The following is a 143,365-nucleotide window of genomic DNA, read 5'->3' on the forward strand; positions in this document are numbered from 1 at the left end:
AGTATTTCACACTTCTTTCCTAAATTGAAAAGTTTTCTCACTAATTTTCTGGAATAATATAAATTATAAAAATGGTTGTCTGGATCCTGGATGCAGCATTCCCAGCTATTTCCTATTGGCTGTCAGTCACACATTGCTATATGAATCATGAATCATGAATCTACTACATTAATTCACATGCGAATTATTTTACCTGGTTCCTAGCCTAGCATGGTACTGTAGGGGTTAATTTAGTTTGTAGTTGTGGAGATTAATTTATTTTTATAGCCTACTGTGGAAGTTTTTAGTTTGGTACTGTGGAGGGACATTCAGCTTGGTACTGTGGTATTTATTTAGTTTTCAACTATAGTGGTACATTTTGTGTGGTACATTGGGGTATAATTTAATTGGGTACTGTGTAGGTTAATTTAGTTTGGTAATGTGTGGGTTTATTTAGTTTAATACACTGTGGTAGTTAATTTAGTTTGGTACTGTGGTAGTTAATTTAGTTAGGTCCAATAGTGGGACATTTAGTTCGGTACTGTGGTAGTTAATATAGTTAGGTGCTATAGTGGGACATTTAGTTTGGTACTGTGTGGGTTTATTTAGTTTGGTACTGTGTGGGTTTATTTAGTTTGGTACTGTGTGGGTTTATTTAGTTTGATACTGTGTGGTATTATCTACTGTGTGCAGTAATTTAGTTCAATACACTGGGGTTTTATTTAGTTTGGTACTGTGGTAGTTAATATAGTTAGGCACTATAGTGGGACATTTAGTTTGGTACTGTGGTAGTTAATATAGTTAGGCACTATAGTGGGACATTTAGTTTGGTACTGTGGTAGTTAATTTAGTTAGGTGCTATAGTGGGACATTTAGTTTGGTACTGTAGTTAATTTAGTTAGGTCTTATAGTGGGACATTTAGTTTGGTACTGTGGTAGTAAATTTAGTTAACTCTTATAGTGGGACATTAAGTTTGGTACTGTGGTAGTAAATTTAGTTAAGTCTTATAGTGGGACATTTAGTTTGGTACTGTGGTAGTTATTTTAGTTTGGTACTGTGTGGGTTTATTTAGTTTGGTACTGTGGTAGTTAATTTAGTTTGGTACTGTGGTAATTGATTTAGTTTGGTACTGTGGGGTCATATTTAGTTTGGTACTGTGTGGTTTTATCTACTGTGTGCAGTAATTTAGTTCAATACACTGGGGTTTTATTTAGTTTGGTACTGTGGTAGTTAATTCAGATTGGTACTGTGGTAGGAAATTTAGTTTGGTACTGTGGTAGTTGATTTAGTTTGGTACTGTGGGTACTGTGGTAGTTAATTTAGTTTGGTACTGTGGTAGTTGATTTAGTTTGGTACTGTGGGGTTTTATTTAGTTTGGTACTGTGGTAGTTAATTCAGATTGGTACTGTGGTAGGAAATTTAGTTTGGTACTGTGGTAGTTGATTTAGTTTGGTACTGTGGTAGGAAATTTAGTTTGGTACTGTGGTAGTTGATTTAGTTTGGTACTGTGGGGTCATATTTAGTTTGGTACTGTGGTAGTTAATTTAGTTTGGTACTGTGGTAGTTTATTTAGTTTGGTACTGTGTGGGTTTATATAGCTTGGTACTGTGTGGGTTTATTTAGTTTGGTACTGTGTGGATTTAATTTAGTTTGGTACTGTATGGGTTTAATTTAGTTTGGTACTGTATGGGTTTATTTAGTTATTAGAAATTAATCTTGTTTGTGTGTTGGCCACCTAGATAGAAAGTGAACATTAGCCAGCCTGCATGGCAATCACTTTTTCAAAGAAATTATTTAAAAATAACTTCTGATTAGACTGTGTCTGTGGCAGCATGAAAAAAGAGCTAGCATTCAGATTTTGGCCTGACTGTCTTCTTGTAGTTATATACAGATATATTTTTCTAAAAGCAGTAAGTCAGTTCAGTATCATGAATACATTAATACAGTTACAGGTAGATTAGGTGACTTAGGTGATCTTACTAATACCCAATATAAACCATATATCCCAACCTGTTATACCATACTGGACTAATACCCAATATAAACCATATATCCCAACCTGTTATACCATACTGGACTAATATCCAATACAAACCAAATATCCCAACCTGTTATACCATACTGGACTAATACCCAATATAAACCATATATCTCAACCTGTTATACCATACTGGACTAATACCCAATATAAAATATATATCCCAGCCTGTTTCACCATATGTTATAAACCATATATAACATAATAATATACCACACTAGACTAATACCCAATATAAAAACCCTACAAAATATATCATACTGAATTAACAACTAATATTCCACGACGATATATAATGTGATTGAGCGAAGTGAGGCTATACAACTTTTGACTGATGACGACAGATTGTAACCGTCCTATGAAGACCACATTGACACACAAAAAATCGTACACACACACAAGCGCGCACGCACACACACACATACACTCGCCTATTCATCCTAAGACACAAATAAGTCGCCAGTAATATTAAAATGGATAGACGAACGGCCTATCTACTCGACAAAAACCACCAAGAACAGAGAGTCAGGGAGGGAGGTAGAAAAAGAAGGAGCAGGGTGGAAGAGGGGGAGTAGAAGGGAGAGAGGGAGAGTAGAAGGGAGAGAGGGAGAGCTAGACTGAAGGGAATAAAGAACGGTCTAACTTTACAGTCTTTAGTTCTTTACCGGAGAGAAGCGCGGTGTGGAGAGTCCATCCGTGAGGTGAGCTTCACTCCCAGTGTGTCGCGCGCACAGAACTCCCCGAACCCAGGTATTCCATCCGCGTTCTCGTATCTCCCCCAGTAAAATCCGTAAGCCAGCCGCTTCTGTCTTCGCCCTGTCCGCGTGTTCCCTTTTAAAATCCCAATATCCTACCGGGATGGGGAAAAACTCACTGCAATCTCAGAAAAAAAGAGATGTGGAACTTTAGATCAGGAACATGCGTCCTACAGTTAGTAACAGATGGTGCGTCTCTGATGAGGCTCGGCTCCTCTCTGACACTCTGACAGCGCGAGGCACAATCCCGAGTTCAGCCACACCAGGGGAAGCGGAGGCACGTGACAAACCGCCCTCTTCTCTCAGACTACTAGGCTGAGAGAAGCGCACGAGCCGAACCGCGTCTCCGGACAGACGCGAACCTGTGACCACCCCGACCCACCTTCCGGCTACGACCACGGCGATCCACCTTACGGCCCCGGGTTCAAATCTACAACCACGGTTTAATTTTTGACCCATCCACCTCTCGCTGCGGTGATTCTGTTGGATTGATTGATACAGTGATTATATATATATAGAGCCTATACACATATATATATATATATCAACATATAAAGATGTTTAATACGACGTTGAGTGAGTGACAAGAAGATCATATTTCAGAAATTAAAATGACTACTCAACTGCCGATTTTTCGTGTACCCAGGGGGTTAGAGGACACTTGAATGCCGGAAGGACGCCTTCTTGAAGTCGGTAGGGCGGGAGAGGATAGGACTAGCGCACATCTGACTAAGCTATCATAACCGTGAACGCCACAGTGTCATAAAACATTTACCAGGCTAACATCAGGAACACACAGGCACATGCACACACCCAGTGCTACAGAGGCCAGAGGTGAGTTTAGTAATTCTAACAGGATAAATATGGAAGCTAAGTTTATTTATTTAGCCCAGAATGTATTTTGCTCTATCTTCCCATTTTCCATTTACATCATTTAGCAGACGCTTTCATCCAGTGCGACTTAACAGTGTGCACTCATTCTCTCTCTCCTCTGCTTCTCCACCTCTTTCTTCCTCTCTCTCTTCACCTCTTTTTTCCTCTCTCTCTCCACCCCATTCTCTCCCTCACTATCCTTCTCTGTCTCCTTTCCACTCTACTTGTCCCTCTCTTTTTCTCTCTGTGGTCTGCACTGTCTTCCACATGCTGTCAAAACGCATTACTAATACACCCCCCCCACCCCACACACACACACACACACACACACACACACACGGTCTGTGCTCTGGAGCTGCTGTTTTTGCTCAACAAGCAGAAGAACTCATTCTGCATCACAGGAACATTTCATACATTTTTTAAATAACCTCTGTAGTGTCACTCACACACACACACCTACACACACACATCTATACACACATTCATGCACACACACACACACACACACAGACACTTCCTTGCCACATACAAACTTTTCTTTATTATTGTTGTCATTATTTAATGTTTTATATATTATTTTCTTAACTTTGTTATTGTCTTGTTGTTGTATTGTTTTAAGGGAATATGGATCTGAATATTCATGACAATTCAAACTTGACAGTTGACAGTTCACACACACGCACACACATACACACTCCAGCTGTGTAATCGATGGCGTTTGGGTATCTAGGTCAGATTCATATTATCAGTGATTGGTTGCCCTGGGGCCAGTAACCATGGTGACCATTGGATAATGTAATCTATGAGGAAGTGTTTCATAGAGGTTCACACACACACACACACACACGTTTACATTTCAGTCATTTAGCAGACACTAATATCGAGAGCGACTTATTCTTCTCTCTTTTGACTGTCACTGTTGGAATATAAAAACGTTTTCCAGCGATTCTGGAACTTTTATGGTGAAAAATAAGTAGGCCTTTGACAACATTAAAATGTTTTTACACAACAAGGAATAAGGAACTCCAGGAGTTGGTCCATCAACCGTCTCCCGTAACCGGGGGAACGGTAGGTCATCGGCATCATGACGACTCCGGACCACCCTTTGAGATGTGGTTCAGGTGATAAATGGGGAAAAGGGAGAACTGAAGTCTCACAGCCCCTCCCTTTAAACAGCGACCCTTTTAAAGTCCTACTTCAACATAAACAATCATTAGTAAAATGTCATGTTTTCAGTCAGTCTGTCACGGAGGATTTTAGTCTATTATCTATTGTGACCTATATTGAACAGAGCAGCTGTTAGAAATCCTCTTTGGATGGGAAGTGAATTTCAGACAGAAAGGAAAAGAGAGAGAAGAGGGAGAGAGGGAGGAGTGAATAAGACAGAGTAGGGAACAAAAGATGGGGAAAGAGGAGAACCGGAGAGGAGAGAAACAGTAGGAAGGAGGGGTCGGAGAATCACAGAGGAGAGAGTTGGAGGCCAAGAGAGTGTTAAGGAGAAAAGGAGAGATGAGGAGAGGTGAGAGGGAGAGAGGGAGAGTGTATATGAAGGGAGGAGAGGAGAGAGAGTTGAGAGGGAGAGAGGGACGTGATAGAATGAAAGGGAGAGAGGATGAGAAAATAAGTGGGAAAGAGAAGGAGAGGTGAAAGAATGAGAGGAAAGAGGATGAGAGAGAAATAAACCTTTATGACAGTAGACAGGAGTGAAGTTGCCTAGCAACCTTTGGCCTTGACGACAGGAAATGGGATAATCAGAAAAACATCCCTATATTACACTCACACACACAGTCACAATTACACAGACACACACACACGCACAGACCCACACTCACACACACAGTCACAATTACACAGACACACACACACACACAGACTCACACACACACAGTCACAATTACACAGACACACACACACACACACACACACACACACACACAGACCCACACTCAGTCACAATTACACAGACACACACACACACACACACACACACAGACCCACACTCACACAGTCACAATTACACAGACACACACACACACACACACACACACACAGACCCACCCTCACACACATACACAGTCACAATTACACAGACACACACACAAACACAGTCACAATTACACAGACACACACAGACACACATGCATACAAAGACCCACTCTCTCACAAATGCACACACACAGAAACACACACAAACACACACGCACACATTCAGACAAAACTGCAGAATTCAGGTCCAGATTAGTGTAGATTACAATAGTAATGGTTAGACATAGCGTGGGTTAATAATCTGGAGTAATCTGACTATCTTACTTTAATGGACAGGACACAATGAAAACGCATGCATGCACACACACACACACACACACACACACACACACACATTATACAAACAAATTATACAGAGCCATCTACAGGAAGTGAAAGCGTGCAGTGTGCAGACGTGTTGAGCTGTTCTTTTCTATGGTGGATAATCTGTTCTGTGGCTTTCCACAACCCTGACCTCTGACCTCTTGTAATAACCCCAAGCCCTCCACCTGCTGTGATGGACAGAGGGCTTCACGACTTAACTGATGCATTATATAACAATGCAATGCTGTATCACACATGCCATCTGGAAGGGGAGGGAGGAGGAGAGTTAGAAGGGAGAGAGAGAGGGGGAAAGTGGTAGTGAGGGAGATGGAGCTAGGGAGGTAGAGAGGAAAGGAGAAGTAGGGAGTGGCATACAGGAGCGTGTGACTAGGGGACGGACAGAGGAAGACAGTGATATTGGTTGTCAGGACAGAATGGAACTGTCCCACCTCTCCCCTCCCAGTCTCACAGCCCCCCCTACTGGCTGATAACCCCCCCTACATGGAAGGACAGAATGGAACTGTCCCACCTCTCCCCTCCCAGTCTCACAGCCCCCCCTACTGGCTGATAACCCCCCCTACATGGAAGGACAGAATGGAACTGTCCCACCTCTCCCCTCCCAGTCTCACAGTATTTCTTTCCCAAATGTTTCCCGCACTGGACACTATTCCTGGGCTAGTCCGTAAGCAGGGTTAGAACCCTGGGCTAGTCCGTAAGCAGGGTTAGAACCCTGGGCTAGTCCGTAAGCAGGGTTAGAACCCTGGGCTAGTCCGTAAGCAGGGTTAGAACCCTGGGCTAGTCCGTAAGCAGGGTTAGAACCCTGGGCTAGTCCGTAAGCAGGGTTAGAACCCTGGGCTAGTCCGTAAGCATCAGAGCACGGGGGAGACAGGCCGTCATCAGAGCACGGGGGAGACGGGCCGTCATCAGAGCACGGGGGAGACGGGCCGTCATCAGAGCACGGGGGAGACGGGCCGTCATCAGAGCACGGGGGAGACGGGCTGCCATCTGAGCACGGGGGAGACGGGCCGTCATCAGAGCACGGGGGAGACGGACCGTCATCAGAGCACGGGATCGTCTCAGTCTCATTCCACACTGAACAAATATATGAACATAATTACCGCTGGTACTATGTCTCCACCTGAATTTGAAAGCTGACACAGTCTTTGGGGGCGAGCCTTAAAAAACCTGAACGAGCCTTAAAAAACATCTTTAATTAAAATAAAAAACACATTACCCATTAGTGTTGTTCACTTCAAGCTGTTCACACTCAAAGCATTAATGATCATTTATTTTCATTTTATATTAAAAAAAAGTATAAAAGTTTTTCCTGATAGTTCTGCATATCACACATATAAGGTGGAGAAGTTTCACATGGTAGAATTAAACCAAAAATGTATAACCAATTAAAAAATGAAAAATTTGAATAATACAGCACTTACATGTTCCAGCCAGAAGGATTATCAGGTGAAAGTTATTTTCCTATCAAACACCCCCACATCAGTGTTGAATCCTCAACCTGAAGGTTTATCAGGTGAAAGTTATTTTCATATTAAAACACCCCCACATCAGTGTTGAATCCTCAACCTGTTCAACCAGGTCCAGCAGGACCCGTTACATTGGCTGTGTTTTTAAAACAAATAGTATCAAGTACTCATAAAAACACTCCTAAGTGTATCAGAAACGTTACATTGGCTTTGTTTCTAAAACAAATAGTATCAAGTCAACATAAAAGCATTGCAAACGTCTTCTCTTCATCTGTACTTTAACCAGTTTTAAACCATATAATGAAACAGAGTCTGGGTTCTTTTTTGTTAACACAACAAAATGGATGACCTCAATAATGTAGCCAATCACAGTACTTCCTCATGTACAATGATTTACAAACAAAGTTCTGACATGAAGTATCAAAAGTCTTCATGGAAACATTGTCTTTCTGTGTCTCTACCCCAACCTGCCCAGAACCAAATCATTCAAACATTTACAGAGTTTAGATTCAGTCAGGAATTAAAGATGTAATGGAGCCTGCAGGCTGTTTCTTTCAAGACCATCCGCTTTCTCCAGTGCATTTTAATGACTATCAGGGAAAAAACAAAGTGCTTTGCAGACATTCAGGTCAGAGCAGGTGAATGTTCAAATAATTTCATGTTGACAGACGAGTTAAACAAAGCAGTTAAAAGGCTTCTCTCTTGGAGCACAGCAGCAACCGACCCCCTTCACGAAACGCCACGCCCAGACTTCTACGGAGCGTGTGCAATATGGTCCCCCTCCTCGGGACAAGTGTCAGAGCTTCATGAGGGTCACAGAGATGGGGCAGGGGGGTAGTAGGGGTGGAACAGTCTCTCATGTGAGCAGGTACTCAGTGCGTTATGCGTGTGTAGTAGTAACCGTGGGAACCGAGAGGTGAAGTAGCCGACAAACCCCTCAGGTACCTCGCCCAACGTCTCTTGGACATCCGCTGGCAACTCATGGTAATGGTGTTTCTATGGGGACAGTCACAGAGTCATCAGAGAGTACAACTCATGGTAATGGTGTTTCTATGGGGACAGTCACAGAGTCATTAGAGAGTACAACTCATGGTAATGGTGTTTCTATGGGGACAGTCACAGAGTCATTAGAGAGTACAACTCATGGTAATGTTGTTTCTATGGGGACAGTCACAGAGTCATTAGAGAGTACAACTCATGGTAATGTTGTTTCTATGGGGACAGTCACAGAGTCATCAGAGAGTACAACTCATGGTAATGGTGTTTCTATGGGGACAATCACAGAGTCATTAGAGAGTACAACTCATGGTAATGGTGTTTCTATGGGGACAGTCACAGAGTCATTAGAGAGTACAACTCATGGTAATGGTGTTTCTATGGGGACAGTCACAGAGTCATTAGAGAGTACAACTCATGGTAATGGTGTTTCTATGGGGACAGTCACAGAGTCATTAGAGAGTACAACTCATTTTAAAAGCCACACTAATTCTGCTTTTGGCTGGTAGAGTCCTCTGTTCACCACTGAGGAAGTAGAGTCCTCTGTTCACACCAGTGTGTGTTTGACAACCGATGATGAGAACAGGGAGATTCAATACAGACATGAGGATGTTTTCTCAGTGCTGATTAGTAAACTATGTACTGTATTTATTAGTGACAGTCCAAAACTTTAAATGTCTGGTACTTCATGACACTGAAGTACTCTGTGAAACTGAGACGCTCTGAGATACAGTTAGTTCTGGCAACCCTCATGAAACTGAGCGAAGGTGAACATAAAAAAACTCAAACATAAGGGAGAGCCATATAAGTTAATTTCAACATATCAATTTCCAAAACACAAAACATTTGATTGACTATTTAGATTTTTTTGGCAAAACATTTTCATGAAGGGTGCAAATATTTGATTTGACTGTTCCTCTTAAAATGAAACGCTGCATCTCAAAGATTTCACCCAGCATCATGTTATATGAATAAACAGAGATTGCAGATACTGCGGATAAATGTACCTTATTCCTCATGGCCCTCAGCAGGTCTCGAACAGAGTTCCCTTTATACGTGCGAAACTTCCTGAGGTCTGCAGGAAACAGAGAGAGATACTTTGTACACTGCCTTTAAAGAGTCAGAGCCTCTGGTGGAGTGTGTGTGTCTTTAAAGAGTCAGAGCCTCTGGTGGAGTGTGTGTGTCTTTAAAGAGTCAGAGCCTCTGGTGGAGTGTGTGTGTCTTTAAAGAGTCAGAGCCTCTGGTGGAGTGTGTGTGTCTTTAAAGAGTCAGAGCCCTCTGGTGGAGTGTGTGTGCCTTTAAAGAGTCAGAGCCCTCTGGTGGAGTGTGTGAGCCTTTAAAGAGTCAGAGCCTCTGGTGGAGTGTGTGTGTCTTTAAAGAGTCAGAGCCCTCTGGTGGAGTGTGTGTGTCTTTAAAGAGTCAGAGCCCTCTGGTGGAGTGTGTGTGTCTTTAAAGAGTCAGAGCCCTCTGGTGGAGTGTGTGTGTCTTTAAAGAGTCAGAGCCCTCTGGTGGAGTGTGTGTGCCTTTAAAGAGTCAGAGCCCTCTGGTGGAGTGTGTGTCTTTAAAGAGTCAGAGCCTCTGGTGGAGTGTGTGTCTTTAAAGAGTCAGAGCCTCTGGTGGAGTGTGTGTGTCTTTAAAGAGTCAGAGCCTCTGGTGGAGTGTGTGTGTCTTTAAAGAGTCAGAGCCCTCTGGTGGAGTGTGTGTGTCTTTAAAGAGTCAGAGCCTCTGGTGGAGTGTGTGTCTTTAAAGAGTCAGAGCCTCTGGTGGAGTGTGTGTATTTAAAGAGTCAGAGCCCTCTGGTGGAGTGTGTGTGTCTTTAAAGAGTCAGAGCCCTCTGGTGGAGTGTGTGTGTCTTTAAAGAGTCAGAGCCTCTGGTGGAGTGTGTGTGTCTTTAAAGAGTCAGAGCCTCTGGTGGAGTGTGTGTGTCTTTAAAGAGTCAGAGCCTCTGGTGGAGTGTGTGTGTCTTTAAAGAGTCAGAGCCCTTTGTTGGAGTGTGTGTGTGTTGCCTGGTGGAGCGTGTATGTGTTACCTGGTGGAGTGTGTGTGTTACCTGGTGGAGCGTGTGTTACCTGGTGGAGCGTGTGTTACCTGGTGGAGCATGTGTGTGTGTGTTGCCTGGTGGAGCATGTGTGTGTGTGTGTGTGTTGCCTGGTGGAGCGTGTGTGTTACCTGGTGGAGCATGTGTGTGTGTGTGTTACCTGGTGGAGCATGTGTGTGTGTTTGTTACCTGGTGGAGCATGTGTGTGTGTGTGTTACCTGGTGGAGCGTGTTTGTGTGTTACCTGGTGGAGCGTGTGTGTGTGTTACCTGGTGGAGCATGTGTGTGTGTTACCTGGTGGAGCGTGTGTGTGTGTTACCTGGTGGAGTGTGTGTGTGTTACCTGGTGGAGCGTGTGTGTTACCTGGTGGAGCGTGTGTGTTACCTGGTGGAGTGCGTATGTTACCTGGTGGAGCGTGTGTGGGTGTGTGTGTTACCTGGTGTAGTGTGTGTGTGGGTGTGTGTTACCTGGTGGAGCTGGTGTGTGTGTGTGTGTGTTACCTGGTGGAGCTGGTGTGTGTTACCTGGTGGAGCGTGTGTGTGTGTGTGTGTGTTACCTGGTGGAGCGTGTGTGTGTGTGTTACCTGGTGGAGTGCGTGTGTTTGTTACCTGGTGGAGTGTGTGTGTGTGTTACCTGGTGGAGTGTGTGTGTGTGTTACCTGGTGGAGCGTGTGTGTTACCTGGTGGAGCTGGTGTGTGTGTGTTACCTGGTGGAGCTGGTGTGTGTTACCTGGTGGAGCGTGTGTGTGTGTGTTACCTGGTGGAGCGTGTGTGTGTGTTACCTGGTGGAGCGTGTGTGTGTGTTACCTGGTGGAGCGCGTATGTGTGTGTGTTACCTGGTGGAGCGCATATGTGTGTGTGTTACCTGGTGGAGTGTGTGTGTGTGTGTTACCTGGTGGAGCGCATATGTGTGTGTGTTACCTGGTGGAGCGTGTGTGTGTGTTACCTGGTGGAGTGTGTGCGAGTGTTACCTGTTTGTAGAGGGACAGAGATGTGCATCCTCCAGTTGGTTCTGACAACAGCTCTTCCAGCCGTCTCCAGCCGGACCACCGTGGGGCTGTCCACTGGCTCCTTCTCAATACGGTCACTCACATCCTAACACACACACACACACACACGCACACACACGCACACACACGCACACACACGCACACACACACACACACACACACATACACGCACACACGCACAATTATGTCAACAGGGAACATACATGGTTGTGTCTTCCTAAACAAGTATGAAAAAGAAAACATTATATGTTTTGTAAGGGCTTGGGAGCAGAGCAGGGTTAACTGTCTTGCTCAAGGACAGAGCAGGGTTAACTGTCTTGCTCAAGGACAGTGCAGGGTTAACTGTCTTGCTCAAGGACAGAGCAGGGTTTTGCAACTTGTCAGGCTGGGGAGTGGAACCAGCACCATTTTGTGGGTCCCAGTCACACAACATAATGCTTTAATTTGGTGGACTATACCTATGCTTTAATTACTACTGAAATACAAAGTTAAATTACATAAAACATTAAGAGGTTTACCTCTCATATTGGTAAAATCATAAATTTCAACATTTGTGAAATTGTGTAGAAAGACATTTAAATAGTATGACAGTTATATTTGGTTTAGTTCTGCCTAGATCTGTTTTGTTTTCTACTTACGGCTGAGGTTAGCCAAACTGTTTAATATTAAACATGTCTTAAGGCTGAGGTTAGCCAAACTGTTTAATATTAAACATGTCTTAAGGCTGAGGTTAGCCAAACTGTTTAATATTAAACATGTCTTAAGGCTGAGGTTAGTCAATCTGTTTAATATTAAACATGTCTTAAGGCTGAGGTTAGTCAATCTGTTTAATATTAAACATGTCTTAAGGCTGAGGTTAGCCAAACTGTTTAATATTAAACATGTCTTAAGGCTGAGGTTAGCCAATCTGTTTAATATTAATGTCTTAGGGCTGGGATTACCATGTCTTCAAGATTGGTTTTCTCTGGCCCCCTCTTCCCAAATCAGATAATTAAATGAAATGTGTGTCAAGTTTAACATGGACTTCGCATAAAGCAGCAGTAGACTATGCCACTGAAGAGCCCCATAGGGGGCGCAAGAGTGCCCAGTTTGGAGAGAAAGACCCTGGAACAGCAGTTCTCTGTGTCATGAGGTTGAAAAGCACACAATATACAGGAAGAGGGAGGCAGGACTTCCAGCAGACAGTCAAACCAGCAGCTTCCCTGACATCACTCACTCTGTGACTGACAGCTGCTGGTCCACTCAGTAGACGGTTAATGTAGCAGGAAAAATAGAAGCCGGGGAGAATGTGTGTTACTGATTGTTTTGCACACAGCGGGAGCTTCGGAAAATCATGAGTTTCTGCTAAATGATTCAAGTGTAAATGTAGAAAGAGAGAGGGGGAGAGGAAGAAAGACAAACGGAGGAAGGGGTGAGAGTGATTTAGGGGAGTGATATAAGGGAGAGAGCGCAAGGTCTACCTGAAAGAACTGCAGCTGTTTTTCAGGGCTCCAGAAGAAGGGGTGTTTCAGAACGGACGAGGTAGAGGGGCGGGACTCTGGATCGCTGCTAATCATTCGCTCTATCAGGTCCCGCGCGATTACATCATCTGTAGCACGCACAGCACAACCAATCAGAATCCTTGCAATCACATCACAGAATGTCTAGGACCACATACAACCTCTTTCTGTCTCACACAGCCACACTTGATGTTGTGCGGACTCAGAAGTCTCACCGTGCATGTCCTCCATGAAGTGTGTGAGGCAGTACTCTCCGCCCAGGATGTTAGCCTGGCGTCGCAATGTGTCTCCAAATGGGTGCTGCCCCCTACTGACCACATAGTAGAACACACAGCCAGCTGAGAAGATGTCCACCGCCTGGTCACATCGTATCTACAGGGAGAACATCATTATGGTAGAACCCAGTAGAACAGAGAGAACATCATTATGGTAGAACCCAGAAGAAAATAAAACAGCCAGCTGAGAAGATGTCTACCGCCTGGTCACATCGTATCTGCAGGGAGAACATCATTATGGTAGAACCCAGTAGAACAGAGAGAACATCATGATGGTAGAACCCAGAAGAAAAAAAAACAGCCAGCTGAGAAGATGTCTACCGCCTGGTCACATCGTAGCTACAGGGAGAACATCATTATGGTAGAACCCAGAAGAAGAGAGAGAACATCATTATGGTAGGACCCAGAAGAAAAAAAAAAACAGCCAGCTGAGAAGAGGTCCACCACCTTGTCGCATTGTATCTACAGGGAGAACATCATTATGGTAGAACCCAGCAGAACAGAGAGAAAATCAATATGGTAGAACCCAGTAGAACAGAGAGAACACTTATGGTAGAACCAGTAGAACACTTTCATAATCTGGTCACTTCGTATCTACAGGGAGAACATCATTATGGCAGAAATCAATAGAACACTTCCACCGCCTGGTTACATCATATATACAGGGAGAACATGACGCTGGTAGAACTTAGTTGAACAGAGAGAACCTTATTACAGTATAACCCAGGAGAACACATCTGGAAGTTACTATTAAGTGATAAACACAGATGGAGTGTCTGTCTAGGAACGGTTCTTCAAACACAGAGATGTTGCTCATCCAACACTAGTCCCTGTATTCTACCACACACTCATCCAACACTAGTCCCTGTATTCTACCACACACTCATCCAACACTAGTCCCTAAATTCTACCACACACTCATCCAACACTAGTCCCTGTATTCTACCACACACTCATCCAACACTAGTCCCTAAATTCTACCACACACTCATCCAACACTAGTCCTTTTATTCTACCACACACTCATCCAACACTAGTCCCTAGATTCTACCACACACTCATCCAACACTAGTCCCTAGATTCTACCACACACTCATCCAACACTAGTCCCTGTATTCTACCACACACTCATCCAACACTAGTCCCTGTATTCTACCACACACTCATCCAACACTAGTCCCTGTATTCTACCACACACTCATCCAACACTAGTCCCTGTATTCTACCACACACTCATCCAACACTAGTCCCTGTATTCTACCACACACTCATCTGACCCTGGTGCCTAGATTTGGGTGTGGTCATGTCATGTCGGGGGTCATGTCAGCGTTCTTATCATGTGGGGGATTGTTGGGTTTGTGTTGCATTGTGTGTGTCTTACTGGGTTGTTTCCAGGTGTTTCCAGCAGTACTTCAGGTGCAATCCAACCCTCTGTTCCTGGTATCCCAGAGCGCAGAGAGAAACTAGTCCTTCCCTCTGGAATCTTCTTACAAAGGCCAAAGTCTGAGATCAGCGCCCGAACACAACCAAGGGGTCCTGGCTGAGACAGCAGGATGTTACGCGGCTTCAAGTCCCTGTGGACTGGACAGAGGAGAGGGAGATAGGAGAAAGAGGAGAGGGAGACAGGAGAAAGAGGAGAGGGAGACAGGATGTTAGACATTTGTGGGATTGAGACAGGGAGAGGAAATGGCTGACAGGAGTGAAAAACAGACAGACAGTGTGTACCTATGTTGAGGGAGTGAAGATGTCTGAGGCCACACATGGTCTGTTCCAGCAGAGCGACTGGGCTGAGATCCGCGTGGCATGATGGGTCCTCTACATACTGGGGTGAGGAGAAAGAACACACAGATTATTCACACTCAAACACAGGTTAAACACACACAAACACAGGTTAGACACACAGAGATTATTCACACACAAACACAGGTTAGACACACAGATTATACACACACACACACAAACACAGGTTAGACACAAACACAGATTATACACTCACAAACACAGGTTAGACACACACACACATTGTTTAAAAGCACACACACTCACTGGCTGTTCCGTATACCTGTTGTAGTGTAGCAACACAGAGTTCAATGGCGATGTAGGTGAACAGCTTGTCCCTCTCTGTGCAGTAGTATCTGATGACGTTTGGGTGTTCGTCTGATTCACGGAGGAGCTGAACCTCTCGCTCTGCAAAGTCAAAACACTCTGGGAGAATTCTCTTAACCGCCACACGACGGCCGTCAAAATGACCCCTGGAACAATAAATAAAATTGATCAGATCAAGACGATACCTGACGATTTCAACTGCCCCCCCCCACCCCTGTGTTGTCCCTGTCCTTGTCCATCTGGTCATGCTTCCACCTGGACTAAGTTTAAATAGACTTTAGACTCAGCCCACATGCATTTATTAATTATTACAATTTGTACTCTTAATATGTTCATCCGGCACAGCCAGAGGAGGACTGGTCACCCCTCTGAGCCTGGTTCCTCTCTAGGTTTCTTCCTAAATTTCAGCCTTCTTAGGGAGATTTCCTAGCCACTGAAATTCAACATTACTGTTGTTTGCTCCTTGGGGTTTAAGGACGGGTGTTTTGTAAAATAACTTTGTGACAACTGCTGTTGTAAAAAGGGCTTTATAAATACATTTGATTGATTGATTGATCAGAAATACAGTGTACATTGTAGATTTTGTAAATGACTATTGCAGCTGGAAATAGATGATTTTTATAGGAATATCTAAATAGGCATACAAAGGCCCATTATCAGCAAACATCAGTCCTGTGTTCCAATGGCACTTTGTGTTTGCTAATCCAAGTGAATCATTTTAAAAGGCTAACTGATCATTAGAAAGCTGAAAACTGTGCTGATTAAAGAAACAATAAAACTGGCCTTTTTAGACTATTTGAGTATCTGGAGCATCAGCAATTGTGGGTTTGATTACAGGCTCAAAATATCCAGAAAGAAATAAATTTCTACTGAAAGTCATCAATCTATTCGAAACAACAATGTCAATGTCAATTGTGAAGAAGCAACTCCGGTATGTTGGCCTTCTAGGCAGAGTTGCAAAGAAAAATATGTATCTCTGACTGGCCAATAAAAAGAATAGATTAAGACAGGCAAAAGAACAAAGACAAAAGAAGATAGGAAAAAACTGTTATGGAGAGACCAATCTAACTTTGAGGTGTTCCGATCACAAAGAAGAATATCCATCAGATGCAGACCAAATGAAAAGATGATGGAGGAGTGCTTAGGGAAGAAGCAGTCAGCTGCTATTCTGTCTATAATGAACACAGTCACAGGATCTCAACCCTATTGAGCTGTTGTGGGAGCAGCTTGTCCGTATGGTTCAAAGTACTCATCAAGCCAAACTAACTTGTGGTATGAGCTTCAAGATGCATGGGGTGAAATCTCTTCAGATTACCTCAACAAATTGACAACTGGAATGCCAAAGGTCTGCAAGGCTGTAATTGCTGCAAAGGGAGGATTCTTTGACGAAAGTTTGAAGGACACAATTATTATTTCAATTAAAAATCATTATTTCTAAACATGTCAATGACTACATTTCCTATTCAAACTCATTTCATATATGTTTTCAGGGAAAACAAGGACATTTCTAAGTGAGCTGGTCGTGGAGAAAATACAAAATATTGTATAGAACAGATATGACCAAAACTGGTTGCAATTACTAGATTCTTCTTAGCTGCAAATCAACCAACAATAAAATGATATAGTACCATATTTATATTGTTGTGCAGTCTTGGTACAGTAGCAGAACAATCCATTACACCAATACACCAGGTCAAAAAGGTTTGATTGGTGTTATAATTGATTATTGATTTTTTTCTTATTACGGGCAAATGTTTCGATTTAAAAATGTATTTAATGCTAATGCCATGTTGTTTCTGATGTCTGTGAATGAAACTAAAAGGGGAAATTTTGGCTGGGAAACGGGAGCTAATGCATTCTCTAATATTACCACAGATTTTAACTAACAGTGGGCTAATAGTCAGCTAATAGTGGGCTCCTGTGTTGCCAACCAGTAATGTGGGACCACATAAGGTAGACACTTCGGTATTGTCAAAGGCTGTTGTTCTTGTTTCAGCCAGCAGAGGGACCCTAGAGCTGTGTGTGTTTGATAGGCTTTGTGTGCTGGGATTTGTCAGACTGTGTGTGTTGGGGTTTGACAGGCTGTCTGTGTTGAGGTTTGTCAGACTGTCTGTGTTGGGGTTTGATAGGCTGTCTGTGTTGGGGTTTGACAGGCTGTCTGTGTTGGGGTTTGACAGGCTGTGTGTGTTGGGGTTTGACAGGCTGTGTGTGTTGGGGTTTGACAGGCTGTGTGTGTTGGGGTTTGGTAGGCTGTCTGTGTTGGTGTTTGATAGGCTTTATGTGTTGGGGTTTGATAGGCTGTATGTGTTGGGGTTTGACAGAGTGTGTTGGGGTTTGGTAGGCTGTTTGTGTTGGGATTTGATAGGCTGTGTGTGTTGGGGTTTGGTAGGCTGTGTGTGTTGGGGTTTGGTAGGCTGTGTGTGTTGGGGTTTGGTAGGCTGTGTGTGTTGGGGTTTGGTAGGCTGTGTGTGTTGGGGTTTGGTAAGCTGTGTGTGTTGGGGTTTGGTAGGCTGTGTGTGTTGGGGTTTGGTAGGCTGTCTGTGTTGGGGTTTGACAGGCTGTGTGTGTTGGGGTTTGACAGGCTGTGTGTGTTGGGGTTTGACAGGCTGTGTGTGTTGGGGTTTGGTAGGCTGTCTGTGTTGGTGTTTGATAGGCTTTATGTGTTGGGGTTTGGTAGGCTGTGTGTGTTGGGGTTTGGTAGGCTGTGTGTGTTGGGGTTTGGTAGGCTGTGTGTGTTGGGGTTTGGTAGGCTGTGTGTGTTGGGGTTTGGTAGGCTGTGTGTGTTGGGGTTTGGTAGGCCAGGTTGCGCAAGTCTGCTGTAGAGCTCGTCACCACCCAATTACTCGATGCCGACACATCTTTCTAGCTAGTTTACACACTGATGCTATGTTCTGTTTCGTAACCTCTGACTGTTTCATACTAACAATATCTCTGTACTCTCTATACTTGCCAGTTTTAGACTTCGCGGCTTTGTCGACGGCTCTGCCCCCCGGTAAACAGTGTACGATCGCCGGCTGATTCTGTAGTCTAATACTGCGGGTAATGGAATTACTCTCTCTCGCTTTTAATCAACCTCTCTTTCTCATATTGTCCTTTATTTCTCTGTCTGTTCTAGAATAAACAGGATGGATTCACCAACATGTTGGATCAGTTGACAGATGAATGTGTGTCTGACCTGAAGACAAATGTTCCCTCTGTTCCGTGTCCCAGAACCTCAGATGTGGAGAAGGAGATCTTCCCCACATGCACCTCCTCTATCCCTCCTTCTGTGAGACAGAGAAACAAGAGAAGTTGAATGTATTTTTTCTTTCATACAACAATATGAACAGTCATGAGAATTGGCAAGTGTATAAGCTTCCTGTCCAGCCATGTTGAACTGAGAGGGAGAGGATAGGCTTTGGTGCCTGTCAACCTCTTATTTAAGAAAATACATGAGATAAAAATACATATATATACACACATATATATATACACATATATACACATATATACACATACAGTGAAATATGATATGACTTGTATTGGTTTGAACTGGTGAAGATGATCCCCACCGTGTGTTGATGATGTCACAGTGGCTCCGTTCCTGGTTGCAGAGTCAGTGCTGTTACCAGGGGAACCAGAGAGAGGAGGGGCCACAGAGGACAGCTGTGACTCTGCAGACTGAGGAGGGGTGTCTGGAGAAAGGGGCGTGTCTGGTATAGGAGGGGGTGTCTCTGAAGAAGAGGGCGTGTCTATGAGCCGTTGGAGGCGGGACTCCAGAGCTTCCTCCAATTGCTGCCTCTGGTGTTTCTGCTGCTGGGCCAAACGCTGTATCACAAACACACACAGGTTGGTACAACACAAGATAGCCCCCCTCCCCTCCAGCGCGTACCCATACCCCTCCAGTGCGTACCCATACCCCTCCAGTGCGTACCTGTGGGTATGTCAGGGCAAAGGCGATCCACCCTCCCAACAGCAGCGATAGTATCACCACGGTAACAGGGTCCAGGTATATGTAGGCAGGCAGCACAGAGGACAGCCCCGAGCTGGACCCTGCAGGGGTCCTTTTATGTTCACCGTTACCTGAACTACCTCTTCCTCCACGTACGCTGCCGTGACCCACTGAGTGGAACTGGAGAGTGGTCAGAAGGTCAGAGGGGAGTTGTCAGAAGGTCAGAGGGGAGGGGTCAGAGGGCAGGGGTCAGAGAGTTTGGGAGCTAGTGGGATGTGTGTGACAGGAGGGTTTCATAACTATTTTATATTTACAAAATGACGAAAGATTACCATTTAAATGTTCTACTCTTCTGAATGTGTATTAACTCCAAGTAAAAACATTTTTGGATGTATTTTGGGATTGATTGAAGTTTGTTTCTGGGGTTAGAGGTCAGGGGTTGAGACTTACAGGATGCTCTGTATGGGAGTGTGATTCTGGGGTTAGAGGTCAGGGGTTGAGACTTACAGGTTGCTCTGTATGGGGGCGTGTGTTCTGAGACCGGGACGGGATAATGGCATCCCCAGAACGCTGCAGGTTAACCGGGAATTCTCTCAGCATGGTGGTGTGAGCTACTGGAGGCAACTCATGATGACCTGACACACACAGAGATGACATTAACACCACATCAGTACCAGATGACATAAACACCAAGTTAATATCAGATGACATAAACACCACATCAGAATTAGATGACATAAACACCACATCAGAATTAGATGACATAAACACCACATCAGTACCAGATGACATAAACACCACATTAATATGAGATTACATAAACACCATGCCAATTGGAGATGACAAAAATACATGTCAATATCAGATGACTTAAACATCATGTCGATAGGAGACAGTGTTAATGTCGATAGGAGACAGTGTTAGTGTCGATAGGAGACAGTGTTAGTGTCGATAGGAGACAGTGTTAGTGTCGATAGGAGACAGTGTTAGTGTCGATAGGAGACAGTGTTAGTGTCGATAGGAGACAGTGTTAGTGTCGATAGGAGACAGTGTTAGTGTCGATAGGAGACAGTGTTAGTGTCGATAGGAGACAGTGTTATTGTCGATAGGAGACAGTGTTAGTGTCGATAGGAGACAGTGTTAGTGTCGATAGGAGACAGTGTTAGTGTCGATAGGAGACAGTGTTAGTGTCGATAGGAGACAGTGTTAGTATCAATATTATATTGGTTTAGTGTCAATATTATACTGGTTTAGTGTCGATATGAGGCTGGTTTAGTGTCAATATTATACTGGTTTAGTGTCAATATTTTACTGGTTTAGTGTCGATATGAGGCTGGTTTAGTGTCGATATTAGACTGGTTTGGTGTGTCTGTTACCTATGAGCAGCCACTGGTTGTTCAGAGTGTTTGTTGACCCGGGGGGGTAGCGGACATCGGTGGACGGTGTGATCTCACACTCTCCTCGGTCTCGGACCGTCACCTCCTCCGTCTCCGGACCCTCGATACGGGCCAGTGTCAGGCCCCGTGGCTGCCATGGCAACACAAAACATCAGTCAACTCGTCAAGGAAGTTGTTGGACAATCAATTAATTTATTGATTCCTAATAAGCCAGTGTGTTGATTGACAGCTGTACTGACCACTAGAGAGACTCCGTCATGAACCAGGGAGGTGGAGGCATAGAGGTGAGAGTCCATCTTTCCTACATAAAGAGTAGGCCTAAAACACACACATACACACATAAAGAGTAGGCCTAAAACACACACATACACACATAAAGAGTAGGCCTAAAACACACACATACACACATAAAGAGTAGGCCTAAAACACACACACACACACATAAAGAGTAGGCCTAAAACACACACATACACACATAAAGAGTAGGCCTAAAACACACACATACACACATAAAGAGTAGGCCTAAAACACACACACAAAGAGTAGGCCTAAAACACACACACAAAGAGTAGGCCTAAAACACACACATATACACATAAAGAGTAGGCCTAAAACACACACATACACACATAGAGTAGACCTAAAACACACACATAAACAATGTTTATATGAACTAAATTAACATCTTATATATATATGCACAGCTCCGGAAAAAAACTTTCCAAAAAAGTCAAAAAGGAAGGTTTTGAGTGAGGAACAAAGGGTTAAACCACTGCAAATTTAACGCTTCTGTTCCTCACTCAACTTTTTTGGAAAGGAAAGAAAAAGTGCAGTGGTCTCAATGTTTTCCGGAGCTGTATATATTATAGGTATGTTGAATGTTTATTGTGTGTGTGTGTGAGTGTGTGTCTCTCACACCAGCTGTGTGTGTGTGTGTGTACCTTACACCAGCTGTGTGTGTGTGTGCATGTGTATCTTATGCCAGTTGTTTGTGTATGTGTGTGTGTGTGTGTATCTTACACCAGCTCTGTGTGCGCGCTGGCTTGCTCCGTGACGAACTGGTAGCTCCACTTCATGGTGTGTGTGTGTGTATCGTGGGAAGAAAATGTGAGGTAGCGTAGAGTCTCCATGGCAACTGAAAGGTGAGGGGCGTGTCTTAGGGAGTCCTGACTGTACAGGTAGACGCCCACCACAGGTGAACCATAGTTCTGCATCCACAGGACGTCACCTGAGATACGGGTCAGAAGAACCAATCACGTTAGTCCAGAGTGTAGGAGGCGTGTCAGTGCAGGGATAGAACGAAAAGGTGGTCTATCCAGTAGTTAAAGATAAAATATAGAAAAAGATAGAACATTCAACTTCTTAAAGACAAAGTATAAAAGATATAACATATAACTGACCAGCCAACTCTCAACACTGTTTGTGTGTGATCTCTAAGTCCCCTCAACACTGACTGTGTGTGATCCCAAAGTCCCCTCAACACTGACTGTGTGTGATCCAAAAGTCCCCTCAACACTGACTGTGTGTGATCCAAAAGTCCCCTCAACACTGACTGTGTGTGATCCCAAAGTCCCCTCAACACTGACTGTGTGTGATCCCAAAGTCCCCTCAACACTGACTGTGTGTGATCCAAAAGTCCCCTCAACACTGACTGTGTGTGATCCCAAAGTCCCCTCAACACTGACTGTGTGTGATCCCAAAGTCCCCTCAACACTGACTGTGTGTGATCCCAAAGTCCCCACAACAACGTTGAAACATGATACAGGTCCCACAGGGAGTAAATGACACTGACTACTTCTCAGCATTTCTGATGGATGTCTCATGGATTTCTGGGTCTCCGGTCAAAAGGATAGGAAGACAAACTTATGTGTGTGCGTGTGTACGTCTGTGTGTGTGTGTCTGTTACCTGACTCTCTGTCCACAGTAACCACTAATCCATCCCCACTGGAGACCAGGTGAGCCATCTCTGGGGAGGGGGGGGGGGAGAGTGGGGAGGGAAACTGTTCCATAATCACATCTCACTGTAATAATTTGGAACAAATGTGATCTTGTGTGTGTCTCTGTGTGTCTGTGTGTGTGAGTCTGTGTCTCTGTGTGTCTCTGTGTGTGTGTCTGTGTGTGTCTGTGTCTCTGTGTGTGTGTCTCTGTGTGTCTGTGTCTCTGTGTGTGTGTCTCTGTGTCTCTGTGTGTCTGTGTGTGTGTGTGTGTCTCTGTGTGTGTGTCTCTGTGTCTCTGTGTGTCTGTGTGTGTGTGTGTGTCTCTGTGTGTCTGTGTGTGTGTGTGTGTGTGTGTGTGTGTGTGTGTGTCTCTGTGTGTCTGTGTGTGTGTGTGTGTCTCTGTGTGTCTGTGTGTGTGTGTGTGTGTCTCTGTGTGTGTGTGCGTACTGTAGTCATGTTTCTCATCATATGGTGGGGCAGAGTAGTCGTTGTATGTGGCGTTCCATCTTAGCTCCTGGGTCTTTGTGTCGTACATCGTTATCATGTACTCTAGTAAACAGATACAAGAAACTGAGTTACAGTCCAGCAGAATGGAACAGAGGAGAATACAGTTGAATGATACACTGTAGAAAACAGTAGAATCACTGAACATGGTATAATAACGGAGTGTTACCTGTGCGTCCAATATAAAGCAGAGGAGTGTTGGGACAGATGGACTCAGACGATGAAGTGGACAAGCTTGTCTGTTTCTCTCCCGTCTGGGGGTCCACCACAAACCAGACATCCTGCTTCTTACCTGCACGCGCACACAGACACACATACAAACACAAACACACACACACAAACAAACACAAACAACACACCAAATGTTTTCCATCTGAGATGAGAACCGGCCAAATGTCCTAACTTCACATGATTTTCCTTGTTTTACAATCTGAGTGAGGACCTTGACTCCAAACTGTTGGGGTTAGAGACTTCGGGGGAAAAAGGGATTTGAACATCATTGTTTCAGGGCCCAAAGGGAAGTTAAATGTGAAATATGTGTGTCACAGTCTTGACTCTAACAAACTGTAAGTTGTGACTAACCACTTGTCTGTAGGGACTCAAACACCAGTTGACAAGCCATTCAGCCAACAACTCAAGCAGCCATTCAAGCAGTCATTCAGCCAGTTATTCTCACCAGTATAGAGGATTCCATCAGAACTTCGACAGGGAGATGACTGGACCAGCTCCGGGATGGTGAAGGGAAGTTTCTGCAGAGACAGAGAACATGCTACACCTCTTCTATTCTACATTCACAAGGGAACCCTCAATCACACATCAGGTCTCCATGAACTAACTGTACTGAAGATCAAAACCTTTACTGTACACGTTGCAATTGGTTGAGAACAAAATGACGTAACAACGATCAAAGGAAACCACCAACCGATTGAGGGCTGGAGTGAAACTCACACCGAAACTCAAAGTAAACAATTGAAATCACAGGCTGTTCCAGCTTGCGTGTATTTCTTCACACGGTGTGTAGTCTCCTCCCAGACCTGGATCAGGGCATCAGTGAGCTCCTGGACAGTCTGTGGCGCGATACATAACATCCCAGAGGATCTCAATGTGATTCAGGTCTGGGGAACGTGTGGGACAGTCAATGGCATCAATGTCTTCTTCATCCAGGAAATGCCTACACACTCTGGCCACATGAGGCCGGGCATTGCCCTGCACCAGAAGGAACCCAGGGCCCACTGCAGCAGCGTAAGATGTGACGATGGGTCTGAGGATTTCATCCCGGTACCTAACCACAGTCAGGGTACCGTTGGCTTGCACATGGAGGTCTGTGCGACCAGTATCAGTCTCCCCCCCCCCCCCCATCTCTCTCAGTATCAGTCTCCCCCCCCATCTCTCTCAGTATCAGTCCCCCCCCCATCTCTCTCAGTATCAGTCCCCCCCCCCATCTCTCTCAGTATCAGTCCTCCCCCCCATCTCTCTCAGTATCAGTCTCCCCCCCCCCCATCTCTCTCAGTATCAGTCCCCCCCCCTCCCCCATCTCTCTCAGTATCAGTCCCCCCCCCATCTCTCTCAGTATCAGTCTCCCCCCCCATCTCTCTCAGTATCAGTCTCCCCCCCCCCATCTCTCTCAGTATCAGTCTCCCCCCCATCTCTCTCAGTATCAGTCTCCCCCCCATCTCTCTCAGTATCAGTCCCCCCCCATCTCTCTCAGTATCAGTCTCCCCCCCCATCTCTCTCAGTATCAGTCTCCCCCCCCCCATCTCTCTCAGTATCAGTCTCCCCCCCATCTCTCTCAGTATCAGTCCCCCCCCCCCATCTCTCTCAGTATCAGTCCCCCCCCATCTCTCTCAGTATCAGTCCCCCCCCCCCCATCTCTCTCAGTATCAGTCTCCCCCCCATCTCTCTCAGTATCAGTCCCCCCCCCCCCATCTCTCTCAGTATCAGTCCCCCTCCCCATCTCTCTCAGTATCAGTCCCCCTCCCCATCTCTCAGTATCAGCCCCCCCCCCATCTCTCTCAGTATCAGTCCCCCCCCCCCATCTCTCTCAGTATCAGTCCCCCCCCCCCATCTCTCTCAGTATCAGTCTCCCCCCATCTCTCACCATCAGTCCTTCCTTGTGTTTTCCTCCCAGGATGTAAAGACTTCCATCATTGGGGTCTGGGAGGAAACCTGGTCTAGAAACACAAATGGATTTCTATGACGCAGCAGAGACGTTATTCAGAGACACCGAAGTCAAAGGTCCAGACACAACACACACACACACACACACACCTAGACACAACACACACTTAGACACAACACACACACACCTAGACACAACACACACACACACACCTAGACACAACACACACTTAGACACAACACACACACACCTAGACACAACACACACACACACACACACACACCTAGACACAACACACACACACCTAGACACAACACACACCTAGACACAACACACACACACACACCTAGACACAACACACACCTAGACACAACACACACACACCTAGACACAACACACACACACACCTAGACACAACACACACCTAGACACAACACACACACACACACCTAGACACAACACACACACACCTAGACACAACACACACACACACACACACACCTAGACACAACACACACTTAGACACAACACACACACACCTAGACACAACACACACCTAGACACAACACACACACACACCTAGACACAACACACACACACACCTAGACACAACACACCCAGACACAACACGAACACACACACACACACACACCTAGACACAACACACACACACACACACCTAGACACAACACACACACACACACACCTAGACACAACACACACACACACACACAGATGCCTAGACACAACATGGACAAACACATAGAACTCACACCAAGACAACATACACATCATGACACAAAATACATGCACACCACGACACCAAAGACATACACCCCACGACACCAAAGACATACACCCCACGACACCAAAGACATACACCCCAGGACACCAAAGACATACACCCCAGGACACCAAAGACATACACCCCAGGACACCAAAGACATACACCCCAGGACACCAAAGACATACACCCCACGACACCAAAGACATACACCCCACGACACCAAAGACATACACCCCCATGACACCAAAGACATACACCCCCATGACACCAAAGACATACACCCCCACGACACCAAAGACATACACCCCCACGACACCAAAGACATACACCCCCACGACACCAAAGACATACACCCCCACGACACCAAAGACATACACCCCACGACACCAAAGACATAGACCCCCACGACACCAAAGACATACACCCCCACGACACCAAAGACATACACCCCACGACACCAAAGACATACACCCCCACGACAACAAAGACATACACCCCCACGACAACAAAGACATACACCCCACGACACCAAAGACATACACACCACGACACCAAAGACATACACACCACGACACCAAAGACATACCCACCACGACACAAGACACACAAACGTGATGGAGAGCTACTCACTCAGTAAGGTAGACAGGAACCTGTATGATAGGATCTGAAACGAAGATAGAGAATATAAGACGTGTGTTGTTTTAGTGCATGTTTGATATCAGGCATGTGTTGTTTTAGTGCGTGTTTGATATCAAGCGTGTGTAGTTTTAGTGCGGGTTTGATATCAGACGTGTGTTGTTTTAGTGTGTGATAATATCAGGGGTGTTCTGACCTTCTTTGAGTGTCCATTTGATGTCTCCAGACTGTTTGGAGACGGCATGAAGACTCCCATCCAGAGTTGAGACGAAAAGCAGAGACTCAGGGAGAGTCACCCCCACTGACTTCACCTAAGGGTCACAGGTCAAAAGTCAGCCATCATCATATACATCAGGCCCAGGGGTCACAGGTCCACCATCATATATATCAGGCCCAGGGGTCATAGGTCAATATTATATATTTCAGACCAGAACTGCCATAGTAAAATGGAAGACACAGTAACACAGAATCATGGGTCAGAAGAAAAGATTGAAACTGGAACTTTTTGCAACCATATTTTCTTTTGGATCATTTTGCTCAATAAAGAAATGAAACATAAAGTGTTTTGGTCTAGTTGTGTTCACCCTCAACACCAGGACTTGGAACAGATGTGACCACATTTTAGGCCGTTAAGACACTGAAGGCACCGCCCACATTCTGTCACCACGGATGATGGGTCCAAAACACACTGGGAGTGTACAGTTGTGTCTCTGTGTTTAACTGTCTACATGTGTGTCCTTCTTCAACCAGGATACCAGGACATCCTGAAAAGTAGACAATCCCTCTCCTTCACAGAAACCAATAACGATATGGTGTGTGTCTCTGTGGGTGTGTGTATGTGTACAGCCACTCCTGTATTTATTCACCAAGGGGTGGCATCATAGAACAGGACTCACATGGGACCTTAAGCAAACATACAGACACACAAACACACTCAGAGACTCACACACACCCACACAGACCTACACAAACACACACACTGACACACACACAGACACACACAGAAATGTATTTAATCTGATTCTCCGTATTTTATTATAAAAGGGTAACTGCAGTCCTCTCTCAGTCTCAATTTAAATGCTTAATTGGAATGGGAAACATTATTTACATTGCAAAAGAAAGTGTAAAATTATAAATAAAACAGATTTATTTATGTTTTTTGTGTGGGTCTCTCTCTCCCTCTCCATTTGCCCGTGTGCGTGTTCCCGAAATAGACAGTGGAAAGATATCACATAAAGCCACACACGCGCTCTGGGTTCTGCATGTCGCACCGCTCGCCCCCCGTCCATAAACATAAAACAACAACAACAAAACCAGTTACCTGTAAAACGGTCCCTTCCCACAACAGGAGCGCCAGCAGTGAGAGCAGGACACAGCGTGCTAAGTTCCCCATGGTACTGGAACCACTGACTGAAACGCAACAGCCACACAGAAACAACAGAACTCTCGATCAACAGAAAGAATCTCGCTTCAAGTACATAGGTCAAACTGTCCGTAACTTCTGCAGCTGTCGTACATTAATCATAAAGCAAGCGGCTTTCGTTTGTCAAACATGTCCAGTTTTCTACAGATCAACGCGCGGACTTAATCGATACAGTTACTGAAAGTGAAGTATATATCTCCAGCCACAACAACCAGGGCAGAAATGACGGACGAACGAGTGACTGTCCCACATTACGTTTCCGTGTTGTAACGGATCCTGTGATGTCAACATTTGTGACATGGATGTCTTTGATTCGGGTCGACCCGCACTCGCGGGTACGCGGATACGGCTTGTGCAAGCTATAGTAAATAAGTTGACAATTATACACACGTTACAATCCGCCTAACCGGTGTGCCTGGTGAACTTAACCTAGCGCGCGTCTAACATCTGCGAGGTCTTGTGGTCACGTCCCACTCTTGTTTCATTGACGACCTTTCCGGCCAATGGTAGAAGGGAGTTGGACCTGGCGGGGCGGGGCTTAGAATGAGCTGGACGTCGGTTTAGAACACGTGGAAACAGCAGTTTGGCTCGCGGCTTTGTAATCACGCAACAAGCGACTGTTCAGGTGCAACCGAATGGATGGAATGGAGGGTTGCAGAACAGACAGGCAACGTCTTTTCCATTGTCAGTCTCCTGTCCTCTCTGTCTCTCGCTGACACGCTCTCTGTTTTTCCTCTCTCTATGTTGTTTTCTTTATCCCTATTTCTGAGCCTTTATATCTGTCTTCCTCTGTTTTTAAAATCTCTCTAGATAATATATATTTATCCCTCTGTCACGCCCTCCTCTTTCTGTCCAATATGTCTATATTTTTTCCTATCTCTTAAATAATGAGTATGTAGAAAGAAACACACAGACTATATGTATATAACATCCCAAGCCTCAGTAATCTTATAAGTGTTGTCCCTGGGTTTTCATGGTGTGGATCCTTCTCTGGTGAATGGACATGTTATAACACTGTATTCCCGAGACTTCCTTTGGACAAGAGCATCCGCTAAATCACTTAAAGGTTAATGATATTACTGACCACTAGGTGGAGCCAGTAGATCTGCAGGTTGCTGACCTTTTATGGTGATCATGATGATCATGACCTCAATTCATTATACTGATTGATATAAAAAAACAGACAACTATTCTGGATAATTCTTTCTTCTCTTTATGCAGGAATAATATTCTTTCCATCACTTTGGTATTGTTGAGTTCATCAGTGTGTTGTCTCTTAACGATAGAGGTAACTGTAATGTTTTCCTCTATGAGAGAGAGGTCTTCACCCAGGAGGGTGACACATCCCTGTATAACTGTAATGTATTCCTCTATGAGAGAGAGGTCTTCACCCAGGAGGGTGACACATCCCTTTATAACTGTAATGTATTCCTCTATGAGAGTGGTCTTCACCGAGGGTGACACATCCCTTTATAACTGTAATGTATTCCTCTATGAGAGAGAGGTCTTCACCCAGGAGGGTGACACATCCCTTTATAACTGTAATGTATTCCTCTATGAGAGTGGTCTTCACCGAGGGTGACACATCCCTTTATAACTGTAATGTATTCCTCTATGAGAGAGAGGTCTTCACCCAGGGGAGTGAGACATCCCTTTATAACTGTAATGTATTCCTCTATAAGAGTGGTCTTCACCGAGGGTGACACATCCCTTTATAACTGTAATGTATTCCTCTATGAGAGTGGTCTTCACCCAGGGGTTGACACATCCCTGTATAACTGTAATGTATTCCTCTATGAGAGAGTGGTTTTCACCCAGGGGGGTGACACATCCCTGTATAACTGTAATGTATTCCTCTATGAGAGGGAGGTCTTCACCCAGGGGGGTGAGACACATCCCTTTATAACTGTAATGTATTCCTCTATGAGAGAGAGGTCTTCACCCAGGGGGGTGACACATCCCTGTATAACTGTAATGTATTCCTCTATGAGAGAGAGGTCTTCACCCAGGAGGATGATACATCCCTTTATAACTGTAATGTTTTCCTCTATGAGAGAGAGGTCTTCACCCAGGGGGGTGACACATCCCTGTATAACTGTAATGTATTCCTCTATGAGAGTGGTCTTCACCCAGGGGGGTGACACATGCCTTTATAACTGTAATGTATTCCTCTATGAGGGAGTGGGGTTCACCCTGGAGGGTGACACATCCCTGTATAACTGTAATGTATTCCTCTATGAGAGAGAGGTCTTCACCCAGGAGGATGATACATCCCTTTATAACTGTAATGTATTCCTCAATGAGAGAGTGGTCTTCATCCAGGAGGGTGACACATCCCTGTATAACTGTAATGTATTCCTATATGAGGGAGTGGGGTTCACCCTGGCAGCAGGCCGAAAAAGGCTGCTCTAATGCAGTTTGAGATTTGATTGACAGGTCTGGTTACCTAGTGATTTGCATCAGACACAATATTTCTCTAAAGACAATGGAAATGTAGCTTCAGTGGGACTTTTAATCCAGAGGTTTTGGAAGAGGTAAGAAATATTTTATGACTAAACTATAATTGGGTAGAACTATTATTAACTAATAATCTACCTGAATAAATTTGACTCCATGAAGTATTAATTAGTAATAATCATTGAATAAGTCCAAACCATAACAAAATCTTGTTATCATTGTAGCACTAGAGATTTACATTTGATGTCACAATTCATGCAATGTAATGTACAGGTTTACAAAGAATGATGAATAATAGAATAAACAGCTGATCCTGGAAAAATGTAGGTCCATAATAAACAGCTGATCCTGGAAAAATGTAAGTCTATAATAAACAGCTGATCCTGGCAAAATGTAAGTCTATAATTCAACTGATTATGTAAAACCACCGGATGTAGCGATGTCAAGTTTGATAGAGGACAATGTGCTTGTACATTTACCATGGACTATTAGGCTAGAAATAAGTGGATTACACCAAATTAACAATAAATGCATCTCTATATTTGAAAGTAATTCCATTTATTATTGTTAAGCAGTAAAGTTACAGTTGATCACACAGAGGTTTACATAACATGTCGTCATCAATCAGAACCAGATAGTCCAATCTGATGTTCAAACACACAACTGTCTGCGGCAATATGAATTGTCTTGGTATTGAAGGATGAACTCAAGACTATGCCAATAGCAATGCATTTACATGACATCCCTTCAGCCAACACAATGAAACTAAGAACCACACCAATCAGCACAACTCCATGACTGGACATTTGGTCTCCCTTCCCTCTGTCGTCCAACCATCCACCAGATATTTTTCTGTAGAAAACCAACATGCATGTACAGTACAATGAAACATATAGGAGAATTCATCATTTGTGGGACACATACATTTTAACAACATTCTTATGAACCCAATAAATGCAGTTCTACTGTGTTCCAAGATGTTGAGTCTTCACAGTCGGAGTGGGTGGGGCTACTTTAGCCCCCCACCTTGTACTTCTGCTCCATCGAGTTAGTAAAAAATCGAATTGCATTGATGGCATAATACAGACTACGGCACTGGTTTGGTGAGACAGATGCCTTTACACACCTTCCTCCAAAGACAGTTTAATCAAAGCGGTTCAGTGTCCATACAGATATACACTCACCTAAAGGATTATTAGGAACACCTGTTCAATTTCTTATTAATGCAATTATCCAATCAACCAATCACATGGCAGTTGCTTCAATGCGTTTAGGGGTGTGGTCCTGGTCAAGACAATCTCCTGAACTCCAAACTGAATGTGAGAATGGGAAAGAAAGGTGATTTAAGCAAATTTGAGCGTGGCATGGTTGTTGGTGCCAGACGGGCCGGTCTGAGTATTTCACAATCTTCTCAGTTACTGGGATTTTCACGCACAACCATTTCTAGGGTTTACAAAGAATGGTGTGAAAAGGGGAAAACATCCAGTATGCGGCAGTCCTGTGGGCGAAAATGCCTTTTTGATGCTAGAGGTCAGAGGAGAATGGGCTGATTGATTCAAGCTGAAGAGCAACTTTGACTGAAATAACCACTTGTTACAACCGAGGTATGCAGCAAAGCATTTGTGAAGCCACAACACATACAACCTTGAGGCGGATGGGCTACAACAGCAGAAGACCCCACCGGGTACCACTCATCTCCACTACAAATAGGAAAAAGAGGCTACAATTTGCACGAGCTCACCAAAATTGGACAGTTGAAGACTGGAAGAATGTTGCCTGGTCTGATGAGTCTCGATTTCTGTTGAGACATTCAGATGGTAGAGTCAGAATTTGGCGTAAACAGAATGAGAACATGGATCCATCATGCCTTGTTACCACTGTGCAGGCTGGTGGTGGTGGTGTAATGGTGTGGGGGATGTTTTCTTGGCACACTTTAGGCCCCTTAGTGCCAACTGGGCATCGTTTAAATGCCATGGCCTACCTGAGCATTGTTTCTGACCATGTCCATCCCTTTATGACCACCATGTACCCATCCTCTGATGGCTACTTCCTGCAGGATAATGCACCATGTCACAAAGCTTGAATCATTTCAAATTGTTTTCTTGAACATGACAGTGAGTTCACTGTACTGAAATGGCACCCACAGTCACCAGATCTCAACCCAATAGAGCATCTTTGGGATGTGGTGGAACAGGAGCTTCGTGCCCTGGATGTGCATCCCACAAATCTCCATCAACTGCAAGATGCTATCCTATCAATATGGGCCAACATTTCTAAAGAATGCTTTCAGCACCTTGTTGAATCAATGACAGGTAGAATTAAGGCAGTTCTGAAGGCGAAAAGGGGTCAAACACAGTATTAGTATGGTGTTCCTAATAATCCTTTAGGTGAGGGTACAACAATGTTGTAACCAAAGTGCTTCCAATGTGCCACAGTCCAAAGGTCAGCAAAGGTATAAAACAAGTTGATTGATATTACAGGAACCCATGTTAAATCACTTAAGAGTTCCTACCTGTTTCACTAGGGTACAAATATGAGGTGACACAAAAGCCAAACTTCCATTGTCATTTATCAAAATGGGGAAGGTCAGAAAACACAATAATTAAATGAGACAAAAAGTTGATGAGTTCCATAAATTAGGCAATGGGTTTAATAAAATAAAAAAAAGCAACATGCTGGAAAATACTCATCTCCACCTAACAGGGCAATAAAACAGGGAAAAATCACAGAAGTTGGGTGAATTTTTGGGTCACCGTGTTCTCGAAGATACAAGTAGATGACACCTCCCATGCCATAAAGCTATGTGAACGTCTTGCAAGAACAAATCCTCTACCTTTATCAAGACAAAAACACTTCAGAGCCTGGAGTTGGTTAAACATCACAGGACCAGATGGAAAATCTCTAGGTTTCTTCCTAAAATTCGACCTTAGGGAGTTTTTCCTAGCCACTGAAATTCAACACTACTGTTGTTTGCTCCTTGGGGTTTAAGGCCGGGTGTCTCTGTAAAGCACTTTGTGACAACTGCTGTTGTAAAAAGGGCTTTATAAATACATTTGATTGATTGATTGATTGAAGTATGGTAGTGGATGTGACGTTCTGCTCCCAGATTTGGGAAAATGTGTCAGGATACAAGACATCACGGACATTATGGACTCTTGTCAAGTACTAGGAGAATCTGTGACTCTGCAAGGAGGCTGAAACTGGGTGGCTGTTGGCACTTCCTACAGCACAATGACCAAAGCATTCCTCCCGATTCACACCAACATATCTCTGTGACCACCAAATCAAGCATTTCTATTGGACATCTCAGTCCCCTGAATCTCAAACTCCATTAGCAACTTGAGGGGTGAGCTGAAGATGAGAGTGAACAAACAAGACCAAGGATTCGGAAGGATCTGGATGAATGGATGTATGTTCAGATCCCTTGCCTGCTCTCTCTCCTCATCCAACATTATATCAGATGATGTTATCTTGGCATAGAGAAAACTAAATGCAGGTGGGCCTGTAATTAGTGATTCAAACTATCAGGTTTATATTAAATTATGTATTGATTAAATAAATTAGTTAATGCAACAAAAGTTATATAAAATACTTCAGAGATCCTCAGGACATGGTTAACAAAACTCTGACATTTAGAACACGGTACTGTAGATATTATGGAGATCTCAACAGTCAGTTATTGACATAATTACATTGTTATCCTTTAAGTTAATGTTCAGTTTAATTATGACATTATTAGCCTTCAAGCATGTTAATGTTCAGTTCAGTTTAATTACATTATTAGCCATTATGTATGTCAATGTTCAGTTTAGTAATGACATTATTAACCTTAATGTATCTCAACATTAAGTAAAATATTTAAATTATTCATCTTTATGTATCTCAACCTTCAGTATAATATTTATATTATTCATCTTTATGTATCTCAACCTTCAGTATAATATTTACATTATTCATCTTTTATGCAGTCAATTATGGGTTATTTCCTTCTAACATCCTAATGTTTAGAGACCCACACCAACAGAAATCCACTTGTCTATTGTTTACACTATGTACGACGTCTAGATCAAAACAATTCCTGTCTCGATTGGTATCCATGGAAAAAGCATCTCCTAAAGAAATCCTTCATCATACTTGTAGGGGATGTCAGACAACATTAGCTTGCACAGCTCATGTTCCGAAACACCTCCAGGTCTAGAGGTGAAGGACGTAATAGAAACATATCCAGGTCTAGAGGTGAAGGACGTAATAGAAACATCTCCAGGTCTAGAGGTGAAGGACGTAATAGAAACATCTCCAGGTCTAGAGGTGAAGGACGTAATAGAAACATCTCCAGGTCTAGAGGTGAAGGACGTAATAGAAACATCTCCAAGTCTAGAGGTGAAGGACGTAATAGAAACATCTCCAGGTCTAGAGGTGAAGGACGTAATAGAAACATCTCCAGGTCTAGAGGTGAAGGACGTCATAGAAACATCTCCAGGTCTAGAGGTGAAGGACATAATAGAAACATCTCCAGGTCTAGAGGTGAAGGACGTCAATGAAACATCTTGTTTTAGATAAAACAATGGCCTCTGCCAAACTCCAGGTGATTTCATCAGGATGAGACCAGCAGGTGATATAATCTGGATGAAACCTTTCCGGATGATGTGATCTGGATGAAACCTTTCCGGATGATGTGATCCGGATGAGACCTCCGGATGATGTGATCCGGATGACACCTCCGGGTGATGTGATCCGGATGACACCTCCGGGTGATGTGATCCGGATGACACCTCCGGGTGATGTGATCCGGATGACACCTCCGGATGATGTGATCCGGATGACACCTCCGGATGATGTGATCCGGATGACACCTCTGGATGATGTGATCCGGATGACACCTAAGGGATCATTCCACACTGTGAATTGTCTGTGTGCATTTCCTTATGTTTAATCAGAGGCTTTGAATCAGAATAACCATTCCCACATTGATCAGAGCTAGATGATTTATCTCCTGTGTGTATTTTCTTATGAGCAGTCAGGTTCCGCAACTCAGTGAATCTCCTCTCACATTTATCACAGCTATAAGGTTTCTCTCCTGTGTGTGTTCTTTGATGTGTAGTCAGATTGCTTAATACAGTAAATCTCCTGCCACACTGACCACAGCTATAAGGCTTCTCTCCTGTGTGTATTCTCTGGTGTATATTCAGGTTGCTCAATTCAGTGAATCTCCTCCCACATTGATCACAGCTATATGGCTTCTCTCCTGTGTGTGTCCTCTGGTGTGATAACAGTCCACAGGAGCTAGTGAAGTTCTTCCCACAATCAGAGCAGTGGAATGGTTTCTCTCCTGTGTGTGTTCTCTGATGTACTACTAGCCGGTCTGATGTTGTAAAACTATTTCCACAAACATTACAGCTATAAGGTTTCTCTCCTGTGTGTATTCTCTGGTGTCTAGTCAGCTGTCCCAACTGAGTAAATCGTTTTCCACATTGATTACAGCCATACGGTTTCTCTCCTGTATGTATTCTTTGATGTCTAGTCAGGGAACTCAAATGAGGGAATATCCTCCCGCACTGTTCACAGCTATAAGGTTTTTCTCCTGTGTGTGTTCTCTGGTGAGTAGTCAGTGGTCCCAACTGAGTGAATCTCCTCCCACATTGATCACAGCTGTAAGGTTTCTCTCCGGTGTGTATTCTCTGGTGTCTTGTCAGGTTCCATAGCTGAGTGAATCTCCTCCCACACTGATCACAGCTATGAAGTTTCTCTCCTGTGTGTGTTCTCTGGTGTGATTTCAATTCAGATAAAGTCACAAAGCTCTTGCCACAATCAGAACAGCAGTGAGGTTTCTTCCCTGTGGGTTTCTGCTGGTGTTTCTTGAGGTGTTCTGATCTGGAGAGACTCTCTGTCTTGCCATGATGTTGTTGAGTTTCCCCAGAGGATCCAGGATAGCCACGTCTCTCTCCTGTGTAAATAAGGTCAGACAGTCACTGTAGTGAACATATAAAGGCTTTTGCAACTGTTTATGGCCAGCATTAATAAGATAAGACAAGCCTGAACATATTTAGTTATTTGATAATATTTTTTGCTACCTCACAGCTTTTATTCAGAGTGACTTAAAGTTACTGCATATACGTTAAGATAGATAGCTAGATGTGACAATTACTTAAGGTGGGCACACCCTACTATTGACAACGTGTCAGACTGACAATATGTAACCCAAGCTGAGAAAACATGGAAAACATGCGGGGGTCTTAATCGCCCTTAATGGGGTCAGGTCAGTCATCAGTAGAGGGCTTCATGGGGTCAGATAATCATTAGTAGAGGGCTTCATGGGGTCAGATAATCATTAGTAGAGGGCTTCATGGGATCAATCATTAGTAAAGGGCTTCATGGGGTCAGTAATTAGTAGAGAGCTTTATGGGGTCAGTAATTAGTAGAGAGCTTCATGGGGTCAGATGGTCATCAGTAAAGGGCTTCATGGGGTCAGTCATTAGTAGAAGGGCTTCATGGGGTCAGTCATTAGTAGAGAGCTTCATGGGGTCAGTAATTAGTAGAGAGCTTCATGGGGTCAGATGGTCATCAGTAAAGGGCTTCATGGGGTCAGTCATTAGTAGAAGGGCTTCATGGGGTCAGTCATTAGTAGAGGGCTTCATGGGGTCAGTCATTAGTAGAGGGCTTCATGGGGTCAGTCATTAGTAGAGGGCTTTATGGGGTCAGATAGTCATCAGTAAAGGGTTTCATGGGTTCAGTCATTAGTATAGGGCCAGTTGGGTTAGTCACTAGTACTGTAAGGACAGGTAAACCCTAAATTAAATGACTGATGACCCATAGGTACAGTGGAAGCCAAAAACTATAACTGATAAAAGGAAGAGATACTAAGCAGGTCAGAGCTTAAAACAATTTATAACCTGGGAGTAACAAGAGGTCGATGCCAGAAGTAATCTCTGTAGAAGATCACTAAGGTTGTCCTTAAACAGGAAGAGGCTGAAACCAGAAGTAATCTCTGTAGAAGATCACTAAGGTAGTCCTTGAACAGGAAGCCAGACGTCATCTCTGTAGAAGATCACTAAGGTAGTCCTTAAACAGGAAGAGGCCTTCCGTATGATCTGCACAAACTAGCACTCCAACAATGCCCTCTGACCAGGACAGGATTCATCTGATCAGAGGCCTCAGTAGACCACCACGGAGGAAACCATCAGACACAGCCTTTGGGCTCCTGCAGCTTGGCTGACGTAAGCAGCGTTCCTCACGGCGCAGGGGAGCAGAGACTCACTGCTCCGGACAGGAGCCTATTGTAACCCACAATTTCGATATTCACTCAGAAAATGTGCTGGCATTTTGATGGTTCTTATCTACTAGCTTTTTGCAGTGCAATGCCACTAGTCAAGGTGGATTATGTCTCCAAGGTTCCCAAAGGTGATTCCTATGTTGATAATGTAGGTCAAACAGGCCCGAACTAAAAAAAAAAATAATGTAAAGCTCAATATCTTCAGTAAACCACTGGAGAAGGTTGACACAATCCTGGCCACCTCCAACCACATAGAACCTGGTCAGACCCATCATGGGGCTGGTCACATCCAACCCCATAGAACCAGGTCAGACCCGTCATGGGGCTGGTCACATCCAACCACATAGAACCAGGTCAGACCCATCATGGGGCTGGTCAAATCCAACCACATAGAACCAGGTCAGACCCATCATGGGGCTGGTCACATCCAACTACAATATCTTCAGTAAACCACTGGAGAAGGTTGACACAATCCTGGCCACCTCCAACCACATAGAACCAGGTCAGACCCATCATGGGGCTGGTCCCATCCAACCACATAGAACCCGGTCAGACCCGTCATGGAGCTGGTCCCATCCAACCACATAGAACCAGGTCAGACCCGTCATGGGGCTGGTCACATCCAACCACATAGAACCAGGTCAGACCCATCATGGGGCTGGTCACATCCAACCACATAGAACCAGGTCAGACCCGTCATGGGGCTGGTCACATCCAACCACATAGAACCAGGTCAGACCCGTCATGGGGCTGGTCACATCCAACCACATAGAACCAGGTCAGACCCATCATGGGGCTGGTCACATCCAACCACATAGAACAAGGTCAGACCCATCATGGGGCTGGTCACATCCAACCACATTGAACAAGGTCAGACCCGTCATGGGGCTGGTCACATCCAACCACATTGAACAAGGTCAGACCCGTCATGGGGCTGGTCACATCCAACCACATTGAACAAGGTCAGACCCGTCATGGGGCTGGTCACATCCACTACTGGAGGTTTATTCTGCAGTTCTCTGCTTGTGCGTCTCATCTGACAGACCAAATGGACCCCAGAAGCTGAGAAGGTTTAAGGAAACCTTCCTACTTCTGGCCTTGAATCCTGCAACTCGAAGCCTCTTGACTGAGTGATGTTCTGTCCTGCATCTGAGACACTGAAGAACACTGTTTTTTGTTCATCAGTCGTAAACTCCTGTTTCTGACAATATTTTACTCTCTCCTGGGTTGTCGTTGTCACAGCTATCTTAAGATGAAAGCATTGTCCTACTGTAACTGGATCTAGATAACAATGTGTAAATGACTAAAATGCTAAATGTGAACAGAACTACAGACTTACTTTGACACATTAAATCTCCCTCTCCTCCTTTCATGGTTCCATTGAGCCCCAGAGGTTTCCTGCAGTCCACCAGCCTCACTGACACCCTCTTCAGACCCAACAGTAAAGTCCTACTGACAGAGACACGACCCAGGGACTCAGGGAAGGATGGGAGGGGTAGGATACTGTTGTCCTGGAAAAAATAAAGTCACATATGATGACTAGATTGTTGTCATAAACTGCTTTATAGAAACCTGGTCTATACCTTGATCAATCAATCACATTTATTTATAGAGCCCTTTTTACATCAGCAGTTGACACAAAGTGCTTTTACAAAACACCCATCCTGAAACCCAAGGAGCAAGCAACGACTGTGTTGAAGCACAGTGGCTAAGAAAAACTTCTTGCATGATAGAACCAGACCAACTAGAACAGACAGTTGTTCTGTTAGGGTTATCTGCATGATAGAACCAGACCAACTAGACCAGACAGTTGTTCTGTTAGGGTTATCTGTATGATAGAACCAGACCAACTAGACCAGACAGTTGTCATGTTAGGGTTATTTGCATGATAGAACCAGACCAACTAGACCAGACAGTTGTTCTTTTAGGGTTATCTGCATGATAGAACCAGACCAACTAGACCAGACACTTGTCTTGTTAGTCTATTGATGATCTGATCTGGAGACTCTTCTACCTTGTCAGAATCTTGCTGTTGTTGAGGCTCCCCAGAGGATTCAGGATAGTCACCTCTCTTTCCTGTAGGAATGAGAAAGTCAGACAGTCAAAGTAGTAAATGTTAAAATAGGTGGACGGGGCACATGTACTGATGTAGTATGGGTTTGAATCTGGTTTACAGCTCTCTCCTCTCTTCACCCACTTATTGTCAAATAAAGCATCTGTGTCTGGGTCTATCAGAATCTCAGATATTCAGCTGGGGATCTATCAGAACCTCAGATAATCAGCTGGGGGTCTGGGTCAATCAGAACCTGAGATAATCAGCTGGAGATCTATCAGAACCTCAGATAATCAGCTGGAGGTCTGGGTCTATCAGAACCTCAGATAATCAGCTGGGGGTCTATCAGAACCTCAGATAATCAGCTGGGGGTCTATCAGAACCTCAGATAATCAGCTGGGGGTCTGGGTCTATCAGAACCTCCAGGACCTCAGATGAAAGGATAAATGGGTGGAATATTTCCACTGTGGGCAGTTCTACATCAGGAGCAGCAATGCCGGCATGCGACGGGAGGACTAGCCGGTTTGACTGCATAACCAGCTATTACAAAGTGGTTACCGAAGCTCATAATTCTGTCTTTATCATTGTGTCATCATGTTACTTATTGAAAATTGTATGAATCCTATATACTCAAATGGGCAATTTGGGTGCAATTATTTAGCTTCCTTGCTCAAAATCAAATAATTATTTCAACAAAATATTGAAACAACAGCTGCTTATGGGCCTGATTCAAAGACATTATTTACTGGTGTTATTCAGATCTCCGGTATTCCGACCTTCATCCTCTCTTTTTAAGGTGACAGTCATCTCCTCTTCATTCTCTCCAAAAACGTCTCCTTCCTCTTCTTTTACCGTAACATTTTCCTCCTCTTTCACCCCGAACGCTCCTTCCTCTCGTATCACATCCTCGCCCTCTCCTTCAGTATTTACTGTGACTTCATCCTCTTCTTCTTTCACGACAATGTTCAGCCACAGACCGGTTTTCTCTGTCCAGCAGACCTCTTCTTTAGCAGAGGGAGAGCGGTTTAGTGAGTTCATCTTCGGGGTTGTTTGCTACTTTGCTAGCTATCATAAGTAACTAGGCTACTTCTAACTTAACCAGCCAACTAACTGACTAATAACAACAACTTGATTATAAATTGAATGGCGCAAGTCAATATGACATATGTGCATAACGCACTGACAAAAATGAAACGAAAGGTTCAAAGGGGTTTAGATTTTGCGTCTGGCTTCAAGCTACTGAGACTTTTGTTGTTGAAGTCACTCTCGTCCACTCGATTATACGTCACACTGACAGCATTGCCTGAAAGACCGACATCGCCATCTACTGACGACACTGAGTAACACAGTTAATTAACGTCAACACTAACATTAAATATTTTAGATTAAAGGAAACGATGATTTAATACCAGATGGATCATATAAAAATATTTAAGGTTAACACCCTTTTTTACACAGACACAGAGTTTCCATGAACAAGAGTCTCCCTGCCAATATCAGGACCAGTTGATGGTGAATAAGAGTCTCCCTGTCTATATCAGGACCAGCTGATGGTGAATAAGTGTCTCCCTGCCAATATCAGGACCAGTTGATGGTGAATAAGAGTCTCCCTGCCTATATCAGGATCGGTTGATGGTGAATACCATACACTGGAAGGTGTGGAGCTTCTCTATACCATGGAAGCTGTGGGGGCTCTGTGAAATTAAAGGTGTGTGGGTTCTCTGTGAAATCGAAGGTGTGGGGGTTCTCAGTACCTTGAAGGTGTGGGACCATCTTGACCTCAAATTGGTCGATTTAGATCCTAAATTGACTTTGTCTTGACACACGGCATTTGAGTGTCATCTTTGCTTGACTTGGTATGTTGTTCTGTAAAAAGTTACAAGTTGTCAATTAAGATTCTTTTAAACAAAGATTGGTTTTATTTATATTTATTTAACCAGTAATTATACAAGGAAGTCAAGCTGAAACATCTCTCATTTACAGTTGAGCCTTGTGTTACAGAAAAATAGAATACAAAATATCTATATAGAAAAAGGTAAACTTAGAAAAATATATTGAAATTAAGCACATTAAGAAATGCATTTGCATTTAACCATAAATAGTTGTAGAGCATTTCATGTGATTACCTGGAAGATTTAACGGTTACTAGTTGTAGAGCATTTCATGTGATTACCTGAATGCTTGTCACTTCATATGATCCATTTGTCACACCATATGATATGAACTGTCTTTCCTACACACAGAATAATAATTATTTCTTTTTAACACTTCTTTTGTCTGTCATCACATGAAAACAAGTGAACTAGGCTGAAGCCTAGTTTTATGGCCAGTGGGGCCTTGAACGCCTTGCTTATCCCAGTGTTATTAATTTCCTTCTTTTACCTGACCTCTCACGGTCAAAGTAGCCTATTATTTTACATTAGTGCTGATTGAAGAAGACCTACACCATTAATAACCTAACCTTGTTTATATGACTGATTTACTTGCGGGTAGTTATGAGTAATCAATATTTACCCGTAGTTAATATTTAACACTATTGATGTCTAATACAATATTTTAGACACTAATACAACAAATTGGTGACAATTTGTCAGATGCTTGTGTCAACCACCCTTATGCAGTACAATGTGTTGGACATAGTGAATTAGACATAGTGAATTAGACATAGTGAATTAGACCTAGTGAATTAGACCTAGTGAATTAGACCTAGTGAATTAGACATAGTGAATTAGACATAGTGAATTAGACATAGTGAATTAGACCTAGTGAATTAGACCTAGTGAATTAGACCTAGTGAATTAGACCTAGTGAATTAGACCTAGTGAATTAGACATAGTGAATTAGACATAGTGAATTAGACATAGTGAATTAGACCTAGTGAATTAGACCTAGTGAATTAGACCTAGTGAATTAGACCTAGTGAATTAGACCTAGTGAATTAGACATAGTGAATTAGACATAGTGAATTAGACATAGTGAATTAGACATAGTGAATTAGACATAGTGAATTAGACATAGTGAATTAGACCTAGTGAATTAGACCTAGTGAATTAGACCTAGTGAATTAGACATAGTGAATTAGACATAGTGAATTAGACCTAGTGAATTAGACATAGTGAATTAGACATAGTGAATTAGACATAGTGAATTAGACCTAGTGAATTAGACATAGTGAATTAGACCTAGTGAATTAGACCTAGTGAATTAGACCTAGTGAATTAGACATAGTGAATTAGACATAGTGAATTAGACCTAGTGAATTAGACCTAGTGAATTAGACCTAGTGAATTAGACCTAGTGAATTAGACATAGTGAATTAGACATAGTGAATTAGACATAGTGAATTAGACATAGTGAATTAGACCTAGTGAATTAGACATAGTGAATTAGACCTAGTGAATTAGACCTAGTGAATTAGACCTAGTGAATTAGACATAGTGAATTAGACCTAGTGAATTAGACATAGTGAATTAGACATAGTGAATTAGACATAGTGAATTAGACCTAGTGAATTAGACCTAGTGAATTAGACCTAGTGAATTAGACCTAGTGAATTAGACCTAGTGAATTAGACCTAGTGAATTAGACATAGTGAATTAGACATAGTGAATTAGACATAGTGAATTAGACATAGTGAATTAGACATAGTGAATTAGACATAGTGAATTAGACATAGTGAATTAGACATAGTTTGTCATTATCTGACAGTGTTTTTATTTTCTAATGCAGTAAGGTGTGTTAGATAGAGATATACTATTGATATCTGACAGTGTTTCTGTTTTGTTACAATCAACAACCTGAAGTTTGATTTCTGTTACTCTGGCTTGGCCTTAGTGGTTAATAATAAATAATTAAACAAAAGAAACACTCCTCCTCAATACAAATTGAGATTTCTACCTGTCATCTCCTACATTCAACAATTATTCATGGTTGCAGTGGAAACCCACCCATTACCATTAGATTGACCGATGAACAGGATGTTGAAGCTGATGCTGTTTAACACAGCCTTGTGTGGGGTCACTATGGACTTCAACAGGTTCATGGACCTAAAGCAAACCTGTGTCAACAGACTCCCTGAATCTGCCTAATTAAGACGAGGCATCATTTAGTGAGATGAAGTGAAGTTATTTATTTTATGCTGGATTTAAATGATTGTACAACATTTCCTTGAACAATTTAGTTTCAGCAGGAATCATTTAAATCAAATCTTTTAAATATGTTAATTTCATGTATATTTCTTAGTGTACCCGAGCATCTTAACAGACGAGTCAGGTGTTTCTCGAGGACAAAGGACACTATTCTACCTGACACAGAGTCACTGAGGAATTATGCCCAACATAAAAGCCTGGGTAGAGGGGCTCAGTGAATGTAGAGTGTAGAGTGTGTATGTGTGTCAGGGTGTCAGAGGAGACGCTGTAGAAGGACAGAGTGCCGGCCGTCCAGTCCAGATACACTCCCACCCTATTGGACCAGGAGGCGGAGGGGGGGGCAGGTATGTCATCTTTGATTTTATTGTGCCAGACAGCGTAACTGTTACCAGTGGATATATGATGAGAGCCAATCAGACTCCAGGACTTGTTATTGGACCCAAGCCAACTATCCGGACCATCTCCAGATCTGTTGATTCCTTTATATGCCACTGATATAGCAGCCGCTCCCCCCCCCCACTCTACCTCCCAATAACGTCGTCCTGACAGACCCTCTTTACACAGAACCTGTTCCCACCAGTGAAATCTTTCTGGGAGATCAGGAGATGACTGTTCCTTCTTGCTCCTTGTCACCTTCCTGTTCCCCTCAGACAGACAGAGGTTTCTGTTTGCTGTGTTTGGGTCCAGTGTGAGATCACAGACATCTAATGTGGAAACCAGGACACAGCATTAGACATCATCCAACACAGTATTAGACATCATCCAACACAGTATTAGACATCATCCAACACAGTATTAGACATCATCCAACACAGTATTAGACATCATCCAACACAGTATTGGACATCATCCAACACAGTATTAGACATCATCCAACACAGTATTAGACATCATCCAACACAGTATTAGACATCATCCAACACAGTATTAGACATCATCCAACACAGTATTAGACATCATCCAACACAGTATTAGACATCATCCAACTCTACCTCCACACCTCTCTTCATCCCTCCATATACAGTTGTGCTCATAAGTTTGCAGAAATTATGAAACGTTGGCATTGGTTTGGAAAATACGACTGATCTTTGATTTAAGGATAGTGATCATATGAAGCCATTTATTAACACATAGTTGTTTGGCTCCTTTTTAAATCATAATGATAATAGAAATCACCCAAATGGCCCTAAGCAAAACCTTACATACCCTTGAATGTTTAGCCTTGTTACAGACACACAAGGTGACACACACAGGTGAAAATGGCAATTAAAGGTGACATTCCCACACCTGGAGCTTTTTAAATTGCAATTAGTGTCTGTGTATAAATAGTCAATGAGTTTGTTAGCTCTCATGTGGGTGCACTGAGCAGGCTAGATACTGAGCCACAGGGAGCAGAAAAGATCTGTAAAAAGACCTGCATAACAAGGTAATGGAACTTATAAATATAAAAGATATCCAAAGCCTTGCAAATGCCAATCAGTACTGTTGTATCACTTATTAAGAAGTGGAACATTTGGGATCTCTTGATACCAAGCCAAGGTCAGATAGACCAAGAAAGATTTCAGCCAAAACTGCCAGAAGAATTGTTCAGGATAAAAGCCTCACACCCCACAGGCAACCTCAGGAGAAATACAAGCTGTTCTGGAAACAGACAATACAACAATACTTGAACAAAAATGAGCTGCATGGTCGAGTTGCCATATGCCAGAAAACCTTCTGCCAATGCCAGGAAAAAGCCCAGTTACAATATGCCCGACAACACCTTAACACGCCTCACAGCTTCTGGCAGTATAATTTGGAGACCAAAATAGAGCTTTATGGTCACAACCATAAGCACAATGTTTGGAGAGGGGTAAACAAGGCCTATAGTGAACAGAATACCATCCCCACTGTGAAGCATGGTGGTGGCTCACTGATGTTTTGGGGGGATGTGAGCTCTAAAGGCATGGGGAATCTTGTGAAAAATAATGGCAAGATGAATGCAGCATGGTTATCAGAAAATACTGGCAGACAATTCACATTCTTTTGCACAAAAGCTGCGCATAGGACACTCTTGGACTTTCCAGCATGACAATGATCCTAAGCACAAGGCCAAGTTGACCCTCCAGTGGTTACAGCAGAAAAAGGTGAAGGTTCTGGAGTGGCCATCACAGTCTCCTGACCTTAATATCATCGAGCCACTCTGGGGAGACCTCAAATGTGCGGTTCATGCAGGACGACGACCAAAGACTTTACATGACCTGGAGGCATTTTAACAAGATGAATGGGCAGCTATACCACCTGCAAGAATTCGGGGCCTCAGACAACTATGACAAAAGACTGCACGCTGTCATTGATGCTAAAGGGGGCAATACACAGTATTATGAACTAAGGGTATGCAGGCTTTTGAACAGGGGTCAGTTAATTTTTTTCTTTGTAGCCATGTTTTGTTTTATGATTGTGCCATTCTGTTATGACCTACAGTTGAACATGAATCCCTTAAGAAATAATAGACATGTGTTTTGCCTGCTCACTTTTCTGTACAAATGGTACATATATTACCAATTCTCCAAGGGTATGCAAACTTTTGAACACAACTGTATCTCCCCATTTCCATCTTATGTATCTCATCTTCCCTATCTTAAAACCTCCTCTATCTTCTCCTTCTATATCTTCTCCATCTATCTGCCCCTCTCTCTACCAATCTGTCTCTTTCTAGACCCCTCTCTCTATATACCCCCCATCTCTCTCTCCATCTCTCTCTCTATATACCCCCCATCTCTCTCTCCATCCCTCTCTCCATCCCTCTCTCCATCTCTCTCCATCCCTCTCTCTATCCCTCTCTCTGTCTCATCTATCACCCCTTCTCTCTACTCCACCATCTTTTTATGCCCTATTTTCAAAAACAATAATATATACTCACATTTCCGGGGTCCTGATTTCATTCTGAACTCCCCACCATGGTCCAGACTGTAGGAAAAACAAAGGATCAGACAGTCATTATGTTATGATAGATGATGGTGATGTACAGAGGAGTAGACAGTCATTATGTTATGATAGATGATGGTGATGAACAGAGGAGTAGACAGTCATTATGTTATGATAGATGATGCTGATGTACAGAGGAGTAGACAGTCATTATGTTATGATAGATGATGGTGATGTACAGAGGAGTAGACAGTCATTATGTTATGATAGATGATGGTGATGAACAGAGGAGTAGACAGTCATTATGTTATGATAGATGATGCTGATGTACAGAGGAGTAGACAGTCATTATGTTATGATAGATGATGGTGATGTACAGAGGAGTAGACAGTCATTATGTTATGATAGATGATGGTAATGTACAGAGGAGTAGACAGTCATTATGTTATGATAGATGATGGTGATGTACAGAGGAGTAGACAGTCATTATGTTATGATAGATGATGGTGATGTACAGAGGAGTAGACAGTCATTATGTTATGATAGATGATGGTGATGTACAGAGGAGTAGACAGTCATTATGTTATGATAGATGATGGTGATGTACAGAGGAGTAGACAGTCATTATGTTTTGATTAAGTTTATGGTAAGTTTATGGTAATGTAAACAACCGTTCAAAAGTATGGTGCCACTTTCTTGTTTTTCGAAAGAATAGCAAATTCTTTGTCCATTAAAACAACAGCAAATTGATCAGAAATACATTGTAGACATTGTAAATGTTTTAAATGACTGTTGGGAATGGCTGATTTGTAATGGAATATCTAAATCTACATACAGCATCCGTCACCTCTGTCTTCAAATGGAAAACCCTATTACTATAATGTTAGCTCAGCTGAAAACTGTTGTGCTGATTAAATAAGCCTTAAAACTGTCATTCTTTAGACTAGTTGAGTATCTGGAACATCAGCAATTGTGGGTTCGATTAAAGGCTCAAAATGGCCATAAACAAAGAATTTTCTTCTGAATTTCTGTTGCACATGTTACCTTACATTTTAATTTGCCTCAACTGCACATTTAGAATTGCCATTTGTACCTGCATTTGCCTCATTGCAGAGCTATTATCCCACTTGTAACATACACTATACTAAATAATTGTACGTTTCTGCCCTCCTCTATTTGCACTTAGATGCTTAGATGCTGCATTACTGCATTTTGTTGGGCTGTACTTGTACTTGTTCAATGACAAAGTTGAATCTAATCAAAACTAAATACCTGAGTTTCTCCAGTCTCCAGGTTGGATCCTCCAGTCCTGCAGAGAGCAGCTTCCCTCCAGAGTCTCCTGGATGATTGTAACTCAGATCCAACTCTCTCAGGTGTGAGGGGTTTGACCTCAGAGCTGAAGCCAAAGCCTCACAGCCTTCCTCTGTGACCAGACAGCCAGACAACCTACAGGGAGACACACACAACAGCTCTCCAGCTTTTATATTTTATATTACTTAATTGCACTAGCCTAATATCCTCTCAGGACATTCAAAGTGCGTGTAAAATTAGATTTAAGTAATATGAAAGAAGTTAGATTGATCTGACAATGCATGGTAGGAAGACAGGTAATGTCTGGTCCCTGTTACAGATCAGACAAGACCATACAAGTATATTTTGCAGTAAACACATTTCTTATTGGAGGATGTATAGACTGTTTAGTGGCCCAATCACCACAGGTTGTCAAAAACGCCTCCTCTGTATTTTGGCATAAAAGACTGTCATCCTTTGTCTATTTAAAGAACAATGTAACACCTACATACGGTAATAAAGACGTTCTCCTCTGACTTTGCGGTTTGATGATTTTGTTCATGTATAAAACATTTTCTAAACGTTGTCAAAACCTCTGAGTGTTTATTTACTAAACTATTACCAACCTGACTGAAACAGCACTTCTTACCCCAGTGTGTGTAATTTACAGTTCTGATCCTTCAGTCCAGCGGAGAGCAGTGTAACTCCTAAACACTTCAAGCCATTGCCTCTCAGCTCCAGGTGTTTCAGTTGTGAGTTGGGTGAACGCAGGACTGAGGCCAGATCTGAACAGCAACCCTCGGTCAGATCACAACAACCTAGGCTATAGGGGAAAGGAGACACATAATTAGGCCGTGGGTTCGAGCCCCGGTCATGCCACTGTCGATTGTGGCTGGGGGGTCCCGTAGGGCGGTGCATATTGGGCTGGTGTCGCCTGAGGGGAGGGGGGAGGTAATCGGCACGGGGGATTTCCTTGTGTTGCCGCATTCCAGCATTGTTTCTGGCGACGCAGGCGCCTCGGATCTGGCTAGGGATAAGACAATGTGGGTGAGCGTTTCATCCAAGGTGTTGGCTCACATTGACTTCCTGGCTAAGGGAGGGGGCGTAAAAGAAGCAGACCGGCTGATTGGACAGGTTTTGGAGGGAAGCCTATGGCGATCTACGACTCCGGAGGGACTATGGTGGCCGTGGCACGAGGTCGTACAGTGGGATTAGAAGAAAAAGGGGGTACTATTTTAAGAAAAATAAAACATAATTCCTCCAGGTAGTAGACTCACACTAGTGTATGTATGTTGCTGACTGGACTGGTTGGACCAACACAGAACAGAACCACTCCTCGGTCTTCCAGGTGATTGTAGTTGAGGTGGAGTTCTCTCACTGGGAAGTTTGGTGTCTTCAGAGCTGAGGCAAGAGTCTCACAGGATTTATATGTGAGTCCACACCCTTCCAGACTGGATAGAGGAGATAATCTGTTAGATTTATTTTGGGAACAACTATATTATATTTTCTATACAAATAAACAGTGAATTGTTTTAACTAATGAACCAGGTGGTTTTAATCCAGAAGGCTGATTGGCTGACAGTCGTGGTGTATGAGAATGAACGCAATGGGTATGACATCACATAATTTCCTATTGCTCTTATTGTGTTGGTAAACTGTTTATTAGTGCAATAAGGCATCTCGGGGCTGTAACACCACGGTTACGGGCTGTGTCCAGGCGCGTCATGCCTATAGAACAGGTCTTAACTGTGGTATATTGGCCATATACCACACCCCCTTGTGTCTTATTACTTACATATACCACACCCCCTTGTGTCTTATTTCTTACATATACCATACCCCCTTGTGTCTTATTTCTTACATATACCACACCCCCTTGTGTCTTATTGTTTACATATACCACACCCCCTTGTGTCTTATTGTTTACATATACCACACCCCCTTGTGTCTTATTGCTTACATATTCAACACCCCGTGTGTCTTATTACTTACATATACCACACCTCTTTGTGTCTTATTGCTTACATATACCACACCCCCTTGTGTCTTATTGCTTACATATACCACACCCCCTTGTGTCTTATTACTTACATATACCACACCCCCTTGTGTCTTATTGCTTACATATTCAACACCCCGTGTGTCTTATTGGCCATATACCACACCCCCTTGTGTCTTACTGCTTACAGATAGATGTCACAACATGGTCCATCAAGTAACTCGTTTTCTGTTTTAGGACTCATTCAAGCTATTGGAAAAAATATGTTATTAAATAAAAAAAAGAGTATCTGGCTTTTAAGCTACTCCCAGAATATATTTTTACAGCAGCAGTTTTCATAAAGTGCTTCTACAAAGACCCAGTCTGAAACCAAGGAGAGTAAAAACAATATATTAATACACAGTGGCTAGGACAATCACCTTAGCTTGGTATAAACCAAGTAATTATAATATATACAACTAAATAACTTGTTTAAATAGGTAAACCAAATTGAAATCAGAAGGATTTAGGTTTGTAGTTGCTGAAATGCATCAAAATGGTACTGGGAAGCTTATAACAATGTTAGGGACAATCATCAAGCAATCATTGACTGGAGAAAAGAAGACATGCATTGCTTTACATTTGTTTTTGCCACAGTTCCTGTTAAGGTGTGTCACAAAGTTGTGACCCTCACGGAGAGAACAGACAGCAGGTAACAAACAGCAGGTAAAAGGCAGCAGGTAACAGACAGCAGGTGACAGACAGCAGGTGACAGACAGCAGGTGACAGACAGCAGGTGACAGACAGCAGGTATGCATTACTGAGTCTTACAGTTAAAACATTTCAAAAGCAAGAGTCAAATTCTGAGTAATGAACTGGAAGGCAGTTTGAATGTGCCAAACACTAAATGTGCCAACCACTAAATGTGCCAAACACTAAATGTGCCAACCACTAAATAGCAGACATTGATAACTCTGTTTCTATGAAGGAAGAGTCAATGCAATAATTGGCAACTTCTGCTTACAATTATCTTCCTAAAGCAAATGGTTATAGTCCATACATGTAATACTTAATATTTTAATTCTCAGTGAAAAACTTTTTGTGTGAGGCTGAGGAAGTAGCTTGTGTAGGGTTAGATTTAGTTCACGGGACACGGAACATGGATTTGTGTATGTGAGTGTTTGCATACGTGTTTATTGAACTGTAAGCGGTTGGATAAGAGTTAGCTGAAAAACAACATTTAAATGAAAAAATGTTTTCATGTAAATGAACTGATAAAGCAGCTCATACTCCATATAGTTGACTCACTGTAGTATCTGCATTTTGCAGAGTGGACTGGTTATTCCAACACAGAGCAGATCCACTCCTCTGTCTTCCAGGCGATTGTAGCTGAGATCCAGTTCACTCAGGGGGCAGTTTGGTGTCTGCAGAGCTGAGGCAAGAGTCTCACAGGATTTATATGTGAGTCCACAGCAATCCAGTCTATAGAGAGGAGATAATCTGTTAGCCTTATCTTGGGAATAACTATATTATATTTTCTATACAAATAAATGTATGTATTCAAGATACATTTATGAATGCATGTCAACAAAAATATTTTGGTCAAATCTCTCAGATTTCATGTGTCCTGAAACTGATCCAAACATAAAAATATGTTGTCATATTCAAGCACAAAAATGAGAGAAACAGCGATTCTGATGGCAGAAGAATGAGACTTGAGAAAAGCTTTCAAATTGATAACATGGTGAAAAATACATTGAAATATAACCTTTCAAGTATTACGAGTTCCCTGGAGTGATTTCCAATAAATACAAACAGATATCTGTTCATGCAAAAGAACCCCTCAAATATTTGTACAGGTGAATCGGGAATAATATTTGATCTGGATCTGTAATCATTCAATATTCAATGCATGTTATAAAATGTGTTCTCAAAATTAATAAGGTGAACACGAGGACAAATTACATTTAAACTGATGTCATACATGTTATCACATGTTCTTTGTGCACAACTGTCAATGTGATAATGGCTGTCAATAACAATCAGTGGAATTATCACACCTGAAAGTGTTACGAAATTGGGTGGCTTTTACAATACAATGAGTGGGTATAAAAAGGCATGCAATTGCAATTTCTGACCAATGAGTTTATGAGCCGGTTCCGATTACCAAGAGCTGTTATCTTGGATCTCTATGCTGCAGTGGGCCCAGGTTTACAGAGAAGTGCTGTAATGGGCCCAGGTTTACAGAGAAATGCTGTAATGGGCCCAGGTTTACAGATAAGTGCTGTAATGGGCCCAGGTTTACAGAGAAGTGCTGTAATGGGCCCAGGTTTACAGAGAAGTGCTGTAATGGGCCCAGGTTTACAGAGAAGTGCTGTAATGGGCCCAGGTTTACAGAGAAGTGCTGTAATGGGCCCAGGTTTACAGAGAAGTGCTGTAATGGGCCCAGGTTTACAGAGAAGTTCTGTAATGGGCCCAGGTTTACAGAGAAGTTCTGTAATGGGCCCAGGTTTACAGAAAAGCACCTGCAGAAACCAAGCCGTGTCCATACTAATAATAAGTCCTGACAACCCTCTGATTCTGGCAACCGGCACTTTTCAAAGGGAATCGGCTGACCTTAAGCGGCGTTATGCCAGCTGTGTCCACCATCGCTGTGTCCACCATCGCTGTGTCCACCAGCTGTGTCCACCATCGCTGTGTCCACCATCGCTGTGTCCACCATCGCTGTGTCCACCAGCTGTGTCCACCATAGCTGTGTCCACCATCGCTGTGTCCACCTGCTGTGTCCACCATCGCTGTGTCCACCATAGCTGTGTCCACCATAGCTGTGTCCACCATCGCTGTGTCCACCAGCTGTGTCCACCATCGCTGTGTCCACCAGCTGTGTCCATCATAGCTGTGTCCACCAGCTGTGTCCACCATAGCTGTGTCCACCATAGCTGTGTCCACCATAGCTGTGTCCACCATCGCTGTGTCCACCTGCTGTGTCCACCATAGCTGTGTCCACCATCGCTGTGTCCACCATCGCTGTGTCCACCATAGCTGTGTCCACCATCGCTGTGTCCACCATCGCTGTGTCCACCATAGCTGTGTCCACCAGCTGTGTCCACCAGCTGTGTCCACCAGCTGTGTCCACCATAGCTGTGTCCACCATAGCTGTGTCCACCAGCTGTGTCCACCATAGCTGTGTCCACCATAGCTGTGTCCACCATCGCTGTGTCCACCATCGCTGTGTCCACCTGCTGTGGCACATTTTGTTGTTCAACCTCCTCAACAAGAACTTCAATTTCACACTCGGTGAAATTCCTTCTTGTACGTTTTCTGTTGGGATCTGCCATCAATGAAGTCAAGGAGTTAGCATCGATTAATATTAATTTGGGGCGTTTCAGTTACCATTTATAGGCAATTATGGGCATTATTTGGGTGGGACAAGACGCTCCCACACGTGCGCTTAATTTTGAGTAGGTTGTGATTTTTAAAAGAAAACCTTTGTGGGATGTGCAATTTCTTGTTTAATTTGTACGCAACATTTTCACGTGAATTCTATGCACAGTTTTATAAATGAGCCCCTGGTGTGGGAATGGCCATACATTTAATTATGAATACTTTACCTGTAAAAACAAATAAAATAATATTTTATTAAAATATGGCGACTCCACTGCAATTCCCCATGAGTCCCCTTGGATGTGTGCAAGTGGTTTATGGTGAATGTGTGTGTGTGTGTGTGTGTGAGAATCTGATAAACTGATACAGATCAAGTACTAATCAACTGATGAATTAGCTTGTGTAAGGTTGGGTTTAGTTTAGGGGACAAGGAACATAGATTTCTGGGTTTCTGGTTGCCATAAATACTTGATAAAAACCAGCTTGTGTGTGTGTGTGTTTGCATACATGTTTGTGGAACAGTAAGCTGGTCTGGATAAGAGCAGCTGCTAATTGACTACATATAAATGAAATTATTTGTTTATGTGAAGTTAATGAACTAATAAAACAGCTCATACTCCATATAGTTGACTCACATAAGTGTCTGAATGTTGCAGAATGGACTGGTTATTCCAACACAGAGCAGATCCACTCCTCTGTCTTCCAGGCGATTGTAGCTGAGGTCCAGTTCTTTCAGGGTGCAGTTTGGTGTCTGCAGTGCTGAAGCAATAGTCCTACAGGATTTATATATGAGTCCACAGCCATCCAGTCTAGAGAGATGACAATCAGTTAGATATTCAAAGCGTTCACAATAATTATTATAGTGTATACATCAACAAATTAACAGAACTTACAGTGCTTTCTTGCAGGTCTTCACAATTGGTAGCAACCTCTGATAACCTGCTATTGATGTGTTATGTGTCTTCAGGTCAAACTCCTCCAGAATCTCCTCTGACATCAACAACAGGTAGGTCAGGGCAGAACATTGGTGAGGTTCAAGTTTTGTTCCTGAAAGAGTTCCTGATCGCAGGGAGGTCTGCATATCTTTAACAAGAGAGTTGGTACCAAGTTCATTCAGACAGTGGAACAAGTTGATGATCCTTTCTGGTGAGGATTCCTCCTTGATCTTCTCTGAAAGGTACTTAACTGCTCTTTGTACCGTTTCCTCGTTGCTCTGTGTGGTACCTCCTATCTGTGTCAGAAGGCCTCCTAAGAGATTCTGATTGGACTCCATTGACAAACCCAGAAGGAAGCGGAGAAACAGGTCCAAATGTCCATTCTCACTCTTCAAGGCCTGGTCCACTGCTCTCCTGTGTAGCTCAGAAAACTCTGACTTCCCCACTTTATTATAAGAACTAGAAAAAACATCTTTGTTCTTGCCCAGACATGATTCTAGAGCATGTAATGCTGATAGAAACTCCTGAATGCTCAGATGGACAAAGCTGAAGACCTTCTCTTGCTTCAGCCCAGATTCTTCTTTAAAAATCTCTGTACACAAAGCTGAGTACTCTGATGCCTCTGATACATCAATGCCACATTCTCTCAGGTCCTCCTCATAGAAGATCAGGTTGCCCTTCTGCAGCTGTTGGAAAGCCAGCTCTGATAGTTTAAAGATCATCTCTTTGTCTAACTGGGACAGGTCCTTTGGGTTTGTCTTTGTGTCTTTGTTGTACTTCTTGTTCTTCACACTGATTTGAATGAGCAGGAAGTGCTCATACATCTGGGTCAGAGTTTTGGGGATTTCATCTTTCTCTGTTTCTTTCAGCATCGTTTCAAGGACAGTAGCTGATATCCAACAGAAGACTGGAATGTGACACATGATGTGGAGGCTTCTGGATGCTTTTATGTGGGAGATGATTTCTGTGGCCAGAATCTGGTCTGTGATTTTCTTCCTGAAGAACTTCTCCTTCTGTGGCTCACTGAACCCTCGTATTTCTGTCACCTGGTCAACACACTCTGGAGGGATCTGATTGGCTGCTGCAGGTCGTGTGGTTATCCAGAGGTGAGCAGAGGGAAGCAGATTCCCCTGAATGAGGTTTGTCAGCAACACGTCCACTGAGGTTGCTTCTGTGACATCACAGCACTTCTTATTGTTTTTGAAGTCTAGAGGAAGTCGACACTCATCCAGACCATCAAAAATGAAAGCAATTTTGGTTCCACCATCTTCAATGCTGTCAATCTCTTTAATCTCTGGGAAGTAGTGGCAAAGAAGTGTCATCAGACTACATTGGTCCTTTTTCAGGTTCAGATCACGGAAAGGAAGAGGAAATATGAAGTCAATGTCCTGATTGGCTGTTCCCTCAGCCCAGTCGAGGATGACCTTTTGAACAGAGACTGTTTTTCCAATGCCGGCAATTCCTTTTGTCAGGATTCTTAAACCTTTCCAATTCATGTGTTTGTCTTGTCCAGGTGAATGTAAAACAGGTGAGGCTGACTGATGCTCTTGTGTTGGAATAGCTCTGTCTGCTGCTTCAGATCCAGTGTGACTCTGGGCCATAGTGAATACGTCTTCATGTTCTGATGAGTTTTGGTTCCTGAACTGAAGATGAGGCTTAAAGATGTATTTACATTTGATTGGTGTCTCGTGTGAGGTTTGTCTCTTGGATGCCATCTCAATCTGTCTCACTTCATGTTCGTTATTGACTCCTGCACCTCCTCCCTCTGTGATGTACAGTTGTGTGTAGACGTCATTTAAGAGGGTTTGGATTCCAAGGTGTCCAGCCCCTTCACATAGTAGTTGATACTTCTGTTTCAGTCTAATCTTAATTGTTTGTTGGACCCTCTGACAAGTTTTAACTAGAAGAAAATAATGATTGGTATTAGTAGCATGAAGCTACAAAATTTATGTTAGAGTTATTGCCAACTTTTGAAAGTTATAACTGAATAACAAAATCAAGTATTAAAAGATTCCTTTGACCTTTCATAATCTCTGACACACTAAAACTGGTTCAATGAACAATATAAACAGAACCATTTTGCTGTATTCAAGAAGAAAGACCATTAACCCCAACCAATTAACACTATTCACCAGTTTTCACACACATCTCTGTTCTATTCACACTTTCTTGCAAAACTCTACAACTCTCTTTATAAAGCACAATTGTCAATGTGTTGTCATTGCTGTTAGATTCTGTCCACTTTTGATCCATGAACAAAATCCTAAAACCAAAAGTCAGGGGCGAACCTTCTTTATTAACATGAGTCCCTGATGTTGATCTTCCATAGTTCTTATATGTTCTCCAAATGTCTTTGTCTTTAACAGAAAATTTATATTAGACCAAACCTCCAGCACATCCTCTCCACTATCAGGCTGTCTTCCAATCACATAAGTGTATTCTATATGCCAACCTTATGTGGCCTGGTATAGTGTCCCCTCTTGAGTTCTATCAGGCTGTCTTCCAATCACAGAAGTGTATTCTAGATCCTAACCTTATATGGCCTGGTATAGTGTCCCCTCTTGAGTTCTATCAGGCTGTCTTCCAATCACAGAAGTGTATTCTAGATCCTAACCTTATATGGCCTGGTATAGTGTCCCCTCTTGAGTTCTTGGCTCCACACACACTTAGCGGTTTTTTTGGGGCCCCTCAATACTAGATACCAGATGTTTGCTATACGATACCTCATATTGCACAAAACAGCAAAGTACCATCCCTCTGTGTTGTGTTCTTTGTTCAGAGTTAGTCAGCACTTATGCGTTGGTTTAAGTTTCTCATACCAATAGTCTCTAATCATGTTGAAAACACTGCCATTCAATAACCAAACTCAGGTCATCACAATTTTAACATTCAGGGAGGTTATTTTGGGGGCTCCTATACCAGTAGACACAAGGCAGTTTCTACTGAATTACAACCAGGGCTGTTGCCAGTAATCTGGGTCCCCCTAAAAAGATGTACAGTAATCCTGGGTCCCCCTAAAAAGTTGTACAGTAATCCTGGGTCCCCTGAAAAGATGTACAGTAATCCTGGGTCCCCTGAAAAGATGTACAGTAATCCTGGGTCCCCCTAAAAAGATGTACAGTAATCCTGGGTTCCCCTGAAAAGATGTACAGTAATCCTGGGTCCCCTGAAAAGATGTACAGTAATCCTGGGTCACCTGAAAAGATGTACAGCAGGGGTGTCAAACCGGTTCCACGGAGGGCCGAGTGTCTGCAGGTTTTTGGTTTTTCCTATAAATTGGTTCCTAGTTCATACCTACACAACCAGGTGAGGGTAGAAACTAACCAATCAGTGACCTAATTAACCAATCAAGTACAAGGAGAGAGCAAAAACCTGCAGACACTCGGCCCTCCGTGGAACCGGTTTGACACCTGTGATGTACAGTAATCCTGGGTCCCCCTAAAAAGATGTACAGTAATCCTGGGTCCCCCTAAAAAGATGTACAGTAGTCCTGGGTCCCCTCACTTACAGACAACATTGACATTATTACCATCATGAATCCTACCCACTTTCCCCCCGTCAGCTTCGGCCCTGATTACACCTGAGGGGAAAGAACAAAATGTGGGTAAAAGAAAAAATAAATAACACTTACTTTTTAGTAATGCTGATTTTATTGTGAACTCCTCATGGTCCACTCTGTGGGAAAAGCAGAGGAGCAGACAGACATTAGGTGATTTCTCAAAGTATTTGTTGGTCTGAGGTGTAGTTAAGAACAGACTGAAGCCACAGTTCAGGCATCTATGCAGCTGTTTCTTCTGGTTACTGATAACCTGCTACGGTTAAAAAGAGAAGGAATTAAAAATGGTTTGGAAATTGAAACAGCAGATTGGCAAAGTAAATTAATACTGAGATGATGAATAAAAAAAATTAAACAAAAAATAACAAAGACATATCAATATATTACATAAAGGATTCTACCCTAAAACTATCCTTTAGTCACATTTTCCATTTGTGGCTTTTCTCTGTAAATCTCTGAACACAAAGTGCAATTTCTTTCATGCATTATCAATGGACGAATACATAAGATAAAAAATAAATACATTTTGGGGTAAAATATACATTTAATCCCCTAACTACAGATTGGAATAATAATAATTTATGTTCATTTAATGTTCATGCACTGTTTAGTAAGAGAGACCTTTATCAACACCCCCAGAGGGTGGAGGAGACCTGTCAACACCCCCAGAGGGTGGAGGAAACAGGTATCAACACCCCCAGAGTGTGGAGGAAACAGGTAACACCACCAACAGATGGAGGGGGAGACCTGTATCAACACCACCAGAGGGTGGAGGAGACCTGTATCAACACCACCAGAGGGTGGAGGAGACCTGTATCAACATCACCAGAAGGTGGAGGAGACCTGTATCAACACCACCAGAGGGTGGAGGAGACCTGTATTAACACCACCAGAGGGTGGAGGAGACCTGTATTAACACCACCAGAAGGTGGAGGAGACCTGTATCAACACCACCAGAGGGTGGAGGAGACCTGTATCAACACCACCAGAAGGTGGAGGAGACCTGTATTAACACCACCAAAGGGTGGAGGAGACCTGTATTAACACCACCAGAGGGTGGAGGAGACCTGTATCAACACCACCAGAAGGTGGAGGAGACCCTTATGAACACAGTTATTTCTTATTAAACTAAATCTTGTAAAACTCTCGTTTTTGTCACGGTCTGAACCAGGTTGTGACAGAAACGTAATTAATATCAATAATGTGAGTGTCTAAACTGAATATGATGAGACTACAAGTCAATGCAAACTCAGACCAACCAGCGAGAACATTCACTGGGGAGTATCTCAGGCACTTCAGTTCATGTACCCTTGTAGTACAATTAAAGTCTTACATATAGCCCGTTTAAATATACGTTGTGGTTATTGAGAATGGCTGTTCATATATTTAACGCAAAAATAATTCATTATAAGTGTAGCCTAAACTTTTTTTGCTATAATGGCCATTGATCACATGAACAGAAATCCTACAATTATGCATATTTAGTAAGTTATACAGAACACCTCGAAACCAGGAAACAAGTGATACATATTTAGTGAGTTATATAGAACACCTCTAAACCAAGAGACAAATTATACATATTTAGTGAGTTATATAGAACACCTCTAAACCAGGAGACAAATGATCCTTCAGTTCTTACCCTGGATCAGTAGAGATGTCTCCCTCTCTGAATTGATTTGGCAGATCCATAGAATGGTCACTCTTCATGGACAGGCAGCTGGGTACAGTGGAGACTGGTCTCCTGGAGGACCATAACCAAATTATAGTCATGTAACAACAGTTGGCTACAAGTTATATCAGTGACCTTCAACTACAGTTGTGCCTATAAGTTTGCATGTCCTGGCAGAAATAGTGTAATGTTTGCATTGATTTTGAAAATATGACTGATCATGCAATAAAACAAAAACAAATTAAGGATAGTGATTATATGAAGTCATTTATTATCACATAGTTGTTTGGCACCTTTTTAAATCATAATGATAACAGAAATCCCCCAAATGGCCCTCATCAAAAGTGTACATACCTATGAATGTTTGGCCTTGTTACAGACACACAAGGTGACACACACAGGTGAAAATGACAATTAAAGGTGAATTTCACACACCTGTGGCTTTTTAAATTCCAATTAGTGTCTGTGTATAAATAGTCAATGGATGCACTGAGCAGGCTAGATACTGAGCCATGGAGAGCAGAAAAGAACTGTCAAATGACCTGCATAACAAGGTAATGCAACTTTATAAAGATTAAAAAGTATATAAAATGATATTCAAAGCCTTGCAAATGCCAGTCAGTACTGTTCAATCACTTATTAAGATGTGGAACATTTGGGATCTCTTGATACCAAGCCAAGGTCAGGTAGACCAGGAAAGATTGCAGCCAAAACTGACAGAAGAATTGTTCAGGATACAAAGAAAAACCCACAGGTAACCTCAGGAGAAACACAGGCTGCTCTGGAAAAATACAACAATGCTCGAACAAAAATTAGCTGCATGGAAGAAGCCTTTGAACATGCCAGAAAAAAGCCCTGTTACAATTTGCTCGACAACACCTTGACACGCCTCACAGCTTCAGGCACACTGTAATTTGGTGTGACTAGACCAAAATAGAGGTTTATGGTGACAACCATAAGTGCAATGTTTGGAGAGGGGTCAACAAGGCCTATAGTGAACAGAATACCATCCCCACTGTGAAGCATGGTGATGGCTCACTGATGTTTTGGGGTGTGTGAGCTCTGAAGGCATGGGGAATCTTGTGAAAACTGATGGCAAGATGAATGCAGCATGTTATCAGAAAATACTGGCAGACAATTTGCATTCTTCTGCATGAAAGCTGTGCATGGAACGTTCTTGAACTTTCCAGCATGACAATGACCCTAAACACAAGGCCAAGTTGACCCTCCAGTGGTTACAGCAGAAAAAGGTGAAGGTTCTGGAGTGGCCATCACAGTCTCCTGACCTTAATATCATCGAGCCACTCTGGGGAGACCTCAAATGTGCGGTTCATGAAAGACGACCAAAGACTTTACATGACCTGGAGGCATTTTAACAAGATGAATGGGCAGCTATACCACCTGCATGAATTCAGGGCCTCAGACAACTATTACAAAAGACTGCACGCTGTCATTGATGTTAAAGGGGTCAATACACAGTATTATGAACTAAGGGTATGCAGACTTTTGAACAGGGGTCAGTTAATTTTTTTCTTTGTTGCCATGTTTTGTTTTATGATTGTGCCATTCTGTTATGACCTACAGTTGAATATGAATCCCTTAAGAAATAATAGACATGTGTTTTGCCTGCTCACTTTTCTGTACAAATGGCACATATATTACCAATTCTCCAGGGAATGAAAACTTTTGAGCACAACTGTATATAGTATGAAATGATACACATCACTAGCAAGAAGCAGTGTTTAGGTAAACAAGTCTTATCATGCATAAGCAGAAATTTCTGTGTAAAACGTTTGCAGTCATTCGCACTCATAGAGTGGAGTTTATTTACACAAACATCAAGGGAAGATGCTTAACAATGACTTTGCTGTTTTAAGTCTAGTATGTTCATATTTGATATTATCTCTAAAGTAACTGAAGACCCTAATCATTGAGCTCATGTTCAGTGGCTCTACATATGACAATACAAAATACATGTAAACCTCTCACCTCACAGCTTCTATGTTCAGCTCCATAGATGGATTCATTTTAGAAGTAGCGGTCCCCTCCTCTCTCCTAGAACACCTCCTTTTGGGGGCAGTGGTCCCCTCCTCTCTCCTAGAACACCGCCTTTTGGGGGCAGTGGCCCCCTGCTCTCTCCCAGAATATCTCATTTTGGGAGCAGTGGTTCCCTCTCTCTCCTCAGTGGCCCTGTCATCATCCATTCTAAATCTGCACAGAGAAAAACCTATAAAATCATGTCAAAACGTTCTGTGAGTGTGTTACTATCAGATTAATCAACCTCACTTTCTAAACGTCAGCTGAAAATGCAATGTGACAGAATTACAGCCATATACTGAAGTAGTCATCCACATTACAGCCCCAGGTGTTCAGTAAAGACCAAAGACTGAACACAATGGCAACAGTAAAGATTCACTTGTTCCTAGGTTACCACAGCTAACTAATAAGTGAAAGTAACCGGTAAGTGGGTCTGAATCAGATCTGATGTCCAAATGCCTTTGGAGTTCACAGTACATCGTCTCTTACTTTCATTGTAACAGTCTACTGATCAGTCAGACACTCACAGCATAAAAAACTAAAGAAGATATTTAAAATGTTATTGTAAAATTCAATACTATCACGATTGTCAATACCAAAATGATCAATACCAAATGACTGACATAGTTAATTATTAGTATTTCATGTTTTGTATCATTTGAATGGTAAAAATATTGATTAACTGGGGATCAGGTCAAGTATAATCACAATGCAGGCCAATGCTTAATATTGATTAAGGACTACTATTGATAAGACACAACACGGCTCTACTAATAACCATTACTCAGGAGCATTTTTATTGGCATTTACTTGGAGAACATTTGATTGTATTGTACTGATCAACAACATTTGCATGTTGAAGGAATCTATCATGTTTAAGTGGATGCTGTCTCTTTAAGAAAGTTATGTAATGAGGCCCAGTCTGAGAACAGGAAACACTTTTGTTTTTGAGAGACTGCATATTAATTAGTAATATTGTTTATAATCAGCTTACTAACCACATATGTTGCATCGTAGACACAAACAAAGTACCAGGGTTTATTAAATTAAGTAGATTATGGTTGTGAAACAGTAGGAAACGTCAGTCTAAAACTAGAAGCTACCAGTCTCTTCTTAGCTTGTACAAGTGTTCTATCTTGAATGGACATTGTTTAATGAACAGTGATTAACAATAAAACCATTTATACATTTATTATATTATTCAAGTGTATTAAGCACCTGTGAAGAAGGGAGAATTACTCACTTAATTTCCTCTTGCTTTGACCGTCTTCTGTTGTGTTCTGAGTCACAAAATGGATCCTGAACAGAAAACTTTTACTTTCGTTTTGAATTCTGCTACAGAATACAGGAGGAGGAGCATAAAGTTCTATAAAGCCTAGATGGTGTTATATGGTAAGGGTGGTATTGGAGTTGGCCAGGAGGGGGCGGTGGCGCACCATGTTTGTGGGCTGTTGCACTGTTAAAAGCAGAGAAGAATGCGCCGTGGGGGGGGGGGTGCTTGTGGGTGCTTGTGTGTGTATTGCTGGCTACAGAGATGAGTCCTAATAAAGAGAGACCATTCTGAAGTTCCCGTTGTGTATGAGTTTCTCTTTGGAATCTACGATACAACATATGGCGACGAGGATGGGATGGAAGTCAGAACTGTGGAGCAGCGGATTTCTGTGTGGCAGATAAAAACAGGACGCCAACGGGGTGGGTTGAAGAAAGTTAATCACCACCACCTGGGGTACTGACTGAACTATGGCTGGTATGCTGGGATCCGTTACGCCGTTTGACAATAAGTCACAATCATGGGAGGAGTATTGTGAAATATTGAACCATTTTTTTATGGCGAATGATGTTGAGGAACCAGAGAAAAAACTAGCCATATTATTGAGCTGTGTGGGAGCCCAGACATACACACTGATGAGAAATTTCCTGAGTCCTGTGAAACCGGGATTGAAAAGTTTTGAGGATCTGGTGGGTTTTCTGAAAGACCACTTTAATCCAAAGCCCAGTGAAATAGTTCAACGGTGGAAATGTAATTCCCATAACAGACACAGAGATGAAAGCCTGGTGGAATATGTGGCTGAACTGAGGAGGCACAAGACACACCGTTATGCTGAGAGACAGACTAGTGTGTGTTAATGATGACGGCATACAGCAGAGATTACTGGCTGAGGATGGACTGACGTTTGAGACAGAGACAGACTAGTGTGTGTTAATGATGACGGCATACAGCAGAGATTACTGGCTGAGAATGGACTGACGTTTGAGACAGAGACAGACTAGTGTGTGTTAATGATGAGGGCATACAGCAGAGATTACTGGCTGAGAATGGACTGACGTTTGAGACAGAGACAGACTAGTGTGTGTTAATGATGACGGCATACAGCAGAGATTACTGGCTGAGAATGGACTGACGTTTGAGACAGAGACAGACTAGTGTGTGTTAATGATGAGGGCATACAGCAGAGATTACTGGCTGAGAATGGACTGACGTTTGAGACAGAGACAGACTAGTGTGTGTTAATGATGACGGCATACAGCAGAGATTACTGGCTGAGAATGGACTGACGTTTGAGACAGAGACAGACTAGTGTGTGTTAATGATGAGGGCATACAGCAGAGATTACTGGCTGAGAATGGACTGACGTTTGAGACAGAGACAGACTAGTGTGTGTTAATGATGACGGCATACAGCAGAGATTACTGGCTGAGAATGGACTGACGTTTGAGACAGCGACAGACTAGTGTGTGTTAATGATGAGGGCATACAGCAGAGATTACTGGCTGAGGATGGACTGACATTTGAGACAGAGACAGACTAGTGTGTGTTAATGATGAGGGCATACAGCAGAGATTACTGGCTGAGAATGGACTGACGTTTGAGACAGAGACAGACTAGTGTGTGTTAATGATGAGGGCATACAGCAGAGATTACTGGCTGAGAATGGACTGACGTTTGAGACAGCACTGAGGAAAGCTCAGGCAGTTGAAGCTGCTAATAAGGATATGGCTGATTTGCATAACGATAAAGGAAGTCGAACTGTTTTCAAGATGGACACAGGAGAAAAAAGTAAGTCAACTTTTATAGGACTGTGCTATCGATGTGGTGGAGGTAACCATGGGCCCAAGGACTGTAGATTTGCCAACGAAAAGTGTTATAATTGTGGGAAAATTGGTCTTGTAAGACGAGTGTGTAGAATGAAACCACAAGAAACTGCTGTTGATAAAGACAAGACATTTTGGAAATGGGGGAGAGGAATTCAATCGAAGAGGGCTAATTATCTTCAAGAAGAGGAAGGGCAGGATCAGGTTGAAGACGTGTTCACCATGTATAGTATAGAGACACCACAGCCTCATGTACCCCCCATGACACAGACCTTGGTTGTAAATGACTGCCCTGTAAAGTTTGAAATTGACACTGGATGTAGTGTGACTGTTTTATCACAGATGCAGTATGGAGAAATAGAAGCTAAGAAGAATTGGCCTAAACTTAAAACAAGCTCACTCAGTTTAAAAACATACACCGGACAGTCAGTGCACGTTCTGGGTACCATCAAGGTTCAAGTTAAGCACAAAGAGCTCATCAAAGAACTCACAGCAGTGGTGGTGGCTGGATCTGGGCCTAATTTACTGGGACAGTCATGGCTCTCAGAGCTGGAACTCTGGAAAAAGTGAGTAAAATTAAAGACAGTTCGGAGTTGTTGCAAGATATCCTATGGAAACATGAAATTGTTTTCAAAGATGAACTGGGAACGTTAAAAGGAGCCACTGCTAAGATTCATGTACCAAGTAATGCAAAACCTCATTTTTTTTAATCGAGGTCACTGCCGTTCGCTATGAGAGAGAAAGCCGAAACTGAACTGGATCGGCTGATCAAGGATCGTATTATAGAGCCTGTGAAATTCTCTGAGTGGGCAGCACCTGTTGTGCCTGTTTTAAAATCTGATGGATCTGTAAGGCTTTGTGGAGACTATAGAGTAACCATTAACAGAGAGTCGTCATTGGAACAGTATCCCATTCCTCAGATGGAGGACATGTTTGCAGTTTTAGCTGGAGGTGAAAAATACAGCAAGTTAGATATGAGTCATGCATATCAACAGATTCTGTTGGATAAATCATCACAGCCATATGTGACTGTGAATACACATAAAGGGTTGTTCACGTACACCAGATTATCTTTTGGAGTGAGTTCCAGTCCAGCAATCTTCCAGAGGACCATGGAAGGAGTTCTGAAAAATATTCTGATGGTCACTGTATATCTGTATGATATCTTGCTGACAGGCAGAGTTGATCAGGAGCATTTGAGGACACTGGATAAAGTGTTGCAGCGGCTGGAGGAGTATGGTTTGAGGTTAAAAAGGGGGAAGTGTAAATTCTTGGAAAAGGAAGTCATTTTCCTGGGACATAAAGTGGATGCCACTGGTATTCATCCGGTTCCTGAGAAAATCCAGGCAGTTCAAGATGGACCAAGACCAACATCAGTAACAGAGCTGAGAGCATATTTGGGACTGTTGAATTTCTATAACAGATTTCTGCCAAACCTCTCAACACTGCCGGCTCCATTACACCTGCTTTTGAAGAAGGAAGTCCCCTGTTGCTGGAAAGAGGAACAAGAGGAAGCTTTTAAAAAATCCAAGGAACTACTGCAGTCTAACCGGGTGTAAATCCACTAGGATGAGAAGAAAGAGTTCGTACTTTCTTGTGATGCTTCAGCATACGGTGTGGGGGACGTGTTAGCACATCGAATGACAGATGGGCTGGAGAGACCGATTGGGTTTACTGTTTACTGAATGAACTTAACGCTGTGCCACAGATGGTCTCTCGAAGAATTATGAGATGGTCAGTGATGTTGGGGGCCTATAAGTATGTCATGTCTTACAGAGCTGGCAAGGACAATGGAAATGCCAATGCCCTCAGTCGTCTTCCTGTTCCAGAGATTCCAGTGAGAGAATCAAAGGAGGATTATGTCTTAATGCTGGACAGTGTTTTTAGTCCTTTGACGACATCTCCCCAAGCGTATTGGACATCTCGAGATCCTGCCCTCTCTAGAGTCCGTGAGTATGTGCTTAAAGGTTGGCCTGATCACAGTAATACCACTGAGTTTGACCCTTATAAACAGAGACAACAAGAACTCAGTGTTCAAAATGGGTGTGTGCTGTGGGGAGTTCGCCTCATCATTCCAGAGCAAGGACGTTTGGGTTTGCTGAAGCAGCTGCATCCATCTCACCCAGGTATGTCGAGGATGAAAGGCCTGGCCAGGAGTTACTTGTGGTGGGCAAACCTAGATGGTGACATTGAGGCCAGAGTAAAAGATTGTACTGTGTGTCAAGAACAGAGAAAAGCCCCTGACAGCCGTGGGAGTGGCCACGACAGCCATGGAAAAGAGTGCATATGGACTATGCTGGTCCACTCCTGGGGAAGATGTTTTTAATTTTAGTCGATGCCCATTCTAAGTGGATTGAGGCCTATCCAGTAAATTCAGTGACTACTCTTGAGTGTCTAAGGAAGGGTTTCAGTACTCATGGCATTCCGGAAATGATGGTGTCTGATAACCGTCAGTGCTTTGTAAGTGAAGCAAGCAAAGAATTTATGTCTAAGAATGGAATAACACATGTTACTTCAGCTCCGTATCATCCATCACCAAATGGCCATGCGGAGCGGGCAGTTCAAACTTTTAAGGGACCACTGTGGAGACCAAGTTGCATAGAGCTTTGTTCAGTTATCATATTACACCCCAGTCGACCACGAGATTGTCGCCTGCAGAAATGATGATGGGGAGGAAATTGCGATGCACCCTAGACAAAATACACCCTGATTTCAACAGAAAAATTTAATTGAAACAACAAGTTCAACAAGAGCAACATGACCATCATGCAAAATCTCGCTATTTTGAAGTAGGAGACATGGTGTACACTAGGAATTTTGGATATGGACCAAAATGGGTGCCGGGAGTTATTCAGGATGTCACAGGACCTGTATCCTATAAAGTAGCACTAGGGAGTGCCCAAGTAGGGCGACGTCATGTGGATCAGTTATTCCGTCGACAACAAATAGTGAGGCTGACTAAAGACGTTCAAGCGGTTCGATTCGATGAGGCTGATGTTGTGTCAATGGACGCTGACATGCAAATGCCGGAATCAATTCCAGCTGTAGATAATTGAGAGCCTGAAAGTTTGGCATCTGGAGGTCGAAGCAGCCAATTGCCAGAGTCACCCAGTGCTCAACGAAGGCCTGAACTGACACAAACCTCAGCTGGAAAGGGGCCCGAGAGTGAACCCTCTGGATGTCTGCGACTTTCAGGAAGAGAGAGGAAACCACCAGCATTGGGAACAGAGCACATCACTCTGGTTCCTAAATCTTTGCACTGGTTTCCAGTCAGTTACAGAATAGATTTTAATGTGGTGCATTTAGTCTAGAAATCACTGAATGGTTTAGGCCCTGAATACATTTCTGATATGTATGCAGAATATAAACTGAGCAGGGCTCTTAGATCCATGAACTCAGGTCAGCCAATAGAACCCAGAGTCCAAACTAAACATGGTTAAGCTGCGTTTAGCAGTTATGCTGCAACTGGAATAAACTACGAGAAGGCTAAACAGTGCTGTTAAGTTTAAGTGCTCAGTCATAGGCGCGTGAAAAGAGAAGTATTTTTAACCTGGATTTAAAAATGGATACGCTTGGGGCATGTCTAAGATCTTCTGGTAGTTTATTTTGAAGACCAAGGTAGGAAAAGCAATTCTTTAATGACAGAGTCAAATTGTCCTAAGCTACGCCTCGACTGTGGCTCACAGAAGGAGCAAACGTACAAAATTTTTACAAATATCAATAGCAGGAACCACATTAGTAGAAAATACATTTGTGTCGTTTCAAAGAAACATTTGCCAAAACAGTGGCAGAATAAATTCAACAAACATTGTTTCAAGACCAAGGACAGTACATTGTCAGAGAAAAGTTGCTCTGTATTCGATGTCCAGCATACAACAATAAAACATGCACCACAACAAGAAATGTCATGTGCCCAGTACTTTTAACTGCAATTTTATTACTTTTGTTTTTACCACACAACCAGGGATCTAAAGTTGAAATAATATTTTACACATTATATTCAAAATGATATGAACAAGATAGCAACAAAAAGCTAACTGTAGATAAAAACAAAATGTCCACTCACCATTATGATTATCATTTAAAAGTCCATTCTCCTGTCCTTTATGAAATGGATAATGGCAGGTTCGTGTAGCTTGTCTTTTGATTTTAAATCTGAAAGAAGTTCTTGTTTGATTGAGATCAAAGCCAGGGCTGACAGCCGGGCCATCCCCATCATTACCTACACTCATTGCAAAAAGTCTGCCAGCTAGCTAGTTCCAAGCATGAGAAAACTAGATAAGGCTCGCTACTGCCTCTGAATTAGTGATGTATACTTAGGCCCTCTAGAGAGCCTTGAGGCATCATACAGTTCAAAGCCTGAGGGCCTAGCCAATGAGCGCTGAGCACAGCTAGATAATTTCTACCAACATACTACCAAAGATACTATCCAATTCTGACTGGATATTTGTTTCTCTTGGATAGTAACCCTTCTTATTCCAACACAAATTGAAGAAATTCAATGATAAGATCATTACAATTAAGACAAAAAAGATGAAATCAATGAAAGTTATAATATATAAAAATATATACAGATTTGATCTATCCTCTCTGAGGGCGTCGAGGGCCGTGACAGTTCCCCACTAACAATCTGCAATGACATCTCAGTAAGAAACATCCCTTAAGGAGCCTCACAGAGTATCTGCAGGTTTCAGGAAGTTATATTTAAGACGTTTTAAGACTTTAATGCCACATAGAATTCAATTTAAGGCTAATTTCATAACAACACCCTATGCAAATAAAAATAAAAAATATATATATATATATTTTTTTAAAATAAATAAATAAAACAGGACAGAAGTACCCCTCCAAGAACTGCCACCTTAACGTGGTGGAGGGGTTTGAGTACCCGAGTGACCCTAGGAGCTATGTTGTCTGGGGCTATATGCCCCTGGTAGGGTCTCCCAAGGCAAACAGGTCTTAGGCGACGGGTCAGAATTAGAGCGGTTCAAAACCCCCTTAATGATGTATAAAATTTTGAGTACCGTGACGTCGCCCAGTATGGCGCAGCCGGGGCCCCACCCTGGAGCCAGGCCCGGGGTTGGGGCTCGTATGCGAGCGCCTGGTGGCCGGGCCTTCCCCCATGGGGCCCGGCCGGGCTCAGCCTGAACGGGCGACGTGGGGCCTCACCACCCACAGGAGGGACCATAAGGGGCCGGTGCGAAGAGGATCGGGCGGCAGTCGAAGGCAGGGGCCTAGACAACCCGATCTCTGGACACGGAAACTGGCTCTAGGGACGTGGAATGTCACCTCGCTGGCGGGGAAGGAGCCTGAGTTAGTGCGTGAGGTTGAGAGGTTCCGATTAGAGGTAGTCGGGATCACCTCTACGCACGGCTTGGGCTCTGGAACCACACTCCTTGAGAGAGGATGGACTCTTCACCACTCTGGAGTTGCCCATGGTGAGAGGCGGCGGGCTGGTGTGGGTTTGCTTATAGCTCCCCAGCTCTGCCGCCATGTGTTGGAGTTTACCCCGGTGAACGAGAGGGTCGTTTCCCTGCGCCTACGGGTCGGGGATAGGTCTCTCACTGTTGTTTGTGCCTACGGGCCAAACGGCAGTGCAGAGTACCTGACCTTCTTGGAGTCTCTGGGAGGGGTGCTGGAAAGTGCTCCGACTGGGGACTCTATCGTTCTACTGGGGGACTTCAACGCCCACGTGAGCAATGACAGTGACACCTGGAGGGGCGTGATTGGGAGGAACGGCCCCCCTGATCTGAACCCGAGCGGTGTTCAGTTATTGGACTTCTGTGCTAGTCACAGTTTGTCCATAACAAACACCATGTTCAAGCATAAGGGTGTCCATCAGTGCACGTGGCACCAGGACACCCTAGGCCGCAGGTCGATGATCGACTTTGTTGTCGTCTCATCTGACCTGCGGCCGTATGTCTTGGACACTCGGGTGAAGAGAGGGGCGGAGCTGTCAACTGATCACCACCTGGTGGTGAGTTGGATCCGATGGCAGGGGAGGAAGCTGGACAGACTCGGCAGGCCCAAGCGTACTGTAGGGTCTGCTGGGAACGTCTGGCCGAGTCTCCTGTCAGAGAGATCTTTAACTCCCACCTCCGGTAGAGCTTCGACTGGATCCCGAGGGAGGCTGGAGATATTGAGTCCGAGTGGACCATGTTCTCCACCGCCATTGTCGAAGCGGCCGCTCAGGGCTGTGGCCGTAAGGTCTCCGGTGCCTGTCGAGGCGGCAATCCCCGAACCCGGTGGTGGACACCGGAAGTAAGGGATGCCGTCAAGCTGAAGAAGGAGTCCTATCAGGCCTGGTTGGCTTGTGGGACTCCTGAGGCAGCTGACGGGTACCGACAGGCCAAGCGGGCTGCAGCCCGGGTGGTTGTGGAGGCAAAAACTCGGGCCTGGGAGGAGTTCGGTGAGGCCATGGAGAAGGACTATCGGCTGGCCTCGAAGAGATTCTGGCAAACCATCCGGCGCCTCAGGAGAGGGAAACAGTGCCCTACCAACGCTGTTTACAGTAGAGGTGGGCAGCTGTTGACCTCAACTGAGGATGTCGTCGGATGGTGGAAGGAGTACTTCGAGGATCTCCTCAATCCCGCTGTCACGTCTTCCATTGAGGAAGCAGAGGATGAGGGCTCAGAGGTGGACTCGTCCATCACCCGGGCTGAAGTCACTGAGGTGGTCAAGAAACTCCTCGGTGGCAAGGCACCGGGGGTGGATGAGATCCGCCCTGAGTACCTCAAATCTCTGGATGTTGTGGGGCTGTCTTGGTTGACACGCCTGTGCAACATCGCGTGGCGGTCGGGGACAGTGCCTCTGGGATGGCAGACCGGGGTGGTGGTCCCTCTTTTTATGAAGGGGGACCGGAGGGTGTGTTCCAACTATAGGGGGATCACACTTCTCAGCCTCCCCGGGAAAGTCTATGCCAGGGTTCTGGAGAGGAGAATACGGCCGATAGTAGAACCTCGGATTCAGGAGGAACAGTGTGGTTTTCATCCGGGCCGTGGAACACTGGACCAGCTCTATATCCTCTACGGGGTGTTGGAGGGTTCATGGGAGTTTGCCCAACCAATCCACATGTGTTTTGTGGATTTGGAGAAGGCATTCGATTGTGTCCCTCGCGGCATCTTGTGGAGGGTGCTTCGGAAATATGGGGTCCTGGGTCCTTTGCTAAGGGCTGTCAGGTCCCTGTACAACCGAAGCAGGAGCTTGGTCCGCATTGCCGGCAGTAAGTCAGACTTGTTCCCAGTGCATGTTGGACTCCGGCAGGGCTGCCCTTTGTCACCGGTTCTGTTCGTAATTTTTATGGACAGAATTTCTAGGCGCAGCCAGGGGCCGGAGGGTGTCAGGTTTGGGGACCACACAATTTCGTCTCTGCTCTTTGCAGATGATGTTGTCGTGTTGGCCCCTTCTAACCAGGACCTTCAGCATGCACTGGGACGGTTTGCAGCCGAGTGTGAAGCGGTGGGGATGAAAATCAGTACCTCCAAATCCGAGGCCATGGTCCTCAGTCGGAAAAGGGTGGCTTGCCCACTTCAGGTTGGTGGAGAGTGCCTGCCTCAAGTGGAGGAGTTGAAGTATCTAGGGGTCTTGTTCATGAGTGAGGGAAGGATGGAACGGGAGATTGACAGACGGATCGGTGCAGCTTCTGCAGTAATGCAGTCGATGTATCGGTCTGTCGTGGTGAAGAAAGAGCTGAGCCGCAAGGCGAAGCTCTCGATTTACCAGTCAATCTACGTTCCTACTCTCACCTATGGTCATGAGCTTTGGGTCATGACCGAAAGGACAAGATCCCGGATACAGGCGGCCGAAATGAGCTTTCTCCGCAGGGTGGCCGGGCGATCCCTTAGAGATAGGGTGAGAAGCTCGGTCACCCGGGAGGAGCTCAGAGTAGAGCCGCTGCTCCTCCACATCGAGAGGGGTCAGCTGAGGTGGCTTGGGCATCTGTTTCGGATGCCTCCGGAACGCCTTCCTGGGAAGGTGTTCCGGTCCCGTCCCACCGGGAGGAGAACCCGGGGAAGACCTAGGACACGCTGGAGGGACTATGTCTCCCGGCTGGCCTGGGAACGCCTCGGTGTCCCCCCGGAAGAGCTAGAGGAAGTGTCTGGGGAGAGGGAAGTCTGGGCATCCCTGCTTAGACTGCTGCCCCCGCGACCCGGCCCTGGATAAGCGGAAGAAGATGGATGGATGGAGGACAGAAGTACCCACTATTGTTAGATCAGTAAGCCTACTGCTAACAACGTTACTGGCTGTACTTCGCAGGAATGTCCTCTGTGATACGACCAAACAAAACTTAGAAATGCCTGGTATTTGACGGAGGCTTTTCGCAGCATTTTCTCACACTTCATATTTAAATCTCATAAATGTGCCAAGTTGGAGACTTCTCCAACTTCTCCAACAAAAAATGTGCCATTGTCCAACAACCTCAGATTGAATTTGTACTTTCCCATAGTTCCTGCTGGACATTTAACAGCCAATGTCCACTATGTAGCTAAATTATCTAGCTTGGTGCTAGCTAGCGAGCTACCTCATGAACAACTGTGTTTGGAGAAAAGCAGCCAACCATCACGAGTGTCTTGCTGATATCTAACATTCTGACTGAAAATGTGGTTTCCCACTGCACGCAACCAGAGCTAAAATGCGTTCAGAGAGAAGTTGAAGAGGCACCACCGTCTTTCAGATCCGCTGTGTGGGAACATTTTGGATTCAGCGTTGAATACGATGACGAGGGTAAGAAGACCGTAAATATAGTACTGCAAGCATTGCTTTGCCACTGTCAGCTACTAGAGTGGCAACACTTCTAACATGATTATGTTTTCATACCTGAAACCGTACAGTTAACGTGACCCACAAACCGCCGTACGTACCGAACCATGGGCCCACTGTACCACTGCATCCCTGCTGTTCACTCAGACAAACAGTCAGACACCTTCAACCAGAGTGACTGTAGCCCCTCGCTACCCAGGTCTTCTGTTAGATCATTTTACACACTACTTTCCAAGTCAGATGGATCTCCTGTGTGTATTTTCTGATGTTTAATGAGACACGTTGAATTAGAATAGCTCTTCCCACACTGATCAAAGCTGTAACGTTTCTCTCCTGAATGTGTTCTCTGGTGTTTCGTCAGTTGCCCAGACTGAATGAAACCCCTGCCACACTGGTCACAGATATAAGGTTTCTCTCCTGTATGTATTCTCCTGTGTACTGTTAGGCTCATCAAATGAGTGAATCTCCTCCCGCATTGATCACAGCTATAAGGCTTCTCTCCTGTGTGTGTTCGCTGGTGTGCAATCAGTCCATATGCAGAAGCTAAGCTCTTCCCACATTCAGAGCAGTGGAATAGTTTCTCTCCTGTGTGCGTTCTCTGGTGGACTACAAGATGGTTTAATGTAGTAAAACTATTCCCACAAACATCACAGCTGTAAGGTTTCTCTCCTGTGTGTATTCTCTGGTGTGTATTCAGGCTCCCTAAATGAGTGAATCTCTTTCCACACTGATCACAGCTATATGGTTTCTCTCCTGTGTGTATTATCTGGTGTGTGATCAGGGTACTTGAGCTTGTAAAGCTCTTTCCACATTCAGAACAGTGGAATGGTTTCTCTCCTGTGTGTGTTCTCCTGTGTACTACCAGGTGACTTGATGTAGTAAAAGTATTCCCACAAACATCACAGCTGTAAGGTTTCTCTCCGGTGTGAATTCTCTGGTGTGTAGTCAGGGTCCACAACTGATTGAATCTCCTACCACATTGATCACAGCTATAAGGCTTCTCAGTGACATGAGTTCTCTGGTGTGAAGTCAGTCCACATGAGGCAGTAAAACTTTTCCCACAATCAGGGCATTGGAATGGTTTCTCTCCTGTGTGTTTTCTGTGGTGTACTACCAGCTGGTTGGAACTAGTAAAACTATTCCCACAAACATCACAACTATAAGGCTTTTCTCCTGTGTGTATTCTCTGGTGTGTAGTCAGGGTCCCTGACTGAGCGAATCTCCTCCCACATTGATCACAGCTATATGGTTTCTCTCCTGTGTGGGTCCGCTGATGTATGGTCAGATTTAATAACTTAGCAAAGCTTTTGTTACAGTCAGAGCAGTGGTATGTTCTCCTTTCAGTGTGTATTCTCTTGTGTTGAGTCAAGTTTCCCAAATGAGTGAACAACATTCCACATTGTGAGCAGACAGGACGTTTCTCTCCTGTATGGATTCGCTGCTTTTTATTTACATCTGAGGAAAATATTAAGCCTTTCCTGTAGCCCGAGCAGCGAGGTTTCATCCCGGTGGGTTTCTGTTGGTGTTCAGATTTGGAGAGTCTTTTCTCTATGTGGTGCACATCATGATGTTGTTGAGACTCCCCATCGGATCCTGGATTGTCACATGTCTCTCTTCTATAAACTGCAAATAGAGATCAATAATAAAATCAATAAAAGAACACTAGACCTGATAAACTCTTCAAGACGATTTTCTTTTTGTCTCGTTCAGCATATTTTTCTTTCTTATCTTGCAATTTTTCCCAAGATCCCTAGAGAATTTCAAAAAACTTCCCTGTACCAAATGACTAAGTGAGACTGACCATTTCAAAGTCATTCAGTAAAAATAACTAATTTGAGTCAGTAACAGCCAAAACATGCAGGACCTGTAATCAGTGAGGTAAAGACTACATCAAAGATCACAGCCAGGCCATAAGGCTTCTCAACTAGCAACACTGATCCATGATTATACTGATTACAAATTATCATTCCAAATGTTAATGTACATTAGAATATGTTAATGTGCCATTCATAGGCATATTACACTTACATTTATAATATTTAATATTTCTACCCATACTGTTCATATTCCCCATTCTACACTCTTTAACATTGCTGCTAGTTTACATTTCTATTTATATTTTTGCTTTATATATTTCTTAATTCTTACTGTGTAGATGTCGTGTGCCATGTCACAATCATTTCATTGTTCAGAATGTTATTCAGTGAATTTGATAAATAAAAGACTTATCTCCATATCTTCTGACCTTTAATCAGTCTGATCTGCAGTGCCCCTTTAAAGGGACAATCCCTGATTGGCACATCATTTTCGGGACTTTTTAAAATTGAAAGTGCACAGCCCTCACATTCAACTATAAACCTGGACCGAGGTAAAGTTCATTTGATATTCGATATTGGACATTCAACAGATATTCAAACCCCGACATCAGGTCCTGTTTTCCCGTACTCAGTGACACTATAACCCAGTGAGTCATACGAGGTATACAGCCATCTGCTCATGGTTAGGGACCGTCTCAAAGTTATGTACTCAATCGCTTTTTAACCATGTGGCTTAGAAACCCCAAACGCCTTTCTGATTGTTCAGAGAGAACACCCATACTTTGCACAGCCTTTGGATCACAACGTTGTGTATCTGCAGAAGTGGTTTAGGGATTGTCGTTGTTCTATGATTCTCATTAAAGTATTGGATTCACAAGTTACTGAGTTGTTGCATTTGTGTTTTTGAAAGAGTGGACCTGATTTTTCCACAACAAAGACTAGATAGTTCAGGAGAAATCGAGGGCCATTTCAGAACTGGGTAAAACTGCTTTGAATATTTTGCACTCACTGCCAATGACAATCCCACCAGACAGATCGCCGGGACAACGGTTGTTCATTTGTGAATCCTTATGCAGCCATATACCCGGAGGTGGTGCAAAAAAACGTTACTGCTTCTCTGTCGTTTAGAGCTTCTCCAACCTCTTTTTGGGGACACCCTCCATCAGGTACGGTAGTTTGGGACGCTATAATGTGTGAGGGAATCCCAGCAGATTTGCGAAACAGTAAAAATAAGGTTCTTACCTGCAAGTTTCTATTTGATATTGCTAAAAACGTTGTTTTAAAAACGATACTTACTGGTGCTCTTGTGGTTTCCATTCTCTTCCTCTTTTAGAGACATTTCCCCATCCTGAATAATTCCAAATGCAACCTCCTCCTTCACAAAATCTTCCCGGTCCACTTTCACTCCAAACAGGTCTTTTTTCACAATAACATCACCGTCTGGTTCTTTTCGTAACGTGCCCACTTTCTTATTCTCTTTCACCAAAGCTTCAGCTTGCGTCCAGCATACCTCTTCAACCGTAGGGGGGGTGAGGTTAAATGAACTCATTGTCGGGACGTTAGGCTAATGTTAACTTAACCAGCCTGCTGACGTAAACATCAAATGAAATTGCGTTAATGTAACAGTACTGGTTTTAAGCAGCATTGGCTTTTTTGTTTGGGTTATATTTGGCTTTTGAGCCACAATGGTGGCTGAGCTTTTGAAGAAGCACCTTACTACATTATACGTCACACTAGCAACATCGTCCGCAAGACCAACATTGCCCTCTGCTGACTGGAGTTCGTAACGCAGTTCCGAACTTCCAGGAAAAAGTGAACTACATAGTCATACACAATGTACATAGACAGGACCATGAGTTGATTAATGCAAGATTAAATTAAAATCTATCGAGGCTGAACCCTTAAAGAAGGAATTCTGTCATGGTTTGAACATTAAGCTAGCAAGCAGGACTCGCTTTAGGATATCGTCCTTATTTCAGCATAACTGGGGTTATGTTCAGGCATTGCGGTTAGGGTTACAGTACTGGTTTAGGAGTAAAGAATAGGAAACAATGGCCCTCGTATGATCATTTCACCAACAGAGCTGGTATTCATCAACATTGTCTTTGACTAGGAACATACCAAATACAAACAAACCGCAATATTAAATATTGTGTCACTACTGTATGAATGTATTATTTATTTACAAGTATGTGAATACATACATGAGCATATAAATACAAAATAAGTTGAACAGTCACAAAAAATACATAAGGGACAACAATTGTGTTCCCCAGTTAGTATGTGAACCCTTTCATTCCATTGCTTGTGGCGCCTCCAACAGCTGCGAAAACCTGAAGTAAACATCTCCTGTAGCCACTTATCAGGTTCTGATGTATTTCTCTGAGGGATTTTTGCCCACTGCTGCAAAACTCAGCCAAATGTGTACGGTTTGAGGATTGTCTGGCATGTCTTGCACACTTCCAGCCAAAGCATATAGATTTGAGTAATAGCTTTCTCCACATTTTGTCAGCTTAAATTTAATTAAATTTAGATTTTTTTGCAAACAAACTACACACAATACCCCCTACCAAAAATTTTTTTGTATTTATTTTAATAATACGTATGTATCTATAGCAATAACTGTGGCATGCATGTTTCTTTTATCATTTCATATTATATATACATACAGTACCAGTCATATTTAGACACATTCAAAGGTATTTCCTTAGTTTTACTATTTTCCACATTGTAGAATAATGGTGAGGACAACAGAACTATGAAACGACACATGTGGAATCATGTAGTAACCAAAAAAGTGTTTAACAGATTAACAAAATACATTTATATTTCAGATTCTTCAAAGTAGCCACCCTTTGCCTTGATGATCTCTTCACACACACTTTGCATTCTCTGAAACAGCTTTATGAGGTAGTCAAAACCCCTTCTCCATGGTTTGTTGAGTTATAGACTTATCTAATCTTGCCTGTTTCTAGCTACAGAAAGTATTTCAGCACACTCTGAGATAATGGATATTGAAATTCTCATCCCACACTTTTGTTCAGCTACCCAAGTCTACTGCTAGAAATCCCCAGGTCTACTGCTAGAGATTGGTTCTGAAGTTGGCATCATTCTACACTATGTGAATCTCCTGAATGCCTTTTCTGGTGCTTAAACAGAGTTCTTGAATAAGAGTATGTCTTACCACAGCGATCACAGCTATAAGGTTTGTCTCCGGTGTGTATTCTCTGGTGCGATTTTAAATGTGCTGACCTAACAAAACTCTTTCCACAATCAGAGCAAAGGTAAGGTTTCTCTCCTGTGTGTACCCGCTGGTGTCTAGTCAGCTCACCTGAAATACTAAAGCGCTTTCCACAATCTGAGCAGTGGTACGGCTTCTCTCCAGTGTGTTTTCTCTGGTGTACCACCAGCTGGCTTGAAGTAGTACAGCTCATTCCACAGTCTGAGCAGTGGTAAGGCTGCTCTCCTGTGTGTATTCTCTGGTGTGATACAAGGTGGCTTGATGTAGTAAAGCGCTTACCACAGTCTAGACAGTGGTAAGGCTTTTCTCCTGTGTGTTTTCTATTGTGTACAGTCAGATCTCCTGACTGAGTGAATCTCTTTCCACATTGATCACAGCGGTAAGGTTTTTCTCCTGTGTGTGTCCGCTGGTGAATTGTCAGGTTGCCCGATTGAGTAAAACTCTTCCCACAGACTAAACAATGGTAAGGCTTATCTCCCCTGTGAATTCTCAAGTGCAATTTAAGTGAATCCAATCCAGAGAAAGTCTTTCCACATTCAGGGCAGTACTGAGGTTTCTTCCCTATGGGTATCTGCTGGTGTTGCTTGAGGTGTTCTGATGTGGATATAATCTTCTCTCTATTGTCCGCATCACAATGTCGTTGAGTTTCCCCAGAGGATCCAGGATAGTCATGTCTCTCTCCTGTGTAAATGAAAATGTGGGTTGTCAATGCAGTGAACTACAAAATGACTATAAATGTTAGAAATGCTTTAATAACAGACATTTTATTTTAATGTAAATGTAGGAAACCATAACCTTGTTATGCCAGAAGAAAGCCTCTAGTCTTCAAGAGTAGAGGATGGGATTATAACCTTCAAAATATATTTTTTAAATTAAGACAAACACAGCGTTCCGTTTGATAAAACACGAACTGAATACCAATACCAATAACTGACCACCAATATGGAGCAACAACAACTCTGTAGTACACTTGACACCAAACCTAGACATGATGTCACACACCCGCTCAAACAAAGGAAGAAAGACTGATCTACTGATTACAAAGATCTATTTACTTTTGCAGATGTTAAATCTCTGGCCAGAATCCATGCAACAATTGAAAAGTTGCGTGAAGAGATGAATGAACTACGAACAAGCCTAAAGTTTAGTCAGAAAAAAATTGTAACCCTTCAAAAAGAAAACTTAACATTTGTGGCTACAGTGAAAACCAATTCACTCCAACATTTGGAAGGTATATGTTGAAAACCGAGGATTACAATAATTGTTGTTGGAAATATAATCATGGAGAAAGAGGGAGAATTAAATTCTCAGGAATTCCAGAAAACCAGCCTTCTAAAAATTCAGAACTTCTGGTTAAAGTTTTTTTTCAAAATGCCTTATAACTATCATCCAAGACTGTAAAAATAACCTTTCAAAGAGTGTATATAATCAGAGAATGTAATTATACAACCAAGGTACCACGGCCGATCATCATAAAGTTTGACATTTATAAACAAAAATAATTGGACAAAAGCAAAGGAAAAGAGTTCAAAGTGACTCCGCTTGCAATCAGTTGTCAAGAGATTAATGATTGAAAGAATGCGCTGTGATCATCATTTGACTGGCATCCACATTAATCCCTATGAATTCCCAAGGTTACAGGGCTACTGGAAATGTAATCAAAGCCTACTAAATGACTACACATTTATAACCAAAACAAGGGAATTTAGAACCTACTTCTTTATAGATAAGATCGGTACAGTCAACCTTGTACACCATAGATGCTTTGAAATGTACTTTTAAAGGCTGCACAAAATAATACATAGCTACCTGGCTAAAGTTGCCTTGGTCAACTTCCGGGTCATCTCACAATTCACTGTATTAATGGCACTGACTACACCAAGAATCGTTTTTTATGTCATGTGAAAAATAAGAGTCTATTTGGAATAGTAAACCAGAGAAATTAAAACGGGCATATCTATGTAGCAAAGTTTAATTATCTAATGTCATGGCTTTAAATCAATCTCTGAAAGCCTCGATTATACCAAAAAAGAAAAATTCAAGCAGACTAATAAGAAGGGCTCATCCAATGTTTAAATTGGGTGAGTTTGCCATAGTACAGATTAAAATGTGTACTTTTAAATGGCAAGTATATGGAACACTGTTTAAAACATCTACCTTTTTAAATGAATCCATCCAGAGTTGGTTACAACTTCAGTTTAATCCTCCAGAATACCCAGATCAAATATAGCAGCAAATAACACGACTGAACTCAAATATATGAATAGAAGGTAAAACAATTTTCATAGAAAAAACATTTAAGAAACCTATCATGTTTGTTAATGACATAACTAGTACAGACAATAAAATGCTTTCTTAAAAGAAATTCCCTTGATGTACATGAAGAATCATCAATCAAAAGTATGGGATCACTGCAGCTCTGCCACCAGAAGGTAAGCAGAAATTAAAACAACAAAACGTGATTTAATAAACCATTCTGTCACTTGAGCCGAGGTTACCCATCTGTTTTGAGGGACAGTATGGATTTTGGATCAGTGTAATAGATCGAACAGCATACAATATTAACAATAAACCAACTAGTCCAGGCGATGAGGCTAAACAGCAGGAAGACAATCCGAAATAAACAAGCTGGTGTTAGGTCGATGTTCCGAACAATACTATCCTTACTATAATAATGTATCTTAAGAAACTTACACATTGCGTGCAGAAAAAAAAGGCACATTTGAGTTTAAAAACACCTTAACCTGGAATTTTGCAGTCTTCTGTTGACATTATTATTATTCCAAATTTTATTATAACAAATTTGCTATTAAATATTTCGATTAAGAAATGTCATATCTGAATGTCTACTCCAGATTATATAACATCCCTAATGGAACGTGTAACATCCCTAACGGTCAATTACCTTTAGAAACTATCCGATTGTGTACACGCAAGCATTGGTCGAACATGCTTTCATCCGTTGTGGAGTCTGTCATTTTTATAAAGATACTTACGGCTACAAAGATATCCAGTGCACTCATCTTCTCCATCTTTCTTTGGGACAGTCGTCTTCCCCTTCTCTTGCACTCTGAAAACGTTATTTTCCTCATTTTCTTCCTCTTCTTTCACAGTAACACCCTCCTCTTTGACTGTGAACGCATCCTCCTCTTTCAACTCAGCTAATTTCTCTTTCACCGGAATAGCCTCACTCTTTACTTCTTTTGTGACATCCTCTTGTTCTTTCTCTTCTTTCACAACAATGTTCAGCCACAGACCGTTTCTCTCCGTCCAGCAGACCTCTTCTTTAGCTGGGATAGAGTAGTTTAGTGAACTCATGTTTGGGGGTGTTGGCTAACTAGCTATCTAACAATAGCGACCAGAATAATCAATCAGCCGGGTACCTAGCTAATAACGGCGTAAATATACAATTGGAATGGGTAACAACTAGCTAAATACAGCAGATTTGTGCGTAAAACACAGTGGTATATATCCACGTTTAAAGAGCTTTAACTGTTTAGCTGTTTTAGCAACCAACTGCAGTAGATGACAAGTGATGTTTTTATTGTTGATGAAAGCTTCTTTTGCGGTGTGGTTTAACAGCGGGCAACAAGTATCCCTGCCACCAACTGGACGGGGTGAAAATTGTCTTGTTGTTTTTTGCTCTATAAAATTTCAGGCTGTAAAAGCAATTTGTAACAATTGCTGATGTGAAAATGGCTTTAGAAAATACATTTGATTGATGTATTGATTATACTTCTGCATGTTCACCACAACATAGAAATACTCCGGGACTCACGTCACCAACCTTACGTCATTTGGGCGTGGCTTATACTGGGTAGAGTAATCTATCGTCGCCTGATTGATCGATGAAACAGCCTTTGACCAGACACAAACCGTTGAAGATAATTTTTTTGTCTTTGAAGGAATGGGTGGTTCAAGAAAACGGATTTGACAGATGAAATACATTAAATATGGGAAGTGTGTAAGTAGGAACTACCAGTATATAGAATTCCTAAATCACCAATGGGACGCTCCTCACTACACTCCATCCACCTCACAAATGCATTTGTTTGTCTGATTTAGAGACTTGACACTTACAAAACACAATTAAATGTTCAATTGTTAATGAGGTTTCTTTATTTTAAAACTATAGGAGAAATGTGTAATTTTATGCTTGTTTTATTCCTTCAATGTGGACTATGAATTGCAAGTCACTGTGTCCCAAATGTGATGTTTATTGAACTCCTGGCCTGTATGGATGGATAAAACCCTTATTGAAACCTTATGAAGTTTTATACATCTAACATCTTGTCCGCTTTCAAGAGACATCAATGCAAAGTCCTGGCTGCTGTAAAAAAAGTGAATAATAGTTAAACAGCTATACATGCTATTTTCAGACACCCAAATAATTTAAATATTTAAAACATGTGTTTAATAAGTTACTGCCTCCGAGGGGCGTTTCTGTTGAATAAAGTCTAAAATGTCTAAACATGAAAAATCTGTTGTTGTAAATACATTGACTCCTGAATATCAGTACCAAAGGTTTTCATTGATAATTGAAGCTGATCAGGAGTGATAGACCATCCCTGGTTTATGGCCCACAGAGCATATCAGCATCTCTAGGGAGGTGGTTTAGGGTTCTAGGGTGGTGGTCCAGGGGTCTAGGGTGGTGGTTTAGGGGTCTAGGGTGGTGGTTTAGGGTTCTAGGGTGGTGGTCCAGGGGTCTAGGGTGGTGGTTTACGGTTCTAGGGTGGTGGTCCAGGGTTCTAGGGTGGTGGTTTAGGGGTCTATGGAGGTGGTTTAGGGTTCTAGGGTGGTGGTCCAGGGGTCTATGGAGGTGGTTAAGGGTTCTAGGGTGGTGGTTTAGGGGTCTATGGAGGTGGTTTAGGGTTCTAGGGTGGTGGTTTAGGGGTCTATGGAGGTGGTTTAGGGTTCTAGGGTGGTGGTTTAGGGGTCTATGGAGGTGGTTTAGGGGTCTAGGGTGGTGGTTTAGGGGTCTATGGAGGTGGTTTAGGGGTCTAGGGTGGTGGTTTAGGGGTCTAGGGTGGTGGTTTAGGGGTCTAGGGTGGTGGTCCAGGGGTCTAGGGTGGTGGTTTAGGGGTCTATGGAGGTGGTTTAGGGTTCTAGGGTGGTGGTTTAGGGTTTAGGGTGGTGGTTTAGGGGTCTAGTAGGCTGATGTTGCAGGGTTCACTTCCCCCCAGCAGGGGTTTGAATTCAGCTCACTGCTTTTTCAGAAAATACTCACTCTATCTTTCCTGTCAAAATAAAGGATGAAAATGGCTGAAAATGCATCTTAAAAAAGTCTCTATTTTACACAAACACACTTGTGTGGAACAGGACAAACATTAAACACCTGTATTTGACCTTTTACACACTCAGTTGTCTCAGCTCCATTGATGATTTGGGAGGTTTCAGACAGCCAGCAATAGTTTGATCCAGTTTATTCAGTTGGTCCAGAAATTCAGTTTACAGTATGTAGTAAATCCATTTATTTAGTTGTCCAGGGATTCATTTTTTTCTCTTGGTTCAGTGATATATTTCATCATGGATTGTATCATTTACGTCACTAGGGTGTCCCAAAGTTCACCGTGGCCAAGTGGATATGGGATGGAGACTGTTCTGTTCTGTCAGTGATTGCTCAGCGGTCAGAATGGTGATTACTAGGCAGTTGCTAGGCAGTCCATAAATGGTTGCTAGGCGGTCCAGCTCTTCTCCATCTCCACCAGCTCCATGCCTTCACAGTAGGACCGAGGACGTGGCACCCTCACCTGGACAAACAGAGTAGCAACAACAATTGATACCTCTGTCCTTCTTACCGTCTTTAACCTTAACCCCATGCACGCACACAACCTGGCACTATTTGATTTGAGCCTGCTAATACTGCATAACTCATAATTAAAAAATGTAACTTACAATTAACTTCAAATATGAACACATTCGGGGTGTGAGGACAGTTGGGGTGAACACAGTCTGGGTGTGTGAGGACAGTTGGGTGTGCGTACCGTAGTGGTTCTCTGTGAGGACAGTTGGGTGTGCGTACCCTAGTGGTTCTCTGTGAGGACAGTTGGGTGTGCGTACCGTAGTGGTTCTCTGTGAGGACAGTTGGGTGTGCGTACCGCAGTGGTTCTCTGTGAGGACAGTTGGGTGTGCGTACCGTAGTGGTTCTCTGTGAGGACAGTTGGGTGTGCGTACCGTAGTGGTTCTCTGTGAGGACAGTTGGGTGTGCGTACCGTAGTGGTTCTCTGTGAGGACAGTTGGGTGTGCGTACCGTAGTGGTTCTCTGTGAGGACAGTTGGGTGTGCGTACCGTAGTGGCTCTCTGTGAGGACAGTTGGGTGTGCGTACCGCAGTGGTTCTCTGTGAGGACAGTTGGGTGTGCGTACCGTAGTGGCTCTCTGTGAGGACAGTTGGGTGTGCGTACCGTAGTGGCTCTCTGTGAGGAGGCTAGCTGCTGCAGTAAGGGGAAGGGTGTCCACTGGATGGGTTCGATGGGCCAGCTGCAGACTGACAGGTCGCTGGCTTTCCCAGAATCCACCACACACTCAGCCAGGCTGACCTCACTGAGTGCCCAGCCGTACTGGGAACTGGAGGGAGAGAAGAGATGGGAACTCTCCTGACAGCATTCTCTTACAATGCTGTTTTTTCTGTGTGTTTTATACTGAAGCTAATAAGGCTTGTGTGTGCAGAACTTTACCTCAGTGCAATAATTAAACCTTTTAACCTTTTCCTGTACAATATAAAATAGGCTAAGGAAAAGATTTTGCTGAGAAGTTTTGCTACGAGTTCTAATGTCACTTTGGAAAAAGCGTTCATGAACCGTACTGGTTGCTGGGGTGAAGCTGCTTGAAGCACCAGAAAGCACTGACATCATTCACTATAACTCTATGGTGTCAGCAAATGGGTCTCCACTTAAATAATCATATTGGCTGAAGAATTGCTCTGACCTGAAAAGCCCTCAAACACTAATATCAAACAAATTACTTCCCATTTGCCAGAATCCTCTGTTCTCCGAAGCACGAATGACCAACCTGTGTTGGTAGACAGTGTTGAGGTGAGTTCCGTTGCTAGGGCAGGTGGAGGCCAGGGATAGTGTGTCGTCGTGGTAACAGCAGGTGCGGTCAAGTGCCCTTAGGTGAAGCAATTCGTCGGAGTGGGTGAAGGCGGGATTATCCAGCGAGTCAGCTGATCCACCGACTGATCGCCCCCAGAAGCGACCTGACAGCTCGTCAAAATGGTTGAACCTACGGTAGCTACACACACACACACACACACACACACAGACATACATACACACACACACACACACAGACAAACGTCATAAAACCTGAAATTACAGTAGGTTCTAAAAACTGAAGCGTTCCTTCCATAACTCATAGGACTTCCCCAAGAGAACCTCTAAAGAATCCAACAGGAATATTTTCTTTTTAAAGTGTTAAACCTGCATGCTCGACTCTTTCATTCTTTCAGTTTCGTTCTCCCTGTTTCCAGGAAGGGTGATGGCTGTGATTTCACACCAGACACAGGAAGTCAGGGTGGGCAGACAGGAAGTGAGGAGTCGCCAGAAGCAGGGAGTGTGAGGAGAGGTTCATATGAACAGTATGAACCAGAACAGGGATGGTTTATGACCAGTATGAACCAGAACAGGGATGGTTTATGACCAGTATGAACCAGAATAGGGATGGTTTATGACCAGTATGAACCAGAACAGGGATGGTTTATGACCAGTATGAACCAGAACAGGGATGGTTTATGACCAGTATGAACCAGAATAGGGATGGTTTATGACCAGTATGAACCAGAACAGGGATGGTTTATGAACAGTATGAACCAGAACAGGGATGGTTTATGACCAGTATGAACCAGAACAGGGATGGTTTATGACCAGTATGAACCAGAACAGGGATGGTTTATGACCAGTATGAACCAGAACAGGGATGGTTTATGACCAGTATGAACCAGAATAGGGATGGTTTATGACCAGTATGAACCAGAACAAGGATGGTTTATGACCAGTATGAACCAGAACAGGGATGGTTTATGACCTGTATGAACCAGAACAGGGATGGTTTATGACCAGTATGAACCAGAACAGGGATGGTTTATGACCAGTATGAACCAGAACAGGGATGGTTTATGACCAGTATGAACCAGAATAGGGATGGTTTATGACCAGTATGAACCAGAACAGGGATGGTTTATGACCAGTATGAACCAGAACAGGGATGGTTTATGACCAGTATGAACCAGAACAGGGATGGTTTATGACCAGTATGAACCAGAAGCGGGATGGTTAAATCCCCCAAAATGTGAGCTGTATTATTTACTTAAATCATGTGTGGCAGTGCAGCAACAGCGTTGTGCCAGTAAACTATAGGTCGCTGGTACAAATCCCTGACATGGTGAAGAACCCTGTAATTCTGTCCCTGAGCAGGACAATCAATCCTAATCTCTCCCAGGTGTATGCACCTGCTGCGAGTCTGGTCCACTTTGGCATGGATCAGCATGGCTCGGTATCGCCGCACAGCCAGGCACGCCAAGAGGCTGATCACCACTACCATGGCGACCAGCACACCAAGACATGCCCCCACCAGCCGCTGCCGCGTCATCTTCACGTCACAACGACTCCCCATAAACCAGAAGTGATCCCCGACTGGGCATCTGGAGACATGAACACACACATCGTCATCAGGGTCGGCTCACATATTCTCATTGGTATTTGGTACTAGTGGTCCAGGTTATGGGTTAGAGTAAGGATTTGTGGTCTGGGTTTGTCTTACTGGCAGAGTGGTAGCTGTTCTGGCTGGTGGGTGCAGATTCCCTGGTTGTGACAGAATTCAGAATGGCAGAGTGACGAGCAGACAGCCAGGTCACCTGGTTGCCACACACACTCATAACCTGCAGGGCACTGGAACAACCACACACACACATCAGACTGCACACCTGGCGGATTGGAGAGGAGGAGAGGAGGAGAGGAGTGAGGCAGAGGAGGAAATGTTTTAATGTTTTTAAAATGATTTATGAAAATGAAAGTCAGCAACAACTTCTTGATATTCCACTATGTTCCTCTGTGTCCAGTACAGTGATGTTCCTAACTCTGTGTCCAGTACAGTCATGTTCCTAACTCTGGTTCCAGTACAGTCATGTTCCTAACTCTGGTTCCAGTACAGTCATGTTCCTAACTCTGTGTCCAGTACAGTCATGTTCCTAACTCTGGTTCCAGTACAGTCATGTTCCTAACTCTGTGTCCAGTACAGTGATGTTCCTAACTCTGTGTCCAGTACAGTTATGTTCCTAACTCTGGTTCCAGTACAGTCATGTTCCTAACTCTGGTTCCAGTACAGTCATGTTCCTAACTCTGGTTCCAGTAAATTCATGTTCCTAACTCTGGTTCAAGTAGTCATGTTCCTAACTCTGGTTCCAGTACAGTCATGTTCCTAAATCTGGTTCAAGTAGTCATGTTCCTAACTTTGGTTCCAGTCAGTTGAATTTCAACACTAGTCCTGAAAAGCTCATCACGTGCAGGCTTTGCACAGATGTTTCAAGACTCTCCAGGAACGATCCATCATAACCTCCAACCCCTGAATCACCTCCAACAGTGATGTTTGTAACTTTTGACCCTCTGAAGCTCCTTCCCTCCCCAACCGCCTGGGCCAATCCAGTGCGTTCCAGGAGAGACTCCGCCCCTGACACACCCAGCCAGGCCAACGCCTCCGAGGTCCTAAACATCACCAGACTCTGGACCACTCGACCACTACAGGATGAATCAAAGCAAAAACCAATCAATTAAACACATTAATCACATTGTCACTTTTCTTACTCCCTGACCATTACAGAAATATGAGTATGATTGAATTTGATCTAAAAATGTACATACGATTATTTCACAGACAGAGCTGGTAATCATCAATATTATCTTTGTCGTATCCTTACGATCAAACTCACGTCTGGTCGGAGACCGTGTAAACCAATCTTGATTCACAATAAGGCCGTCATAATCACGACAAACAATCATAACAGCCTCAGTAACAACAACCACAAGTAGAATGATGATAATAGGTAATATATAATAAGATGAAGAGGAAAGTAACACAACACAAACTTACCACAATATTAAATATTGTATAACTTCCGTATGTAATGCGCTGGACAAATAAACTTGCTTTTCCAAAGTAACTCAGGCCAATAGTATCAACATGGAGATCCTGAATGGTCGTTTTGATATCTACGCTCATTCCCAAATAGTGTGACAGTTTCGTGAATCACACTTGGAGATGATCATACGTCTCTTTCCATGTTTGAATCTGAGCCCTTTCATGAATGAGGGCCAACCACTCCACTAATCAATTACATCACGACAATGCAACACAACTGCTGGTAACGGATCCATCAATCAATAAAGCAACATATCAATTTATCAACCAAACATTCTCTTAAAGCAACCAATGAATCTCATCTTCTTCATCCGCTTATCCGGTATCAGGTCGCGGGGGCAGCAGCTCCAGCAGGGGACCTCAATCTTCCCTTTCCCGAGCCACATTTGCCAGCTCTGACTGGGGGATCCTGAGGCGTTCCCAGGCCAGCGTCGAAATATAATCTCTCCACCTAGTCCTGGGCCTACCCCGAGATCTCCTCCCAGCTGGACGTGCCTGGAACACCTCCCTAGGGAGACGTCCTGGGGGCATCCTTACCAGATGCCCGAACCACCTCAACTGGCTCCTTTCAATGCAAAGGAGCAGTGGCTCTACTCCGAGTTCCTCACGGATGGTTGAGCTTCTCACCCAATGAATGAGTTATGAAATTGAAATCACCTGCTCCAGACCGCCTGTATGTCCTGGAATCCTGGGGCTCTCTGGAGGTACGGCGCCACCTGCAGGATGGGAGGTCAAGTACCACATTAATACAACTAGATATCAAAAGCTTTTAGAAACATTGAGAAACATTTGAGAAACATTTGAGAAACATTGAGAAACACTGAGAATCATTTGAGAAACATTGAGAAACACTGAGAAACATTTGAGAAACATTGAGAAACACTGAGAATCATTTGAGAAACATTGAGAAACAGAAACATTTGAGAAACATTGAGAAACATTGAGAAACATTTGAGAAACATTGAGAAACCTTTGAGAAACATTGAGAAACATTAAGAAAGGTTGAGAAACATTTGAGAAACATTGAGAAACATTTGAGAAACATTGAGAAACATTGAGAAACATTTGAGAAACATTGAGAAACAATGAGAAACATTGAGAAACTGAGAAACTTTTGAAAAACATTGAGAAACATTTAGGAAACATTGAGAAACATTGCCATGGGAAGTAGGGGTGCTGGGGGGTGTGCACCCTCAGACTAAATTGTAGGGTTGGTGACTTGGAGAGTGAATGCGTCTGATAATCACCTGACAGAGGCCCTGTAAAACATCCTGCTAGAGCCCCTATAAAAGACCCTTTCAAAGGCCCTGTAAAACATTCCATCAGAAGCGATGTAAAAACCCCTATCAGAGGACTTGCAAAACATCCAGACAGAGGCCCTGTAAAACACCCTGCCAGAGCTTTTATAAAACACCTTGTCAGAGGCCCTGTAAAACACTCTGCCAGAGCTCCTTTTGAACATCCAGTCTGAGGCCCTGTAAAACACTCTGCCAGAACTCCTTTAAACATCCAGTCAAAGGCCCTGTAAAACACCCTGCCAGAGCTCTTATAAAACACCTTCTCAGAAGCCCTGTAAAACACCCTGCCAGAGCTCCTTTAAACATCCAGTCAGAGGCCCTGTAAAACACCCGGCCAGAGCTCCTTTAAACATCCAGTCAGAGGCCCTGTAAAACACCCTGCCAGAGCACCTTTAAAACATCCAGTCAGAGGACCTATAAAACACCCTGCCAGAGCTCCCATAAAACACCTTGTCAGAGGCCCTGTAAAACAACCTGCCAGAGCTCCTATAAAACATCCCGTCAGAGACCCCATAAAACATCCTGTCAAAAGGCCCTGTAAAACACTACTGTGAAATATCTACAATTCACCACACCCCAGATGATTCCCATTTGAGAGCCAAACACTGATAATAGTTACCAGGTTTAAATATACTGGAAGCATAATCTCTGATACCAGTTTTGTCCATTATGAGACTCAGTTTGTGTGGGTGTGTGTGGGTGTATGTGTGAGGGTGTGTGTGTGTGGGTACCCATGCTGTTGTGTCATCCTCCAAGCTGCTGGTCAGGTCAGAGGTTAAGTCAGAGCCGCTGGTCAGGTTAGAGGTTAAGTCAGAGCCACTGGTCAGGTCAGACGTCAGGTCAAAACCGGTGTCCTCCAGAATAACCTGCAGCAGCAACTCAATGGACACCTCTGGGAAAACACACACACAGACATTATTAATACACACACTATTACTTTACACACATTATTAGTACACACATTATTACTATACACACTATTACTATATACATTATTAGTACACACATTATTACTATACACACACTATTACTATATACATTATTAGTACACACATTATTACTATACATGCACTATTAATATATACATTATTAGTACACACATTATTACTATAAATGCACTATTACTACATAAATTATTAGTACACACATTATTACTATACACACACTATTACTATATACATTATTAGTACACACATTATTACTATACATGCACTATTACTATATACATTATTAGTACACACATTATTACTATACATGCACTATTAATATATACATTATTAGTACACACATTATTACTATAAATGCACTATTACTACATAAATTATTAGTACACACATTATTGCTATACACACACTATTACTATATACATTACTAGTACACACATTATTAATATACATGCACTATTACTATATACATTATTAGTACACACATTATTACTATACACACACTATTAATATATACATTATTAGTACACACATTATTACTATACATGCACTATTACTATATACATTATTAGTACACACATTATTGCTATACACACACTATTAATATATACATTATTAGTACACACATTATTACTATACATGCACTATTACTATATACATTATTAGTACACACATTATTACTATACATGCACTATTACTATATACATTATTAGTACACACATTATTACTATGCACACACTATTCAAATATATATTATTAGTACACACATTTTTACACATATTTACTAGACAAATTATTAATACACACTAGTAATTTACACACTCAATCACCTTTGATTGTAGCTGGCAGATCAGGCACGATATAAATCCTGGCTCTGCGTTTGGAGATCTGTGTGGACTGGGACAGGCCAGAAGATGTACCTGCCAACCGGCTGCCCTCGCTGGGGTAAGGCTCTGTCCAGGCTGGGTGTCTGGAGTTCCTGGACCAGGGGGAAGTCTGTGTAGTCAAGGGTATTGGTTTCACGGTTGGTGATGGTAGTTTTGTAGTCTGTGATGGTGGTTTCTTGGTCAGCAATGGCAGAACTGTGGTTGTGGTGGTTACCACAGAGCCAGTTGTGACAGAAGGGATGAGGGAGGTTGTGGTGGTTACCACAGAGCCAGTTGTGATAGAAGGGATGAGGGAGGTTGTGGTGGTTACCACAGAGCCAGTTGTGATAGAAGGGATGAGGGAGGTTGTGGTGGTTACCACAGAGCCAGTTGTGTCAATGTGTCCTGGGAATGAAGTGTGTGTGACTGTGTATCCTGGGAGAGGAGTGTTTGTGACAGCGTGTCCTGGGAGAGGAGTCTTTGTGACAGTATGTCCTGGGAGAGGAGTGTGTGCGGCACTGTGTTCTGGGAGAGGAGTGTGTGTGGCACTGTGTTCTGGGACAAGTGTGTGTGCAGGGGACACACTGGTCAAGGGAACAGGTGTGTGTCCAGGAGAAATATCGAGCAAAGCCGTGTCTGTTAGGAGTGTGTGTGCACTTTGTGTGTGTTTGAGCAGGGGTGTGTGTGTGTCCCTCATGGTGTCGGTTGTTGTGGTTACAAGCAGAGGATCGTCAGAAGTGAGAGATGAGATGTGGGTCTGGACTACATCGCCCAGAAGCAGCGATGTTGTGGTGGAGGGAGGGGCAATGTAGGGATTTGTAGTCCATTTGTACAGATTGTCAGGGCTGAGGGAGGGGGAGGCGGAGAGGGAGAAGGGAAAGACAGGGGAGTCAGGAAGCCCAGGAGGGAGAGTAGGGGAGAGGTTTGCAGAGCTTGAGGGAGTGTTTGTATGCAGGTGAGTGTGTGTGGGGTGTGTTTGACTGTGTGAAGGCAGAGTAGTGTGTGACATGCCGTTTAATTCAGTCAGGGTTCCAGGGGTCAGAGTGTGAAGAACCCTGGATGGTGTTGAGTTTAGGTTGGTGTGTGTGTTGTGTGGTGTGTGTGATGTGTGTAGTGTGTGTGACAGAGTGTTGGACCCATTAGTTAATTCTGTCTCTAAGGATGATAATGAGTCTGTTTGACCAGTAATGTCTGCCTCGGAACTGGATGCTACTGTTTGATTATTTCTGTCTAGATCCGTAGAAAACTGTGATGGCCCAAGTAGCCCCTCCCACCCAGTCACACCTGACACAGGTAGCTCCTCCCCCTCAGTCACACCTGACACAGGTAGCCCCTCCCCCTCAGTCTCACCTGACAGATGTAGCCCCTCCCCCTCAGTCTCACGTGACACAGGTATGCTGGCCAGGGTCCGTGAATTCAGATTAAGAGTGACCTCAGAGGTGAACGTTAACTCTTGCTGTACTGTGATGCTCCGTATTGTCCTCCATGCAAAGGACCCATCCTGCTCCGTCAGACCAACCAGTGGGTCCCTGTGTGGGATATGGGTCCTGCCTGGCTCTCCTGGACCTTTAGGAGGGCTGGAGGTAAGATGAGTGGGCTCAAAGGGAGGGAGGAGCAGGGTTCTGGGGAGGGATGAGTTTGTCTGTGGTTCTGTGGATGAATGTGTCTGTGGTTCTGTGGATGAGTGTGTCTGTTGGTCTGTGGATGAGTGTGTCTGTTGGTCTGTGGATGAGTGTGTCTGTTGGTCTGTGGATGAGTGTGTCTGTTGATCAGTGGATGTGTGTGTCTGTTGGTCTGTGGATGAGTGTGTCGTTTGGTCTGTGGATGAGTGTGTCTGTTGGTCTGTGATTGACTTTGTCTGTTGGTCTGTGGATGAGTGTGTCTGTTGGTCTGTGATTGACTGTGTCTGTTGATCTGTGGATGTGTGTGTCTGTTGGTCTGAGGATGAGTCTGTCTGTTGGCTTGTGGGTGAGACTGGGTCAGTGTGGGTAACACGTGTGTTATCAATTCTCTGAAGGTTGGGTGGAGAGTGATTGTCAGTGTGTGTATCAGTGTGTGTGTCTGAGTGTGTGTCAGTCTGGGTGTTGTTGTGGGTGTTCAGTCCGGCAGGGTCGTAACCCATAGTGACGTGTTTAACAGGTTGACGAGGCCCAGATGTATCCGCTCCATTGTCTGGTTCTTCCTCAGGAAGCAGGGGGACTTCCCTATCGGCCTGCCCAGCCACAGTGAGCTCTGCTTGGGGAAAGGAGGGGGCTGACAGCCTCTGAAGGGGGCTACTGGAACCAGGGGTCAGGCCCAACTTTGAATCACCCACAAAGCTTGTGGAGTATCGACCGCTGTCCCTCTCTGTCCTCCCTCCCCTCCCCCCCCTCCCTCCCCCCTGAGTAGTCTGGGCCAAGCTGGATCTGGTGTCGTTCTTGAGAGTTTTGTTGCTGTTGAGATTTTTGGATTTTAGTTGTAAAGACACACCCGTCAGAGGGCCTTGACGCTCCAGAGGATTCCATTCTGCTTCCTGACCTAGAAAACACACGGTCGGACACACACACACACACACACACACACACACGTGGTTAAGAGTGGAAACACTAACACACTCTTTGCTCATGTTAGGAACAATACAGTTACCAGGGTAGCATAGTAGGACCAGCCCTGTAGAACATTCAAAACACATTATTACAGCAATAACCCAGAACCTGTTGTTGGTCAATAACACTATAGAACCCGAATCCCCCAGAGTGCATTGCTGTTTGTCAGTAACCCACTAGAACCTTGTTCTCCAGACTGCACTGCTGTTAGCAAAGATATCCTGTAATATATTCCATATAAAACTACTGTAAACATATGTATTCCATATAAAACTACTGTAAACATATGTATTTCATATAAAACTACTGTAAACATATGTATTCCATATAAAACTACTGTAAACATATGTATTTCATATAAAACTACTGTAAACATATGTATTCCATATAAAACTACTGTAAACATGTGTATTCCATATAAAACTACTGTAAACATATGTATTCCATATAAAACTACTGTAAACATGTGTATTCCATATAGATGACATTGACCAGGGTTCATTGTGCATATTAAATGTAAAGGGAGCAGGGTGTTATTTAGGTTTATGCATAAAGAACAGGCTGTTATTTAGGGTTCTGTATAGAGAACAAGGTGTTATTTAGGGTTCTGTATAGAGAACAAGGTGTTATTTAGGGTTCTGTATAGAGAACAAGGTGTTATTTAGGTTTATGCATAAAGAACAGGCTGTTATTTAGGGTTCTGTATAGAGAACAAGGTGTTATTTAGGGTTCTGTATAGAGAACAATGTGTTATTTAGGGTTCTGTACAGGAAATGTTATCTAAACACTAAAACATGAGACCTGATTAAACTGATTAAACTATACATCTACACACAAAATAAAATAATGTCATAGACTAATAAAAACAGACAATCAATGTCACTCCCTTAAAACAACACAATGGAACACAGATATTACATTTACTGGGTTAATATCCTGGTGCTGTAAACACCACAGAAAAAACTGTAGGTCGGACGCTGACACATTCAAACAGAGAAACCAACTACACAAAAACTAAATGTTGTGAACAATCTGAACATCTTAAGAGTTTAAGTACTGACAGTCTGTACCTAAATCACTGCACCCGAGCATCCACTCACTCATGTTATTTCCTACCTGTGATTAAGATAATGAGAAGCAGAATTATTTGGAGCCGCATCTTGTGTCAGTAAACATTTTAGTGACAGTTGCTCATCTGGTATCTGCAGACATTTCATTGGCAGTTGCTCGTCTTATGTCTGTAGCTGTTTCAGTGACAGGGGGTTCAGAAACCCCATGCACAGACGCAGGTCAGAGTTCAGGGGGGATCCGTGTATAATCGTGACCAGGATCTCTAATCCTTCCAAGACGCGGACACACCAAGCCAAAAGAAAACCTCCTTTTCCCTTTTTTCTTCCTAGGCCACTATCAATGAACGCTACTGGCCCTTCTTCCAGCACCTCCTACCAAACGTCCTGGAGAGAAGAAGAAAAGCCTGGAATGTCCCTGCCCATTTTTTTCTCTCTCACTTACTCACCCCTCCCTCTCCCCCTCCTTCTCCCCCTCCCTCTCCCCTCACCCTCTCCCCTCACCCTCTCCCCTCTCCCCTCTCCCCTCACCCTCCCTCTCCCCCTCCCTCTCTAATAGAAACGGGTAACAAGACACACATGTATTTCCTTTGTGCAGGGGGCATGTGTGTGTGTGGGGGGGGGGGGGGGGGGTAAGAGAGAGTATAAGCATGTGTGTGTGTGTGGGGGGGTGAGAGAGAGTATAAGCGTGTGTGTGTGTGTGTGTGTGTGTGTGGATTAGAGAGAGTATAAGCATGTCTGTGTGTGGGGGGGGGTGAGAGAGAGGATGAGGGTAGCCATTGGACCTACATTAGGTCCTCGCGGCATTTCCTGTGTCATACAGGGAGAGACAGACAGACTTAGTGAGCTTGGCGGGGGGGCAGGCTGCTCTGCTTTAAAACGCTGAGCTGGAAACTGCTTTTAACGGGACAGAGGCAGATGAAGGAGTCGCTGCAGGTAATGAATTTGTTCAGACTGTTTTACCATTCCCATGAGGATGGGTTAGGGTTAAAGGAGATGAAAGAGTCGCGGTAAGTAATGAATTTGTTCAGACTGTTTTACCATTCCCATGAGGATGGGTTAGGGTTAAAGGAGATGAAGGAGTCGTGGTAAGTAATGAATTTGTTCAGACTGTTTTACCATTCCCATGAGGATGGGTTAGGGTTAAAGGAGATGAAGGAGTCGCTGCAGGTAATGACATTGTTCAGACTGTTTCAAACTACAGACATTGTTCAAACTACCATCCTCATTCACATGAGGATGGTGGTTCCTCATTACCGTCACAGCACCCAGAGGCTGTCCCAAATGACACCCTGTCCCTGTTTAGTGCACTGCTTCTGACCAGGACAGGGAGCCCTTTAGACAAACCTCATAGCCGTTAAAATCACACTTGATTTGGTCCCAATCCAACAACACATTATGTTGGCTTCATCACATCTTCCCTAAACCGCCATGTCATGCTAAGTGTGCTTCAGGAGGAGGTTAGTGTCCAGCTACACAGAACGGTGTACCGTGAAAAGAATGGGTTTTCATTTTCAGTTAGCTTCACATTCCAGTGTAGGTCTAACCCTTCAACTCGAGCAGCCCAGTAATAAGCACCAGTCAGCCAAAGACCAGGCGGGCCAAATCCAGCATCAATATTATTGTAGTACCGATGGATTTTCTTTTGAATTCACAACCGATGAGAATGTGTCCTCTCTCATGGATTGACGCTTCAGTATATGTCAGCTTAGAGTTTGGTGTTCGGACGTTGAATTAAGACGATGCTAAAACAACAACATACACTAGTTATTGGACTATACGTCCAATCTGGTTGCCAACCAGTTTTATAGGGTCATACTGGACGTGACTCACATGGTCCGATCTGCAAATATAACCGTCACAAGCCCAATGTTGGACTGAAATGTTTCAAGGTGTGTAGAACAGTAAAATGGCCCAAAACATATTCATATTCTTTGGAGTGCCAAAAACATAATCTACTAATAAATCCTCATATTCTGTATTATACATTGAAACACCTAATATTGTCAAACTGTTGTTCTGTCATACACCAGTTGAAATACCCCATGGTCCATACACCAGTTAAATGTAAAATAAATTAGAGTAAATGTTAATTAGATACCTTTACTGCTCTTAGAATCTTGGTTCTATGGACATTCTACAATACATCTACTGTATATTCTTGAATGGGATATGTGTGGGACATGATATTTATTATTATAAAACTATTATTATAGAATTTAGTTTTCAGAGTCAGGTGTTTGGTTGTGTTGTACAAGATAAAGACACAGGGCCAAAGATAAATAGAACATGGTCAAAGCCACATGGAAGGAAAACAGAGAAAATATTAGAATCCCGGCCTACAGTAAATCCGCAGACACGTTAAACATTCCTGTCAGCAGAAGGCGATGTGGATGGTTCATTTGATGCTTCCAATGTGTGACGTATAATCAAGGGGACGCGACGCTTGAAGAAGAACTGCTAGTATGCAACATTATTGCTTGTCAGCCAACATTACCGAAAGGTAAAGCTTTTAAGAAGCGTTCATGTAATTTAGCAACTGTGTTTTGAACGCATGTCCGTCGTCAAGTTAGTTTTCTTTTCTAATGACATATTTACGATCTTGTTATTAGTCAGCTTGCTGACTGGCTGAGTTGGAACTAATCCATTTGCTAATGGTAGCAAACAGGCTAACCTCAACATGAGCGCAATGAACTATTCTGCCCATGCTGAAGAAGAGGTCAGCTGGACAAATAAAGAGGGTCTTTGGCTGAATATTGTCGTGAAAGAAGAAGAGAAAGAACTTAGAGTGACAGAAGATGGAGGTAATGGGGACGCGGGTGAGAAAGAGGAAGTCGATTATGAAGTGAAGGAAGGTGAGATCACTGTTACACTGAAAGAAGAGGACGAGGAAGATGATGAGGAGCATGATTTGTTAAACGCCAGTAAGTGAGGGCTGTTTCACGCAAAAGTCACCACGAGCACCCACGTCTTTAAAACATAATTTCCAAATGAAGCCATTTCCCGAAGCATGTAATTGTTCTCGGTTAGAGGGGCAATTTATTTATATTTTTTTATAACCGCTTGTTAAACGGTCGCGCATGTGCTTGGACCAAGCCAAGACAGTTTAGTTTTTTTTTCATAGTGTGACAACAACTTAAAATACATTTTGACGGGTGCATTTTTTTTGTGTGTGTGATGATGACCCTGGTAACGAAGCCAACACCACTTGAGGAGAAATGAGGACTTAATGCCTTTCGCTAGTTTGATACTGATTATACTGTAGTAATCTGTCGCCTTTGCTAACAGGTACATTTTAAACAGAAACTAGCTGAAGAATTTCAGTGCAGGAAACACTGAAATAATACCAATAGGTAAGAACTCTACCAATCAACACAGCTGAGGTATAAACTCAACTCTACCAATCAGCACAGGGGCAGGTATGAACTCTACCAATCAGCACAGGGGCAGGTATGAACTCTACCAATCAGCACAGGGGCAGGTATGAACTCTACCAATCAGCACAGGGGCAGGTATGAACTCTACCAATCAGCACAGGGGCAGGTATGAACTCTACCAATCAGCACAGGGGCAGGTATGAACTCTACCAATCAGCACAGGGGCAGGTATGAACTCTACCAATCAGCACAGGGGCAGGTATGAACTCTACCAATCAGCACAGGGGCAGGTATGAACTCTACCAATCAGCACAGGGGCAGGTATGAACTCTACCAATCAGCACAGGGGCAGGTATGAACTCTACCAATCTGCACAGGGGCAGGTATGAACTCTACCAATCAGCACAGGGCCAGATATGAACTCTACCAATCAGCACACATGTAGTTATAAAGTCTACCCAGCAGCACAAGGCAGGTATAAACTCTACCAAGGCATACAGAGTCAAGGACACTGTATCTAGCCGCCCCACACAGGGCCACATTTTGACTTTACTGCGTGGCTGTAAGTTCCCCATCAGGATCCCCATCACCCCAAGGTCCCCATTAAGATCACTATCAACCCATGGTCCCCATCAATATCCCCATCACCCCATGGTCCCAATCAGTATCCCCATCACCCCAAGGTCCCCATCAGTATCCCCATCACCCCAAGGTCCCCATCACCCCATGGTCCCCATCAGTATCCCCATCACCCCAAGGTGCCCATCAAGATCACTTTCACCGTATGGTCCCCATCACCCCAAGGTCCCCATCAGTATCCCCATCACCCCAAGGTCCCCATCACCCCATGGTCCCCATCAGTATCCCCATCACCCCAAGGTCCCCATCAATATCACCATCACCCAAAGGTCCCCCAAGAAACTTCCATCTAGAAGCTCTAAGTCTGGTAGACCAGGGAAAAGAGCCTTTAATTAGGATGCTCTAATCCTGGTAGTCCAGGGAACTGAGACTTTAATTAGGAGGCTCTAATCCTGTTAGTCCAGGGAAAAGAGCCTTTAATTAGGAGGCTCTAATCCTGTTAGTCCAGGGAAAAGAGCCTTTAATTAGGAGGCTCTAATCCTGGTAGTCCAGGGAACAGAGACTTTAATTAGGAGGCTCTAATCCTGGTAGTCCAGGGAACAGAGACTTTAATTAGGAGGCTCTAATCCTGTTAGTCCAGGGAACAGAGACTTTAATTAGGAGGCTCTAATCCTGATAGGGCAGGGAAAAGAGACTTTCATTAGGAGGCTCTAATTGTGGTATACCAGGGAAAAGAGACTTTCATTAGGAGGCTCTAATCGTGGTATACCAGGGAACAGCCTACCAACCTAAGTAAAGCGGAGGTTCAGTCAATTACATTTATTTTATTTTGTATCCTTTTTTACATAAGCAGTTGTTACAAAGTGCTTATACAGATACCCAACCTAAAATCCCAAAGAGTAACAAGAACCCGATGCACAGGGTCTAGGAAATACTCCCTCATAGAATTAGAACCTAGAGAACAGCTGGATTCTGAGGGTTGAAGATTTTAAGAGTGCTTGATCTTTTTGGGGTTTTGTTGCTGCGTTTTTCTAACCTTTGTCATGAATTAATTATCTGACTTTGTCATTCACATAGAAGAGAGACATGACTGTTGTGGATCATCTGGGAAACCCCAACAACATCATGATGCTAACAAGCAAGAGACGCTCAAGAAACCCCAGCAGAAACACACAGGAAAGAAACTTCATCGCTGCTCTGACTGTGGGAAAAGTTTACTATCTGCAACAGACCTTAAAATCCACCTGAGAAGCCATACAGGAGAGAAACCTTATGGTTGCTCTCAGTGTGGAATTTGTTTTTCTAGATCACAATCATTGAAATCACACTTGACAATTCACACAGGAGAGAAACCATATAGCTGCTCTCAGTGTGGAATGAAATTCTCTAGATCGCAATCATTGAAATCTCACTTGAGAATTCATACAGGAGAGAAACCATATGTTTGTGATCAATGTGGGAAAGGTTTTGCTACATCAGGCCAGCTGAATTTACACCAGAGAACCCACACAGGAGAAAAACCTTGTAGCTGTGATGTGTGTGGGAAAAGCTTTACTAGATCAGATCAGCTGTTAGTCCACCAGCGAGTACACACTGGAGAGAAGCCTTACAGCTGCAATCAATGTGGGAAAAATTTTACAACACAAAGCAGCCTGAAGTCACACCTGAGAACTCACACAGGAGAGAAGCCTTGTAGCTGTGATCTTTGTGGAAAGAGATTCACCCAGTCAATACACCTGACTATACACAAGAGAACACACACAGGAGAGAAAGCATACCATTGTTCTGACTGTGGCAAACGCTTTGCTACCTCAACTGAACTGATAAAACACCAGAGAACACACACGGGAGAGAAACCCTACAGCTGTGATCAGTGTGGAAGGAGATTCACTCAGCTGGGTCACCTGACAACACACAAGCAAACACACACTGGAGAGAGGCCTTACCACTGTGCCAACTGTGGGAAGAGTTTTGTTAGGTCAGCTCATTTACGTTTACATCAGAGAACACACACTGGAGAGAAACCTTATAGCTGTGATCAATGTGGGAAGAGATACTCTGATTCAAGGGTTCTCATGAAACATCAGAAAATACACACAGGCAATCCTGCGAGTCTTGAATGATCCCTAACACATGAACTGAGTAGTATGAAGCAGTTGTACAAAGAAAGTCATAAAAGGAAGGTCATTAAAAAATAAATTAAGGTGTATGGCTGCACTGTTGTAGGTACATGTAAAATAGCTTTTCTATAACAGACTACAAACATTATATTGAAACAATCAGTAGTAATTAGCAATTTAACTACATTTTGCTGTAGCTTGGTGGTAGTTCAACTGGACTAAAATCTCTGTAATGTTTCAGTTGTTACGTTTTGCAATGCTGTGGTCTAGCCAGGTAGGTAATAATAAAGATGATAATTAAGTAGGTTTTTATTTATGTGTACAAGGTGACAGATAAGCATGTGTCAAATGGAAGTGTTTTTTTTGCACTTATTTAAGTCAACTGTAACTAGCTTTAGAGTAGCTTAACTCCTTCCTGTTTGAAGTGTTTGGTAGTTTGGTGAACTATATTTTTGTGAATGGTTTCCCCAACACTGACAATGAGTGATATTTTTTTATTAAAGCATTTTTGTATAATAAATGTATTCTTATAATTTCCTTAATTTTGCATCATTGCTAAAGACATGCGCTGCTAGTGGGGTCAGTTGTACTGAATTCTTGTTCAACAAACAGAAGGATGATATTGGCTAAACTTGTAGCTAAATTAAGCTTTCAGCTCCAGCTTGCTAATATTAGTCAACTTACATTACACGGCTAACACATTGACTTTAAACTTGATAATGCTATGTTAACTAACATCATACCACAAACAAAATCACTTTAAACTTGATAATGCTATGTTAACTAACATCATACCACAAACAAAATCACTTTAAACTTGACAATGCTATGTTAACTAACATCATACCACAAACAAAATCACTTTAAACTTGACAATGCTATGTTAACTAACATCATACCACAAACAAAATCACTTTAAACTTGATAATGCTATGTTAACTAACATCATACCACAAACAAAATCACTTTAAACTTGACAATGCTATGTTAACTAACATCATACCACAAACAAAATCACTTTAAACTTGACAATGCTATGTTAACTAACATCATACCACAAACAAAATCACTTTAAACTTGACAATGCTATGTTAACTAACATCATACCACAAACAAAATCACTTTAAACTTGATAATGCTATGTTAACTAACATCATACCACAAACAAAATCACTTTAAACTTGATAATGCTATGTTAACTAACATCATACCACAAACAAAATCACTTTAAACTTGACAATGCTATGTTAACTAACATCATACCACAAACAAAATCACTTTAAACTTGACAATGCTATGTTAACTAACATCATACCACAAACAAAATCACTTTAAACTTGATAATGCTATGTTAACTAACATCATACCACAAACAAAATCACTTTAAACTTGACAATGCTATGTTAACTAACATCATACTACAAACAAAATCACTTTAAACTTGACAATGCTATGTTAACTAACATCATACCACAAACAAAATCACTTTAAACTTGATAATGCTATGTTCTATATCCTGAAGCTTTGCCCATAGATGCTTCGCTCATATTGGTTTACCCCTCTGCAAATAGGCAGTCACTGAAAATGTAAATATGCAAATCACACCTCTCATGGCCATCTGCCCCATCGCTATAAAAGAGGTCGTCATACTCTGCTCTCTCTCCCTTTTTTCTTCACGATAATGGTTTAACATGCAGTCTTCATTGATTTCCAACAAGCCAAGGATGGCTTCACCTCCTTCAACCGCGGGAGTCTCTGCTAGCCGGCGCCCGGCCTTCGAGGAGCCAGTGTGCACCTCCTGTGCCGTCCTCCCTTTACTGGTGAGGATGGACAGGCTGGCATATTTCGCTGAGGAGGTCCCTCTCTCTGACGTCCTCTCTCCTCTCCGAGGAGGACTCCTTCCAGGAGTCGGGGTCGGAGGCTGAGGGGTCGGCTCCGCCCACCTCTGGAACTGTTCTCCCTCGCTCGGCTGAGCGGGTGCGGAGTTGTTCCGACTCTTCCTCTTCGGAGGAGGAGGTCGCCCCCCGAAGGACCGGAGTGTCGACCCCCCGGCAGTGAAGCAGGACTTCTTCGCTGCCATCTCCCTTCATGACCCGGGGCCCGGTCAACTCCCACCTGGCCTTCACCACGGTGGAGGGACGGCTGGAGACGCTGAGCAGGGGCACCCCGCCCCAGGACCCCGCCCTGGCGACTTCCCTGGTCCCGGGCCTGAGCACCTGGAGCGACATTGCTCCAGGTGTAGATTTAGTGAGCGGTCTTCCTGCCCTCAGTCTCTGGCGGAGCGCGGTGGTCTCCAACTCCATAAGTCTGTGGCTTCCCTGCCTGCTGCCGCTGGGGTGGCTGGCGGGTGTGGGAGCCCGGGCAGGGTTCTGTTGGGCGAGGAGGAGTTTTCCGCTCGCCCAGCTGAGATATCAGGCCGGCTGTACTCGGCTTCGCCCCCTGCTGGAGCCTCTATCTCCATGGTTACAGCTATAATGGATAGGGAGATTGACAGCTCGGCCCAGGTGACGCATGCATCTTCCTCTCCCTTGGCTGTTTGCAGACGGCCCCCCCCTGCGGCGGTCAGGGGCCGAGGAGGCAGTCAATGGCTGGCCACAGCTCCACAGCTGCGTGCTCGCCTGCTCTCTCTGTTTAACTCAGAGTGGCGTCGGCTATGCACACTGCCGGCTGGTTGGACGAGACACTGAAGAAGGGTTATGCACACCCCTCTGACTGAGTACGACCGGCACGTTCCGCCCCAGCACGTGAGGGACACGTCTGTAAACACCGGGACCCGAACCGAAACTCTGCCCATGGGAACCCCACGTAGCAGAGTGCGCGGGTCTCCCCAGGACCATTTTCCCCCTCAAAGATTTCAGTTTGTTTTTCAATTGAATTGTTCATGTTAAAGGTCACATTAAAGAATTCTGACATGATTTATCTTTGTCTCATTCTTTTACATCACAAGAACCTGGCATTTTAACTGGGGTGTGTAGACTTTTTATATCCATTGTATGCTGCCATCCAGATTACATCTTTTTCAGGGAAGGCCTTGCTTATTTCCACAAGACCAGAGGTCTCAAACCGGTTCCACTGAGGGCCATGTGTCTGCAGGTTTTTGGGTTTTCCTTTAAATTGGTTCCCAGTTCAGACCTAAACAACCAGGTGAGGGTAGAACCTAACCAATTAGTGACCTAATTAATTAATCAAGTACAAGGTGAGAGCAAAAACCTGCAGACACTCGGCCCTCCGTGGAACCGGTTTGACACCTCTGAGCAAGACAATGCAAAACCACATTCTGCAATTATTACTACTCTGCCATGGATTTGTGGAGACCTTTTTTAGGAAATAATGTATTACGCATTAAAAAGTAAATGTATTGTGAATTATTCAGATCACTCATAATAAATCCCAGTCTTAAAAAAAAATATATATATATATTTAAATGTGAATTGATTGTAGATTTTATCTGATGATTTTAATGTATAATTTCGTCTGAAAACGTTTTACGTTTTACTGCGTTACACCTTATTTTTACAGTCTATGCGTTACACACGGTAGTCAGTAGAGGACGAGGTTGATACCGGAGTGAGGGCACCGCTACCAGTGTGACGTATAATCTAGTGGACTAGACGTTCCTTCAAAAACAACAACTTCCGCAGAACCACCTCGGGCTTTGCTAGTCGAGGCAGTACAGAATTTAAAGGCTTTCGTGTACGTAACCTATTGTGTTACTCTGACCCATTTAATTATTTATTTCGTTTATTTAATTTTCTATTTACGTTGTTATTAGTCAGCTGGTCAAATTAGCACTAACTAGCTAACATCCCGGGACCATGAACTACACTCCCCCTGCTAAAGAAGAGGTCTGCTGGGCGTTGAAAGACGACCTGGGACTGAACATAGTCAAAGAGGAGAAGGAAGAGGAGGCTGTGACTGTAAAAATGGAAACGGGTGAGGTTTTTTCACCGAAAGAAGAGGAAGCCCTGTTCAGGGTGAAAGAGGAGGGTGACGCGGAAATTACTTTTAAATTGAAAAAAGAGGAAAATGATACGGCACACCTGATTAACACCGGTGAGTAACGACACAAAACTAAACACGAGGGGAACAGTTTGTTTTTAAAGGGTAGGGAGAATCTAACGTTTTCATTAGAAGCCACACGCATCTAAAGTTCTAATGCAAACCTACATCTCGCTTTTCCGAAAATTCCCAAAGTCATAAGGTACACGTGTAAGCAGTGTGAAGTAACCAAGATAACAGTCAGAACTTCCATTACTATGTAAATTCTGACCAGTCTATTGCAATGCATATAATGTTCAAATTAAATTAAATGGTACGCAATCATCACCGCTAATCTAAATAATGTGTTCAGCCATCGCGCCAGTTTTCTATGCAAGTCTGTTATAGTATAAACTGAAAATAGGTTTGCTAGCCCGGGATTACTCCACCAGGGAATATCAACTCAAAGTTGAAAAAATGCGCTTGCATTGCCAGGATTGTGGGTTTGATTCCCAACGGGGACTGTGATAGAAATCTAAAGTCAGAACTCTTTAAGGCAGGTAAGGCAGAGATCCAATTACTCTTTAACACAATAACAGTTTTATGTATATTTGCAAATGGAGACTGAAAGACACTAACACAAGATCAATCTGTGGACATTTTCAATTAGGGGTGTACTCACTTTTGTTGCCAGCGGTTTAGACATTAATGGCTGTGTGTTGAGTTATTTTTTACAAGCTGTACACTCACTACTTAGCATTGTAGCAAAGTGTAATTTCTTCATTGTTGTCATATGAACAGATATATTCAAATATTTACAAAAATGTGAGGGGTGTACTCACTTTCGTGAGATACTTTATGTGAACAGTGACAGACACAGGACACTATACACTCACCTAAAGGATTATTAGGAACACCATACTAATACTGTGTTTGACCCCCTTTTGCCTTCAGAACTGACTTAATTCTACCTGGCATTGATTCAACAAGGTGCTGAAAGCATTCTTTAGAAATGTTGGCCCATATTGATAGGATAGCATCTTGCAGTTGATGGAGATTTGTGGGATGCACATCCAGAGCACAAAGCTCCCGTTCCACCACATCCCAAAGATGCTCTATTGGGTTGAGATCTGGAGACTGTGGGCGCCATTTCAGTACAGTGAACTCATTGTCATGTTCAAGAAACCAATTTGAAATGATTCAAGCTTTGTGACATGGTGCATTATCCTGCTGGAAGTAGCCATCAGAGGATGGGTACATGGTGGTCATAAAGGGATGGACATGGTCAGAAACAATGCTCAGGTAGACCGTGGCATTTAAACGATGCTCAATTGGCCTCAAGGTTGTGCGTGTTGTGGCTTCACAAATGCTTTGCTGCACACCTCGGTTGTAACGAGTGGTTATTTCAGTCAAAGTTGCTCTTCTATCAGCTTGAATCAGTCGGCCCATTCTCCTCTGACCTCTAGCATCAACAAGGCATTTTCGCCCACAGGACTGCCGCAGACTAGATGTTTTTCCCTTTTTACACCATTCTTTGTAAACCTTAGAAATGCTTGTGCGTGAAAATTCCAGTAACTGAGCAGATTGTGAAATACTCAGACCGGCCCGCCTGGCACCAACAACCATGCCACGCTCAAAATTGCTTAAATCACCTTTCTTTCCCATTCTGACATTCAGTTTGGAGTTGAGGAGATTGTCTTGGCCAGGACCACACCCCTAAATGCATTGAAGCAACTGCCATGTGATTGGTTGATTAGATAATTGCATTAATGAGAAATTGAACAGGTGTTCCTAATAATCCTTTAGGTGAGTGTATATATTAACAGTGACAGGCACAGGACAACTGTGTATATATATCAACAGTAACAGCTGATGAACTTTCAAACAAATAGAAATATTGGCACATCAGAAGCTAGGTGGGCTGAAACGCTAGCTTGGCGATGCTCGCTTATGTTACCTGTCGATGTACAGGCGATGCTCGCTTATGTTACCTGTCGATGTACAGGCGATGCTCGCTTATGTTACCTGTCGATGTACAGGCAATGCTCGCTTATGTTACCTGTCGATGTACAGGCGATGCTCGCTTATGTTACCTGTCGATGTACAGGCGATGCTCGCTTATGTTACCTGTCAATGTACAGGCGATGCTCGCTTATGTTACCTGTCAATGTACAGGCGATGCTCGCTTATGTTACCTGTCGATGTACAGGCGATGCTCGCTTATGTTACCTGTCGATGTACAGGCGATGCTCGCTTATGTTGAATAATAATTAATGGCCGTCAACAACTGGTTTGCGGAGAACACGGTTGTTTGTTGTTTTCCGTAATTTATATCATGCAATATGGAGTAATGTATGAAATGTTTCAATGTAATAATGTGTATAATATACAGCCCTGGAAAATAATAAGAGACAACTGCACCTTTTTCTTTCCTTTCCAAATAAAGTTGAAAAGGAAAGTTTTGAGTGAGGAACAGAAACTTTCAATTTGCTATGGTCTCTTAATTTTAACACTTCTGTTCCTCACTCAAAACCTTCCTTTTTTCTTTTGAGCTAGGCACCAAACCATTAATCCGTTAATCGTTTATTAACAAAGTTAACATTTTCGTTAACGATTTAACGTTAGAGTTAACTGCATGACAATCATTATCGGACTAATTTACTTCCGTTACATTTAAATTGTGTTAACTCAAGTCCGCTAACCCAAAAACGGAATAAATATACATTTTAAAAACCTCTAGAGTCTAAGCCAAATTTAGTTTCAGTCCGGAGTAAGGAACGAGACCAACTCCAATGCTTGCTGGGCTGAAAACCTAGAGGCCATTTTCAGTCTAAAATGTATTTCTCAGTAGTAAGATTGCACGCTAGTCTCAAGGTTTCAGTATGAAGGTCAAGAGTGAAAAAAACACTCAGGAACCTTATTATTACTTGCTACTCGCAAGCAGCTATTTGTGTTTAGTAAACATCATCTGTAATTGTCCAACAAAGAATGACTCTCTAGTATCTGTGAAATGGATTGGCTGTTCATTGTTGGGGCGAGACCTTCAAAAAATGGAGTAACGTCAACGTCACTTTACTTCGCCTGGTCTTGACAGAAAAGGACAATTGGAATGTCATTTGACTCAAGAAGTAAGGTACATTTTATAAAATTTAGCTTCTAGAATGTACAGTTACAAAGTTCTTGGAAAAATATTACATAAGCTCCATTGGCATGCAGGGATCACGCTCAACTCTGAAAGTTTCTATTATTATCTATTCTGTTATGATCGTGGCATCTCAAGAATCTGCTGAAATCGCCACTGGACATCAACAGGAACAGGCTCAGAACCCCTGGCCCCACCTGGACATGACTTGTTGAAGTCAAAGGAAGAAGACAAGTTGATTTTCAATTGCAATCTGTGCCAATCAAGGGGCACATGACAAGCCTCAACAACCTCAAGCAGCACATCAAGAGGACCCACCCAGCCAAGTTCACACAGATTGAGGAGAAGGTCAAGGCATGTTCCTGTCATGGAAAAGCAGAGCAGAGGTTTTCTTCTGGTTCCAGCAGCACTTCGGTGTCGCTGGAACCAGAAGTTTGTTTTTACTTCCCTCTGCCAAGAAAGCACACCAGAAAACCATTGGCAAGTCCTTTGGCATCAATGCTACTGGCAGTGGCGTACCCCAGGCTGCTGATGATCAAAGGATTGTGGGCCTGTTCGTAGCCAACATGCTGCTACTCCATGTAGCAGAGTCTTACACGTTTGAGAGGCTTATCAAGAGCAGGAGCTCCATGTCATGGAGGACACCGTGCGGGCGAAATGTTAGTATGCATACTGACATGAAGCATTACTTGATCAGGTAATTTGTCATATTTATAATTATATTCCTATAATTTAAATGTTACCTTTTACCTTTTTACCTATTTTAAATTTCAAACACCACAGCTGACTGCTGGTCTGCCCACAAACAAAGCTACCTGGGCATGACTGTCCACTGGTTGTCATGACTGTCCACTGGTTGTCATGACTGTCCACTGGTTGTCATGACTGTCCACTGGTTGTCATGACTGTCCACTGGTTGTCATGACTGTCCACTGGTTGTCATGACTGTCCACTGGTTGTCATGACTGTCCACTGGTTGGACCCCAACACCAGGCAGAGGCAGCAAGCAGTTGTGTGCATCAGACTGACAGGCCATCACACCTATGATGTTGCTGACCTTGACTGACAGGCCATCACACCTATGATGTTGCTGACCTTGACTGACAGGCCATCACACCTATGATGTTGCTGACCATGGTCAACGTCCACTATGAATTCCACATTCAGAACAAAATCACCAGGTTAGATAGTTGACGATGTTATTATTATTATTACTATTATATTAAAATCAGATGATTTGTCTTCGTTCTATGAACAATTTGTATTAGAACATGAGTTCAGGTGGGCCACACGCCTCAGCAAACAAAGGGTAGGAGAGTTACTCAACAGAAGAACTAGACTCTGGGGTGATGCCAGCTGGGCATCGCAACGTCAGTCATTTTTGTTTAAACATACACTATTATGGATTAAAACATTGACACAGTGATTCCTGCCTGTTTTGTTGAGTGCTCCAACTACTCTTTGCCTCGTACTAGGCCTTTCTAGGACTTTACCATGGCAAGTTATTTTGTTGTGTCAGAATTTTGTGTCATTTTGTAAAATAAATTGTAGATTACAATTTAATGTAATTTATAAATAGAAATAATGTTCAATTAATGTAATTTTATCAACAACTTTGAATGTCTTTCTATTTCAGGATCACCACAGACAATGGCAGCAACTTTGTGAAAGCCTTTGTCTAGTTTGGGGCAGCAACTGACACCCTGCCAGTGGCAAAGGGGGCAATGAGTCAGCAACAACAAGGAGGATCAGGACGACGTCTTCAGTGCTAAAGACGCAGAAGGAGCCATGTGTTCCTCAAGGCCCAAAACCAGGACAAGACCCGACTGAAGACAGAAAACATGGCCAAGACCCGACTGAAGACAGAAAGCATGGCCGGAGACCCGGCCGGAGACCGAGGACCCGGCCGGAGACCGAGGACACGGCCGGAGACCGAGGACACGGCCAAGACTCGGCTGGAGACAGAGGACCCGGCTGGAGACAGAGGACCCGGCTCGACCAACTCCAAGGACTTGCTGACAGATGCGGCCTTCTTGGGTGAGTGTTGGTGGACTTGTTCATCCAGTTCAACACAGTCAGCCCCTCCAGTGCTGCAGTGGAGCGTTTGTTCTCTGGGGGCCAATAGATCATCTGATGAAAACTTTGAAATGATAATAATGTTGGAAACACACATCTGATGGACAAAATGGAGAACGAAAGGAGAGATATTTCATTATGTAAATTTATCGTGTTTTTATGAAAATATAATTATTTCTTTCAGCCCCTTTATCAATAAAAATATTTTAGTTTGATACTAATCATTTAAGTTTTTTTACTTTTTCAAATATTTTTGCCCTTCTCCTGCTCTAAAACATAACAATATTTTGGGGAATAGGGAGTGTGGCGGTGGGGTGGAATAATATGGTCCTATTGGTTGTCTGGTAACATATGACTCAGATGTTCTCCGTTGTCGATCTCTGAACAGCCCAATAAGTTTGATCACCATTCCACTTTCTTTGTTAACAAGAGAAGAACTGTCTTTCCCAAGGAAAAAACTGTAAGTCTTTAAGTTCTACCATTCAAGAGAAATTAGGCACTATGTCAACTTGAAGACTGTAGTCGCCAATCTACATAAAACTATGAAATCAAACTTCTTTTTTTTTTTTTTACTGTAAAGCAAAAAGCTATAGTTTTGGGGATCTAATGCAAGCCCTTCAAAATACCCCAAAAAAGGCATATTATTCACACTTTGTTAGATGTTTATAGGTGTTTTTAAGGGCAAATAACTTTTTGTTATAATAAAAATATACGTTAACTTTTATCGCTAACTTCCGTTACATTTTTAACAATTTAAGTGATTAACACTTATCAAGATAAACTTTTTGATTAACTGTGCCCAGCTAATGTATGTATGTACTATATCCATGTATGTAGTAATGTCTATGTAATATAATGTTATGTGTGCATGTAATATTATTTAATATATTTTTGGGTCTATGTGATATGTCACATATTAATGCGTGTATGTCATCTTATGTCATGTCATTAGGTCTTCCCTTGAATCTGTGTCAGGGACCAATGTCTACCATGTTTCTATGGTGAACATGCAGCCCTGCAGAATATCATTGATCTCTTGTTTACAGTGTGTTGCAAAAAGTATGGATGTTTTCCCATTTAATATTGTAACAATCCAGGACGAAATATATATTTTTTTCTTTCTACACAAGTATTACACAATGTTAATGTTGGATGAAATGTGACCTTTTCTTAAAAAGACTTCTTGCTCACTTCACTTATTCATTTTGAAAGACAATTAAAAATAAGCATTGTCATTTACACAGGAGAGAGATGGGACTATCCTGGATCCTCTGGGGAACCTCAACAACATCATGACGCTGACAAGACAGAGAAGAGTCTCTCCAGATCAGAACACCTCAAGAAACACCAGCAGAAACCCAGAGGGAGGAAACCTCACTGTTGTCCTGACTGTGGAAAGAGCTTTATTTTTTTATCAGAACTTAAAATACACCAGAGAATTCATACAGGAGAGAAACCTTACAACTGCTCTCAGTGTGGAATGAATTTTTCTAGATCACAGTCATTGAAATTACACCTGAGAATTCACACAGGAAAGAAACCATATGGCTGTGATCTTTGTGGAAAGAGATTCACTCAGTTAGGGCACCTGACTGAACACAAGAGAATACACACAGGAGAGAAAGCATATGCGTGCTCTGTCTGTTGCAAGAGCTTTGCTACCTCATTTGGACTATTATCACACCAACGGACACACACAGGTGAGAAGCCATATAACTGTGGTCAATGTGGGAAGCGATTTTCTCATAGGGGATCCCTCGCTTCACATCAGAGAACTCACACTGGAGAGAAACCATATAGCTGTGATGTTTGTGGGAGTAGTTTTACTACATCAGACCAGCTGGTAATACACCAGAGAAGACACACAGGAGAGAAACCTTTCCACTGTTCTGATTGTGGGAAGAGCTTTACTACCTCATTTGGACTGATATCCCACCAGCGGACACACACTGGTGAGAGGCCTTATAGCTGTGATCGGTGTGGGAGAAGATTCACTCAGTTGGGACACATGACTAGACACCAGAGAACTCACACAGGAGAGAAACCATATGGCTGTGATCAATGTGGGAAGAGATTTTCTCAAAGTGGATCTCTGGCTTCACACCTAAGAACTCACACAGGCGAGAAACCTTATAGCTGTGATCAATGTGGGAAGAAATACTCTAACTCAAGGCCTCTGGTTAAACACAAACAATTACACACAAGAGATCCACAAAGTGTGGATCATAGAGATGATTAGAGAACATCTCTGATAAAACCTGAGGTTATGTATTTAACCATTGTAACAAATCATTCATAGAGCACTTTTATTGCAACACTAATTATATTTGTCAAGCCTGTAATCTAAATTGTAGTAGATTACTGTATGACACTATTTCAAAGGCACAGTAGGCCTGTTGCACAGGCAATATAGGAATGTGATTTATTCAGTTTGTAAAGTATTTGTATTGTGAATGCAGAACCTTGTTGGGTTACATGGGAAGGGTTGAGAAAGTTAAGATTAATGATTGACTGTAATTGAGTGTTAAAAGGAATCAGTCTGAATGGTCTAAAGGATCGATTTGTGATCTGATAATGACTCCCCTTTGTAAAGTACAACACACAATGCATGATGTCACTTAAAGACAGGCCATGGTGACGGAATCTGATTGGTTTGTTTCAGTTTTTTTGTAAAGATGTTTTTTCTAAATGACCAAACCAAGTAGCTACATTAAACTAGTTGACTTGAATATACTTTTCTATCATTCCGTCCTCTTGGTATTAGCTTAAACAAGTCAAACTATTGGCCAAAATGTGTTGTGAAGCTTCAAGACTAATTTGGTCTGAATGCAAACAGAATTAAACTGTGACATGAACTAACATGGCAAAAGTACATCTGGCTCGATAGCAGAGGTAAGTTGGCAATAATCAGAGAAGAAAATGTGCATCCATCTGCTTTCGGGTACAAAACTAGAAAGATGTTTTTTATTTCGGTAAGAGTGTAGGCCCCAATGGTGATTTAATGTACAATGAAACCTGACCTCTGGTGCTGTAATTTCACTTTTCTCTGTGGCAAAATGTCATGAAGCTGTTCCAGAATCTGAGTTATTCAAGCGAACCTCAGGCAGTGGGTGGATCGGCTGATGACTGGAACTTAAATGGCCCTTAAACTTGACGCTTAATTGCAACAAACTGCTTGAAAAACACAGAGCTGCTAACTGGTCAATGCATCCACTGAATCGTAGAACCTACATGTACATGTCTTGCTGCATAGTGTAGTGTCATGTTTAATTCCTGTATGTTTATTTTGTACATTATCATTGTGGCTCAACGTGTTGTCCTGCCCTCTTGCAACTTTGTCCAAGTCATTGAAAATTGCCATTGTTTATAAACTCACTTGAATAACTGTGAAATTAAATGAATAAACATGTCTTCAGCATGTTGAAAATGTCAGTTTGTCTGCACTTTGTTGTAGCACTGATTTGATCAATGAAACAATTATTTAAGCAGATTGCGATGCGAGTCTTTTACGCCTTGCTACTTTAGAGTGACGTATAATCAACTGGATGAAATTCTTGTTTATTACTGTATTTGGGGACTTCCACAACACCTACGCAGCCTTCTCGGTAGCTGGTTGGCCATCAAAGCTTAAATAGTAATGTTTTAAACCTGCGTCCGTCGTGTAACAAGTTAACACAATGAATGTCATGTACGTTGTTGTTAGTCCGCTAGCTGACTATTATGCAATAGCATAAACGCTAATGATAGCAAGTTAGCATCCCAGAACATGAGGTCACTGAACTATTCTCCCAGCACTAAAAAGCAGGTCTGCTGGACACAGAAACAGGGTCTGTGGTTGAACATTTTCGTAAAAGAAGAGAGAGACGTTACGGTGACAGAAGATGGTTTTCGAGTGAAAGAGGATGATGTCGTTTTGGTAGTGAAGGAGGAAGAGAAGATTCCTGTCACACTGAAAGAAGAGGATGATGCCGTTATGGTAGTGATGAGGAAGAGAAGATTACTGTCACACTGAAAGAAGAGGATGATGCCGTTATGGTACTGAAGGAGGAAGAGAAGATTACTGTCACACTGAAAGAAGAGGATGATGCCATTATGGTAGTGATGAGGAAGAGAAGATTACTGTCACACTGAAAGAAGAGGATGATGCCGTTATGGTAGTGATGAGGAAGAGAAGATTACTGTCACACTGAAAGAAAAGACAGAGGAAGAGCGAGTAGATTTGGTTAAGACCAGTAAGTTATATCTTTAAAACATTCTCTGTAGTTGCTGTGTAGTTTTGAAGGGGCATTCATTTGCATTTATATTTTTGTAATTTAGTGGACACTTGTCCAGGGCAACATATAGTTGCATTTGTAATAAGACATCCACACCACTCAGTAGAAGTAATGCGATGTGAAGCGATGTCCTGCCTGAGGGAAGGAGGAGGGACGTCGACGTAAGGTGGCAACCTTCTATTTGCCTTGTTCCTCTCCCGTCCTCCCCCCTCTAACTCAGGCTTATTTATTGTCCATTTGTCCCTGACTAACTGCAAACATATGCATTGGATTATGAGGGATCTTAATATTGTATTGTCTGTGTTAGCTACTAGGAGGGATCTTAATGTTAACTACAGTTAACTCTTCTTTGTTCCATTGACGTAATCAGGTAAATGTCAGAGCAGTAGAGCATCATGTTAGGCTACTTTCCTACATTAATTTAACAACCCATGGCTGCTTATGCACTTTCAAGTTAATTCTCTTGGCACCTGAAGGATATTTAGTCTACATAAATTCTATAAATATATTGCTTAGGTAGCTTGATGTTAAGATTTATAGTGATATTGTGTTTATGTGAAAATAGACAGACCGTTGCATGACTCAAGGCACAGGGTTTTCCCTGCGTGTTAGTAGGTGTTTGTGATACTGGTTCAGGTTGTCACATGGCCATGCAACTGCCATCTATAACAGCCTGCTGATTAAACACTTGACTAGTCCACTGAATGGGGTCAGCCCTAGTTCCATCCTCCACAAGGATTTCATGATCTGATGATCCACAAGACTTCCTGTTTGGACTCCCCTGAATCTATTGGAATTCGTTGCTATGAGACACGGTTGATAGGGTTGGATGTTTGTAAAAGCATTTGAACATTCACTACTTTGACAGTCTGACCTTCTCGTTCATACAGGAGAGCGTTGTGACTATCCTGGAACCTCAGAGGAGCCTCAACGACACCAAGATCCTGACAAAGTAGGAAGGACCCTCTCCAGATCAGATGATGCAGATGAGTCTGGTGAGAAGCCTTACAGCTGTGATGAGTGTGGGAGGAGATTCACTCATTTTGGACACCTGACTACACACCAGAGAATACACAAAGGAGAGAAACCCTACAGCTGTGGTCAATGTGGAAGAAGGTTCACGCAATTAGCGCACCTGACTACACACCAGAGAATACACACAGGAGAGAAACCTTATAGCTGTGCTCAATGTGGGAGGAGATTCACTCATTTGATGACTTTGACTGAACACCAGAGAATACACACTGGAGAAAAACCTTATAGCTGTGATGTTTGTGGGAGTAGTTTTACTACATCAAACCAGCTTGTAGTACACCAGAGAACACACACAGGAGAAAAACCATTCCACTGTTCTGATTGTGGGAAGAGCTTTACTACCTCATTTGGACTGATATCCCACCAGCGGACACACACTGGTGAGAGGCCTTATAGCTGTGATCGGTGTGGGAGAAGATTCACTCAGTTGGGACACATGACTAGACACCAGAGAACTCACACAGGAGAGAAACCATATGGCTGTGATCAATGTGGGAAGAGATTTTCTCAAAGTGGATCTCTGGCTTCACACCTAAGAACTCACACAGGCGAGAAACCTTATAGCTGTGATCAATGTGGGAAGAAATACTCTAACTCAAGGCCTCTGGTTAAACACAAACAATTACACACAAGAGATCCACAAAGTGTGGATCATAGAGATGATTAGAGAACATCTCTGATAAAACCTGAGGTTATGTATTTAACCATTGTAACAAATCATTCATAGAGCACTTTTATTGCAACACTAATTATATTTGTCAAGCCTGTAATCTAAATTGTAGTAGATTACTGTATGACACTATTTCAAAGGCACAGTAGGCCTGTTGCATAGGCAATATAGGAATGTGATTTATTCAGTTTGTAAAGTATTTGTATTGTGAATGCAGAACCTTGTTGGGTTACATGGGAAGGGTTGAGGAAGTTAAGATTAATGATTGACTGTAATTGAGTGTTAAAAGGAATCAGTCTGAATGGTCTAAAGGATCGATTTGTGATCTGATAATGACTCCCCTTTGTAAAGTACAACACACAATGCATGATGTCACTTAGAGACAGGCCATGGTGACGGAATCTGATTGGTTTGTTTCAGTTTTTTTGTAAAGATGTTTTTTCTAAATGACCAAACCAAGTAGCTACATTAAACTAGTTGACTTGAATATACTTTTCTATCATTCCGTCCTCTTGGTATTAGCTTAAACAAGTCAAGCAATTGGCCAAAATGTGTTGTGAAGCTTCAAGACTAATTTGGTCTGAATGCAAACAGAATTAAACTGTGACATGAACTAACATGGCAAAAGTACATCTGGCTCGATAGCAGAGGTAAGTTGGCAATAATCAGAGAAGAAAATGTGCATCCATCTGCTTTCGGGTACAAAACTAGAAAGATGTTTTTTATTTCGGTAAGAGTGTAGGCCCCAATGGTGATTTAATGTACAATGAAACCTGACCTCTGGTGCTGTAATTTCACTTTTCTCTGTGGCAAAATGTCATGAAGCTGTTCCAGAATCTGAGTTATTCAAGCGAACCTCAGGCAGTGGGTGGATCGGCTGATGACTGGAACTTAAATGGCCCTTAAACTTGACACTTAATTGCAACAAACTGCTTGAAAAACACAGAGCTGCTAACTGGTCAATGCATCCACTGAATCGTAGAACCTACATGTACATGTCTTGCTGCATAGTGTAGTGTCATGTTTAATTCCTGTATGTTTATTTTGTACATTATCATTGTGGCTCAACGTGTTGTCCTGCCCTCTTGCAACTTTGTCCAAGTCATTGAAAATTGCCATTGTTTATAAACTCACTTGAATAACTGTGAAATTAAATGAATAAACATGTCTTCAGCATGTTGAAAATGTCAGTTTGTCTGCACTTTGTTGTAGCACTGATTTAATCAATGAAACAATTATTTAAGCAGATTGCGATGCGAGTCTTTTACGCCTTGCTACTTGAGAGTGACGTATAATCAACTGGATGAAATTCTTGTTTAATACTGTATTTGGGGACTTCCACAACACCTACGCAGCCTTCTCGGTAGCTGGTTGGCCATCAAAGCTTAAATAGTAATGTTTTAAACCTGCGTCCGTCGTGTAACAAGTTAACACAATGAATGTCATGTACGTTGTTGTTAGTCCGCTAGCTGACTATTATGCAATAGCATAAACGCTAATGATAGCAAGCTAGCATCCCAGAACATGAGGTCACTGAACTATTCTCCCAGCACTAAAAAGCAGGTCTGCTGGACACAGAAACAGGGTCTGTGGTTGAACATTTTCGTAAAAGAAGAAGAGAGAGACGTTACGGTGACAGAAGATGGTTTTTGAGTGAAAGAGGATGACGTCGTTTTGGTAGTGAAGGAGGAAGAGAGGATTACTGTCACACTGAAAGAAGAGGATGATGCCGTTATGGTAGTGATGAGGAAGAGAAGATTACTGTCACACTGAAAGAAGAGGATGATGCCGTTATGGTAGTGATGAGGAAGAGAAGATTACTGTCACACTAAAAGAAGAGGATGATGCCGTTATGGTAGTGATGAGGAAGAGAAGATTACTGTCACACTAAAAGAAGAGGATGATGCCGTTATGGTAGTGATGAGGAAGAGAAGATTACTGTCACACTGAAAGAAGAGGATGATGCCGTTATGGTAGTGATGAGGAAGAGAAGATTACTGTCACACTGAAAGAAAAGACAGAGGAAGAGCGAGTAGATTTGGTTAAGACCAGTAAGTTATGTCTTTAAAACATTCTCTGTAGTTGCTGTGTAGTTTTTAAGGGGCATTCATTTGCATTTATATTTTTGTAATTTAGTGGACACTGTTGTCCAGGGCAACATATAGTTGCATTTGTAATAAGACATCCACACCACTCAGTAGAAGTAATGCGATGTGAAGCGATGTCCTGCCTGAGGGAAGGAGGAGGGACGTCGACGTAAGGTGGCAACCTTCTATTTGCCTTGTTCCTCTCCCGTCCTCCCCCCTCTAACTCAGGCTTATTTATTGTCCATTTGTCCCTGACTAACTGCAAACATATGCATTGGATTATGAGGGATCTTAATATTGTATTGTCTGTGTTAGCTACTAGGAGGGATCTTAATGTTAACTACAGTTAACTCTTCTTTGTTCCGTTGGCGTAATCAGGTAAATGTCAGAGCAGTAGAGCATCATGTTAGGCTACTTTCCTACTTTAATTTAACAACCCATGGCTGCTTATGCACTTTCAAGTTAATTCTCTTGGCACCTGAAGGATATTTAGTCTACATAAATTCTATAAATATATTGCCTAGGTAGCTTAATGTTAAGATTTATAGTGATATTGTGTTTATGTGAAAATAGACAGACCGTTGCATGACTCAAGGCACAGGGTTTTCCCTGCGTGTTAGTAGGTGTTTGTGATACTGGTTCAGGTTGTCATATGGTCATGCAACTGCCATCTATAACAGCCTGCTGATTAAACACTTGACTAGTCCACTGAATGGGGTCAGCCCTAGTTCCATCCTCCACAAGGATTTCATGATCTGATGATCCACAAGACTTCCTGTTTGGAATCTATTGGAATTCGTTGCTATGAGACACGGTTGATAGGGTTGGATGTTTGTAAAAGCATTTGAACATTCACTACTTTGACAGTCTGACCTTCTCGTTCATACAGGAGAGCGTTGTGACTATCCTGGAACCTCAGAGGAGCCTCAACGACACCAAGATCCTGAAAAAGTAGGAAGGACCCTCTCCAGATCAGATGATGCAGATGAGTCTGGTGAGAAGCCTTACAGCTGTGATGAGTGTGGGAGGAGATTCACTCATTTCGGACACCTGACTACACACCAGAGAATACACACAGGAGAGAAACCCTACAGCTGTGGTCAATGTGGAAGAAGGTTCACGCAATTAGCGCACCTGACTACACACCAGAGAATACACACAGGAGAGAAACCTTATAGCTGTGCTCAATGTGGGAGGAGATTCACTCATTTGATGACTTTGACTGAACACCAGAGAATACACACTGGAGAAAAACCTTATAGCTGTGATGTTTGTGGGAGTAGTTTTACTACATCAAACCAGCTTGTAGTACACCAGAGAACACACACAGGAGAAAAACCATTCCACTGCTCTGATTGTGTAAAACACTTTACAACCTCATGTGGACTAATAACACACCAGAGAACACATGCTGGTGAGAAACCTTATAGCTGTGACCAGTGTGGGAGAAGATTTACTCAATCTGGGACCCTAACAAGACACCGGAGAATACACACAGGAGAGAAGCCTTATATCTGTGATCAATGTGGGATTCGTTTTACTGCATCATACCAGCTGGTATTACACCAAAAAACACACAAAAGAGAAACCTCATCTGCGATCAATGTGGGAGAAGATTCACAAATTTGAGGAACTTCACATTACACAAATACATACAAAGGGAAACCTTATAGCTGTGACTAAATTGGGAACTGATACTCTGATAAGTAGAAATCTGATGAGAAGCCATACAGGAGAGAAATCTTATGTTTGTCTTCAGTGCAGAGTGAGTTTCTCTAGATCACAATAATTGAAATCACACCTGACAGTTCAAAGGCAGTAAATATTGAGAATGAGTTTTGCTTAAGAAACTGACCTTCTTGGGCTTGGCCAGAGACATGTGATTATGGTTTCAAAATTACCTTAGTGACAGAAGTTGGGCTGTTGTAACAGATGGGGTAAAATCAAAATGTCTTCTACATGCGTATTTCCCTTTGCACACTGATGACACTGACCTGTACACTGCTGCTTTCTCTGTTGAACAAATGTTTCCACACCTGCAGTCTGATTTTTGAACTAGAAAACCTGCTTGTGGATCTTGGGTTTGTGCACGATGCTGTCTGATGAATGCACCCACTGAGTAGTCAAAATGACGTGTCTTGCTGCATAATGTAGTGCCATGTTTAATTCCTGTGTATATCATGTTTATTTATAATTTATACATAATTTTTGTGGCTCGACTTGTTGTCCTGCCCTCATGCAACTTTGTCCAAGAGAATCGTAATAGTTTATAAACTGACTTGAATAGCTGTGAAATTGAATTAATAAACATGTCTTCAGCATGTTTAAAAAGTCAGTTTTTTGCCCTTTGTAGCACTGATTTAATCCATACTAACAATAATATTTTGATATGCAGTGTACAGACCTGATATGCAGTGTACAGACCTGATTTGCAGTGAACAGACCTGATTTGCAGTGAACAGACCTGATTTGCAGTGAACAGACCTGATTTGCAGTGAACAGACCTGATATGCAGTGAACAGACCTGAAAAGCAAGAATGGAACAGTGACCTTAGAATGGGCAAAGAACAAAACTTTCTTTTACTTAAAGCATTAGGTAAGTTATGTATGAACAAAATAAGATTCAAAGAAAGAAAAAAATTACCAACACGAAGATACATTACAATTGGTTCATAAGAATTTTTAGGGTGAACACTGTATTTATTTATATTAATATATTGTAGATAAAGGGTCAGAAAGAGACTGGGTTAGAGTGGACATAAATGTTTTATTTTATTCGAATTTGCATTAAGAGACGCATGTTACTTTATTGGCACGTTTCACATAATCTTATGTTATTTGTGTTCAACAATGAAAAAAAGATGTAATTGCGTTACAGAATCCTGTCAGCAGAAGGCAATGGGTGTGTTTTATTCCTTTTTACCAGAGAGTGACGTATAATTAAGTGGACGGAACTCTTTATTTTGGAACGCTTCTTCAACAACAGTAGTGCGAAACAGCTACTCGGCCTTCTCGGCAGTAGCTGGTTAGCCAACCAAGCTGAAAAAGTAATGCTCTTTAATATAGTATGCGTATTTTTGACACTGTGCTTTATACACGCGTCTGTCATTTAGCTAGATAACGAATCAATTTCACATTTACGTTGTTATTAGTTCGATAGCTGACAGTTTAACACTGGCAAAGTAGTGAATGGAAGCTAGCATCTCTGAACATGAACTCACTAAACTATTTTCCCACCACTAAAGAGGAGGTCTGCTGGACGGAGAAACAGGGTCTGTGGTTGAACATTGTTGTAAAAGATGAAGAGAAAGAAGTTACGGTGACAGAAGAAGGTTTACAAGTGAAAAGGGAGGGCGACGGATCTGTAACAGAAGAGAAGAATCCCGTTGTGAAGGAGGAAGAAGTAATTACTGTCAAATTAAAAGAAGAGGATGATACAGTTTTGGTAGTCAAGGAGGAAAAGATTACTGTCACACTGAAAGAAAAGACAGAGGAAGAGCCAGTAGATTTGTTTAAGAGCAGTAAGTTTTATGTCTTTAAAACATTCTCTGTAGCTTTTGTGTAGTTTTAAAGGGGTATTCTGCAGTTGCTAGATATTTGATTTGAGAACTATTTTCATTTATATTTTTGTAATTTAGTATACACTTATCCAGGACAGCATATACAATAGGGAGAACAAGTATTTGATACACTACCTATTTTGCAGGTTTTCCTACTTAAAAAGCATGTAGAGGTCTGTAATTCTTATCATAGGTACACTTCAACTGTGAGAGACGGAATCCAAAACAAAAATCCAGAAAATCACATTGTATGATTTTAAATAATGAATTAGCATTTTATTGCATGACATAAGTATTTGATCACCTACCAACCAGTAAGAATGCTGGCTCTCACAGACCTGTTAGTTTTTCTTTTAGAAGCCCTTCAGTTCTCCACTCATTACCTGTATCACCTGCACCTGTTTGAACTTGTTACCTGTATAAAAGACAACTATCCACACACTCAATCAAACTCAATTAATAGGCAAGCAGCTTGGTGAGAAGGCAACAACTGTTGGCGCAATTATTAGAAAATGGAAGAAGTTCAAGATGACGGTCAATCTCCCTCAGTCTGGGGCTCCATGCAAGATCTCACCTCGTGGGGCATCAATGATCATGAGGAAGGTGAGGGATCAGCCCAGAACTACACAGCAGGACCTGGTCAATGACCTGAAGAGAGCTGGGACCACAGTCTTAAAGAAAACCATTAGTAACACACTACGCCGTCATGGATTAAAATCCTGCAGCGCATACAAGTCCCCATGCTCAAGCCTGTGCATGCCCAGGCCCGTCTGAAGTTTGCCAATGACCATCTGGATGATCCAGAGGAGGAATGGGAGAAGGTCATGTGGTCTGATGAGACTAAAATAGAGCTTTTTGGTCTAAACTCCACTCGCCGTGTTTGGAGGAAGAAGGAGGATGAGTACAACCCCAAGAACACAGTCCCAACCGTGAAGCATGGAGGTGGAAACATCAAAGGCAAAGGGGACCGGACGACTGCACCGTATTGAGGGGAGGATGGATGGGGCCATGTATCGCGAGATCTTGGCCAACAACCTCCTTCCCTCAGTAATAACATTGAAGATGGGTGTGGCTGGGTCTTCCAGCATGGCAACGACCCGAAACACAGTCAGGGGCAATACGAACAGTCAGGGGCAACTAAGGAGTGGCTCTGTAAGAAGCATCTCAAGGTCCTGGAGTGGCCTAGCCAGTCTCCAGACCTGAACCCAATAGAAAATATTTGGAGGGAGCTGAAAGTCCGTATTGCCCAGCGACAGCCCTGTAACCTGAAGGATCTGGAGAAGGTCTGTATGGAGGAGTGGGCCAAAATCCCTGCTTCAGTGTGTGCAAACCTGGTCAAGATCTACAGGAAACGTATGATCTCTGTAATTGTAAACAAAGGTTTCTGTACCAAATATTAAGTTCTGCTTTTCTGATGTATCAAATACTTATGTCATGCAATAAAATGCTAATTAATTCCTTAAAAATCATACAATGTGATTTTCTGGAATTTTGTTTTAGATTCCGTCACTCACAGTTGAAAAATGACAGACTTCTACATGCTTTGTAAGTGGGAAAACCTGCAAAATCGTCAGTGTATCAAATACTTGTTCTCCCCACTATAGTTGGAGCCTTTGTGATAAAATATCTAGGTGGGACAACCACACAACTCCGTAGTGGTATGTACCCGACACGTCCTATTTCTCTGAAGTTAGTGTCAGCCAAGTCCGTGCTAGAAAGAGGCGAAGTGTACAAACATTAGTGCAGGGACCCAAATGAAACATGTACCAGCCTTGTGGGGTCCCAGATTGTCCTTGTCCAACTATTTGTTTTACTTGTCCCAGACAAGCAGATAAGTGTTAATGTCGATAGCACACCACCAAATGGATGTTTGATAATGAAGACCCATTTTAGGAACATTGCAGACACGCTTATTCAGTGTTTTACAGAAGCAGTAAGGAATAACTGCATTTGTCAAGGACATTTTCACCTTGCTAGCAACCTTTCTTATCAAGACGAACTTGCAGAAGCTGCTCAGCTCCTCAATATAACCCAGAGTCAGAGAGAGAGACGGTCCAACTATTACTTCATTCACTGCATGATAAGGCCTGTTTCGGAGTGTGTCCATACAAGAAAAGATCTTTTTAATGCTGTCAGGCAAAAGGCCAGTACAGGGAAGTCGCGATATAAAACGATTTTACCAGTCGTAAGAAGTCAGATCTTGACATTTTCTGGAAACTCCTCAAACTTTGCACATGCAAATTAGTTCTTAACACTTGTCTTTTTTCCTCATTCGAATTTCAACAGTTTACACTCAGCAGGCAACCTACAGTTTACTTAGTGTTGTACTTTTGGTATAGTATTGAAATAGTTAATTGAGTGAAATAACCCAGTTATTTTAACATGTTGTATACTTGTATCCATTTTAACACATTGAAAAATATTTAACACATTATATGGTTTTAAAATAATTTTGAGTGCCACAAAAGTTCTTCCAAAATAATATTTTTATTGTTTACAAGTGTGTGGCTGTTTACCATGACAACAAAGGAAAAATGAAATAACAAAGGAGTATTTGAATGAAAGCCTTTATAAAAAGGCTGGTTGAGGATTCAGATTCACAATGTGTTTGATGTTATATTGCAAAGTTCAAGAAACAATGTCAGCTGAACAATGGTAAGATCCTTGTTTGGATTTAATAATGTGAACAAAATAACTCCCTCACCCAGTCTGCGTAACATGCAATAAGAATTTAATAACGTTTTGGTACCAAGATTTCAACAGTTTACACTCAGCAGGTAACCTAAAGTTGGTACAGAAACGTTGTTATTAAGTTCTTATTGCTAGTTATGCAGACTGGGTGCAGGTGTTCTTTTGTTTACATTATTACATTCTTATTGCTAGTTATGCAGACTGGGTGCAGGTTTTCTTTTGTTTACATTATTACATTCTTATTGCTAGTTATGCAGACTGGGTGCAGGTGTTCTTTTGTTTACGTTATTACATTCTTATTGCTAGTTATGCAGACTGGGTGCAGGTGTTCTTTTGTTTACATTATTACATTGTTATTGCTAGTTATGCAGACTGGGTGCAGGTGTTCTTTTGTTTACATTATTACATTGTTATTGCTAGTTATGCAGACTGGGTGCAGGTTTTCTTTTGTTTACATTATTACATTCTTATTGCTAGTTATGCAGACTGGGTGCAGGTGTTCTTTTGTTTACGTTATTACATTCTTATTGCTAGTTATGCAGACTGGGTGCAGGTGTTCTTTTGTTTACATTATTACATTGTTATTGCTAGTTATGCAGACTGGGTGCAGGTGTTCTTTTGTTTACATTATTACATTGTTATTGCTAGTTATGCAGACTGGGTGCAGGTTTTCTTTTGTTTACATTATTACATTCTTATTGCTAGTTATGCAGACTGGGTGCAGGTGTTCTTTTGTTTACGTTATTACATTCTTATTGCTAGTTATGCAGACTGGGTGCAGGTGTTCTTTTGTTTACGTTATTACATTCTTATTGCTAGTTATGCAGACTGGGTGCAGGTGTTCTTTTGTTTACTTGAATCAACCTTCGGTCTTCTCCAACGCACCGGTCGATCTACAGGGGTGCAAAGGTTTGGTTTCTCAATGGATATAATAATGTGAAAACCCTACGCAGATCCTCTCTATCAAAATTTTACATGACAAACAGCTTTTTACGAAAATGGCAAATAATATCAGAAGTAATTGTAAGTGAAACACTGGCTAGTACGTTTTTCTCTTTTCAGTCTGATTATCTCTCAAAACAAGGTGTTGACAGTCTCGGCACAGACTGTATGTTTCGACGGCCAATCAAATTAATGGAAGTAGGAGGGAGTAGTGATGGCAAACTAAATAACCCAATCTGGCAAATGAAACCAGGAGTGAGGGCGTGACGATTTTCAATGACCAGTGAAGTTAAGAGAGTTGGAGTTCTCTACAAAGTTCTCTTAAAAAAAAAGAAAAAAAAAGAATAAGAACCAGGCAAGCATAGTTCAGCCGGTCCACAATTAAAAGTGCTATTGTTGCCCGTGCTGGCCTTGAACCCGGGTCTCTGTGTCTTTAACCACTACACCACAGTGCTATACATTTGTCAGTGTCGGTATAACACCTCGACATTAGATCATTTTGTCACACGTTAACATCACGCCATGTTTGAATATTTGGCTAGACACTATTAACCATTGTGTTAATAACCAAACTGACTGACGTTTCTTAAGTTTACTTCCACCATAAATAGCATTTATTAAATGTGTGGCTTTTGCATCTGGCTGTTTTAACAGCTTATTATCCAGTAATGGGCTTAGTTTTATCTACTAACTTACCACTTGGAATAGTCATAAGAATTGAGCAACTGCTAGCGAGACTGAAGAGGAACTTTACACTATTTCAAAACTATTTCATTTCATGGCAGAAAAACATTTTGTTTTTCTTTCATTTGTGAATGACAGTGATTATAATAACTATCAATATAGGTGACGATAACTGACTTTTTCATCAAGTGAAAAGACAAGAGAATCGTGGATTCCATACTCTTTTTCGGTTTTGATCTAGCCTATGTTACCCCAAAAAGCAAGCATCCACCAGAAACAGTCGCAGTATAACCGTAAACAGTTTTATTTCAGGCTTCCTGTAATGTAGCGACTCCAGTGAAGTGTTTGTACATCCAGAACAAACCCTAATGTATACTTTGTTTTGACTGTGAGGAGATTAGAACACAGGACCTATTGTTTGCAGGTCTGCGTCCCTAACCGCTATGCTATTTAACAAGGGGTAATATACATTTCTATTAGTGTTGCACCATTTTTCGTACATAATATAACCCTATAGAATTTCAGGAGCACATTAATTTGAGGGATGACTGCGCCTCCACATGTCCTCACCAATGAACTGGTTCAGGTTGTCACATGGTCATGCAACTGCCATCTATAACAGCCTGCTAATTAAACACTTGACTGGTCCACTGAATGGGGTCAGCCCTAGTTCCATCCTCCACAAGGATTTCATGATCTGATGATCCACAAGACTTCCTGTTTGGACTCCCCTGAATCTATTGGAATTCGTTGCTATGAGACACGGTTCATAGGGTTGGATGTTTGTAAAAGCATTTAAACATTCACTACTTTGACTGTCTGACATTCTTGTTCATACAGGAGAGCGTTGTGACTATCCTGGAACCTCAGAGGAGCCTCAACGACACCAAGATCCTGACAAAGTGGGAAGGACCCTCTCCAGATCAGATGATGCAGATGAGTCTGGTGAGAAGCCTTACAGCTGTGATCAGTGTGGGAGGAGATTCACTCATTTGGGACACCTGACTACACACCAGAGAATACACACAGGAGAGAAACCCTACAGCTGTGGTCAATGTGGAAGAAGGTTCACTCAATTAGGTCACCTGACTACACACCAGAGAATACACACAGGAGAGAAACCTTATAGCTGTGATGAATGTGGGAGGAGATTCACACAGTTGATGACTCTGACTGCACACCAGAGAATACACACAGGAGAGAAACCGTATAGCTGTGACGTTTGTGGGAGTAGTTTTACTACATCAAATCAGCTTGTAGTACACCAGAGAACACACACAGGAGAGAAACCATTCCACTGCTGTGATTGTGGAAAGAGCTTTACAACCTCATGTGGACTAATATCACACCAGAGAACACATGCTGGTGAAAAACCTTATAGCTGTGACCAGTGTGGGAGAAGATTTACCCAATCGGGGACCCTAACAAGACACCAGAGAATACACACAGGAGAGAAGCCTTATATCTGTGATCAATGTGGGATTAGTTTTACTAGATCATACCAGCTGGTGTTACACCAAAAGACACACAAAAGAGAAACGTCATCTGTGATCAATGTGGGAGGAGATTCACAAATGTGAGGAACTTCACTTTACACAAGAAAATACATACGAAGAGAAACCTTATAGCTGTGATCAATTCAGGAAGTGATACTCTGATAGAAGGCATATAGTAAAAATGTGAAGATGCATACAGAAGATCCACAGTGTGGAATCCTCTACAACAGCAGGCCTGGGTACTAGAATATTGTGGCACATGTAAGGCAGGGCTGTTAAGAGTAAAAAAAAGAAAATAAATGAATCACATGTATTTTATAAAGCCCTTTTTAAATCAGAAGCTTTTGTGGAGCGATTATACAAAAAGCCCAAAGAACAAGAAACAACAATAAATTGGTGAGACATCCTTTTATTTTCACCTTCACACCCCTGGGCCAGACCAGATGTAATCATACACCATGCTGAAGAGTTGAGTCCTAATCATACACCATGCTGAAGAGTTGAGTCTTCAGTAAACACTTAAAGGTGGTGGAGCTCTATGCGAGAAAGCCCCACCTCCAGCTGTCTGTTTAGAAACTCTTGGTATTGACTTTAAAAGACACAATTTGTTATCCACTTTCATAGAGTATATCTAAAACACCAGCTTCGAGATGGTCAACGTTGGGGCTTTGCCATGTTTCACTGAAGTTTTAAAATCTGCATAGCAGTGAAAATAAGTAAATTGTGTTTCTAGATTACATCCCCAAGAGGGAGCATATATTGTGAAAAGAAAAGTGGTCCCACAACAGAACGCTGAGGAATACCAAAAGTATGACTGTCAGTTCCACAGATACAAATTGATCTTTCAGGTAAATAGCATTTAAACCAGGCAAGAGTCTGTCCACATAGAAAAGTGTGAGTCTATAGTCCCTCCAAAATATAGATGTCATAGGTAAAGAAGCACAGTACCATGAACCACCAGTTCATGATGATAAACCAGACAGGAGCATTGAGTTTAAAAATGTTATTCTGGCATTTTTGAGGGAAATAGGATATTCAGTATTGACAAATAGTTATTTAATACAATTTACAGCTGGAATGTGTAGATGTCATCACAAATTTACTGAATTGTGTCAAGGGATATAGGATAAAATAAATATGCATAAGAATGCTGCTCATTAGTTAAATTTGCAACTGTATGAAAAATACATTTGTTCTCATCAGTCATGTTGGAAAAGTAAGATGATCAAGCATTTGTGAGCACTTTACTGTCCAGGTTAGTCTAAATACTTTCCACTTGGTGGAGCAACTTTTCCATTCCAATTTTTGTAGGCTTGTTTCAGGGCTCTGGTTTTATAGGTGCTCTCACACATAAAATGTTACACATGTAGTTCCTTAGGCAAGTTAATCAATCTGCTAATAATCTAACTATGAAAAACCTTGCCTACGAACAGACTCAGTGAGCAACTTTTAATGTAAAAACACGTAAGAACATTTACTGTAAGAACATTTACTCAATACAATACCTATGTTATAGTAACAACTACACGTTTTATACAATAGCATGTACTCACGTTTGTTATAACTATCTCATTTATTTGATTTGCAAATGTAAATGTTTCCTAAGCCAGTAAAGCCCTTAACATTTTATCAAGAGATTTTAAGGCACATTCGTATTTAATCTACATTTTTATTTTATTAGAAGAAATGACATCCTGTCAGCAGAAGGCTGTGGGGCTGTTTAATTACGTGCTACCATGGAGTGACGTACAATCAAGTGGACGGGACACCGGCTAGTCTACGGTCTGCTGGTTAGCTAACAGAGCCGAAAGAATAAAGCTCTTTGGAGGCTTTTGCGTATTTTAGCCGCAGACTTTTAAACGCACATCGGCCTTCTATATAATTATAAACGTTCAATTCATATTTAACTTGTTATTAATTAGCTAACTGACAGGTTAAGTTAGCACTAGCAAAGAAGCTAAGGATAGCAAGCTAACATCACCGACCATGAGCTCGCTTAAATACTCACCCTCCGCTAAAGAGGTCTACTGGACGGAAAGAGAGGGTCTTTGGCTGAACATTGTTGTAAAAGAAGAAGAGAAAGAGGTTACAGTGACAGAAGAGGGAGACGTTTTCAGGGTGAAAGAGGAAGATTATACCGAAAAGGAGAAAGAAGCCGTTATAGCGGTAAAGGTGGAAGAGGAGATGGCTGTCACATTGAAAGAAGAAAATACCGTTTTGTTTGAGCAAGAGGAGATTACTGTCACATTGAAAAAAGACGAAGAGGATAGTGTAGATCTGATTAACACCAGTAAGTAATGGCATATTACTCAACCACGATTATCTCAGATCAGGACCCTTTATTGGAGTCCATGTGGCTGGCCGAAACGCTAAACCTTTTGGTTCTTAACGGGCCAATCCATGAAATGTTTGTGTTTCTAGCCTATGAAATGTAGTATTACGTTGTTGCTTTTTCCGTTATCTGTCATGTAGGTGCATTTTTGAATTTGCTGGTTGAATGATTATTTCGCCGCTGTCGGGATTAAAATGGGTGTCATTGCCAGCGTATAGAGTCAGAAATCATTATTTAAGGTCCAGTGTTGAGCAAGGAAAGCTTCATTTTTATAAGCACTGGGCAAGGCCGAAACATCTCCTGACATTAAACGTAGTCCTCGTGTTTTTTGGGGCTATTTACATTGCTTTGTTTACATGCTTGTTGGTTTTTCAATGTTGGATTGAGTTTAAACTGCAACTGCTAGCGAATACTCTTTTTAGTCACATTCATGTTAGTGAATTGGAGAGGAAGACCTTCATCCACAAGTGCTGTCTACATCCTGCCGATAATGAACAACTCGTCTGTTGATGCAGCTCAAAAACGTATTTGTTACTTTTTACTGGGAATACTTTTAATTTGAGAAATATTACACACTTTTGTTGTTTGAGGGAAAACCTGTCACAGTGGCTGGTGGATGATATATAATTTCACTGCTGGAGTAAAAAATAAAAAAAAAGGTCAAACAACAGCAAATAATTACCAAATGGGGTTTAAGATTTCAGGTCAACTGATGCCACATATTGGCATTCATTTTCTGCAGCATAAGGTACTTCTTATAAGATACCCAGGACCTACTTTGATACACTTAAATAAATGGAATTTGGTCTTTAGACCTGAAGGAAGAGTGCCCCCTACAAACCCTCCAACACCACTTCCAGCAGTAGTAGTAAGTAGTAATTAAGTAGTAAGATGCAGGATGCCAAACACTCAATTGGACAATAAAACACTATGTTAGAAAATAACAGTAGATCTCAATACCTGTGTGCTTTATTCCATATAGTCTTATTTCTCATATTTCCAATACTTATTGATGGGACTGTACATAAAAGAAAAATGCAACATTCTTCCTCAAAATTAACATTCTACATTAGTGTTAAAATCTTAACATTGGAGCTTTGATAACACATAATTAGAGGCTCCTGATCAAAACCTGTTGATTCTGGATGATTCTCCAGCCCCTCTCCATCTGAACTTTAGTTGTATTGGGAAGCACTCTGGCTAAATGTTTGGGGAAAATCACAGGTAGTGATGGCCAAACGCGGCTTCATTAGTGTTATTTTAGCAGCAGGATATTATTCCGGCAGCACACACATTTTCTTTATCACAGTTAAAGCCATCATTGAAATATATAAGGCAATATAATTAACAGCCTAGTCTGTAAAAAAGAACAGACAAGAACAACATTGGAACGGATAAAATTTGAGTTAGCCCTGCTAGCATAATATCCTGCTGCTAGAAGAATGGTAATGAAGCCTTGAATGGCCATCACTTGTCACAGGCACCTTTGAAGTTGGTATATAATAAGTGAACCATTTGTCTGACATTCTCATTCACAGGCAAAAGACGCAACTGTAATGAATCATCTAGGGAGCCTCAACCACACCATGAAGGCGACGAAGTAGAGAAGATTCTCTCCAGATCAGAACACCTTAAGAAACAACAGCAGAGACCTACACCTCACCACTGCTCTGACTGTGGGAAGAATTTCATCTATTTATCAGACCTTAAAAAACACCAGCGAACCCATACAGGAGAGAAACCTTACAGCTGCTCTGACTGTCAGAAAAGTTTCACCTATTCAACAGATCTCAAAATACACCAGAGAATCCATACAGGAGAGAAACCTTATGGCTGCTCTCATTGTGGAGTAAGTTTCTCCAGATCACAGTCATTAAAATCTCACCTGAGAATTCATACAGGAGAGAAACCTTATGGCTGTGATCAATGTGGGAAGAGGTTTGTTACATCTGGCCAGTTGACTTTACACCAGAGAACCCACACAGGAGAGAAACCTTGTAGCTGTGACGTGTGTGGGAAGAGCTTCACTAGACCAGACCAGCTTGTAGTCCACCAGCGTGTACACACAGGAGAGAAGCCTTACAGCTGCAATCAATGTGGGAAAAGTTTTACCACACAAAGCAATCTGAAAACACACCTGAGAACTCACACAGGAGAGAAGCCTTGTAGCTGTGATCAGTGTGGAAAGAGATTCACTCAGTCAACACACCTGACTATACACAAGAGAACACACACAGGAGAGAAAGCATACCATTGTTCTGACTGTAGCAAGCGTTTTGCTACCTCAACTGAACTGGTAAAACACCAGAGAACACACACAGGAGAGAAACCCTACAGCTGTGATCAGTGTGGAAGAAGATTCACTCAGCTGGGTCACCTGACTACACACCAACAAACACACACTGGAAAGAGGCCTTATCGCTGTTCTGCCTGTGGGAAGAGTTTTTTCAGGTCTTCACATTTAAAATCACACGAGGGAACACATAGTGGAGAGAAACCATATAGTTGTGATCAGTGTGACAAGCGATACTCTGATTCAAGGTCTTTGATTAGGCATCAGAAAATACACACAAGAGATCCACAGAGAGGATTGATTTCCAACACCAAACGAGGGTTGTATAAGGAAATAAACAAGGCCTGGTAAAAATATATAAATAATTGTTTTGCACAGATTTAATATGGTTGTAGGTGCAAGGTGAGTCTAACATTGCGTTTCTACATTTGGAACACTATATTGAAACAAAAAGTTTGGGGAGTAGGAAAGTACATGTACTTCAACTAGTAATATAACTACAGTTTGCTGTAGCTTGGTGGTGGTTTAAACTCAAACCTTTTGTTTTTCAGATGTTAAATTTTTGTCATTTTGTGGTCCAGCTAGTTAGTTAATAATAGGTCAATATGTTAGTTCTGTATTGTGTCTGTGTACTATTTCACACACGTACAATGTCAATTGTAAAAGTGAGAAATATTCTTTGCCTATCCTGGTTTCCCTGAAGTAGCCTCAGAGTGGGTTCTAATCCAGGGGATCAGGCATTATTTACAGCAATCCTGGAGCAATTGGACCTGCTGTAACTGCCTTGCTAAAGGGCATGAAAAAAAATAACCATCACCTGGTCTCTGTAGAATCTCTGTAGATTTGTCAGATGTTCAATTTTTGTCATGTTGATTGCATTGGTTTTGATCAACCATTATTAGCCACTATGCTGCCTGCTACTCCAACTGCTGGAATTACATACAACTCTTATGCAAAAAGAAACTAAATACTGACTTTGTTTTTTGGGCTTCAGACCAGGCAAAATCAGTTGAACCATAATGCTTGTATTTATGAGGCTAAATGACATTATGTTAATTACATTCTGTTAATTTATCTGTTTTTAAGATGTCATCTATGACAGTTTATTTAAGTAGGAAAGTTATTACTGTACAAAGTGCTTATGATAAAGCGTCACAAAGTATTTTTAATTAAAGATGTACTCTGGGATTTGATCCAAAATGGGTGTCCAATAGTTATGAACTGTATCATAGCATAGCATAGCATCATCTTCCGCTTATCCGGGGCCGGGTCGCGGGGGCAGCAGTCTAAGCAGGGATGCCCAGACTTCCCTCTCCCCAGACACTTCCTCCAGCTCTTCCGGGGGGACACCGAGGCGTTCCCAGGCCAGCCGGGAGACATAGTCCCTCCAGCGTGTCCTAGGTCTTCCCCGGGGTCTCCTCCCGGTGGGACGGGACCGGAACACCTTCCCAGGAAGGCGTTCCGGAGGCATCCAAAACAGATGCCCAAGCCACCTCAGCTGACCCCTCTCGATGTGGAGGAGCAGCGGCTCTACTCTGAGCTCCTCCCGGGTGACCGAGCTTCTCACCCTATCTCTAAGGGATCGCCCAGCCACCCTGCGGAGAAAGCTCATTTCGGCCACCTGTATCCGGGATCTTGTCCTGAACTGTATCATGTATGTGCCATTTTGTGTCATCAAAACCATTTGGTTTCGAACTTGGAATACAATGGCTGAGGGATGATTGTGATTCTACTTCTAGATTATGCACAACACAATAAACATATTACACATCAAGCCCACATATTTCTTTGTTACTTGTAAAAGTCCCAGAATGCATCTGTAAGTAAACTGAATTACTGAGCTTTAGTGTAGCTTCTGCTGTAAAGTAATTTGAAGTAGCTTGGTAAATTATACATTCAGAATAGTTTCCCCCACACCAACCATGAAGAACATATACTTTCATTATTGTGACACATAACCACTATACCACAGCTGTTATTACCCACAATAAAATTCAGGCGGCATGGATTATGGCCAAATTTCACAAACCCCTGAGTGTCCTTATCATAAACTATGTTCCTACACAACCAGAGTTGTAAACTGGTTAGCAAGGTAACTGGAGCAGTAAAATGTGAACACTTACAGTGGGGTTAACAAGTATTTGATACACTGCCGATTTTGCAGGTTTTCCCACTTACAAAGCATGTAGAGGTCTGTAATTTTTATCATAGGTACACTTCAACTGTGAGTGAGGGAATCTAAAACAAAGATCCAGAAAATCACATTGTATGATTTTAAGTAAATAATTAGCATTTTATTGCATGACATAAGTATTTGATACATCAGAAAAGCAGAACTTAATATTTGGTACAGAAACCTTTGTTTGCAATTACAGAGATCATATGTTTCCTGTAGTTCTTAACCAGGTTTACAAACACTGCAGCAGGGATTTTGGCCCACTCCATACAGACCTTCTCCAGATCCTTCAGGTTTCAGGGCTGTTGCTGGGCAATACAGACTTTCAGCTCCCTCCAAATATTTTCTATTGGGTTCAGGTCTGGAGACTCCAGGACCTTGAGATGCTTCTTACGGAGCCACTCCTTAGTTGCTCTGGCTGTGTGTTTCGGGTCATTGTCATGCTGGAAGACCCAGCCACCACCCATCTTCAATGCTCTTACTGAGGGAAGGAGGTTGTTGGCCAAGATCTCGCGTTACATGGCCCCATCCATCCTCCCCTCAATACGGTGCAGTCGTCCTGTCCCCTTTGCAGAAAAGCATCCCCAAAGAATGATGTTTCCACCTCCACGCTTCACGGTTGGGATGGTGTTCTTGGGGTTGTACTCATCCTTCTTCTTCCTCCAAACACGGCGAGTGGAGTTTAGACCAAAAAGCTCTATTTTTGTCTCATCAGACCACATGTCCTTCTCCCAGTTCTCCTCTGGATCATCCATGCCCCACGAGGTGAAATCTTGCATGGAGCCCCAGACCGAGGGAGATTGACCGTCACCTAGAACTTCTTCCATTTTCTAATAATTGTGGATAGGCTGACAGGACAGTGTCCTCAGTGGATTGGCTGACAGGACAGTGTATCCTCAGTGGATAGGCTGGCAGGACAGTGTATCCTCAGTGGATAGGCTGGCAGGACAGTGTATCCTCAGTGGCTAGGCTGGCAGGACAGTGTATCCTCAGTGGATTGGCTGACAGGACAGTGTGTCCTCAGTGGATTGGCTGACAGGACAGTGTGTCCTCAGTGGATAGGCTGACAGGACAGTGTGTCCTCAGTGGATTGGCTGACAGGACAGTGTGTCCTCAGTGATTTCCTACTGATAACAGTAAGCAAGTATCCTATGTTTGTGTTATAGAATGTGTAAGCCAATTGCGATGCTAGTTTTGACCAATCCATTGTAGAATACTTCTTATGAAGCGTGTTGGGGTGTAACTCCCTCATAATGCCAGGCATCGGTTGTTTTACAATCAATGTAGTAGAATGTGTAATATCATTATTTCCGTAAATGCTTTTATGTGTTAATCAAGTTATTTCAATTTTCATATGTCACTGATTAATTTCTTATTCATGTCTTTATATTGTCACATTAGTTCATTCACCGGGCTTTATGATATCAACAACCAACTTCACGCCATGACCCCGATTGGTTCCACGACATGTTATGTTATTCTTGTCTGATAATAAAACAATTCCTCAACTGCGTTATTCTTTTTATATATTCCTATTTCCTGAATAAGACATTGTAAAGAACACAGTACAATGAATATGGATAACCCCATATCAATAATAATATAAAAAATTGACTTAGGTCTAATTAGGTGGCATCGAGATTTCTTTGATAATTTGTTATTTACATCTTTCAGGGACGTTGTATACTTTTTGAAGTCCTTTGAAGAGAGGCTTTTCCCCATGAATTTCATCTTATTAATAAAAAAAATGTCACTAATAAAATCAGTAAATTCAGTATTGGTCCTCAACTGCCTTATCCACGTCTATCAGCAGATGGCGAGCGGGTCTTTCAATCGATGCTACTAGAGAGTGACGTATAATCAAGGGGACGGAACACTTCTTAATCAACAGCTAGTCAGACAAATAAGTAGCTTGTTAGTCAACATAGCCGAAAGAATAAAGTTTTTTTAGACTTTTACCTATTTTGGTCACTTTGTGTTGAATACATGTTCATCGTCTATCTGTTAATCTAATTTTGATATCATATTTACGTTGTTGCTATTAGTCACCCAGCTGACAGGTTAAGGTAGCATTAGCTTAGTAGCTAATGTTAGCAAAGTAGCTAGTACCCCCGAAAATGAGTTCGCTAAACTACTCTCTCCCCGCCAAAGAGGAGGTCTGCTGGACAGAGAAACAGGGTCTGTGGTTGAACATTGTTGTAAAGGAAGAAGAGAAAGAACTTACAGTTACAGAAGAGGAAGAAGCTTTCGGAGTGAAAGAGGAGGTCGGTGAAAATGGAGAGAAAACCATTTTAGGAGTGAAAGAGGAAGGGGAGATTACTGTCACATTAAAAGAAGAGGAAGGAGAAGACGAGGAGGAGGAGGAGGAGGAAGAAGAAGAAGAAGAGGAGGAAGAAGAAGAAGAAGAGAAGAAAGAAGAAGAGAAGGAGAGTGTAGATCTTATAAACGACAGTAAGTAATGTATTTAACTCCATGCAGCTTTTGAACCGACGGTTGGTTTTATAAGGGCATTCTGCGGTTGTACATACATTTTTGTAGTCTAGTCCCATTTACAGTTTAGTAATTAAGCCAAGACTCGCAAGTGATAGTTAATGCATTTATCGTAACATAGCCAGGTAAGCCAAGTCAGTGCTTGTAAAAGTTACAATGAATTCAGGAAAGAGACAATTAAGAAATGTACTAGCCTCGTGGAACCCAAGTCGTACAAATCTATGGAGAAATATTGTATGATAATAGGTCACCCACGTTTTACCTGAATACTTAATAACTTCATGGACCAATGGGAGTAGAGGATGAGCTGTTGATTCTAGTTTTTCTTTCTTTCAGAAACATTATCCAATGTATCAAACATGTAATACTGATTACATTTTGCTTGCCTTTGAAGATTAGTACGGTCTAGGAGTCTCTTCCCCTCTGGTCTAAAGTGTTAATGGAAGGCCAGTAGGGGCACTGTTCTCTGATCTAGGGACACTTCCCTTTTGGGGGGTAAAGGCCCAAGGTATATTTCCCTGAATAGGGTCCTATCTTGGATGGGATTTTACACAGGTGTCCTTTCTCTCTGTTGGGAGAAGGGATGTAGGAAAAATTATCTGGTGTTAAAATATTCACAAGATCCTCCACAACAACCCCTAGTTTTGATTGTGATTTTGAGTGTGATTTGTGGCGATATGTCTCAGACAGGATGAGGTCACCTTTAGACAAGATTACATAAAAATAAAAAAATAAACGGTGTGATTGTGGAGGAGCTTGGTTTGATTGGCACATTTGTCTCTCTCATAATTAATCACCAGGTTGTTGCTTTAAAATAGTTTATCGTATTAAACATTGAAATACTCACTTCCAAACAGCTGACTTGTCTTATCTCATACGTAGATGACAGCACATTCAACCATGTGTCTCTTGAGATGAATCAGCCTTTGCATCTCTTGAGAACCCCTCTTGAGAACTCCATCGACTTCAAGGCTCTCTTGGGTAAATTGTGATTATACTCTACTGTCTTCAAGGGTCTCTTAAGGCATTCTACAACAGGTACCCAACACCATAAATCCAAATCTCAAAGGCTCTCTTGGGTAACTGCTAGACCTATATCTTAATGCTCTCTTGGGTAACTGCTAGACCTATATCTTAATGCACTCTTGGGTAACTGCTAGGCCTATATCTTAATGCTCTCTTGGGTAACTGCTAGGCCTTGATCTAAAAGTGTCTCTTGGTTATTGGGTAGGACTAAATCGGTACTTAGGATTCTACTGCACTCACGTACATCCCCCTAATGGTTCTGTCTAAGATTCTACTGCACTCACGTACATCCCCCTAGTGGTTCTGTCTAGGATTCTACTGCACTCACGTACATCCCCCTAGTGGTTCTGTCTAGGATTCTACTGCACTCACGTACATCCCCCTAGTGGTTCTGTCTAGGATTCTACTGCACTCACGGACATCCCCCTAGTGGTTCTGTCTAGGATTCTACTGCACTCACGTACATCCCCCTAGTGGTTCTGTCTAGGATTCTACTGCACTCACGTACATCCCCCTAATGGTTCTGTCAAGGATTCTACTGCGCTCACGTACATCCCCCTAGTGGTTCTGTCTAGGATTCTACTGCATGGGTACTAATATTGTTCATATTTATTTTTTGAGGAAACTACCTTGGCATTGTCCCCTTCCCTGCCCTGGGGCTTTAGGACTTTATCTTTAGACCAGAGGGAAGAGTGCCCCCTTCTGGCCCTCCATCTCCACTGCAAAGCATAGTGCTATGTATTGAAAATATTTAACATTTTTGAAAATTACAATTGATCTCATTACCCAAATTGTTAATTTTATACAGCCTTATTATCAACAGAATATATAGCAGGCAGCTATAAACACTACTGAAATAGATGGAGATTGACCAAGTCGCACAAGTTCAGCTTGGCACATTTTACAACAGTCTTTTATTTTACAGCAGTATTTTATTTTAGCGGTTGGCACATTTTACAGCAGCCTTTTATTTCACAGCAGCCTTTTATTTAATGGGTTTGCACATTTTTCAACAGTCTTTCATTTTACAGCGGTCTCTTATTTTACAAAATACTTGAAAATAAAACAGTAAAACATTAATGATAGAATTTATAATAAAACAATAAAACCTAAAAATGATTATAAAACCCTAAAAACCCAAGCAATATAAATTATTATAAAACCCTAACTAAAATCCTTATCAAAAGAAATGTCTTGAGCCTACTGTTGAGATGTTGTTAACATCGCGTACCCAAACTGGAATCTGATTCCACAAGTAAGGTGCTTGGTAACTGAAAGCTCTGGCTCCTGTCTTAAGTTTGGAGATTTTTGGAACGACAAGCAATCCTGCGCTCTGGGAGCACAATGCTCAGGAGGGCTAGTAGGGTGCTATGAGCTCTTTGAGGTGTGATGGGGCTAGACCATGCCAGGCTTTATAAGTAAGCAGAATAATTATTCTCTTCTGGATTTAACAGGAAGCCTGTGGCCACTGAACCATCTTTACTGTGATTGCAGAAGGCGTGGATTGTACATGACTTAACATTGGTTGAGCTGCAGCCATTTTTAATGCTTTTTTCTCTGTATCCCACATAGATCCAACTAATCGACTATGACATTTTTGTGTACATGGTTTTGTCATTATTTATTATGTACATCTCACAGGATCTGTGAAAATACTTCTTTCTACAATACATGATTACAACAGTCTTGATACTGAAATTCAACACTACTGTTGTTTGCACTTGGGGTTTAAGGCCGACTGTTTTGTAAGAGCACTTTGTGACAACTGCTGCTGTAAAAAGTTACTGATTGAATTTGATTGATCACATTACACATATGATTATCATGTTTTGTAATTTATTTGTAAGTACCATTTTCAGTTTAATGTTCATAAAAGTAAATTGACATGTTCTGTTTCACCAGAACATAACAATGCTAATACATAAATTTGAAAATAAATAACTAAATTAAAAGCCTGGGAAATAACATGGATTATTGTCATACAGTACCTAAATAAACAACGATAAGAAACACTGCCCATGTAAAACAATGGTTTAAATGTCTGTGAAAGGTCACAGGCTGTTTTGAGGTCAAAAGTTAACCATCTGTCTCATTTCTCGATCACAGGAGAATGTGACTATAATGAAGCCTCTGGGGAGCCTAAACCACATCAAGATCCTGATGAGGTAGAGAAGAGCCTCCCTAGATCAGAACAATTCAAGAAACCACTGATGAGAGCCACAGGGAAGAAACCTCATCACTGTTCTGACTGCGGGAAGAATTTCATCTATTTATCAGACCTTAAAAAACACCAGCGAATCCATACAGGAGAGAAACCTTACAGCTGCTCTGACTGTAAGAAAAGTTTCACGTATTCAACAGACCTTAAGAAACACCAGCGAATCCATACAGGAGAGAAACCATATGGCTGCTCTGACTGTAAAAAGAGTTTCACCTTTTCAACAGACCTAAAAATACACCAGAGAATACATACAGGAGAGAAACCTTATAAGTGCTCTCAGTGTGGAATAAGTTTCTCTAGGTCACAGTCCTTAAAATCTCACCTGAGAATTCACACAGGAGAGAAACCATATGTCTGTGATCAATGTGGGAAGAGTTTTGCTACATCAGGTCAGCTGAATTTACACCAGAGAACCCACACAGGAGAGAAACCTTGTAGCTGTGACGTATGTGGGAAGAGTTTCACTAGATCAGATCAGCTTGTAGTCCACCAGCGAGTACACACAGGAGAGAAGCCGTACAGCTGTAATCAATGTGGGAAAAGTTTTACCACACAAAGCAACCTGAAAACGCATTTGAGAACTCACACAGGAGAGAAGCCTTGTAGCTGTGATCAGTGTGGAAAGAGATTCACTCAATCAACACATCTGACTATACACAAGAGAACACACACAGGAGAGAAAGCATACCATTGTTCTGACTGTGGCAAGCGTTTTGCTACCTCAACTGAACTGATAAAACACCAGAGAACACACACAGGAGAGAAACCTTACAGCTGTGATCAGTGTGGAAGGCGATTCACTCAGTTGGGTCACCTGACTACACACCAGCAAACACACACTGGAGAGAGGCCTTACCATTGTTCTGACTGTGGGAAGAGTTTTGTCAGGCCATCACATTTAAAATCACACCAAAGAACACACACAGGAGAGAAACCATATAGCTGTGATCAGTGTGAGAAGAGATACTCTGATTCAAGGTCTCTGATTAAACATCAGAAAGTACACAGTGGAGACCCAGAGGGTGTGGAATGATCTCTACTCCCAAACCCTGAGCAGCATAAAGAAACTGTACATGAGATGGTCTAGTAGGAAGAAAAAAAATTGCTTGGTTGTACCGCAGTCATGTGTAAATTGTATTTTCACCTATTAGCAATGTATTGAAACAATAAGCAGAGTTGGGGAGTAGAGCATTACATTCAACTAGTTATTTAACTACATTTATGCTGTGCTTCGGTGTTAGTTTAACTAGACTCCAATCTCTGTTGATTTTCCAGATGTTACATTTATGCTGCCTGTTACTCAAACTACTGGAATTACATACTACTCTTCTGCAGAAAGAAACTCAATATTGTTTTTTTGCAGTTCTCACACACCCTCCAAAATGATATGAACAAAAGGCTGTGAAAAAATCTCATTTGTTTATCAGTTTGATCTTACATTTCAGGTTTCATAGTAACTGTGTTAATGTTTGTCAATTAAGTGAAAATGGTTAAAAGAAAAAAAAATGTTTATGGACACAAACATGTTACACAATTATTAGCAAACCTAGAAAATTATTAGTAAACTTATTCAGTGGTCATCCATAATAACCTATTTCACTGGGGTGTAAATATGAGGTGACAAACTCTCTTAGTCATTCATCAACATGGGAAAGGCCAGAGCATACACAACTGAAATTACACTAAAGTTTGTTGAATTTCACAAAGGACCTGGAATTTATTAATGTAATTGGAACTTTGATTAGAACCAGGTTCTATGGTCTGATTGAGGTTGAGTATTAAACACAATAGGTGGGTTTGGCATTAAAAGAGCCATGGTCTCCAGCCTCCACCTGGAGGATTAAATCTGTGCCGATCCAAAGATCCATTCTCCTGAAGAATCACATTCCCCTGAATCTCATTGGAAACCTGAGGGGTGAGCTGAAGAATCACATTCCCCTGAACTAAATCATATTGGAAAGCTGTGCGGTGAGCTGAAGAGGAGATCCCACAAGTTAAGACAGAAGTGAGGACATATCTGGAGTGTCTGTACCGAGGAATGGTCATCATTCAGGGTTTGAACCACCCGGTAATACTGTCATACTATTTGACCATTCATCTATACTGTCAATGATTCATGCTGTGTTTATTATGTTTACAATGAATTGTAATACCACACCTACCTTTACATCAGTTTAGTTATTTACTCACCACACCTACCTTTACATCAGTTCAGTTATTTACTCACCACACCTACCTTTACATCAGTTTAGTTATTTACTCACCACACCTACCTTTTCATCAGTTTAGTTATTTACTCACCACAACTACCTTTACATCAGTTTAGTTATTTACTCACCACACCTACCTTTACATCAGTTTAGTTATTTACTCACCACACCTACCTTTACATCAGTTTAGTTATTTACTCACCACACCTACCTTTTCATCAGTTTAGTTATTTACTCACCACACCTACCTTTTCATCAGTTTAGTTATTTACTCACCACACCTA

At 42.5% G+C, this 143,365-nt stretch overlaps 11 protein-coding genes across 23 annotated transcripts in view; 4 read left to right on the top strand and 7 right to left on the bottom strand.

Moving 5' to 3' along the window:
• The window catches only part of cacna1hb (calcium channel, voltage-dependent, T type, alpha 1H subunit b), a 106,749-nt gene extending 103,677 nt beyond the window's left edge, over positions 1-3,072 (bottom strand). For both annotated transcript variants that reach the window (XM_029122030.2, XM_029122029.2), the window contains exon 1: positions 2,684-3,072. The gene's annotated coding sequence lies outside the window, so the exon portion shown is untranslated. The remainder of the gene's footprint in view (positions 1-2,683) is intronic.
• Positions 3,073-7,213: 4,141 nt separating this feature from the next.
• Positions 7,214-28,546, bottom strand: ern2 (endoplasmic reticulum to nucleus signaling 2). Its single transcript, XM_029122057.2, has 23 exons — positions 28,034-28,546; positions 26,909-27,023; positions 26,707-26,740; positions 25,269-25,341; positions 23,847-23,919; positions 23,340-23,462; positions 23,114-23,215; positions 22,636-22,695; positions 21,750-21,957; positions 20,969-21,047; positions 20,709-20,859; positions 19,840-19,967; positions 19,315-19,512; positions 18,953-19,208; positions 18,577-18,667; positions 15,358-15,547; positions 15,021-15,117; positions 14,677-14,876; positions 13,236-13,392; positions 12,982-13,109; positions 11,483-11,606; positions 9,483-9,550; positions 7,214-8,475 (listed from the first exon to the last, which is right to left on the bottom strand). The coding sequence occupies exons 1-23, from the start codon at positions 28,103-28,105 to the stop codon at positions 8,293-8,295; spliced, it is 2,910 nt and encodes a 969-aa protein (XP_028977890.1). The 5' UTR covers positions 28,106-28,546; the 3' UTR covers positions 7,214-8,292.
• Positions 28,547-33,587: 5,041 nt separating this feature from the next.
• LOC105030086 (zinc finger protein 501-like) lies at positions 33,588-41,751 on the bottom strand. 4 transcript variants are annotated; one of them, XM_020049575.3, is made up of 5 exons: positions 41,670-41,722; positions 40,662-40,916; positions 39,877-39,938; positions 39,202-39,373; positions 33,588-36,536 (listed from the first exon to the last, which is right to left on the bottom strand). In XM_020049575.3, exons 1-5 carry the CDS (start codon positions 41,686-41,688, stop codon positions 35,473-35,475), a joined length of 1,572 nt encoding a protein of 523 aa, XP_019905134.2. In that variant the 5' UTR covers positions 41,689-41,722; the 3' UTR covers positions 33,588-35,472. The 4 variants fall into 4 exon arrangements, with proteins under 4 accessions (XP_019905134.2, XP_019905136.2, XP_019905135.2 ...); XM_020049577.3 differs by lacking the exon at positions 40,662-40,916 and having other exon boundaries at positions 41,670-41,751; XM_020049576.3 differs by lacking the exon at positions 41,670-41,722 and having other exon boundaries at positions 40,692-41,169.
• On the bottom strand, positions 41,706-63,291 carry LOC105030087 (NACHT, LRR and PYD domains-containing protein 12). 3 transcript variants are annotated; one of them, XM_034294379.1, is made up of 13 exons: positions 63,063-63,291; positions 61,772-62,009; positions 59,753-59,854; positions 58,189-58,232; positions 54,516-56,457; positions 54,258-54,431; positions 51,547-51,720; positions 49,538-49,711; positions 48,910-49,083; positions 48,243-48,416; positions 46,966-47,012; positions 44,641-44,767; positions 41,706-41,781 (listed from the first exon to the last, which is right to left on the bottom strand). In XM_034294379.1, coding segments are annotated over exons 2-13 (3,348 nt in total). In that variant the 5' UTR covers positions 61,987-62,009; positions 63,063-63,291; the 3' UTR covers positions 41,706-41,780. The 3 variants fall into 3 exon arrangements, with proteins under 3 accessions (XP_034150270.1, XP_034150269.1, XP_034150268.1); XM_034294378.1 differs by lacking the exon at positions 41,706-41,781 and having other exon boundaries at positions 41,871-44,767; positions 61,772-61,993; XM_034294377.1 differs by lacking the exon at positions 41,706-41,781 and having other exon boundaries at positions 41,871-44,767; positions 63,063-63,290.
• A 9,768-nt stretch (positions 63,292-73,059) lies between these two features.
• On the bottom strand, positions 73,060-77,168 carry LOC109616100 (zinc finger protein 883-like). Its single transcript, XM_020049571.2, has 2 exons — positions 76,786-77,168; positions 73,060-75,295 (listed from the first exon to the last, which is right to left on the bottom strand). Exons 1-2 carry the CDS (start codon positions 77,036-77,038, stop codon positions 73,890-73,892), a joined length of 1,659 nt encoding a protein of 552 aa, XP_019905130.2. The 5' UTR covers positions 77,039-77,168; the 3' UTR covers positions 73,060-73,889.
• Positions 77,169-77,686: 518 nt separating this feature from the next.
• Positions 77,687-82,282, bottom strand: LOC105030073 (zinc finger protein 239-like). Its single transcript, XM_010903733.3, has 2 exons — positions 81,727-82,282; positions 77,687-79,411 (listed from the first exon to the last, which is right to left on the bottom strand). Exons 1-2 carry the CDS (start codon positions 82,046-82,048, stop codon positions 78,597-78,599), a joined length of 1,137 nt encoding a protein of 378 aa, XP_010902035.1. The 5' UTR covers positions 82,049-82,282; the 3' UTR covers positions 77,687-78,596.
• A 1,854-nt stretch (positions 82,283-84,136) lies between these two features.
• On the bottom strand, positions 84,137-94,324 carry si:ch211-14k19.8 (serine-rich adhesin for platelets). Its single transcript, XM_029122043.2, has 9 exons — positions 91,935-94,324; positions 90,892-91,052; positions 89,520-89,578; positions 88,299-88,462; positions 87,489-87,651; positions 87,178-87,369; positions 85,740-85,961; positions 85,133-85,295; positions 84,137-84,480 (listed from the first exon to the last, which is right to left on the bottom strand). Exons 1-9 carry the CDS (start codon positions 94,090-94,092, stop codon positions 84,406-84,408), a joined length of 3,357 nt encoding a protein of 1,118 aa, XP_028977876.2. The 5' UTR covers positions 94,093-94,324; the 3' UTR covers positions 84,137-84,405.
• A 3,647-nt stretch (positions 94,325-97,971) lies between these two features.
• Positions 97,972-102,195, top strand: LOC105030075 (gastrula zinc finger protein XlCGF28.1-like). Its single transcript, XM_010903735.3, has 2 exons — positions 97,972-98,546; positions 100,656-102,195. The coding sequence occupies exons 1-2, from the start codon at positions 98,303-98,305 to the stop codon at positions 101,699-101,701; spliced, it is 1,290 nt and encodes a 429-aa protein (XP_010902037.2). The 5' UTR covers positions 97,972-98,302; the 3' UTR covers positions 101,702-102,195.
• A 3,128-nt stretch (positions 102,196-105,323) lies between these two features.
• LOC105030088 (zinc finger protein 501) lies at positions 105,324-118,042 on the top strand. Of its 5 annotated transcripts, none has more exons than XM_034294382.1 (3): positions 105,664-105,751; positions 110,455-110,855; positions 112,139-114,473. In XM_034294382.1, exons 2-3 carry the CDS (start codon positions 110,660-110,662, stop codon positions 113,131-113,133), a joined length of 1,191 nt encoding a protein of 396 aa, XP_034150273.1. In that variant the 5' UTR covers positions 105,664-105,751; positions 110,455-110,659; the 3' UTR covers positions 113,134-114,473. The 5 variants fall into 5 exon arrangements, with proteins under 5 accessions (XP_019905163.2, XP_028977970.2, XP_034150273.1 ...); XM_034294381.1 differs by lacking the exon at positions 105,664-105,751 and adding an exon at positions 108,158-109,515; XM_034294383.1 differs by lacking the exon at positions 105,664-105,751 and adding an exon at positions 109,527-109,999.
• Positions 118,043-119,545: 1,503 nt separating this feature from the next.
• LOC117594902 (zinc finger protein 180-like) lies at positions 119,546-121,111 on the top strand. Its single transcript, XM_034294427.1, has 2 exons — positions 119,546-119,579; positions 119,850-121,111. The coding sequence occupies exons 1-2, from the start codon at positions 119,546-119,548 to the stop codon at positions 120,587-120,589; spliced, it is 774 nt and encodes a 257-aa protein (XP_034150318.1). The 3' UTR covers positions 120,590-121,111.
• An 8,994-nt stretch (positions 121,112-130,105) lies between these two features.
• The window catches only part of LOC109614638 (zinc finger protein 501-like), a 13,342-nt gene continuing 82 nt past the window's right edge, over positions 130,106-143,365 (top strand). The window contains exons 1-2 of one of the 3 annotated variants that reach the window (XM_034294380.1): positions 130,106-130,623; positions 132,204-134,249. In XM_034294380.1, the coding sequence (XP_034150271.1) occupies positions 130,320-130,623; positions 132,204-133,309 (1,410 nt within the window). In that variant the 5' untranslated portion in view covers positions 130,106-130,319 and the 3' untranslated portion in view covers positions 133,310-134,249. Of the gene's footprint in view, positions 130,624-132,203; positions 137,586-138,514; positions 138,606-140,756 lie in introns of those variants that run through there. The other 2 variants (XM_013131510.4, XM_013131512.4) reach the window with 2 other exon arrangements.

This window comes from Esox lucius, chromosome 9, assembly GCF_011004845.1.
Source record: "Esox lucius isolate fEsoLuc1 chromosome 9, fEsoLuc1.pri, whole genome shotgun sequence".
Lineage (NCBI taxonomy): Eukaryota > Metazoa > Chordata > Actinopteri > Esociformes > Esocidae > Esox > Esox lucius.

What these genes read in the sequence shown, in the direction of transcription:
- LOC109616100 (XM_020049571.2), bottom strand. Translation starts at nt 77,038, where the DNA reads ATGAGTTCATTTAACCTCACCCCCCCTACGGTTGAAGAGGTATGCTGG. An exon ending in TGGAAACCACAAGAGCACCA is followed by an intron (nt 75,296 to 76,785) that starts GTAAGTATCGTT and finishes CTCTATTTGCAG; the next exon opens with TTTATAGAAGAGAGACATGT.
- LOC105030075 (XM_010903735.3), top strand. Translation starts at nt 98,303, where the DNA reads ATGAGCGCAATGAACTATTCTGCCCATGCTGAAGAAGAGGTCAGCTGG. An exon ending in GCATGATTTGTTAAACGCCA is followed by an intron (nt 98,547 to 100,655) that starts GTAAGTGAGGGC and finishes TCATTCACATAG; the next exon opens with AAGAGAGACATGACTGTTGT.
- LOC105030088 (XM_029122137.2), top strand. Translation starts at nt 105,514, where the DNA reads ATGAACTACACTCCCCCTGCTAAAGAAGAGGTCTGCTGGGCGTTGAAA. An exon ending in GGCACACCTGATTAACACCG is followed by an intron (nt 105,752 to 112,138) that starts GTGAGTAACGAC and finishes TCATTTACACAG; the next exon opens with GAGAGAGATGGGACTATCCT.
- LOC105030087 (XM_034294378.1), bottom strand. Translation starts at nt 61,986, where the DNA reads ATGGATGATGACAGGGCCACTGAGGAGAGAGAGGGAACCACTGCTCCC. An exon ending in GACATCTCTACTGATCCAGG is followed by an intron (nt 58,233 to 59,752) that starts GTAAGAACTGAA and finishes CTTTTCCCACAG; the next exon opens with AGTGGACCATGAGGAGTTCA. An exon ending in TGCAACATTCAGACACTTAT is followed by an intron (nt 51,721 to 54,257) that starts GTGAGTCAACTA and finishes TCCTCTCTATAG; the next exon opens with ACTGGATTGCTGTGGACTCA.
- LOC105030073 (XM_010903733.3), bottom strand. Translation starts at nt 82,048, where the DNA reads ATGAGTTCACTAAACTACTCTATCCCAGCTAAAGAAGAGGTCTGCTGG. An exon ending in CACTGGATATCTTTGTAGCC is followed by an intron (nt 79,412 to 81,726) that starts GTAAGTATCTTT and finishes TCATTTACACAG; the next exon opens with GAGAGAGACATGACTATCCT.
- si:ch211-14k19.8 (XM_029122043.2), bottom strand. Translation starts at nt 94,092, where the DNA reads ATGGGTTACGACCCTGCCGGACTGAACACCCACAACAACACCCAGACT. An exon ending in TCTGCCAGCTACAATCAAAG is followed by an intron (nt 91,053 to 91,934) that starts GTGATTGAGTGT and finishes GTGTTTTCCCAG; the next exon opens with AGGTGTCCATTGAGTTGCTG. An exon ending in CCTCACAGAGAGCCACTACG is followed by an intron (nt 84,481 to 85,132) that starts GTACGCACACCC and finishes CTGTTTGTCCAG; the next exon opens with GTGAGGGTGCCACGTCCTCG.
- LOC105030086 (XM_020049574.3), bottom strand. Translation starts at nt 40,953, where the DNA reads ATGAACTCACTAAACCGCTCTCCCTCTGCTAAAGAAGAGGTCTGCTGG. An exon ending in CGGAGATCTGAATAACACCA is followed by an intron (nt 39,939 to 40,661) that starts GTAAATAATGTC and finishes TCATTCCTACAG; the next exon opens with GAAAGAGAGGTGACTATCCT. An exon ending in AACAGCAAGATTCTGACAAG is followed by an intron (nt 39,374 to 39,876) that starts GTAGAAGAGTCT and finishes TATTTTTTCCAG; the next exon opens with GACAACAGTATCCTACCCCT.
- LOC117594902 (XM_034294427.1), top strand. Translation starts at nt 119,546, where the DNA reads ATGACTCAAGGCACAGGGTTTTCCCTGCGTGTTA. An exon ending in AGGGTTTTCCCTGCGTGTTA is followed by an intron (nt 119,580 to 119,849) that starts GTAGGTGTTTGT and finishes TCGTTCATACAG; the next exon opens with GAGAGCGTTGTGACTATCCT.
- ern2 (XM_029122057.2), bottom strand. Translation starts at nt 28,105, where the DNA reads ATGGGGAACTTAGCACGCTGTGTCCTGCTCTCACTGCTGGCGCTCCTG. An exon ending in AGCGCGCACACAGAGCTGGT is followed by an intron (nt 21,048 to 21,749) that starts GTAAGATACACA and finishes TGTGTGTTTTAG; the next exon opens with GCCTACTCTTTATGTAGGAA. An exon ending in GCCCCCATACAGAGCAACCT is followed by an intron (nt 19,513 to 19,839) that starts GTAAGTCTCAAC and finishes ACCACTCTCCAG; the next exon opens with TTCCACTCAGTGGGTCACGG.